Source organism: Canis lupus, chromosome 19 (genome assembly GCF_003254725.2).
Source record: "Canis lupus dingo isolate Sandy chromosome 19, ASM325472v2, whole genome shotgun sequence".
NCBI classification, from domain to species: Eukaryota; Metazoa; Chordata; class Mammalia; order Carnivora; family Canidae; genus Canis; species Canis lupus.
Genome location: NC_064261.1, coordinates 21,011,905 through 21,133,800, shown reverse-complemented (window position 1 = coordinate 21,133,800; position 121,896 = coordinate 21,011,905). Strand labels below are relative to the sequence as shown.

The 121,896-nt window shown below is 40.8% G+C and overlaps 1 long non-coding RNA gene across 11 annotated transcripts; it reads left to right on the top strand.

Annotated features, from left to right (window-relative positions):
• The first annotated feature begins 16,307 nt into the window (after positions 1-16,307).
• Positions 16,308-73,105, top strand: LOC112652462 (uncharacterized). Of its 11 annotated transcripts, XR_007403956.1 has the most exons (7): positions 16,317-16,464; positions 18,574-19,802; positions 23,876-23,961; positions 29,603-29,795; positions 30,496-30,698; positions 35,864-35,968; positions 37,524-37,913. It is a non-coding gene; the product is annotated as an uncharacterized LOC112652462 (long non-coding RNA). The 11 variants fall into 11 exon arrangements; XR_007403951.1 differs by lacking the exon at positions 18,574-19,802 and having other exon boundaries at positions 16,312-16,464; XR_007403960.1 differs by lacking the exon at positions 29,603-29,795.
• Positions 73,106-121,896: the final 48,791 nt, after the last annotated feature.

The following is a 121,896-nucleotide window of genomic DNA, read 5'->3' as shown; positions in this document are numbered from 1 at the left end:
AGATTGCCTAATTTATTGGCTTGAGGTTGTTCATAATATGTTTTTAAAACCATTTGTATTTCCTTGCTGTTGGTAGTGATCTTTCCTTTCTCATTCATGAAATTATTAATTTGAGTCATCTCTCTCTTCTTTTTAATAAGGCTGGCTAATGTTTTATCTATCTAATTAATTCTTTCAAAGAACCAAACCCTGGCTTTGTTGATCTGTTCCACAGTTCTTCTGGTTCCGATTTTGTTGAGTTCTGCTCGAATCTTTATTTACTCTCTTCTTCTGCTGGGTGTAGGATCTATTTGCTGTTTTTTCTCTAGCTCCTTTATGTGTAAGGTTAGCTTTTGCATTTGAGTTCTTTCCAGTTTTTGAAACGATGATTGTATTGCAATGTATTTCTCCCTTTGGACTACTTTTGCTGCATCCCAAGTATTTTAAATGGTTGTATCTTCATTCTCATTAGTTTCCATGAATCTTTTTAATTCTTCCTTAATTTCCTGGTTGACCCTTTCATCTTTTAGCAGGATGGTCCTTAACCTCCACGTGTTTGAGGTCCTTCCAAGTTTCTTGTTGTGATTTAGTTCTAATTTCAAGGCATTATGGTATGAGAATATGCAGGGAATGATCCCAGTCTTTCGGTATCAGTTCAGACCTGTTTTGTGACCCAGTGTGTGGTCTATTCTGGAAAAAGTTCCATGTGCACTTTAAAAGAATGTGTATTCAGTTGAGTTTGGATGTACAGTTCGGTAGATATCTGTGTAATCCATCTGGTCCAGTGTATCATTTAAAGCTCTCATTTCTTTGGAGATGTTGTGCTTAGAAGACCTATTGAGTATAGAAAGAGCTAGATTGAAGTCACCAAGTATAAGTGTATTATTATCTAAGTATTTCTTCACTTTGGTTAATAATTGATTTATATATTTGGCAGCTCCCACAATTGAGGCATGTATATTGAGGATTGTTAAGTCCTCTTGTTGGATAGATCCTTTAATATGACATAGTGTCCCTCTTCATCTCTCTCTACAGTCTTCGGGGTAAAGTTTAGATTTTCTGATATAAGGATGGCTACCCCTGCTTTCTTTTGAGGACTATTTGAATGGCAAATGGTTCTCTAACCTTTTATTTTCAGGCTGTAGGTGTCCTTCTGTGTAATTGAGTCTCTTGTAGACAGCAAATAGATGGGTCTTGCTTTTTTATCCAGTCTGAAACACTGCACCTTCTGATGGGGTCATTAAGCCCGTTCACGTTCAGAGTTACTACTGACAGATATGAGTTTATTCTCATCATGATATCTATTCAGTCCTTGTTTTTGTGGATTGTTCCACTGAACTTCTTCTTAAAGGGGAATTTTAAGAGTCCCCTTAAAATTTCTTGCAGAGCTTGTTTGGAGGTCACATATTCTTTCAGTTCCTGCCTGTCTTGGAAGCTCTTTATCTGTCCTTCTATACTGAATGAGAGCCTTGCTGGATAAAGTATTCTTGGTTGCATGTTTTTCTCATTTAGGACCCTGAATATATCCTGCCTGCCCATTTCTGGCCTGCAGGTCTCTGTGGAGAGGTCTACTGTTACCTTATCTCCTCCCCATAAAACTCAGGGATTTCTTGTCTCTTGCTGGTTTAAGGATCTTCCCTTTATCTTTGGAATTTGCAAGCTTAACTATTAAATGTCAACATGTTGAACGGTTTTCGTTGATTTTAGGGGGGGATCTCTCTATTTCCTGGGTCTGAATGCCTGTTTCCCTTCCCAGATTAGGAAAGTTTTCAGCTATGATTTGTCCAAATACGTATTCTGGACTTCTCTCCCTTTCGGTGCCCTCGGGAACCCCAATTAAACGTAGGTTTTTCTTCCTGAAGCTGTCGTTTATTTCCCTTAATCTATCTTCATGATCTTTTAATTGTTTGTCTCTTTTTTCCTCAGTTTCCCTCTTTGCCATCAGCTTGTCTTCTATATCACTCACTCATTCTTCCACCTTGTTAACCCTCATCGTTAGGACTTCTAGTTTGGATTGCATCTCATTCAATTGATTTTAATTTCTGCCTGATTAGATCTAAATTCTGCAGTCATGAAGTCTCTTGAGTCCTTTATGCTTTTTTCTAGAGCCACCAGTAACTGTATGATAATGCTTCTGGTTTGGCTTTCTGACATTGAATTGTATTCCAGATTTTGTAACTGTGTGGGAGAGAGGACTGTTTCTGATTCTTTCGTTTGAGGTGAGGTTTTCCTTCTAGTCTATTTGCTGAGTGCCATGTGGCTGAAAACACGTTGAATTTCTCTCAATAAAAAGAGAGAAAATAAATGAGGAATGAAAAATGAAAACAGAAAGAATAAAGGAAGAAAAAAGGAGGAAAAAGGATAAAAAGAGAGAAGAAAAAGAAAAAAATTGAAAAAAGGGGGGAGCAAACAGAAATCAAAAACCAAAAAAACAAAACAAAACAAAAAAAACGAGGGGGAGTATCCTCTGATATCCTCTGGTTTTGTATCCTGTAAGTCACCTGAATTCCCCTGGAACTTTCCATTGCTGCTTGGTCAATAATTTGTTTTTTCCCTGTTCATCTAGCTTGTCTTCTGGAGGTGTGGCCTGCTGTGGTGATATTTAGGTGTTAGCACTTTGGGGAGCTGCTCAGCTCCATGCCTTTTGCCGGGCTCAGTGAATGATATTTAAGCTGTTTATGCGGTGAGGCCATACTGAGCCTCTGTGGGGGTTGTTTTTCTTGTGAGGCCCCAGGAGGAACAAGCACAGTGGCGGCAGGCAGCTCAGGAGCCCTGGATTCAGCTCCTGAGTAACTATGGAGCCCTCAGTCTGCAGAGGCCTGGATGGTCCAGGAGCGCAGCCGCTGATCTGTTCAACTTGGGGCAAGAGTGTCCTTGCTGTCCTGTGCCCTCTGGGCCTCTGCCTTTCCCAGGGGGTAGCGCCAGATCATGGGCTGTGTAGCTGGTGCCCTGTGCCCTGGGGCCTGTGCTGTTGGAGTCACGCTCTCAGCTGCGCAGCCCCCTCCCCACAGAGTCTCTGCTGGAGCTGCCTCTGAGCTGTTCCTGGGTCGCACAGCCCCCTCCCCGCTGAGCCGCCACCTGAGCCACCTCCAACCTGCTCCCAGGTCCAGCCAGGCACATGCTGCAGCCCTTTAGGGAGCTCAACCATGGGTTGTGGTGCACTCTACCCAGGGCGTAGGTACTCTATTAGTGCCCCTGAGAGCCTGAGGGCATCCCTGCCCCTCTTGGGATCCTGCTCCAACTTCCGGGGAGTGCCTTTCCATCTGGAAAGATTGGTAAACTCCTGCTTCCACAGGCAGGGCTTTCCTCTCCTGGGGACACTTGCCCCGGCCATAGCCTGGCTCCTCATGGGCCCCTCCCACTTGGATGCCTTTTGATTCTTTATTTCTTTTTTTCCCTTCTTCCTACCTTGATAGAAACGTGAACTCTTCTCACTGACCTCAGCTGTTCTCTCTTTAAATCTCAGGCCGAATTCATAGGTTTTCAGGATGATTTGAAGGCTTTCTAGGTAATTTGGTGGGGACAGGTGACTTGGGGACCCTACTCTTTCACCATCTTGCCCTCACTCTCTAATTTTTCCAATTCTGCAGTATGGGAGTACCAGGAGACCTCTTTGCTTTTTTTATGAGCCCCCTTTAGATTTAAAATTGGGTCTCTGAATTTTAATTCTGACATGTACTGTAATAAATATTCCTTAGGTTTGTGGCGGAGAGTTTTACTTCTGGTTCTTTTTGCTTTTGTCAATTCTTTTTCTCCTCTTTTTGTGTAGTGCAGAATGGGTATATGAGTGAGCAGAGTCAAAAATATCAACCAGGACCTATGTAAAGAACACCCAGATAGGGGAGGCCTGGTGGCACAGTGGTTTAGCACTGCCTGTAGCCTAGGGTGTGATCCTGGAGACCCCGGATCGAGTCCCACATTGGGCTCTCTGTATGGTGCCTCCTTCTCCCTCTGCCTGTGTCTCTGCCTCTCTCTATATATCTCTATGAATAAATAAATAAAATCTTAAAAAAAAGAACACCCAGATAATTCCGAAGATGTCTAGGACTGGAAAATAATGGAAAAGAGAAACAAAGCCAAAGGAAACAGAAAGACCACAAAAGTGAAAAACAAATTTAAACAATAGTATATCTTAAAAAACAAATGGTGGGGAGGCCATGGTGCATGGGAGAGAATTTAATCTCACAGAGTGGACCTAGAGGTTGATCTTTTCCATTTTGAGTATATGTTGTTTTATATTATAGTAGGTGTTAAATCCATATTTATATAAATCAGCAAAACTTAAATAGAGAATTAACAGCAACCAGAAAGGCAGAACCAAGATAAATAGAGGGGTGGAATTGAAAGTTAGAGAGAAGGTCAACCCATAGAATAAAAAACACAGGACTCCACATGGCTCTGAGTGTATTTTGGTAGGTATGTTAGAAGGTGCTAACTTATACAAATAATAAATGATCAAGACACCCAAACCCATAACTCATATATCTACAAAAATCAATTAGGTACATTGATCATAATTCGAAGATGGGTACTTGTAGAAATATGAAATACAGAAAGGAAAATCTTAAAACAAAGATTTGTTGTAATATTATAGTTAAGGCAGGAAGAGAGAAAAAATATTGGAGAGTTTTAATCTGAGAGGAATTGAATTATAACGACACATCTTTGAGGTCTCTGTACTATATTCCCTCAGCCCTGGAGTTTTCCAGTGCTATTCAGTAAACTTGCTCTTCCCCTGTTCTTCCAGCTGTCCATCTGGGGAGGGGCCTACTGCAGTGATTCTCATGTGCCTGTGCCTAGGGGCAGATGCCCAGTCCGTTGCCAGGTGGCAGGTTCACCATAGAGCTGTTTGTCCTCTGCCTGTTTCTCTAGCTCTTGTTCGAAGGATTCCTTCATTCCTGAGAGGCTGCAACTCTCAAAGATGAAAGAAAAAAAGAAAAGAATGGCTGTGGCTGGCCACATTTCCAACCCTCAAGCTAGGAGTGCTCCCTGTGTACTGAACTGAAGGCTCCAAGTGCACACTGGCTTAGACCTTCTAGAGTCCAGCATGGGGGCACCGATTTTTCAAACTGAAGGGTGCCTAGCAGCAGGAGAGCTTTCACTGCCTTGAGCCTTCCAGCTTCCACTTGTCCCAGAGGGAAGGGAGGATAGCCTACCTCTGTCTGCTCTGGTGCCCTGTGAGCAACCCCTATCTCCTCAGAGTGAACAAAACCAACAGTGTCTTTTTCCAATCCCCGGACTGGATGGTTTCCTTAGGAGTCAAATGTATATGGATCTTATACAGCCACCTGTGATTGTTCTGTAGAGAGATGTGGGTAATGTATGGGCCCAAACATTCCCTTCCACTCTGTAGCCTTCCAAGCTGAGGACACAGCCCCTAAATGAGTCACTCTCACATCCCATTTTAAAAAATGTATTCTTTTGCCTTCGAAGGCAAAAGAAACAAAAGCAAAAATGAACTATTGGGACTTCATCAAGATAAGAAGCTTTTGCACAGCAAAGGATACAGTCAACAAAACTCAAAGACAACCTACAGAATGGGAGAAGATATTTGCAAATGACATATCAGATAAAGGGCTAGTTTCCAAGATCTATAAAGAACCTATTAAACTCAACACCAAAGAAACAAACAATCCAATCATGAAATGGGCAAAAGACATGAACAGAAATCTCACAGAGGAAGACATAGACATGGCCAACACGCACATGAGAAAATGCTCTGCATCACTTGCCATCAGGGAAATACAAATCAAAACCACAATGAGATACCACCTCACACCAGTGAGAATGGGGAAAATTAACAAGGCAGGAAACAACAAATGTTGGAGAGGATGCGGAGAAAAGGGAACCCTCTTACACTGTTGGTGGGAATGTGAACTGGTGCAGCCACTCTGGAAAACTGTGTGGCTCAGTTAAAAATATACCTGCCCTACGACACAGCAATTGCACTGTTGGGGATTTACCCCAAAGATACAAATGCAATGAAACGCCGGGACCCTTGCACCCCGATGTTTATAGCAGCAATGGCCACGATAGCCAAACTGTGGAAGGAGCCTCGGTGTCCAACGAAAGATGAATGGATAAAGAAGATGTGGTTTATGTATACAATGGAATATTACTCAGCTATTAGAAATGACAAATACCCACCATTTGCTTCAACGTGGATGGAACTGGAGGGTATTATGCTGAGTGAAGTAAGTCAGTCGGAGAAGGACAAACATTATATGTTCTCATTCATTTGGGGAATATAAATAATAGTGAAAGGGAATATAAGGGAAGGGAGAAGAAATGTGTGGGAAATATGAGAAAGGGAGACAGAACGTAAAGACTGCTAACTCTGGGAAACGAACTAGGGGTGGTAGAAGGGGAGAAGGGCGGGGGTGGGAGTGAATGGGTGACGGGCACTGGGGGTTATTCTGTATGTTAGTAAATTGAACACCAATAAAAAATAAATATGCTATTTAGAGTAAAAAAAAATAAATTAAAAAAAATAAATAAAAAAATAAAAAAAATAAAAAATGTATTCTTGAAACTGATGATGCCCATGCTTAAAATGCAACATCTTCATCACACACTACCTCCTCCTTTCAGTAATTTCTTGGTTTGGTCATCACCCCAAATTGGAATGCCTTGAGCAGCCCAGGTCTCAGAGCTGCTCTGTGTTGTCCAAATTTATTATTTCCTTTAGAGGGAAGTCTGAGCTTAGTTTGACCTTGAAATCTGACACATCACCCTGGGTCCTTTTAGATACTAGCGATAATTATGAGCAAGGGATTGCATACATACTATTTCCTTATTATTCAACCTTTCTTACACTTTTCCACTAGCCCAGCTCTGTAGGATTTGGTCCCATCACTCCAAATTCTTTTACTCTACTTTTCATTTTAACTTTGGATGTATGCAAATGACTGAGACACAGCCACTTGTCAGTACCATCTAAGACATTCAGACCACCCAGGAATCAAATATATGTCATACCCACAATCTCATCCCTACTTCTCCTAAACCCATGCGTCAGTGAGCCAGTCCTTGAGCATCCCCGATTTCTGACATGAAGTATTCTGCTGTCTCCCTCTATCTTGACATTCTCATCTAGTTTCTTATTTTGAACACTGTGTTAGCATGAGACTCCAGATGATAAGGGCAAAGGCCCCAGAATATGGTCCTGATAACAGGCATCTGATGCATTGTGGGGATGCCACCCACAGTCTCTGACAGGTTGGCTATATATTCATGGGTTCCTCAAGTTCAGTTCTTCCTAGAACTAATTTATGGAACTAAGGAAAATGCTCTATTTATACTGTCAATGGTATTACAAAGACACATCCAGGTGTGCCCTTGGAGGGTTTCCAACCCTTCTTCTCTCTACAGGACAGTTAGGCTCATGTTACAAGCACCTCTTCCTATACTTGTTCTTTCCCTTACTAGGGGCCCAGGACAAGACACCTCACTGGCATTGAATGGGCAGATTGATCACTTAGGAGACCCATAGGTTTTTGAATCAATGTGCAAGGAACCAAAGGGAGAGACAAAAAAGAATCTGCACTATACTACAGGCATATATGTCAAAATTCATCGAGTTATAAACCTTAATTAAGTGCATTATACTGTCTACCATGTCCACCCCAGAAATCCTAGGAATAGAATACTGTCACATCTCAGAGATATGCACAGTGTTCAAAATGGACAAACTGGAATTTCACTATCCTTTTCCAATGCGGAAGAACGGATTATTTTACCATGAAAATGGGTAGAGTCGGCACTGGCAGAGGACTTGCAACTAGGAACAGGGAAACTATAACAACCCATGGGCAAGCGGGAAGAAAAGAAAAGAGGATCTCTCCCTTAAGGAGGAACTGGGTGTAGGGTGTAGGCAGGCTGTTGGAAATCAAAACCCATTGGATTGACTTGGGAGTTTCAGGTGTAGTGGCCTTTCATTCGCTCAGTCGTCATAATGGATCATTGTCTAGACTGTTGACATGGTAGGAAAACATTTTTCTTCCTGCTGATAGACTTCTTTTTCTTCCTTCTGGGTCTTCAAAAGGGTGAAAGGAGAGGTTCTTCTCTGGCCCACTAATTCCAACTCAAGTGTGGTTTCCTTTTGTCAGATACCCATATTCTTACCATTTCACTAAGCACTCCTTGGGATAATAAAATTCCAGGTTAAATCAGTCTGTATTTTCCCCCCAGTGCAGTATAGTTGATTACATCACAACAAAGACACGGGCTGTATTTATTGGACTTATGTGAAAACCAAGCCTGTGAGTGGTTACAAATAATGCCAAGGTGCTCGACCAGCAGAAGGAGAGTCAGTCTGTGGGATGAGGACATTTAACCACAATTGGAGGCACAACTTCCACATCTCTACACTCTGCTGGGAGACCCTAATTTTCTACATTGGTCTTGGTATCAGGAATAATCTTTTTTTTTGGTATTTTTTTAAATTGTAGTTCAATTTGCCAACATATAACACCCAGTGTTCATCCTGTCACAATCCCCCCTCCATGCACTTCACCCGGTCTCCGCATCTCACCCGCCTACTTCCCCTTCCACTACTCCTTGTTCCTTTCCCAAACTTATAAGCCTCTCATGCTTTATCACCCTCTCAGATTCTTCCCAATGCTTTTCTCTTCTCTCACCTTGATAACTTTCATTATTTTTTTATATTCCTCATATGAGTGAAACCATATGATGATTATCCTTCTTTGATTGACAAAATTCACTCAGCATAATACCCTCTGGTTCCATCCACGTTGAAGAAAATGTTTGTATTCATCCTTTCTGATGGCTGAGTAATATTGATTGTATACATAGACCACATCTTCTTTATCCATTCATCTTTCAATGGACACCTACGCTTCTTCCACAGTTTGGTTCATGTGGATATTGCTGCTGGACACATTGGAATTCAGGTGTCTTGCCATTTCACTTCACCTGTTTAGTTGGGTAAATCCTCAGCAGTGCAATTGCTGGGTCATAGGGCAGCTCTATTTTTAACTATGAAGAAACTCCACACATTTTCCCAGAGTGGCTGCCCCAGTTCACATTCCCACCAACAGTGCAAGAGGGTTCCCCTTTCTCCACATCCTCCCCATGTTATTGGTATTTCCTGTCCTTTTATTTTTCATTGTTCTCACTAGTTTGAGGTAGTATCTCATTGTGGTTTGGATTTGAATTTCCCTGATGACCAGTAATGAGGAGCAGTATCTCATGTGCTTGTTGGCCATGTCTATGCCTTCCTCTGTGATATTTCTGTTCATGTGTCTTGCCCATTTCATGATTGGATTGTTTGTATCTTGAGTGTTGAGTTTAACAAGTTCTTTATAGATCTTGAATACTAGCCTCTTATTTCATATGCCATTGGCAAATATCTCCTTCCATTCTGTAGGTTATCTTTTAGTTTTGTTGACTGTTTCTTTTGCAGTGCAGAAGCTTCTTACCTTGATGAAGTCCAAGTAGTTCATTTTAGCTTTTGATTCCTTTGCCTTCATAGATGTATCTTGCAAGAAGTTTCTGTGGCCAAGTTCAAAAGAGTTTTGCTTGTGTTGTCCAAAGGATTCTGATTGATTGTTTCACTTTTAGATCACATGTCCATTTTGAGTTTATCTTTCCATAACGTGTAAGAGAATGGTCTAGTTTCATTCTTCAGCACGTGGCTCTCCAATTTTTCCAGCACCATTTGTGGAAGAGACTGTCTTTACCAGTCTCTTCCAAAGAAAGACAGTCTTTCTTGCCTTGTCGGATATTAGTGACCCATCGAATACAAGGAACATTTCTGGGTTCTCTATTCTGCTCCCTTGATTTCTTTGTCTACATTTTTGCCAGTATCACCCTGTCTTAATGATCACAGCTTTGTAGTAAAGCTGGAAATCCGGCAGTCCGATGTCCTCCAGCTCTGGTTTTCTTTCAATATTGCCCTGGCTATTCGGTGTGTTTTCTGATTCTACACAAATCTTAAGATTATATGTTCCAAGTCTATGAAGAAAATCCATGGTATTTTGAATGCGATTGCATTGAATATGTACAATGCCATAGGTAGCAAAGTCATTTTTAAAATATTAATTATTACAATTCATGAACGTGGAATATTTTTCCATCTCTTTGTATCTTCCTGCATTTCCTTCAGAATGGTCTGTAGTGTTTAGGGTGTAGAATTTTACTTCATTGCTGAGGTCTATACCTAGGTGCCTTAGGCTTTTAGGTACAATTGCAAATGGGATTGACTCCTTAATTTCTCTTTCTTCGGTCTCATTGTTAGTGTACAAAAATGCTACTGATTTCTGGACATTGATTTTGTATCCTGCCACAGTGCCGAATTGCTGCATGATATCTAGCAATCTTGGGGTGGAGTCTTTTGGGGTTTCTGTGTACAGTACCATGTCATTTGTAAAGAGAGAGAGTTTGACTTCTTCTTTGCCACTTTGTATGCCATATATTTCTGTTTGCTGAGGATTGCTGAGGCTAGGACTTCTAGTACTATGCTGAATAGAGTGGTAAGAGTGGACATCATGGTCCTGTTCCTAATCTTAGGTAGAGCCTCCAAGTGTTTCCCCATTGAGAATGATATTTGCTGTGGGATTTTCATATATGGCTTTTAAGATGCTGAGGAATGTTCCCTAAATCCCTATACCCTGAAGAGTATAGATCAGGAATGATGTACATTGTCAAATGTTTTTCACAAATTATTGACAGGATCATGTCATTCTTGTTTTTTCTCTTGTTGATATGATCTATCACGTTGATAGTTTTACGAGTGTTGATCCAGCCTTGCATACAGGGGATAAATCTCACTTGGTCATGGTGAACAATCTTCATAATGTACTGTTGGATCCTATTAGCTAGTATCTTGCTGAGAATTTTTGTATCTTTCTTCATCAGGGATATTGGTCTAGAATTCTTTTGGGTGGAGTCTTTGTCTAGTTTTGGAATTAAGGTGATGCAAACTTCATAGAACGATTGTGGAAGTATTCCATCTCTTTCTATCTTTCCGAACAGCTTTAGTAGAATAGGTATTGTTTCTTCTTTAAACGTTTGATAGAATTCTCTTGGGATGCTATCCGCCCCTGGACTATTGTGTCTTGGGAGGTTTTTTTATTATTGCCTCAGTAATAATGCCTTCGCTGGTTATTGTTCTGTCCAGGTTTTCTATTGCTTCCTGTTCCATTTTTGTGCTTCTCCATAAATGCATCCAATACTACTAGATTGCCTAATTTATTGGCATATAGCTGCTCATAATATCGTTAAAATAATTTGTTTTCCCTTGGTATTGTTTGTGATCTCTCTTTCATTCATGATTTTATTAATTTGAGTCTTTTCTCCTTTCTTTTTTAATAATGCTAGTTAATGGTTCATGTATTTATTATCTTTCAAAAACAAACTCCTCAGTTTGTTTATCTGTTCTACAAGACTTCTGGTCTCTATTTCATTGAGTTCTACTCAAATCTTTATTATATGTCATCTTCTGCTTTGTATGGGTTTTATTTGCTGTTCTTTCTCCAGTTCCTTTAGGTGCGAGGTTAATTTGTGTACTTAAATTTTTCCAGGTTTTTTTGAGGGATGATTGTATTGCAATGCATTTCCCTCTTAGGACTGCTTTTGCTGTATCCCAAAGATTTGAACAGTTGTATCTTTATTTTCATTAGTTTCCATGAATATTTTTAATTCATCTCTTATTTCCTGATTGTTCCTTTCATCTTTTAGTAGGATGCTCTTTCACCTCCACGTGTTTGAGTTTCATCTAAAATTTTCCTTGTTGTTGAGTTCTAGTTCCAAAGCACTGTGGTCTGAAAATAGTCAGGGGACAATGCAAATCTTTTGATAGCATTTGAAACGTGATTTGTGAGCCAGTATGTGGTCTATTCTGGAGAAAGCTCCATGTGCACTTAGGAAGAATATGTATTCAGTTGCATTTGGATGGAGAGATCTCATTTATATATGTGATCCTTTGTATCATTTAAAGCTCTTTTTTCTTTTGTGATGTTGTGCATAGAAGTTCTATCATTTGCAGAAAAGTGTCGAGTTGAAGTCCCCTACTTATAGCATGTTATTATATAAGTATGATTTTACTTTGGCTATTAATTGATTGAAATATTTGGCACCTCGCACTTTAGGGGCATACATATTCAACATGTTAGGTGTTTGTGTTGGCTATACCCTTTAAGTATGATACAGTGTCCCTCTTCATTGCTTTTCTACAGTCTATTGGATAATCTTTAATTTATCAAATGTTGGGATTGCTACACCAACTTTCATTTGAATGGCAAATTGTTTTCCACCCTTTCATTTTCAGGATGGAGGTGTCCTTAGGTCTCAAATAAATCTTTTGTAGACAGAAAATAGATGGCTACTGCGTTTTCATCCTGTCTGAAAACCTGTGTATTTGATGGGATCTGTTAGCCAATTCATGCTCAGAGTAACTATTGTAACATATGAATTTAGAGTAATTTTAATACCTCTACAGTCCCTGTTTTGTGGCTTATTTCTTTGGGCTTCCTCTTTCTTTGTATGGTCCACCTTAATATTTCTTACAGAGATCATTTGGTGGTCACATATCCTTTCAGTTTCTGCCTATCTTGGAAGCTCTTTATCTCTCCTTCTATTTGAAATAAGAACCTTGCTGGATAGAGTATTTTGGGCTGCATGTTCTTCTCATTTAGGATGCTGAACATATCCTGCCAGCCCTTTCTGGCCAGCCAGGCTTTGTGGAGAGATCTTCTGTTAATACAATATTTCTCCCCATATAATAGGGATCTCTTGTCTCTTGCTACTTTAAGGATTTTCTCTATTTCTTTGGAAATTGGAAGTTTCCCTATTAAAAGTCAAGATGTAGAACGTTTTTTATTTATTTCAGAAGGGGACCTCTCTATCTCCTGAATCTGAATTCCTGATTCCCTCCTCATGTTAGGGAAGTTCTCAGCTATGAATTGTTTAACTATGCTTTCTGGTCCTCTGTCCCTCTCAGCACTCTCTGGAACCTCAGTTATATGTAATTCTTCCCTCTGAGTATACCATTTCTTTCCCTTAATATTTCCTCATGGTCTTTAATTGTTTTTCTCTTTCTAACTTACTTTGATGCTTGCCATTATCTTATCTTCTATGTCACTCACTCTTTCTTCTACCCCATTAACCCTCATCATTAGGACCTCCAGTTTGGTTTGCATCTTATTTAATTGATTTTTAATTTCAGCCTAATTGGATTAAATTCTGCATTCATAATGTCTCTTGAATCCTTTATGCTTTTTTCCAGTGCCACATTTATCATTTTAATTCAGAATTGGCTTTCTGACAATGAATTATAACCCAAATTCTATAAGTCTATGACAGAGTACTGGTTCAGATTCTTTGTTTTATGGTGAGTTCTTTCTTCTAGTCATTTTTCTGAATGAAAAGTGGCTGTTTGGGAGGGCTGAGTCAAGAATATCAACCATAACCTAAGTAAATTTCACCCTAGATAATTCTGACAAGGTCAGAGACCAGAATTTGAAAACAAAGGTGAGAATGAAATAAAAGAAAAGGACCACTAAAATGGAAAACAAATTTTAAAACAAAGTAGTGGAAAGTAAAGGCCAGGAATCCCAGAGAAGAAGAGGGGGAAAAAAGATGAAAGACAAAAAAGCAAAAGAAAGATGAAAATAAAGAAAAAAGAAAACAAATAGAAGAAATCAAAAAGGAGGTGTGACTCGGAGATGGTGGTGGTGATGAAGTAGCATTTCAGGGAGAATATAGCATCCCTGAGGGGTCCGAGAGTTTGATCCTCTTTGTTCAGTGTATATTTCGTTCTGTATGTTAGAAGATACTCAGTCCCAAATTTAGTAATTGAGATATACTTGTATAGGGCCTCAACATTGACCACCAAAACATAAATGGGATGAAAAGAGGGGAGCAGAATGGGCATCAGGAATCTCACAGAATGAACCAGCACAGTATACCCCTTGGTTCTGGGTGCTGCTGGTTATGATTTAGAAGGTTGGGATCCCTGGGTGGCGCAGCGGTTTGGCGCCTGCCTTTGGCCCAGGGTGCGATCCTGGAGACCCGGGATCGAATCCCATGTCAGGCTCCCGGTGCATGGAGCCTGCTTCTCCCTCGGCCTATGTCTCTGCCTCTCTCTCTCTCTCTCTCTCTCTCGCTGTGACTATCATAAAAAAAATAAAAAATAAAAAATAAAAAAAATAAAATCTGTCAAAATGTCGGTGTCAGAGGCTTAACCGACTAAAACATACAGGCTCCCCAAGAGCTCAAACGCTTCTCATTACAGAATAGTATTTCTTTGAATGGATTGAATTGAAGGTGGTTTTTATTTATTTTTTTTCATTCGTATAAAGATGGACAGCCTAGTTGTCTCTAGCTTGAGTGTTCCTAAATAATGCTGAATATATTTTGAAAATGAACTTGAATTTCTTTAGGAAATACGGGTCTCTTGGACTAACCATCTGAGTCAGATTTGTTTTAAAAAACAAATTTCACATGGATGGAAGATCATGCAGTAGTGGTCCTTGTGTCAGCTGGTCCCCTAAATTTAGCTACATAACTATCAAGCCATCCTGAATACCAGTGAATTCAAGCTGAAATCTCACCAAGAATGGCTAACTCTACAAATAGAAAAATGAAAAATATTTGCCTGGTGGTGTGTGGAGTAGTAAAATGGAATGGATTTATCAGAGGATGTTGGGTGTTGAGGTGGTGGGATATGTGTAAGCCAGCTGCAGAAAAGTGAAAGAGCCCTGAAGTTCAAAAACTGGACCTTTAGAAGTTGGCTCCTCCAGAAACTTCCCTGCCTGAAAGGGATTCATTGGTGAAAGGGTGCAGAACCACAGGAAAGTGAGTGTGGTCTAAATATTCCTGGAGGCCAGAAAGTACCCATGTGCCTGAGTCAGCAGAGTTCCCAAGTATTGGCTCAGGGAAATGGGTTTAAATCAGCAAGCCAGGGAGAATGTTAAGCTTGAGATACCATCAATCTCAATCTCTGCCAGGCCAGGAAACTGGTCTATGTTGGGTCCATAAAGGGGACTGGATTACAGCTTCCACCTTCCTCTGGGACAGGCAGATTGGATGACCATTGACCAGGTTGAATGTTCTCCTTGTGGGGGACCAGCAACCACAGAAAGGAATAAACCTGTACTTCCTACAGGAGTAGGAGGTGGTAGCATGTGTGGCGAAGACTCTTCCTGAGGAAACTTAAACATTGCACATTTCAGCATCCCCCCACATCTGCTAAGGGAGAATTGGAGTCACAGGCAACATTGGAGTCTGCAGATTTGTCGATCACCACTTCCCTCATCTCCCGGGCTGGAGATTGCAGTGTGATCTATTTTCCTTTCACCCCCAAACGAGGTATGAAAGGTTTCAGGGAACCAAATGCTCACAATGCAAACATCTTGCAATGAGCCTGGCCTCCTGACAAGGTGCAGTGCAACACCACGCAGGCAGAGACCCCTGAGAATCTGTGCAGCGGGCCCATCTGGAAGGATCACCTGGAAGAACAGGAGACCATATACATTTCCTGGCCAAACAGAACTGGAGCCACCCACCCTGGGAGGGAAGTAGCATAGCCACTCAAGGTTTTCCTTTTATGATTTGTTTTTCTTTCAAGATAAAATTGTACTCTATTTTGTCATTTAGCCCATCTCCCCTGGTTTCTTGTATTATCAACTTTTTTGAAATCTTTCCTCTTAAACTTTTATATTTTAATGACATATTTTAATATCACTTAAGGACTGGGCACATCATAGGAGCAAATATTTCTCTAAAATTGACATACACGTGGACAAAGGGGACGTGAAAAAATGCTCCCCATCACTTGTAAACATGAAAATACAAATCAAAACAAAAACGAGATACACATTACACTGGTGAAAATGGCTAAATTTAACAATGAATGATGACAATGATGTGGAGAAAGGGGGACCCTCTGAAATTGATAATGGGAATGAGTCATTGAACTGCCATTCTGGAAAACAGGTTGCAGGGCCTTATGGATGATTAAAATAGATTTTCTGATACAAAGTATTTCCTCTCTGTTTTAAAAACATTTTATTTATTTATTTATGAGGGACTCACACACATAGTGACAGAGAGAGAGAGAGAGAGAGAGAGAGAGGCAGAGACACAGGCAGAGGGAGAAGCAGGCTCCATGCAGAGAGCCCAACATGGGACTCCATCCCGGGACTCCATGATCATGCCCTGTGACAAAGACAGTGCTAAACTGCTGAGCCAATCAGGCTTCCCATGTGTTTCCTCTCAAATACCACCCTTATCTCCCCATATACACCCCTATCCAGACAGCAGAAGTTGGTTGCTGTGCAGCTGCATTCACTTTGAAAGCACTATGATGTCACACATTGCCAAGGTGACGAGAAGTATATACCTCTGCCTCTCTTCCCAACTGCAGCTCTGAGCTGAGCAGTTCCAATTTGATATTCCATGACTTCTCAGCTCTCAACCTAGCATCTTTGACGATGGGCAAACTCAATTGCTGCTACTGTGAATGTATGTTCCTAAACATCTTCTGAATGCTCTTTGCTACCAACTGAATAGATAACTCTTTCTCAAACTATTTTTCTCATTGTTTAAAGTTTCCTCTCCCCAAATTGTCATGCAGAGTTATACCTATGTGGTTTTTTTTGTTGTTCTAGTCCTCCATTGTTTTTTTTTTTTTTTTGATTATTCTACCAAACTAGGTACCTTGAATATTGTGCCTCCATTTTGAAAAAATGTCTTATTTCCTACTATATCCTGCACCCCTCATTTGTCACCACAAAGTCTTCACAGGGAGAAATATGGTCACATATATTTTCAAGTTGTGGTACTGTCCTAAATTATATATTCACGTTATTAATTTCAGAAATAAGTGTGAATCCAGAAAGGTTGATATGGAGGATATTTGTTATTGGTTTTCAATGGTTTATAATATCTTCCTTACTGTGTCTTCCAAAATGGGTTTCAAGTTCTGTATTTGTGGGGACATGTTGTTATCTTCCTCTGAATGGTTGCCCAAAGTAACCTTGTGAATATGAGTGTCTATGTTTCAATTATTGTCCCAAACACACATTTCTTTTTACACTCTGGGCATTTTCCCTATTTACTCATTATAGAGATATCAATTTTATCCTAACTCTCATCTCATTCCTCCCCCCTAAGCTGTCAGCTGGAGAAAATATGATATTTTTGTCATTTTTGCAACAAATAGCCAGTCTTTCTACTTGCATTGAAACATGGATAATTAAGTATTTGCTTTAATGACTGAGAGATAAGCATGTAAGCACTTATTGGGCATATTAAAAAAAAGGTGATGTACACACATGAGAGACAGTACATTTTATAGAAGTGGAGAATGGCATGCATTTGCACCTAGCAATGTCACTTGAAAAGAGAAAGAGAATTCATTAGAGTGATTTTCATATAACATGTCTCTCAGTTCTTCTGACCTGCCCTTTAGAGCTCTTTCCAAAGGTAATGCATGGTTGTTTCTATGACATACCAAGTTCTCAGACACTGTTTTGAGGCATGTATGTGTGCGTGAGGAATAAATAATGCACAATGACATTGTTTAACACGTTTTAACACAAGATTTGATTTTAGTGAATCTACTTTCTTGCACGCCACTATTGATCTCATTTGATGTGCTGATCATGACCCAGGGAGTGGAAGGTTGTACAGGACAGTCATGTATATTTTTGATTAAGGGTCCTAAGAGTATTTTGGGGTGAAAACAATAGGTTTTTTTTCTGACACCCTTAATTCTGTCAAAACTAAATTTTCTTAAGGTAAAATATTGTGTTTAGGCAAACCTCTTACATGTTGGAGAGTAATGGTCTAGGAACTCAGACTGCCAGATTTCAATCAATCTCTGGAACTTGTAAAATGTGAGATCTCAGACAGGATATTTAGTTTCTATTTAACTTTCCTGATCATTATCCCTACATTTATTCCTTCAATGTTCAACAAACGTGTATTTGATGTTTTGTTGATTCTCCCTCCTCTTCGGGTAGAGAAAGGCACAGTGTTGAGGGTCATGAATTCCATATTAAGGATCCAGGATATGATTCGAAGCTTGTAGTCCCAGAGCTCATACTCTAATTAGAGAACTAAACTGCAGTGATTAGTCAGGCTTGGGAACATTGGTTACTGTGCAGAGGAGGAGCTTTAGCATCTGAGTCTAATGACCCCATCAAAAAGTGCAGGGTGTGAGACTGGATAAAAAATCAAGACCCATCAATTTGATGTCTTCGAGAGACTCATTTGAGACCTAAGGACACCACAGCCTGAAAATAAAGGGTTGTAGAACCATTTACCATTCAAATGGTCATCAAAAGAAAGCAGGAATGGGCATCTTTATATCAGATCAGTAAAAGTTTATCCCAAAGACTATAGTGAGATGTGAACAGGGACACTATATCAAGTGAGATGTGAACAGGGACACTATATCATACGTAAAGGATCTATCCAACAAGAGGATCTAACAATCAGGAATATTTATGCCCCAAATGTGGGAGCTGCCAAGTATGTCAGTCAATTAATAACCAAAGTTAAGACATACTTAGATAATAATACACTTATACTTGGTAACTTGAATATACTGCTTTCTACAATCAACAGATCTTCTAAGCATAACATCTCCAAGGACACAGCTTAAATATTACACTGGACCAGATGGATTTCGCAGATATTGATAAAGCTTTATATCCAAACGCTAGTGAATACATAGTCTTCTCACGTGTACATGGAACTTTCTCCACAATAGACCACATACTGGGCCACAAATCAGGGCTTAACCTATATCAAAATATTGGGATGGTCCCCTGTATATTTTCAGACCATAATGCTTGAAATTGGAACTAAATCACAAGAAGAAGTTTGGTAGGATTTCAAATACGTGGAGGTTAAGGTCCATCCTGATAAAAGATGAAAGGGTCAACCAGGAAATAAGAAAAGAATTAAAAAGATTCATGAAAACTAAGAAGAATGATGATACAACAATTCAAAATCTTGGGATACAGCAAAAGCAGTCCTGAGGGGGGAACTACATCGCAATACAAGCATCCAACCAAAAAATGAAAAGAACTCAAATACAAAAGCTAACCTTGCACCTAAAGGAGCTGGAGAATAAAACTGAAAATAGGACCTACATCCAGCAGAAGAAGAGCGTTAATAAAGTTTCCAGCAGAACTCAATGAATTAGAGACCAGAACTGTGGAACAGATCAACACAACAAGGAGTTGGTTATTTGAAAGAATAAGATAGATAAACCTTTAGCCAGTCATTAAAAAGAAGAGAGAAAAGACTCAAATTAATAAAATCATGAATGAGAAATGAGAGACCACCACCAATACCAAGGAAATACAAACGATTTTAAAAACATATTATGAGCAATTATACGGCAATAAATTAGGATATCTAGAAGAATTGGACACATTTCTGGAAAACCACAAACTACCAAAACTGGAACAGGAAGAAGTAGGAGGCTTGAACAGGCCAATAGCCATGGAGGAAATTGAAGCAGTCATAAAAAACCTCGCAAAGCACAAAAATCCAGGGACAGATGGCTTCCCAGGGGAATTCTATCAAACATTTTAAGAAGAAACCATACCTATTCTACTAAAGCTGTTTTGACAGATAGAAAGAAATAGAATACTTCCAAAATCCCATTCTATATGACCAGCATCACATTAATTCCAAAATCAGACAAAGATCCCACTAAAAGGAGAATTGTATGCCAATATACATGAAGAAGCTGGATGCAAAAATTCTCAACAAGATGCTAGCCAATAGTATCCAACAATACTAAGAAGATTATTCATCATGACCTACTGGAATTGATCCCCGGGGTAAATCATGGTGTCTTTTCCTGTACCTGCAGGCGGCCTCCTGAACTTGTGAAAGCAGTACATATTCTGGAACCAGGTTTTTCCTGTATTTAGTCAGGAGCAACAATCTGAGTTTGGGTTCCCACAGGAATGAGGATCATAGGTGTAGAGAGAAAAACAAAAAAAATGAGTAGGAGACATCACAGACGAATGCAAAACATGAGAGACTCCTATGCTTGGAAAAAATTGGGGGTACTGGAAGGGGAGTTGGTGGTAGGATGGGGTGACTGGGTGATAGGCATTGAGGGGTGCACTTGATGGGATGAGCTCTGGGTGCTATATCATATGTTGGCAAATCAAACTCCAATATAAATATATAGAAAAATGTAACCACTAGAAAAGCAATCTTCCAGGTGTAGACCCATGTTCATCTTTTTTTCAAGCAAGGATGTATGATTTAGATAATGAGTTTGTGTCCATAGAGATTAGAGGAAGTGGAGGGACATGGACTCCAGTGCTCAGTGAGTTCAACCAGTGGATGGAGGCTGATTACAGAGTCAAGGAGCTCTTTGCTGTTCCCTTTTATGGCCCACTGGACAGCAGTTTGAGCATTTCCCTGAAGTGGTCTTAGATTGTTCAGGTCCAAATTCTGTGCTCTCATACTCAAGGTGACAGAAGCACTGATTCCAATTTGTCACTGCAATGTCATCAGCAAAACCTCCCTCATTTCTTGTCCCCATGCTATTTAGCATTAAGAAGCCCCTGTTCTAAAACCCCTGGGCAGGGATTCAGTTCCAGGTTGCAAAGTACGTGCTTACCTTGTCTGGGTGTTGGGCCCCACACTAAACTAGGTACCTACCCAGGCTCTAGCCTGTATCAGGAAGGAAAGAGCGAGCTTCTGAAGAGGGTGATGTGTCCCCTCTCTGATTCATTCATCTGAATACGACCAGCACAGCTGTGTGGGGTCATTGTGTTGTCCATGCCCACAAGAAGCACGTGCTGGAATTTCTCTAGGACGTGACAGTGGACCATCTTTTCTAAGTGTTGCCAGGACCTCACGTTGTGCCTGCCTGATGTATAGGAGGCCAGAGACCAACAGAAATAAACAGTCATATAAGACTAGCAAATTCCACTTCATGAAATCCGAGGTCACAGAGGTCATAGCTTCCAAAATTTTGGATATACCTGAGCTATCCAAGGAGGCAGTTGATAGCCAGATTTGCCTGCATATGTTGAAATTACTTAAAATCATTGAAGTTACACATTCCATCCTTTATCATACAACCACATTTCCAGTGCCCAGTAGAGTATTTGTAAACACAGATTATTTCGATCATCACAGATGGCTCTCCTGGGCAGCAGCTCTGAGTCTGACACAGTGGCTCTCATGGACTCCGTCTAACCTGGTGTGTGGCCATCACCCATCACAGGTGGATCTCAGGTGGATCCATGTCCAAGTGAGAGCTCTCGTGATCTTCTGGAAATGGGGAAATGCCAGGTGTAGGAGGTTTGTTCCCTCAAGGAAGGATGCAACTGTGGTCGATGTCTTTTTGAAGAGCTCTAACTCCAAAAGCCCAGGGAAGGTCTGAGGATCTGGAGGAAAACAGGTGTTGAGAGTGCTCCCAAAGAGGCCTTAGCTGGAGTAGCAGGAATACGGGGTCCCACTCTCTAATCACTTCCTCATGCTGGTGTCCCTAAAGATTGAGTGGTGGAGAATATCGAGAACATAATTACTTGCAGATGAAGAATCCTTAGGTAGGGAACTACAATGAGGCCGGAATAAATGGAGAGGGTCCCTGGGAGCAGGATTAAATATGCTATTTGTAGACTGAGGTTGGGTGGGATGATATCATAAAGATTAATTATAGTTATTCAATTGTATTTATTTAATATTTATTTACTTGTTTATTTATTTATTTATTTTTTAATTTTTTAAATTTATTTATGATAGTCACACAGAGAGAGAGAGAGAGGCAGAGACACAGGCAGAGGGAGAAGCAGGCTCCATGCACCGGGAGCCCGACGTGGGATTTGATCCCGGGTCTCCAGGATCGCGCCCTGGGCCAAAGGCAGGCGCTAAACTGCTGCGCCACCCAGGGATCCCTATTTATTTATTTATTTAACTATGAGAGAGAGAAGTCAGAGGGAGAGGGAAATTCAGACTTCGCACTGACCAGTGAGTCTAACACAGTCCTCCTCTTAAGATTTTGGGATAATGATCTAAGCTGTAGTCAGACAATTAACTTACTGAGCCACGAAGGTGCTCTTCTTTGGCCTATTGTATCATAAATAGGGTTACTTGGGTAAAATGAGAAGAAACATTCTGTCCTGGGATAGGGTTATGCAGTTGGTCATATTCTTCTTCTTTTTATTTAACTATTATTCCTGAAGACAAGTTCCTGCTCCCTTTGTCACTGGGAAGCATTAAAGCCCTACCTTATGTTTGGTTAGAATTTCTTAGGAAAACAGCAGGAGAGGTTTTGTTTCAGGTTATTGCCTTTTGTCTTGGATGGAGCCAATCTCATGAGATGCACACTGCCATGCAGATCTGAACTTGCACAAAGAGTGCTTCTGTTGGTGCCAAGTGCTGTTAGAGCTGGGGACCCACTCCCTATGCATTTATGTGTCACACCGTAGTAGTGTGGTGCTACCCTCAGTTCTGGCCAGGGTGTAAGGGCACTCTATGGATGGGCATCCTAGAAATAGTCCCTCACAGCACATGCCTCTGGTTCCAGCAGAAGTGAGGTGGGAGGTATGGCCAGAATCGCAGTTCCCCCCTCCCCTCCTTCCACAATCCTCAGTCCTGGGACAAGAACAAAATCTGTACTTGCCTGCCTGTGAGAGAGGCTGGAGTGCAGCCACCCTAGGACTTTGCTGGGTGCACAGAATCTAGAGGACTGTGTGAAAGCCGCTGGGCTGCTGGCACACACTTGTGCTAAAGGTCCAGCAGAGTGAGACACAGGCTCTAGGCAGGGTGGCCAGTGATTCTGTTCCTGTCTGATTTCACTACTGTAACTACAGAGTGCTGAGCCTGCTCCCCATACCAGGGTCTTGGCCCAGCCTCAGACTTTCCCTCATGCCTGCCTGGAGCCCATGGCCCATTCCTTCCAGAATCAGGGCAAATTCTGGCTCAAGCTAGTATGGATGTGGCCTCACCTACTTTAGAAAACCCATTGTCCAAGATTTAGACTAAAGGATATTGCAGAAGATATTTTACCTCTAGTATCACATTCATTTCCTCTATGGGCTACGATATGTATGAGCTGTTCTAAAGATTCAGTGTGTTCCAGATTCTGTGTGAACACAGATGCAGTGTGTTCTCTCAAGGTTTGTGTCACTCTTTAATTTTTCCCACTCAATTCCACTCCTTTCCCTCATAATTCCTTTCACTATTTCTTATATGTCAGGAGGGTATTTGATGGTATGAGCATTGGATACTATACTATACGTTGGCAAATTGAATTTACACAACACTAAATAAATAAACATTTAAAAATATATAAAAAGGTTAAGTTTGTGTCAAATACCTAAGAGCACCCAAAGCACAAAGCAGTCAATATAGCCCAGTGGATGTCACCCTCATGGACACACCCAACCCCTGTGCATAGGCCCGCAGGCCAATTGCAACTACTCCAGAGTTGCCTGGCTTGGCTCTTTGATCAACTGATTAAGGAGGGTCGCATAAAAAGCTGATCATTCCCTGAGCATTCCCATGCCATAGAATATAATTTCTGTTGTAAGTGAATGAGGAGCGAAATGAGCAATTAACGTTTAGGAGAAGGAAGATGTAGTGAAGCAGGAGTGAGCAGAAAGAGGGAGCAAAACGTGGGAAGAGAAATTCATAGAAAATTTGGTGGCTTCTTTGAAGAATGGGATGACAGGCCTTGTTTCCAGGTTCAGGATATGGAACCTGAGACCAGGGAAAACACTCGAGGCCATTCCCATTATAGAGTTGAAAGGGTGCTGTTGCTAGGGGTGTTTAGGTAAGAAGACTAGAGCAGAAGGCAAAATTGAGTTCCGGGGTCGAAGACATAGATCCTATGAGCTGTGATTCATCCTCTTGTCTGCTTAACTGTACCCTATTCTTTCCTCAGGCCACCCATCACCATTCCTATGCTGATCCACAAGGAAGATTATTTTCGTGACTTTGAAGACTCATAACCTTAAATCAACATCATATGTAATTTATTCCTCTCATGGTTTTTAAACTAATTTTTTGTATGTAGTTTGTATGCAGTTTTTACTACATTTTGAGAGGGAGAGTCTCTGTGGGGGGAGGCACAGAAGGTGAGAGAGAATCCCACGAAGATTGCATGCAAATCCTGCTATGAAGCTTAGACCAACACTCTGAGTTCAGGACCTGAGTCAACCCCTTGAATAAGACACTGAACCTACTGAATCACCAGGCACCAACATCCTCTCTCTTAATGATATGCTCCTATTGATGATCCTAATCTTGCAGCGTTTGCTCTCATCCAGGCACTTGACAACTTGGGATCTTTAAATGTATAATCTCTCTCTTTTTCCCTGCCCAACAACTTCCCTAGTATTTCCTGGTAGGTGGTCCCAAGTCTACTTGAAAAATTGAAAGTATAGATCATAGCCAGATAGTTCATTCAGAGAGATTTCTGACCCACAGCCAATCCTTGAGCCCATTATCTTGTAGGCAGTCAAGGGAAAAGGCCTTGGCTATAAAGATTGTATGATGTTTGGAGGTTGTATCCAGCATCTGGTGCATGGTTTACATCATAACCATTGGAGCAACTGTCTCAGCCTTTTATCCCAGAACCCATATACCACTCTCGCCACAGGCTCAGGATTCTTCACCATAACACCTGTCCCACCTAGACCTATGTATGTTATATTTTCTAACACTTGTTTCTAACACTTGTCCCAATTTCCTACCTAGGACCCAGCAATCAGAAAGAATCACCATTCACAATCACATAGGGTGCCTCACTTCTGGACAGCTCACCATAGCCTCTTCATACAATAGCTTCTCATCAAGGCATAATTGAAGCCTTTGTCTAGAATGGGTTTGCAACCTTCCTTCTGATGCTGGGGCTCTGCTCAACCAAAATAATAGCGGCTGATTTCCTTGCTCTAACAAGAACTGAGTCAATATTCTTTGTTATTTTTATTTGGTTGGCCATTGATCATTGTACAGGCAATCACACGGTGTCCACAGGACATCTTCAGAGCCTCCTGTTGTTTGAGCAAGGGTAGTGCTCATAGAGGCCCCCTGTGCCCTGCTCCTGGCAGCTATTGAGTCCATAGGAGGGGCCCTCCCATGAAGAGAGAGCCCGTGATCTGAAATGTGTTCTCTGAGGCAGTTCTAAGGTAGTTTGTACTCAGTATGGCACCTGAATCTTGTTTTGGTTCCCACTTCTTTGGATTCTAATGGAATCAGACTATTCCTTTAGGTCCCCTTATGCTGTCTTTTTCAGTTACCATTTTGTGCTTTGCTGTGCTGTGTAAAACTGGTGTGTGTCATAAGAAGACGTATCTGAGCATAGAAGCAGGAATAGTGCCCTGTGAGTCTTCACTGATCCATCTTCACAGAGCAGTGAGTGTGAAGATCTCACAGGACTAGAGTCCACCCTGAAGAAAAACTTTGCTGAGGGTCAGCAATCCCATCGGTTGAGTTTCTCCAACTGTCTCAGTTTTGTGTCCTGAGAGTATTCACTCTGAGGTTGTGACTGCTGGTGTGGACAGATCATTGGCTGTTTTTTTTCTGCGGTGTCCAGTTGTCATTCTTGGGTACTCATGGCATGAGGTACACAAATGTGATATTTCCATCAAATGTCACCAGCTGTATTGGGATAGTATAAACCTGAACCTTCTCTACCTGAAATCATGTCTATTTCTCCTATGTCTGGTTCTCACAAGACATGGTCAAGTTTTCAACTGTATACTGTTTCAATTCTTGATCTGATATTAATTCTTGATCCGCACCAGCTCACCAATGATGTTTTGGGTCTTCAAGGCCAACTCTGTATTAATGGAACTGAACAAATTCATTCTCTAGGGAATCTCTTAGAAAAGAAGGAAGATGAATGGGCAGTATTGTTGGCTGATACACTGAGGCCTCACAAAGGAATTTGGCCTCAAATTTATTTCATTAACCATTTGGCAAAAGCTAAAGAACAATTTGACAATGCTAGGCAAGAATAAACTAGTAATGTTTAGTAAATGTTCCCACACGCCTTCCTCTAGCTGTTTGTCTCCACTTCTATTCTTATTGCCCTTTGTCTCTTTCTCCTTCACCTCCTTCCCACTCCTCCCTTCTCCAGATACCACATTTTCTATGACAATTCACCTGAAGCACCAAAGTGCTACTTGCCTCTAAAAATCGACCCCTCCCATAGCCAGGTGTGAGGAAACAGCATACAGTTAAAAAGTTGAATCTGAGCTTAATGAAGAGATGCACTTGAAATTTTTTCTAACCCTCTCAAAAAGCAAAGGCATATTCCTATGCAATTTAGAATTCTTTTAGTTGCAGGAATGACCTGCTGCTATCTGTCCATTACCTGCTTATACAAACTCATGGTTAGGACATTCAGATGATGTATTTTGAATGGAAAAGCTGTTTGGACTGATCTGGAAAGTTACCTACAAGATCCTCTTTTCTACAGTAAATTAACAGTCAATGAGATATACAGAGAATGGGGGGAGTGCCAGGCCTTTGACTTTTCCTTGGGTCATGATCTCAGGCTCCTGAGATCAAGTCCCTCCTCAGGCTCCATGCTGAGCAATCCTACTAAGACATTCCCTTCATCCTCATCTAACCATACCCTCATCCAGACATACACTCTTTCCCTCTTTCAAGAGGAAAATAATAAAACAAGAATGAAATAATAATGGACCTTTCAAGCCATTCAAAATACCTCAATGAATGCTATGTGTATTCATCAAAATGAAAGAGGTTAGTCTGAGAAAGCAATATGGTTCATGATTCAAAGTAATGGCATGCAAAAAAAGAAAGATGTAGAATGTGAAATGTAATCATGTATTTGCTCGCAATCTTCACAATAAGTAATATAGAGTTCAAAAGATATTAAAATTTTGCTGGAACACAGTTCATTATTTAAGATATAACCTATTTAAAGAGAGGAAAATATTTTCAGCTATCCATTTAAGTAGGAAACACTTTCAGAATCCTGTGAGTTCCTTGGTGCAAGTACACACTAGCAAGAATGTTAATCCAGTCCATTCCCTTTGGTAATACTGGTTCTTTCACTGTAAATTATGGGCTGAAATACCCATAAATCTAGGAATTTTAGCACCCAGACTAGAAGGCACTAGTTTAGTACATGCAGAGATGGTAACATCTTAAAACACTTAGGTATTACCCAAATTTTTCACCAACAAGGTAAGGCAAATGTTTCTCAAATATTCCTAGCAGCCATGTCTTACTAATCAACTGGACATGTTTCTGAAGGAATAGAGACATGTGTAAATCTGCCCTGACACATCACTAAATGGGACCTTATGAGGTCAATGTAAAAAGAGCAATGAAACTCTAGGAGGTTCAAACTTAAATAACTTTTAAAAAATTCAGAATTGGACATAATAATAAAGGTATTCAAACAGACGCCTTTTTCCAGGAAAATAGTATATTTTTGTCCTTTAAAATCCAAGTTGAGTATGTCATAAAGTAGCATTTATTATTTATTTTTTTGTTGGAGTTCAATTTGCCAACATATATCACAACACCCAGTACTCATCCTGCCAAGTGCTCCCCTCAGTGCCCATAATCCAGTCACCCCAATCCTTCACCCAACTCCTTTCCCCTACCCCTTGTTCACTTCCCAGAATTAGGTATCTCTCATGTTTTGTCAGGAGGGAGAGAGAATCCTAAGCAGGCTCCAGACACAGCAAGTGTCTGTCATGTGGGTTCATCTCAAGAATCTTAGGTCATGATCTGTGGCAAAAATCAAGAGTCACAATCTTAACCAACTGAGACATAGAGGCTCTCCAAGGCTTAATCACTTTTTATTACAGAATAACAATTCCTTGTACGGATTGATTTGAAGATTCATTTTCATTCACTTAAAGAGTGACAGCTTTGTAGTTTCTAGTTTGGATGATACTAAATAAAGCTGAATTTATTTGCAAAAGAACCTTGAATTTCTTGAAAAGAGACAGGTTTCATGGACTAACCATCTGAATTAGTTTGGATTAAGACCTCAAAAATTATTTTCAAAAGAATGATAGATGGTGGAGCAGAGGTCCTCATGTCAGCTACTCCCCTAAACTTAGCTACATAACTATCAAGCCATCCTGAACACTAGTGAATTCAAGCTGAAATCTAAGGAAGTATGGCCGACACTAAAAATAGGAAAGTGAAAAATTTTTGCCCAGGAGATATGGAAAAGCAAAATGGAAGGGATTAATCAGAGGATAATGGGTGGGGTGAGAGGTAGCTTGTGTGAGTCAGTTGCTTGAAAGTGAAAGAGCCCTGAAGTTCAAAATCTGGACCTTTAGATGTGCTCTTCCAGAGACTTCCCTGTCCTGCCATAGGTGAAAGGGCACAGAATCACAGGTAAGTGAGTGGGTCTCAATATTCCTGGAGTCCAGAGAGTACCCAAACACCTGAACCAGCAGAGTCCCATGTATTGGTTCAGGGAAATGGGCTAGATCATCAAACCTGGGAGAATGTTCAGCTTGAGGTGCCATCATCCATGGATTCAGGCTTGGCCAGGAGACCATGTTCCATGTTGAGTCCATACAAGGGACTGGAACACATCCTCTCCTTTCCTCTGGGAGGCATATTATGTGACCAATGGACAGGTTGAACGTTCTCCTTCTTGGGGACCAGCCACCACAGAATGGGACAATCTTCCCTCTCATCCAGGAAAAGGGGATGACAGCAAGAGCAGCAAAGATGCTCCCTGAGGAAACCTAAGCAAATTGCACATTTCGGTGTTCCCCCACATCTGCTAGGGGAGAATTGGAGGAGGCAGGCACCACTGGAGTCTGTAGATTTGTCAATCACCACTTCATTCATCTCCTGGGCTGGAGATCGAAGCGTTGTCTTTTTCCCTCTCACCCTGAAAAGGGGTATGAAAGGTTTCAGGAAATAAAATGCTCACAGAGCAATCAGCTTATATTGATTCTCTGACAAGGTCGGTGCAACACCACCCAGGCACAGACATCTGAGAATCTGTACAGCAGGCCTTTCCTAGGAGGATCACGTGGAAGAACGGGTGACCAGCACATTTCCTGATGAAACAGAACTGGAACTTCCAGCACTGGAGGAACATAGCAAAGCAACTCATCGTTTTCCTTTTAGGATGTTTTTCTTTCAAGATAAAATTGTCCTCTTTTTTTTTGTTTATTCATATCTAACCTAGTTTCTTGTTTTATCACCTCTTCTTTTTGAAATCTATATTTTTAACTACTATAATTTAAAGTCATATTAACATGAATTAGTTCCTATAATCTTATCTTTTGTGTTTACTGCAGAATATGCACTGATGTCTCTCTGAAGTTCAGCTTTCAATCTTTGAGATTTGTTTCTGAAAGTCATTATACTGCTGCATATCTCAGTTTTTAAAAATATTTTTGAGGGATTTCTGTATTATTGGTCATAGTGACTGCATCATTTTACATTCTCTCTTGGATATTTTAAGTATACAGTAATTACATGTCCTATTTAAAGCCCCAGTGAATCAGATCTTCTGAATCAGGTGGCTCTTCTAGGCAAACAATGAAGAATGGGATCAAAGTTTTGAACTGTGAAAAGATTATCAGTCATTCCTCATGGTCTTCTGAAAGTAAGATATTAACATTTCATTCTATTTCATTACATTTCAAAGGGTCTAAGTTCAAGAGCCTCCAAAAATAATACATAGCAAGGGGTGAAAATCTGTGTGCTTCCTCAAGTGAGTCAGAACATTCATCTGTTGAGAAAACAAAGGATCATATAAATGGCCCATTTGAAGTTACCATGGAAATTCCATCATGGATTTAAATATAACTATGCTAATGACACCTGGTTGACTCAGTTATGTAAGTGTCCAACTGTGATTTTGCCCTAGATCATATTCTCGTGCTCATGAGATGTAGCTTTGGAAGTCGCTCTGTGCTGCATATGGAATCTGTTAAGAATCCCTTCATCTTTTCCTCTTCCCTCCAGTGCTCACCCTATCTCTATCACACTGTTGCTCAAAAAAAAAAAAAAAAAGAGAATCATTATTCTAGTTTGTTCATTGTCCCATTCTTAACAGAAAAGTACTAAGCCACATTCTTTTGGTTTTACATGACAATAAATCCGATATTCTGGTAAGAGGTTACTCTATAACCAGAATAGTCAACAGGCATTTTCAAAACATGTTCAGTTTTCTTTACTTAGGATATATTAATTAATTAATTTACTGGACAGAAAGACGAAAGTATGGGAATAGACAGAGAATATGAGTCAGGACACGTTAAGAAGGAGAATTTGGCTACCCAGAAGGGAGGAACACAACATTCAGCTGAATCCTTAACATGGGATCATGTACTGTCCCCTGGGAGGAGAATTAATTGATTGTTTCCACTAGCACCCTACAACTCAAATGTGATTGTCATTAATGGTACTTATTTGAATCTAATATTTGGACATTAATCTAGTGTAAAACATTAGCAAATATAAGTCTTTTATTATTTTTAATCAATAGATGGTATTACATAGAATAAATCTGATCTTTACTACTATGAATGACTTTAGGAAGCCAGGTGGAACATAGTGTTTGAGATAATGCACCAAAGAAAGTGAAAGGACACCTGGAGGAAGTTGTTTGTCCCAAAGAATGTGTCTCTCCAGTCAACTCAGGATGTTGACTACAACATTTCTCAACCAAGCAAGAGAAACACTTGTTGAGGGAAAATATGCCATCACACACTTTATAATCAGCTTCAGTGTTGCCAAAGGTAAGCATCCTCTCAAATAAGGTAATGCTTGGCAAGAGACGACTCAGCACTCTTCCCTCCAGGAAGATTATGTATTTCATCTCATATGGAAAGTGTCTGATTTTCATCAGAATTTCTGTGGCTAACAACCAAGAATGAGACATTGGATCATTGGTCCAAGATACTCAAGCTCACGTTGACAATATTTATTTGATCTTCTTCTATGAAATTCTAGATGAACACTCCCATTCAGAAGGGATCATAGGGTGCTTCTAGCAGGACGCATTGTATTCATGAGCACATTGGTCATCGTGCACAGGAATAACTCTGGTAGTGGTGCCTGAGTCAGTCAGTTAAGAGTCTTCCTTTGATTCAAATCAGGCTGTCTGGGATCTGAAATCAGCCTAGTGTGGGTCTCCTATATCAGTAACATGTTTGTCTTGATCTGTCCAGCTATCCCTCTCCCTTCTCCTGCTCACTTTTTCTCTTAGATACATAAGGAAGAATTTTACTAAACTAAAAGAACAATTCTCAGATAGTGGTTCACTATGGATAGAAGCCTACTGAACATGATGGCTTTGGTTATGAAGCTTGCAATGAACTGCCACTATTGGGCCACTAATGATGTTAGGGCTGTAAAATATGCTGTTATGGGATTTTTTATTTTTTTGAGAATGATGAGAGAGGCCATCGTGCAGTGTCATTGGGTCATATGTCCTGGAGAAGTCTCTTATTCTTTCTCCTTCTCTGTTTCTCTGGATTTCAGTGTCTATATCTGTGTCTCATTCTCTCAATTAAGTGTCTCTGTCACACATGCACCCTCATACACAACTCTATTGCACTGCACAGTGTTAAACAAGTCACTCAAGCCTAAGCTTCATGCACTCACAACCACACCAAATAATGAATATAGTAGCTTCCAAGAATTTTAGAATCATAGACATATTTTCTGACCTGGAAAAGCTTCCTATCTCATACACTCCCAAGCTCCAGGAATATGGAACATGGTGGCTGTCCTGAGAACAGCAATGTTGGCCCACGTGCCTTATTATTTAGAGGTTTCATCATCAAGAGACTGATTCCAGAATACAAACTACTTTTGTTGCTTTCTGAGATGATCTGCACTTACAAAAAAGGGAATACCATGAGGAACAGGAATGTGTGTACTTTATCATTGGTTCTCCTGGTGAGTCTTCAACAGCACATGAGCAACAGTAGTAAGGCAAAAGACCTCCAAAGGAAGCACAGGTTTTACCCATGAGAAAGAATGAGATATTCCTGGTGGATAGATCTCTCCAGTTCACTGAGGGATCAAGATTAAATTCTTAACTCAAGAAGGAAAAACTATATGAAAAACAAGTCCCCTTCTACACTGTTTATAACTACCTCATGTAAATGGTCCTTACAACTAAAGAAATACACTATTCCTTGTCATATCTGAATTCACTCCAAAGAAGAAAAAAGCCCCATTTCTACTTCAGGAGAACAGGCAAGCATTCCATAGAAGAAACTGGAGATTCCTTCTTTGACTTCATGTGGAAAAATTCCTGCACCACACACTTAGTGATATTTAGAAGGACACAGAATAACTGTCAATGCATTGGCTGTGGTGATCAAGAATTACTGAGAGATCACTGTTTTTATATGGATACGGGGCAAGACTGTATTGTAGTTAGTGATTAATAAGCATCATATGAGGGTCTGAGGGCCATTCTTCTTGGTGGATGAGGAAAAGCCTTCAGCTCAGGGCAAGGTCACAGTGTCCTGGAATCCATCCCCTATTTGGGGCTTTGCTCAGCTTGAAATGTGCTTCTCCCTTTCCCTCTGCCCTTCTCTTTTCTTATGCTCTGTCAGATAAATAATTAAAATTTTCAAAAAAGTCAGTGGCAACCTCAAATAGCCTGACATACTCAATGCACAAAGAGAACCGATCTGCACATCGATTCCAGTGATGAATTCCCATGGCTCATGTAGCTTGTTGTGAAATGCAACTAAAAGCTCCTATCTTCTGAACATCTGAATAACCATTTCTGTCTCTGTAGATCCACATACTCTCTTGACTTTTGTAACTTTTTTCACTTGATTATGCCCATAATCTTATTATGTTTGATTAAGTTCTATCAATTATTCTATTTTTTTCTATTTACTCTAGTGGTCTCTTGCATTTATTCACTAATCAGGTTTTATTTAAAGATTTTTTCACTTATTTATATGAGAGAGAGAAAGAGGGAGAGAGAGAGAGAAAGAGACAGAGAGAGGCAGAGACACAGGCAGAGCATAAGTAGGTTCCATGCTGGGAGCCCAACACAGGACTCAATCCTGGGACTTGGGCCAAAGGCAGGCACTAAACAACTGAGCCCCCCAAGGGTCCCCTAATCAGTTTTTTTAAAATAGATTTTATTTATTTATTCATGAGAGCCACACAGATAGATGTTGAGATGTGGGCAAGGTGAAGCAGGCAAAATGTGGGAAGCCTGATGTGGGACTTGATAGCAGGCCCATGAGACCATGACCTGAGCTAAAGGCAGATGATCGACCCCTGAGCCATCCAAGTGTACCACCATTCAGATACGAAGAAAATATTCCTCCAGATTTAAATACTGGAAGTATACCATTTACCAACAGCAATAACAATGAAATAGAATAGGAAGGCCAGGCTCCCCATTATCCATTAAAGAAGTTACAGAGATAAAAAATACAGCATGGGAATATGATAAATGGAATTGTAATAGTGCTCCATGGAGACACATATATCTACACTCATGGTGAGCACAGTATTAACCTATAAAAGTATCGAATCCCTATTTGGTGCACCTGAAACTAATGTATCCCTGTGTGCCATCTTGACTTCAATTAAAAAACAGTAATAATGTGAGCACCAGGCTGGTTGCTTTGGTTGGGTGTCTACTTTGGGTTCATATCATGAACCCAGGGTCCTTTGATACATAATATTATGCGTTTGTCAAAACACACACGAATTCATAACACAGAGTAGCCCTTATTATATGCAGTCAACTTCATTGATAATAATGTTTCCACACTGGTTTGTTCTTTGTGCTAAAATTTGCACACTAGAGGAGGCATGTATGATCATGGGAAATGTGTACCAAGGAATAGGGTGATGAGGAAATTTAAATTATAAGCTGCATTATGACATCACTTTAACCCTAATCTCAGTATTAAGTTCTGTTTTTAAAAACATAATCTGGGATCCCTGGGTGGCGCAGCGGTTTAGCGCCTGCCTTTGGCCCAGGGCGCGATCCTGGAGACCCGGGATCGAATCCCACGTCAGGCTCCCGGTGCATGGAGCCTGCTTCTCCCTCTGCCTATGTCTCTGCCCCTCTCTCTCTCTCTCTCTCTGTGTGACTATCATAAATAAATGAAAAAAATAAAAAATAAAAAAAAATAAATAAAAACATAATCAGAGATTTTCTGTTGTTAATATCTACACAGACTAGTGTACAAATATTATCTTCACAACACCTGTCTTTTAATCTGACCAATTTTGAGTGGTAAAAGCAGTTTTACCCTTTTGGCTATAAACTAATGACTGGCCATTTAAATTACAAATTTCACATATGAAACATAAATAATATGGCTTTCATTTTCGTCTTCATTAAGGTAGAAGAAAAATGATTCTTCTTTCTTCTTCTTCATTATTATTATGATTATTATTATTTATTTTTATTCTTATTTTTATTCATATTCTTCTTTTAAAGAAAGCAAAAGAGAAAGTGTAAGGAGGAGAGAAGTAGAGGAAAAGGGAAATAGAATATTAAGAAGGCTTCACCTGCAGCATATAGCCCAAACTAGGATAATCTGATGACCTGAGATCATGACCGGAGATTAATCCGGATACCAGACATATACCTGAATAAACTAACTTGATGTTCCTGGAATACCTTTTCTTGAATCAACTTAAGGAATGAATATCCTAGTTACTCTCAATTGTCTCATTTACGGGTTGAATTTTGGTTTTTCCCCAAGCATGAAATATCATGGTCCAGGTTTGTTTCCCCAGAGACCCAATCATTTGTTGCCTTAGCATTTTGGTTGTAAACATGGGAAACTCATTACTGTAGAAAGAGCTCTGGTCATCTTCCTGTCAGAAGACCAAATGCAAATTTTAAAACTTGACACGCACTATCCAGGTTGAAAATTCACCGGATTAGGCACAGAAATATGATGAAGAAACAAAGTCGACAGTGGACATGAAAACAGATCAGGAGATATTGTACTATCACAAGAGGAATAGGAAAACAAAAGATGAATAAAAATTGATAGAACTTGAACCTGCATACATAGGGTACATTAAAAGTTCTAAGTTCCACAGCATGGAGTTCTTGCAGGAACAAGCAGTTGGTGTAAAAGAAGGTATGGGGGCAAAATTGCTGAAGTTTTAACAACTATGTGTCAGCAGATGGGGATTCAGTCTCTGGGACAAGGCCATTTAAACACAATCCAATGCACCTTGTCCACATTTCTATGTGTGTGGGGAACCTCTAAATTTATTCCTTATGTTTAGTAACAGTAGTAATACATTTAAGCCTTGTTCCTGATCCTCCACATGTGGGACTCTGAACTGGAAACTACTCTGATCCTAGGACCCTTGCTTCATCAGTTCCTTCAGAATGAAAGTGATATTTCTCCACTGATAGTTCCCTCCTGCCTCCAGTTGTTCCCAAACCCATTTGATTAAAGGATTCTGAGAAAGAATCCTCTCCCTTACCCAGAGGGCTGCTGTGCAGGCACAGTTGCAGCTTCGTTCCAAGCCCTTCCCTGGAGGAATCTGAAGAGGTGGAGGGCTATATAGACAGATTTGGAGTAATTCTGTCCACATTTCACCCACTACAGTCTAATAGTTTGCCTCAGAAAATGCTGCCAAAAGTCAGAAATGGCTTCCCTTGAGGAAAGGCTGCCTGCTATCACCAAGCCAGTCATAGTTTCTGGGTGATTTGAGAAGGGATTTTTTGGCAAAAGGGATCATGTATGCCATTATTTATTATATTGTGAACCCAATTATTGTTAGCTCCCTAGGTTGCTTCCCCAAGATACTGTTCTGACTTCCTCTAAGTATGAAAGCCTAGAGAATTGGTTGGTTTTCTTGACACGTGTTGATGAATTCAAGCTAGTGTTCAATATTATCTATGCTCATGCCACTGCCCATTTGTGTCTTCTTTTTGTAGCCCCGCATTTTGGAGATGCAGGAGGGAGAGTGACCAGGGCAACAAGAACAGAAGTGGAGATAGAATAACAGCTGAGGAAGGGAAGAGGGAGCATTTACTAAAGAGGTGGGTCTAGTTTATTGTTGCCTTGCCTTATCAAATTGTTCTTTAGCTTTGGCCACAAATGGTTAATGAAACAACTTTTGATGCTGAAATCGTTTGTGAGGCCTCAGTGTATTAACCAACCATCTTGCCCATTCATCTTATTCTTTTCTAAGAGATTTCTCTAGAGAGATTCCATTGAGTTCCAGTGATCTATAGTTGGCCTTGAAAACCCAAAACATCATTGGTGATGTGGTGAGGATCAAAAATTAAGATGTGAGAAGCAGACATTGGAGGAACATACACTTTTTCAGGTAGAGAAGAGGGTTCAGGTTTAGATGATCTTAATATACCTGTTGACATTTGATGGAAATATCACATTTGTGTACCTCAGGCCATGAGTATGCAAAATGACAACTGGACACCACAGAACAAATCGCCAATGATCTGTCCACCCCAGCAGTCCCAACCTCAGAATGAATACTCTCAGTACACAAAACTTAAATAGTCAGAGAACCTCAACTAATAGGATTCCTGATCCTCAGCAAAGTTCTTCTTCAGGGTGGATGCCAGTCCTGTGAGATCCTCACACTCATTGCTCTGTGAGGCTGGCTCAGAGAAGACTCACAGGGCATGATTCCTGCCTTTATGCTCAGATTTTACTTCTTATGACAGAAACCAGTTTTACACAGCAAAGCACAAAGTGGTAACCAAACAACACAGCATGAGGAGACCTATAGGCATAGTCTGATTCCACTAAAGAGTCCAAAGAAATGGGAACAAAAACAAGTCCCAGATGCCAGACTCATTACAATCTGCCTAGGAACTGCCTCAGAGAACAAATTTCCAATCCAGGGCCCCCTCTTCATATCATCATGGACTCAATAGCTTCAAGGAGCAAGGCACAGGGAGGCTCTTTGAGCACTACCCTTGCTCAAAGCAACAGGAGGCTCTGAAGAAATCTTATGGATCCCTTGTGATTGCCTGTACAATGAACAATGGCCAACCAAATGAAAATAAAGAATATTGACTCGGTTCTTGTTATAGCAGGGAGTCATTCAGTATTATTTGTGTTGAGCAGAGCCCCAGCATCAGAAGGATGGTTGCACACTCACTCAAGGGGGTAAAAGGAAGGCTTAAGTTATGCCTTGATGAGAAGCTATTGTATGGAGAGGCTATAGTGAGCTGTCCAGAAGTGAGGCACCCTATGTGATGGTAAATGGTGATTCTTTCTGATTGGTGGGTCCTAGGTAGGAAATTTGGACAAGTGTTAGGAAAGCTCTCAGTTATACAGGGTTCTAAGTGAGCAGTGGTTATGATGTAAAATCCTGAGCCTATTACAAGAATGATCTAAGAGTTATTCTAGAAGCTTGAACCAGTTGGACTGAAGGTTCTGGTGTAAACCATGCACAGGTGCTGGATACAGTCACCAAAAGTCATATCCTCTAACTTTTATAGACAATTCCTTCTCTCTTGACTGACTGTAAGATAATGGCCTGGTTCCTTGCTTGGCTGTGGGTCATAAATCTCTCTGAATGAACTATCTGGCTATGATTTATACTTTCAAATTTCCTAGTAGACTTGGGACCACCTACCTGGAGAAGGCTGGGGAAGTTGTTGAGCATGGATGAAAAGAGATTATACATTTAAAGATCCAAAGTTTTCAAGTGCTGGATGAGAGCAAATGTGCAAGATGAAGATACTACCAAGGAGCATATCATGAAGGGAGAGGTCAGTGGTGCCTGGTGACTCAGTAGGTTAGATGTCTTATTCAAGACTTTGACACAGGTCCTGAACTCAGGGTGCTGGTTTGAACTCAATAACAGGATTTGCAGGCAATCTTCGTTGCATTATCTCTCACCTTCTGCCCCTCCACCCAAAGAGTCTCTCTCTCTATCAAAATATAATAAATAACTACTTAAATAACAAAATAGTGTAAAAGGAATAAGAGGAAATACATTACATATGATGTTGATTTATGGATCTGAGTTTTTGCAGTCACCATCTTCCTTGCACAACAGCATAGGAATGGGGTGTGGGTGGCCTGGGAACAAAAGAGGGGACAGTAAAGGGGAGAAGATGATGTTAGTCACAGCTCCTAGGATCGATATCCTCTCCCCAAACTAAATTTTGCTTCTGCTCTACTCTCCTCACCTATACAACTCTGGATTCGCGATCCTTTCAACTTTATGGGAGGAATGGCCTCCAGTGTCTCTGTGCCTTCTCTGGTCTCAGATTCCATATCCTCAACCGGGAAAGAAGGCTTGTCATTCCATCCTTCAAAGAAGCTACCATGGGGGATCCCTGGGTGGCTCAGCGGTTTAGCGCCTGCCTTTGGCCCAGGGCGCAATCCTGGAGACCTGGGATCAAATCCCACGTCGGGCTCCCGGTGCATGGAGCCTGCTTCTCCCTCTGCCTATGTCTCTGCCTCTCTCTCTCTCTCTGTGCGACTATCATAAATAAATAAAAATAAAAAAATAAAATAAAAAAAACCAAAGAAGCTACCATGGGCATCCAGGGTGGCTCAGCGCTTTAGTGTCGCCTTCATCCTAGGGCCTGATTCTGGAGACCCAAGTCTAATCCCACATCAACCTCCCTGCATGGAGCCTGCTTCTCCCTCTGCCTGTCTCTCTGCCTCTCTCTCTCTCTCTCTCTTTTTGTGTCTCTCATTAATATAAAAATAAAATCTTTTGAAAAAAGAAGCCACAAAATTGCCTATGCCTTTCTCTTCCCACATTTTCCTCCCTCTTTCTGCTCACTCCTGCTTCACTCTCTTCTATTTCACAAACATTAATTGCTCAAAATTGCTCAACCATTATATTTTGTGGCATGGGAATGCTTGGGGAATGATCTGCTTATTACATGACCCTCCTTAATCAGTTAGTCAAGGAGCCAATCCAAGCAGCACTGGATTAGTTGCAAGGGGCCTGTGGGCTTAGGAGCTGGGGCTGTGTGTGGCCATGGGGGCGACATCCCCCTGAGTTATCATGAGTGCTTTGTGCTTGGGGTTCTCTTAGGTTTTGACACAAACTTAACCTTTATTTTTTAAATGTTTATTTATTTAGTGTTATGTAAATTCAATATGCCAACATATAGTGTACCAACCAGTGCTCCTCCCATCAAATGCCCTTCTCCTGGAATATAAGAAATAGTGAATTGGATTATGAGGGAAAGGAGTGGGATTGAGTGGGAAAAATTAGAGAGTGACACAAACCATGAGAGACTCCTAAATCTGGGACACTCTGAATCTCTAGAACAGCCCATACATATCATAGCCCATAGACAAGATGAATGTGATGCCAGAGGTAAGGAATCTTGCCCAGTTTCCTTTAGTCTAAATCTGGGGTGATAGGTTTGATAAAGCTGGTGAGGCATCATCATTATCACCTCAAGCCAGAATTTGCCCTGGTCCCAAGAATGGCTAGGCCATTGACTCCAGGCAGGCATGAGGGAAAATCTGAGGCTGGGCCCAGACCCTGGTATGGGGAGCAGGCCCTGTACTCTGTAGTTATAGTAGTGTCAACAGACAGGAACAGAAACGCTGGCCACCCTGCTTAAAGCCTGTGTCCTGGGCCTGGTTAGACCATGAGAATAGCTCTAGAGGACCTTTAGCACAAGTGTGTGTCACCAGCCCAGCAGATTTCACACTGTTCCTCTAGATTCCCTGCACCCAGCCAAGGCCTAGGATGGCTGAACTCAAGCCTCTCTCACAGGAAGGGAAGTACAGGTTTTATTCTTTTCCCATCACTAAAGATTATGCAAGAAGAGGAGGAGGGAACTGTGCTTCGGGCTGTCCCTCCCACCTCACTTCTGCTGGAAGAAGAGGCATGTGTTGTGAGGATCCATTTCTGTGATGCCCATCCTTAGAGCTCCCTTACATGCCTGGGCAGAACAAGGGTAGCCCAGCACTAGTGCTGTGTAATATATAGGTGCAGAGTGAGTCCCTGGCTGTGCCAGCACCTGACTCCAACAGATGCAATATTTGTGCAAGTTCTGATGTGTGTCAGACCTATATTTCATGAGATTGGCTCCATCCATGACCAAAGGTCATAACCTGAAACAAAACCTCTCCTGCTCTATTACCAAGAGATACTATCCAAATATAAGGAAGGATGTTCGTGTTTCCCAGTGGTAAAGGGAGCAGGAACTGGTCTTCAGGAATGATAATTAAATAAAAATAAAAAAGAATATGACCAACTGCATAACAGAATCCCAGGTCTGAATGTTTATTACTATTTAATCCAAATAAACCTACTATTAATGATAGAATAGACAAAAGAAGAACACCTTTTGACTGTCTGTCTGCAGCTTGAATCATTTATCCCAAGATCCTAAGTGTAGGCCTATGTCAGGCTCCCTGTTCAGTGTGGGTTGTGAATATCCCTCTCTCTATCCCTCTGCTCTTCTCTATCTCTTTCCCTCTCTCTGTCTGTCTCTCATAATTTATTTTAATAAAAGAAAAAAAGGGACTCCCATCCAAGTACCCAACAGGCCCGACCCTGCTTAGCTTCCGAGATCAGATGAGATCCGGTGTGTTCAGGGTAGTATGGTGCCTTATGACCCAGAAATTGCACTGCTGGGGATTTACCTCAAAGATACAGATGCAATGAAATGCCGGGACAACTTCACCCCGATGTTTATAGCAGCAATGTCCACAATATCCAAACTGTGGAAGGAGACTTGGTGTCCATTGAAAGAAAATGGATAAAGAAGATGTGGTTTATGTATACAATGGAATATTACTGAGGCATTAGAAACGACAGATAACCACCATTTGATTCAACATGATGGAACTGGAGGGGAATTATGCTGAGTGAAATAAGTCAATTGGAGAAGGACATACATTATATGGTCTCATTCATTTGGGGAAGATAAATAATAGTGAAAGGGAATAGAGGGGAAGGGAGTAGAAATGGGTAGGAAATATCAGAAGGGAGACAGAACATGAAGGCTCGTAAATCTGGGAAATGAACTAGGGGTGGTGGAAGGGGATAGGAGGTGGGTAGGGGTGAATGGGTGACAGGTACTTAGGGGGGCACTTGATGGGATGAGCACTGAGTGTTATTCTGTATGTTGGCAAGTTGAACACCAATAAAATATAAATTTATTATTAAATAAAAGAAAAAAGGGAGAAACAATTGTATTCCAATGCTTCATCTTGATATCACCCTGCCCACCCTCATTCTACAAATAACAGGTATAATCCCACTGCTCCCAGGGACCCTACCCTTTGATTCATGCCTCACTCTAGTACCCTACCAAAGGATTCTTCATCTTTAGTAATTGCATCCTCAGTATTCTCCATGTGATTAGAGAGTGGAGGCCCATATTCCTGCTACTCCAGCTAAGGCCTCTTCAGGAAGCCATCTCAACACCTGTTCCTTCTTGAGATCTTCAGACTTCTGTGGGCTTTGGGAGTTAGAGCCCTTCAACAAGACTTTGGCCACAGTTGCAAAGTTTTCTTGAGAGAAAAGACCCCCCTCACATGGCATTTCCTCATTTCCACAAGATCACCATAGGTCTCATTTTGACATGGATTCACCTGAGATCCGCCCATGATAGGTGATGGCCAAACACCAGGTTAGAGGGAGTCCACAAGAGTCACTGTGTCAGACAGAGAACAGCTGCCCAGGAGAGCCATTCGTGAAAATGGAAAAAATCTGTTTTTTAAAAATACTGTACTGGACACCAGACGTGCGGTTGTATGATAAAGAATGGAGGGAATCCCTGGTGGCTCAGCGGTTTGGCACCACCTTCGGCCCAGGGTGTGATCATGGTGACCCAGGATCGAGTCCCATGTTGGGCTACCTGCATGGAGCCTGCTTCTCCCTCTGCCTGTGTCTCTGCCTCTCTATGTCTGTCATGAATAAATAATAATAAATAAATAAAATCTTAAAAAAAAGAATGGAGCTTCACTGACTCTATGTAATTTCAACATATGCAGGCACGTCTGGGTATTAGCTTCCTCCTTGGATAGCTCAGGTCTAGGATCTATAAAGGAGGAAGCTGTGACCTTCGTGCCCTGGGGTTCTTGCAGTGGAATTTGCTGGCCTGACGTGACTGTTCATTTCCGTTGGTCTCTGGGCTCCTATCCATGAGGCAGGCACTACATGATATCCTGGCAGTACTCAGACAGGAAGGTCCACATTCATGTCCTACAGGAATCCCAGCAGAGGCCTCTTGTAGAGGAGAGGACTAGGGCCCCAGGCACATGTGCTGCTTCATAGTCAGATGAATGAGGCAGAGGGGGGACACCTCACACTCTTCAGGAGCTCACTCTTTCCTTTCTGATGCAAGCTAGAGCCTGGGTGTGTACCTAGTTGAGTTTGGAGACCAAGACTCCAGACAAGCTGATCAGGATCCTTTCCAACCTGGGGCTTGATCTCTACCCAGGGGTTTTAGAACATGGGCTTCTCAGGGCTAAATACTTTGGGGAAAAGGAATGAGAGAGGCTTTGCTGATGACTTTGCAGTGACCACCAGGGGTTAGTCCTCCTGTCACCTTTATTATGAATACACAGATACAGTTTGGGACTGAGGAACCTAAGATCATCAGGGAAAACCTCAAATTGATGTCCTGTGGACCATAAAATGGAGCTGCACAGAGCACCTTACCTCTGGAATCAGCCTCCATCCCTTGGCTGAACTCACTGAGCACTAGAGTCTATGTCTGTCCACTTCCTCCTATGTCCATGGATACAAACTCCTTACCTGAATTCTATGTGTTTACTTGTAAAAGCATAACCATGTGTCTTCACCTGGAAGACCTGTTTTCTGGTGGTTAATTTCTGTATTTTTTTAATTGTTTGATTTGCCAACATATAGTATAAAACCCAGTTCACATCCCATCAAGTGCCACTCTCAGTGCCTTTCAAATAGACACCCTATTCTACCACCAAACTCCTCTTCACTACCCTCTGTTTGTTTCCCATGGCAGGAATCTCTTATTTTGTCACTCTCTGTGACTTTTCCTACTTAATTTTTCTTCTACGGCTCTGATCCTAATTCCAGTGAGAACTCAGATTCAGGTTGTTGCTCCTGATTATAAACAGGAACAGCCTGGTTCCAGAATATGTACTGCTATCACTAGTTTCTTACGTCACTTGCAGGTACAGAAAAGAAAACATTTGGCTCAGCTCCCATTATATTGTCTGTCTGCATTCATTTTAAAGCTCTCAATGATTTGAGGAAGCCAGATGGAACATAATTTTTGAGATTCTGGTGCCCAAAAGCATCAGAGTATGACTGGAGGAAGTTGCTTTTCCTGAAGGATGTGTCTCTCCAGCCCAGTAGGGATGGTAACTACAACATATTGAAGCAAGCAGGAGAAACTGTTTTTGAAGGAAAGTGCCCTGTCATGCTGTTTATTTCCAGCTTTGGTATGGCCAACCATAAAAATCCTCTCAAAAAATGTAATGCTTGGCTAGAGGCAACCACTCAGCACACTTCCCAGGAGGAAGATTTTTTATTTCACCTCAAATGAACACTATCTGATTTTCATCGGAATTGGTGTGAAAAGCAACCAAGAAAGCAACATTTATTCCTTGGTTAAGGATATTCAAAGTCCGGGATCCCTGGGTGGCTCAGTGGTTTGGCTCCTGCCTTTGGTCCAGGGCATGATCCTGGATTCCCTGGATTGAGTCCTGCATTGGGCTCCCAGCATGGAGCCTGCTTCTCTCCCTGCCTCTCTCTCAATGCCCCCCCTCTCATGAATAAATAAAGTTTAAAAATCATTTGAAAAAAAGATATTCAAGGTCTCCTTGAAAACATTAATTTTCACTTCCACTCTGATCATCTGAGAGAGTGTAATGACCAAAGGATCAGAGGGTGCATCTAGAAAGACACAGAGTACCCCTCAGTACATTTTCATGCCACTGAAGAATAACTCAGGCACGGGTGCCTGAGTTGTTCAGGCATTTAAGAGTCTGCCGTCAGCGAAGGTCAGGCTTTCTGTGACCTGGAATCAAGCCTAGTGTTGGGTTCCCTGCTCAGCAAAGGGTGTGTTTTTCTCTCTCCTTCTGCCCTTATCAACCTCTCCTGCTCTCTTTCTCTCAAATAATAAATTAGATCTTGAAGAAAATTAGGGACAAATATTGGGACTTTTGCACATTATCATGGAGGGCCAGAGAATATGGAGGCATTTGGTTATAAAGCATGGGTTGATCTGTACTGTTGGGCCACCCATGGTCTCAGGACTCTGAAATGTGCTGTTAATGAGGTGTTTTGTTTTGTTTTGTTTTGTTTTGTTTTGTTTTGTTTTGTTTTGTTTTGAGAGTGTTTACTGAGGCTATCGTGATTTGTCAGTACCTCTGTCTCTTTCATTCTCCCTTTCCTGTATTTCTCTGTGTCTCTTTATTTTCTCTCTATGCCTCAATCTCCTTGTCTCTCTCTCTCTTTCTCACACACACATACACACTCACAATCACACTCTTACACACGACATAGAGTCAACAAGTCACCTTCCCCAAACCTTTGCACTCATACACACTCCACTGAAAGAGAATACATTGGTTTCCTAGGAGTGTAGGACCATGGACCTATTTTCTCAAGTGGGAAAGCTGCTTATCTCACACACTCTGAAGCTTCAGCAAGATGGAATCTGGGTGTCTGTCCAGACTCAGTGTAGCAAGGATGCATCATCTGCCCTAATATTTACAGATTTTCCCAAGCAACAGACTGATTCCAGAATACATATCAGTTTGGATGATTTTGGACATGACCTACAGTTACAAAAGTCGGATAAATGGCTGTCAGTTCATGTGAGTACTTTGTCATTGGTTCCTCTGGAAAGTATTGACATGAAATGAGCAACAGTAGTAGTGCCAAAGGCCCCCAAAGGAAAACAGATTGCACCCATGGAGAAAGCATGAGCTTTTCCTGGGGGATAGATGTCTCAAGGTGACTGAAGCAGCAATTCCAAATACAGAATTCAAGGGGGTGAGAAAGTGCTCCTGAGCAAATGTCCCTTACTGCACAGTTAACATGCTCCCCTTCCAACAACGCACCAAATTGGTACTTACTCTGAAAACTATATTGTTCCTTATCATATGTTTATTCACTTCATAAAGAGAAGAACTAAGAGAGGAGCCTTTCTTATTCTGGCAAATGGGGCAGGCTTATAATACAAGTGGGTGGAGAATCATTCACTTAGATTTGATGAAAATATCCAGAACCACAGACTTTGTAACATCTAGAAGGGCAAAGTATAACTATCAGTGCATTGTTGGTGGTGCTCAGATATTTGTGAGATCACTCTTTATATGGATCCAGGAGAAGACTGAATGGTAATGACTGTGTAATAAGCATAATGGAAACACTGCTTAGCCATCGTCATTGGTGGATGAGGAAAAACCTTCAGCTCAGGCCAAGGTCCATGGGCCTGTGATCCCTCTCCTCTTTGGGCACCCTGCTCAGTGGGTTTGTGCTTCTATCTTTTCTCTACCTCACCTAGCATATACTCTCTCTTGCTTTCACTCTGTCTCTCTCTCTCTCATCTCAAATAAACAAAAACTTTATAAAAGGAAATGGCAACTTAAGCAACATGAAATAATCAATGTAAAATAGAACTGGTGTGTACATCGAATCCAAAAATCGGTTCCCTTCACTCATAGACATTGTTGTGAATCCCAACTGAATGTTTCTAACGTCTTATGTCTTCCAAACCTATTTCTACTTCTGTAGATCCACATATGCTTTCATCTCTTTTGGTCGGTTTTGCACTTGATTTCAACCATCTTTGAATTTGATTTCAATCCTTTACAATGTAAGTCAATTTTTATCTTCTGTTTCTTTGAGTCTTTTACTCTATTGTATTTATCCAGGAATCTGTTGTTATAAAAATCATCCAGTATGGGAAAGATTTAAATACTGAATGCATATCATTTACAAATAGCCCTAGTTCTGAAAAGGGGTGGAGGGGACAGGCTTCCACATATTCATTGAGAGTCACAGCGTGAAAGGTACAGCATAAGGTATATGATGAGTGGAATGGCAATAATGCACATACATGTGTACATAGACACATGGTATCTATGCTTGGTGTGAGTGCAGTTTCAATAAACTTAACTGTCAAACATGTGTGGTACACATAAGTTAATGTAAACTAGGGGTCATCTTGACCCAAATGTAAAAACAGTAATAACATGGGCACCATAGTGGTTCCTTTGGTTGAGCTTCTCCATTTGGCTCGGGTCATGATCCAGGGTCCTGGGATACATAATATTATGCATACACCAAAATACACACTAATGCATAACACAGAACCGTCCTTAATAGCAGTGTTCGACGACAATGACAATAATATGTCTACACCAGTTCGTTCTTTGTGATGAATATTTCAAATTGATGTAGGTGTGAATATTTGTGGAAATTGTGTGCCAAAGGATAGGATGATAGGGAAAATTTTATATAATATGTTGCATTGTGACATCAGCCTAACTCTAATATCAGTATTAAGGTCTATTTATTAAATCATAATAGTAGTTTTATTTGCTAATATTTAAGATGAACTAATATATCCAGATGTTAGCTTCTCAACAGCTACCATTTAATCTGACTATATTAGATTTCTCAGTGCAAAACTAAAAGACAACCTACAGAATGGAAGAATATATTTGCAAATGATGTATCAGATAATGGGCTAGTCACCAAGATCTATAAAGAACTTATTAAATTCAACACCAAAGAAACAATCCAATCATGAAATGGGTAAAAGACATGAACAGAAATCTCACAGTGGAAGACATAGACATGGCCAACACGCACATGAGAAAATGCTCTGCATCACTTGCCATCAGGGAAATACAAATCAAAACCACAATGAGATACCACCTCACACGAGTTAGAATGGGGAAAATTAACCAGGCAGGAAACTACAAATGTTGGAGAGGATGTGGAGAAAAGGGAACCCTCTTACACTGCTATTGGAAATATAAACTGGTGCAGCCACTCTGGAAAACTGTGTGGAGGTTCCTCAAAGAGTTAAAAATAGACCTGCCTTATGACCCAGTAATTGCACTGCTGTTGAGCCAGCCTTTCAACCAGAGGATAAATCCCACTCTGTCATGGTGAATAATCTTCTTAATGCATTGATCAATGCTATACGCTAGTATCTTGTTGAGAATTTTTGCATCCATGTTCATCAGGAATATTGGTCTGTAATAATCCTTTTTGGTGGGGTCTTTGTCTGGTTTTGGAATTAAGGTGTTGCTGGCATCAGAGAATCAGTTTGGAAGTATCCATCTCTTTCTATCTTTCCAAACAGCTTTAGTAGAATAGGTATGATTTCTTCTTTAAAAGTTTGATAGAATTCCCCAGGGAATCCATCTGTCCCTGGACTTTTGTGTCTTAGGATGTTTTTGATGACTGCTTCAATTTCCTCCCTGGTTATTGGTCTGTTCATGTTTTCTATTTCTCCCTTGTCCAGTTTTGGTAGTTTGCGTTTTTCCAGAATTGCGTTCATTTCTTGTAGATTACCTAATTGATTGGCGTATAGCTGCCCATAATATGCTTTTAAAATCATTTGTATTGGGGATCCCTGGGTGGCACAGTGGTTTGGCGCCTGCCTTTGGCCCAGGGTGTGATCCTGGAGACCTGGGATCGAATCCTACATTGGGCTCCTAGTGCATGGAGCCTGCTTCTCCCTCTGCCGGTGTCTGCCTCTCTCTCTCTCTCTCGGTGACTATCATAAATAAATAAATTAAAAAAATAAAATAAAATCATTTGTATTTCCTTGATAGTGATCTCTCCTTTTCCATGCATGATTTAATAATTAGAGTCTTTTTTTCTTTTGGTTTTAATAAGGGTGGCTAATGGTTTATCAATGTCATTAATTCTTTCAAGGAACCAACTCCTGTTGTGGTTTATATGTTCGACAGTTCTGGTCTCTATTTCATTGATTTCTTCTCGAAACTTTATTATCTCCTTCTGCTGGGTGTATGTTTTATTTGTTGTTTTTTTCTGCAGTTCCTTTAGGTGCAAATTTAACTTCTGTATTTCAGTTTCTTCGAACTTTTTGTGGGATACTTGTTGCAGTGTATTTCCCCCTCAGGACAGCTTCAGTAATAAGGTCTATTCCATAGATTAGATTCCATAGATTCCATAGATTTTGAACGGTTGTATTTTCATTCTCATTGAAATTCTGATTCATTTTCATACTCATTTTCAGTCTCATTTCATTCTAAATTGTTTACATGAATATCTTAATTCTTCTTGAATTTCCTGGGAGACAGAACATAAAGACTCCTAACTCTGGGAAAGGAACTAGGGTTGATGGAAGGGGAGGAGGGCGGGGGGTGGGGGTGAGTGGGTGACGGGCACTGAGGGGGACACTTGACGGATGAGCACTGGGTGTTATTCTGTATGTTGGTAAATTGAACACCAATAAAAAATTATTTTATTTTAAAAAAAAGTTAAAAAAAAGAAACGGTGATCTCACATAAATACCATCAGTGAACAGACACATTGATTGTAGATGTGCTTAAGACACATTTCAGTTATAAATCCTATTTTAATTAAAAAAAAACATTATATGGTCTCATTCATTTGGGGAATATAAAAATTAGTGAAAGGGAATAAAGGAGAAGGAGAAAAAAATGACTGAAAATATCAGTGAGGATGACATAAAATGAGTGACCTAACTCCAGGCAATAAAAAATGGGTAGTGGATGGGGAGGATGGGGGGTTTTGGGGTGAATGGGTGATCGGCACTGAGGGGGCACTTGGTGGGATAAGCACTGGGTGCTATGTTATGTGTTGGCAAATTGAACTCCAATAAAAAATAAATCTCTTGTTGCTTGGAGATGGTGATGGAGATGGTGAGGTCTGTCATTACCATAAACATCATGTTGAAGTCTGCCAGTGTTAGTATATGATTATGTAAGTATGTTTTTATTTGTTTGCTAATTGATTGATATACTTGGCAGTTCCCACATTAGGGACATAAATATTCATGATTTTTAAGTCCTCTGTTGGATAGACCCTTTCAGTATGATATAGTGTCCCTCTTCATCTCTTACGACAGACAGTCTTTAGAATAAAATTTAATTTATCTGATGTGAGGATTGCTACCCTTGCTTTGTTATTAGGACCATGTTAATGGTGAATGGTTCTGCAACATTTTATTTTCAGGCTGTAGCTGTCCTTGGGCCTCAAATGAGTCTCTTGTAGACAGCAAATAGATGGGTTTTGCTTTTTTATCCAGTCTGAAACCCTGAGCCTTTTGATGGTGTCGTTAAGCCCATTCATGTTAAGAGTTACTTTTGAAAGATATGAATTTAGTGTCATCATAATACCTATTCAATCTCTGTTTCTCTAAATTGTTTCCTTAGACATCCTATTTCTTTTATAGAGTCCCCCTTAATATTTTTTGCAGAGCTGGTTTGGCGGTCATATATCTTTCAGTTCCTGCCTATCTTGGAAGCTCTTGATCTCTTCTTCTATTCTGAATGAGAGCCTTGCTATATAAAGTATTCTTGGCTGCATGGTCTTCTCATTTAGGACCCTGAATATATCCTGCCATCCCTTTCTGGCCTGCCTGGTCTCTGTGGAGAGTCTGCTGTTAATCTAATATTTCTTCCCATAAAAGTTAGAAATTTCTTGTCACTTGCTGCTTTAAGGATCTTCTCTTTATCTTTGGAATTTACAAGTTTCACTATTAAGTATCGAGGCATTGAGCAGTTTGCATTCATTTTAGGGGGGGATCTCTCTATGCCCTGGATCTGAATGTCTGTGTCCTTTCCCAAGTTAGGGAAGTTCTCAGCTATGATTTGTTCAAATACACTTTCCAAACCTCTGTCCCTTTTGGCGCCCTCTGGAACCCAATAAAACATAGATTTTTCCTTCTGAGGCTGTCATTTCTTTCCCTTAATGTATCCTCATGATCTTTTAATTGTTTTTTTTTTTCCTCAGTTTACTTCCTTGCCATCAATGTGTGTTCTGTGTCAGTCACTTGTTCTTCTCCCTTGTTAACCCTCCTCATTATGACCTCCAGTTTGGATTGCATCTCATTCAATTGATTTTTAATTCCGTCCTGATTGTATCTAAATTCTGCAGTCATGAAATCTCGAAATATTTATGCTTTTTTCTACAGCCACCTGTATATTTATAATTGTGCTTCTGAATTGGCTTTCTGACATTGAATTGTAATAAAACATTTGTAACTCTATGGGAGAGAGTACTGTTCTTGATTCTTTCTTTTGTGGTGAGTTTTTACATCTAGTTATTTTGCTTAATGCAGAGTGGCCAAAAACAAGTTGTCCTGGAAAGGGGAGAAAAAGAGAGAGTAAAAAAGGGGGGACCAGCAGAAACAAAAAACAAGGAGTATCCTCTGATTCTATATACTGTAAATCCCTCGACTTCCCCTGGAACTTTCCAGTGCTGCTTGTTCAATAACCTGCTTTTCCTTTGTCCTTCTAAGTGGTTGTCTGGTGGAGGTGTCTGTTGTGCTGATTGCCATGTGTGTGCACCTGACAGATTGCCCATTCCCCTGCCAGGTGCACGTCTCATAGGAAACTTTTTATCCTGTGAGGCTCCTGTTCAGTCCCAGGTACAAGGTGACACCAAGAAGAATAACAACAGTGGAGGCGGCCAGCCTCCAACTCTGGATTCAGATCTCACAGCAACTACTGAAGCACCCAGTCTGCAGGGGTCTGGATACTCTGGGGGTGGGGTGTGCCTATCTGCACAGCTCAGGTTCACCCAGTGGAGGAGCATCCTTTTTGTCCTGTGTCTTCTCATCCTCTGCCTCTCCCTGAGGTGGGGGGGGGGGGAAGCACCGGATCTTGGGCTTTGTCCCTTGGTGCCCTGAACTCTGGGGACTGCGCTGCTGGAATTGCAATCCCAGGGCCACCGCCTGAGCCGCACCCAAACAGTTCCGAGGGCCCCACAGGTCTGTTTGTGTAGCGACCACCCAAGCTGTCACCTGAGCTGCTCCATGGGCCACACAGCCCCCTCCACATTGAGCCTCTATGGAGCCACCACCTCTGCTGCTCTGGAGGCCCCACTGGGTGCATAAAGGGCTGAAGCTCGGCCCTAGATGTGTGGCGTGCTCCACCCCCCTGGGACGCAGTTCCTCTGTTAGTGTCCCTGGGAGCCTGAGGACATCTCTGCCCCTCCAGGGATCCTGCCTGAGCTCCCTGTGAATGCCTTTCCATCCGGGAAGATTGGTAAAGCTCCTGCTTCTCTGGCGTTGGGCTTCCCTGTCCTGGGGGACTCAATGCAGTTCCTCGCAGTGGCCCCTCCCACTTGGATGCTTTTTTATTTCTTTATTTTTCCCCATCTTCCTACCTTGATAAAAGTGTAAACTCTTCTCACTGTAGAATTCCAGCTCTTCTCTCTTTAAATTTCAGACAGAATTAATAGGTTTCCAGATTATTTGAAATTTATCTTTCAAAGGGTACAGATGACTTGGGGACACTAAACTTCCACAATCTTGCCCCTCTTAATTCTGTGACTTATTTAATGAATAATGGGGAGCCTGTCCCTGCCACTCTATTTCACTGATATCACTATTGGTAAATGGCATACTTCCAGTATTTAAATGTCTCCCTGATGGAATATTTCCATCAAATCCAAATAGCGATATACCTGATGGCTCAGTGGTTGAGTCTCTTTCTTTTGCTCAGGTCATGGTCTTATGGGCCTGAGATCGAATCCCACATCAGCCTCCCCACACAGAGCCTGCTTCACCCTCTGCCTATGTCTCAGCCTCTCTCTGTGTGTCTTTCATTAATAAATAAATAAAATCTTAAAAAACATGATTAGTGAATAAATACAATGGACTACGAGACAAAATAGAAAAAAAGAGAATAATTGCTAGTACTGAATCAAACCTACGAAGATTATGGGTAAAATCAAGGGAAAAAAGTTACAGTAGACAGGAGAGGACCTGTTTATATAGAGACAGAAATGATTTTGCCAGATGTCCAGGAGGTAGGAGCTTTTAGCTGGGTTTCACAACAAGCTACGTGAGCGATGGAATCTCATTATTGGATTCAATGTGCAGATCGGTTCTATTCATGCATTGAGTATGTCAGGCTATTTGAGGTGGTCACTGACATTTTTGAAGATTGTATTTATTTATTTGAGAGAGCATAAGAAAAGAGAAGGGCAGAGTGTAAGGGAGAAAGACATTTCAAGCTGAGCAATACCCAACTACTGTATGGATTCCAGGACACTGGGACCTTGACCTGAGCTGAAGGCTTTCCCTCATGCACCAAAAAGGTTACCCCCCAGACCCTCATATGATTCTTATTTATCAATGACTACAATACAGTCATGCCCTGTATCCATATAAACAGTGATCTCTCAGTAATTCCTGAGAACCACACTCAATGCATTGGCAGTTACTCTGTGTCCTTCTAAATATTGCTAAGTGTGTGGTACAGGAATTTTTCCATGAGAAGTCAATGAAGGAATCTCCAGTTTCTTCTATAGAATGCTTTCCTGTTCTCCCTGAATTAGAAATGGGACTTTTTTGCTCTTTGGAGTGAATTCAGATATGACAAATATACCTGCCCTACGACCCAGCAATTGCACTGTTGGGGATTTACCCCAAAGAGACAAATGCAATGAAACGCCGGGACACCTGCACCCCGATGTTTATAGCAGCAATGGCCACGATAGCCAAACTGTGGAAGGAGCCTCGGTGTCCAACGAAAGATGAATGGATAAAGAAGATGTGGTTTATGTATACAATGGAATATTACTCAGCTATTAGAAATGACAAATACCCACCATTTGCTTCAACGTGGATGGAACTGGAGGGTATTATGCTGAGTGAAGTAAGCCAGTCGGAGAAGGACAAACATTATATGTTCTCATTCATTTGGGGAATATAAATAATAGTGAAAGGGAATATAAGGGAAGGGAGAAGAAATGTGTGGGAAATATCAGAAAGGGAGACAGAACGTAAAGACTGCTAACTCTGGGAAACGAACTAGGGGTGGTGGAAGGGGAGGAGGGCGGGGGGTGGGAGTGAATGGGTGACGGGCACTGGGGGTTATTCTGTATGTTAGTAAATTGAACACCAATAAAAAATAAATTAAAAAAATTTAAAAAAAAGATATGACAAAGAACAGTGTATTTTTTTAGAAGGACCATTTTCATGGGGTGATGGAAGGGGAGGTTATAAAGAGCGTAGACAGAGACCTGTTTCTCATATACATTTTTTCCATCTTGAGTTAAGAATTTCATGTTGCTCCTTTAGTGAACTGGAGAGATCAATCCCCAAGGAATAGCTCATTCTTTTTCAAGGGTGCAAACTGTGCTTCATTTGAAAGTCTTTTGCCTTACTCTTGTTCATCATATGCTATTAAATACTCATCAGGAGAACCAATGACAAAGTACACACATGACCATTTCCTCATGGTATCCTCTTTTTGTGTAAGTGCAGGTCATCTCAGAAACCAGCAAAAGTGGTTTGTATTCTGGAATCCATCTCTTGCATATGAAAACCTCTAAATAATAAGGCAGATGGGGGCAACCTTGCTTTTTTCAGGACAGCCAACTTGTTCCATGTTCCTGGGGCTTGTCAGTGTATGAGATAGGCAGATTTTCTAGGTCAGAAAATATGTCCATGATTCTACAATACTAGGAAGCTATTATAGTCACTCTGTGGTTTGGTTGTGAGTGCATGAAGCTTAGGGTTCAGAGACTCGTTTAACACTGTGCAATGCAACAGAGTTGTGTATCCGAGTGTGTGTGTGACACAGAGACAGTGAATTGAGAGAATGAGACACAGATATAGACACAGAAATCCAGAGAAAGGGAGGAGAGAGAAAGAATAAGAGAGTTCTTCAGGATGTATGTGCCACTGACACTGAACGATGGCCTCTCTCATTCTCAAAAACAAAAAAATCCAGGCAGCACCAGTGGCCCAGTGGTTTAACGCCACCTTCATCCAATGGTGAGATCATGGAGACCTGGGATAAAGTCCCACGTCAGGTTCCCTGCACAGAGTCTGCAAATCCCTCTGCGCTCCCTCCCTCCCTCTGTCATAAATAAATAAATAAAAATAAATAAAAATAAAAATAAAAATAAAAAATACCATAGCACAGCATATTTCACAATCCTAACACCGTTAGTGTCCCAACAGTGACAGTTCATCACAAGCTTCATAAACAAAGCCATCATGTTCAGTACCCCTCTATCTATAGTGATCCACCATCCGAGAATTGTTTTTTTTTTAGTTTATTAAAATTCTTCTTTATGTATCTTAGAGAAAGAGTGAGCAGGAGAAGTGAGAGGGGTAGTTGGACAGAGAAAGACAGACATGTTACTGATAAAGGAGACCCACGCTAAGCTTATTTCAGGTCCCAGACAGCCTGATCTGAATCAAAGGAAAACTCTTAACTAACTGACTCAGGCATCCCTACCTGTGTTATTCCTGAGCAGTATGACCAATGTGCTGATGGGTATTATATGTCCTGCTAGAAGCACCATATGATCCCTTCTGAATGAGAGTGTTCATCTAGAACTTCATAGAAGATCAAATAAATATTGTCAAAATGAGCATGAGTATCTTTGACCAAGGATCGAATGTCGCATACTTGGTTGCTTTCCACAGAAATTCCGATGAAAACCAGACACCTTCCATATGAGATGAAATACATAATTCCTGGTGGGAGGAGGGCTGAGTCATTGTCTATTCTCAAGCGTTACCTTATTTGAGAGGATGCTTACCATTGGCGACACCGAAGCTGGTGATAAAGTGTGTGATGGGGTATATTCCCTCAACAACAGTTTCTCCTGCTTGTTTGAGAAATGTTTTAATCCCCATCCTGAGTGGACTGGAGCGACACACCCTTCAGGAGAAACAACTTCCTCCAGGTATCCTTTCACTTACTTTAGTGTCATTATTTCAAACACTATGTTCCACCTGGCTTCCTAAAGTCATTCATAGTTAAAGATCAGTTATATTCTATGTAATACCATCTATTGATTAAAAACAATAATGGACTTTCATTTGCTAATGTTTTACACTATATTAATATCCAAATATTAGATTCAAAATAAGTACCATTAACGATGATCACATTTGAGTTGTAGGGTGCTAGTGGAAACCGTCACTTAATTGTCCACCCTTGGGATAATGCATGATCCCTTGTTCAGGATTCAGCTCCATGTTGTTCTACCCCATAACGGGTAGCTAAATTCTCTGTCTAAGCGTGTCCCAACTCATATTCTCTATTTCCATCCTTTTAATATTATCTCCAATAAATTATTTACGTAATAAATCATAAGTAAAAATGACAACCTAACTATAAAGTACATTTTGACTATTCTGATTATAGAGTAATGTCTCACCAGGATATCTCAATTATTCACAGGCAAAACAAAAACAATGTGGTTTAGTACTTTTCTCTTAAGAATGGGACAATGAGCAAACTAAAGTAATGATTTTTTTTTGAGCAACAGAGTGATATAGTGTGAGCACTGGAGGGAGGTGGAAAAGACTAAGGGATTCTTAGCAGATTCTATACGCAGCACAGAGCTACTCCCAAAGCTACATCTCATGAGCATGAGAATATGATCTAGGGCAAAATCAAGAGTTGGACACTTACATGACTGAGTCAACCAGGTGTCCCTAGCATAGCTATATTTAAATCCATGATTGAATTTCCATGGTAACTGCAAGTGAGCCATTTATATCATGTCCGTTGTTTTTTCATGAGATGGAATGTTCTGTCTCTCTTGAGGAGGCACACAGGCTTACAATCCTTGCTATGTATTATTTTTGGAGGCTCTTGAATTTAGACCCTTCAGAATGTGCTTTCAGAAGACCATAAGGAGGGGCTGATAACCTTTTCAGAGTTCAAAACTTTAATCCCATTCTTTATTGTTTGCCTAGAAGAGCCACCTGATTCAGAGGTTCTGATTCACTGGGGCTTTAATATGACATGTAATTGCTCTATACTTAAAAGACCCAATAGAGAATGTAAAATGATGCAGTCATTATGACAAACAATATGGAAATCCTGTAAAAAAATTAAAACTACAATATACAGGAGCATAATGACTTTCAGAAACACATCTTAAAGACTGAAAGCTGAACTTCAGAGAGATATCTGTGCATGCTCTGCACTAAACACAACAGATATGATTATAAAAACAATTTCATGTCCTCTGATAAGCAAATGGATAAAGAAAATGGAGTCCATCCATGAAATGGGATATTACTCTATTTCATGGAAGGAAATCTTAACATTGTTGACAACATGGATGGCCCTGGAAGCCATTATGTTGTGTGAAATGAGTCAGGATTTGTAAGACAAATATTGCATGATGTCATGTATATTTGGAATCTCAAATAGTCAAAGACAAAGAAGAAGAAAGTAAAATAGTGGCTGGGAGAAAGAACAAAAGAGGAAAAGGAGGTGATAGGAAATAAATATATTCAGCAAGGGCTCTTTACAACATAGAGCCCTTGATTAAGCAAGTTGTATAACATTTGCGAAAGTTACTGCAATGATATTTCCAAAGGCAGAGCCTAAACTAATGAAAAAGATGAGCTCTAGTAGATACTGTGTGGGCAAATTCTTCTATATACACAAAGAGAATGAAGGAACAACACATTCATTGGGGGCATGATGTTTGTGACTTACCAAGAGCTATCAAACTGATAGGCAGTGGGTCCAGAAGAAAAATGGAGTTGCTTCGGTTTAGAGAAGTTTCTCTAACATCTGAAATGTCCCTCAGGTACTTGAGTTCATGGAAAATACCCCAGAACCTGGATCTCTGTCAGTCTCCTCCTCAATTTCTCCTATACCAGGTTTACTGCGGGTGATACTACATACCCTGGGGGAGGTCCTAGAGCAAAGAATAAAGTGCAAATACAAATCAGCCTCCCACCTCCCAACCTGACCCCAAACACAATGCACTTCCCTAGGATAACCTCTTAAAATGGCTAGAGAAGCCCAAATGTGGCCATCCTCCTCAGCATTGACACCACCAGCTGTGTCATTAGAGGTCTCTCAGGGACCAGCTGACCACCCTCAGTGACCAGTGAGTGGCCTGTCCATCTCCCAAACTAACTCAGAATCCATGACATTCTAAATGACTGTCAAATGACAACTCTGACTGAAGTTGGATTTCTGTCAATGGAACAAACCTTGATGAGCACCTATTATGAATTCACAAAGAAAGTGGTTACTTAGGCTATAGACAGGTGGCTTAATGGATGACATCTAAGCCACACAAGGTTCCACTGACGGTTGGTCTCAGTAACATTATGATCAGCTAGGGATAAGGAATGACAGGCAGTGGGCTTTGACTGCACTAGTTCTGTGTGGGCCTCTTTCCTTCTCCTTCTTTGTTCCCTTTGTTCCTTCCCTTTGTTCCCTCTCCACTCTCTACAGACTACTCATCCTTCTGTAGCTCCTACTCTATCTACAAGGGTACTAAGTCCCATTCTTTTGTGCAGAACCCTTTCTGGAGGCTTGGGTGTCTCAGATAATTAAGCATCTGACTCTGTCTCAGTACATCAACTCAGGTTCTGGGATCCAGTCCTGTATTGGACCCACACACAATTAAAAATATATGAGCCCACTCATATTGGGACATGTTTAAGCAGAGGGAAAACCCAAGCAAAATGTTCAGTCTTGGCATCATCAAAAGACTAAATTAACCATGGCACTTAGAAAATGTACTCATTTGTCAGTTGGTATTTTAGGTGACCACAATACTTTCCTTTTTTTTTTTTTTTTCCACAATACTTTCCTAAAACAAAAATAGGATCTTATATAAAGGAAGAAGAAGATATAGAGGATGGGGTCAAAATTCATTATCACTCCATCATTATATTATAAAACCACCCCTTTTTTTTCTACCGATGGGGATATCCTGAAAATGCCCTACCATTCGTGAAATAAATACAAAGCAAACTAATTAAATAATGAGGCAGTTAAAAGTTCCAGGTAGAGTAGGCAATGACTTTCAATTTCATTCATGGATTGAAAGAAGTGCTGTTGGAATAGTAACTCTTTCATTTCCTGCTGTCAACTGAGCTAAACTAAAAACTGGAGACCTCCCTCACAAACATACATGAAAAGGGACACGAAGCCCTTACGTGTACCACAACACACTGGCAAGTCTTTTGCAAAGGGCTTTACTACAAAAAGGAGATAAGAGAAGCAGTTGGAGGGCCTGTAGGTGACACAACTTGGCGTAACACACCCTAATTGAAGCACCCAGGATATCTGGAAACAGTCTAAACAAATTAACAGGGTGGAAAAGATAGGTCTTCCTGGAAAACAAAGACCAAGACTTAGAAAAATGCTCCAGTTCAAATAATGAAGATATTGCAAGGAAAGAGGAAGCACTAAGATTCCTCTCTTGGATTTTGGATTCAATATGAATTATCTAGGTATATACACGGTCATTCTCATCAATTCCTGGTGGATTAGAAATGTTTTAATTTCACCCTGGTGCTCCTAGTTGTTTCTTAAATGCTCCTGCTCATTCTTGGAGGAGATATAACCTGTATGCTGTAAGTATCAAATAGCACACATATTTTTCTTCACTCCCCACTTAAGGGTCACCACCTGTGTCCCGTTAACTGAAAACACTAGTTTTTGCTTCTGTATGATTCCAGCCCTGCAGATTTACTTGGGAGAGAATTTGCAAATTTAATTGTACTATTGAATGTATACCGCAAGGTCAATGACTTGAGGTGGACAAAATCTGGCACCACAGTCTTGGGAACATCTAGGAGGACAAAAAATATCAGTGCATTTTTAGTTGTGCTCCAGTATTTGTGAGTGTTTATATAGATACAGGGGAAACTGGAAGCTAATGCCTGGGTAATAAGCATAAAGGGAGTTACTACGAGGCCATCCTCTTTGGTGGATGAGGAAAAACCTTCAGCTCAGGCCAAGGTCCAAGGGCCTGGGTTCCATCTCCTCTTTGGGCACCTTGCTCAGTGAGGTTAGGTTTCTCCACATTCCCTTTCCCTTTCCTTGCACACACTCTCTCTTGCTGTCTCTCTCCCTCTCTCAAATAAATAAAAACTTTTAAAAAGGCATAAGCAACTTTATTTAACAGGAAATAATTAATGTAAAATAGAACTGATGTGCCCATCAAATCCAAAGATAGTTTCCTTTCTCTCATAGTGTTGTTGTGAAGCTGAGCTAAATGTTCCAACCTTCTCAACATCTTCCAAAGCCATTTCTACCTTTGTAGATCAACATATGCTGTCAGCTGTTTTGTACAATTTTGCACTTGATTTCAACCATTTTTGAGGGCTTTTTCAATGTTAGGCAATCGTTATCATCAGTATTTATTTATTTATTTATTTATTTATTTATTTATTTTAATCTGTATTTATTTATGATTGTCACAGAGAGAGAGAGAGAGAGAGAGAGTGACAAAGACATAGGCAGAGGGAAAAGCAGGCTCCATGCACCAGGAGCCCGACGTGGGATTCGATCCCGGGTCTCCAGGATTGCGCCCTGGGCCAAAGACAGGCGCTAAACCACTGCACCACCCAGGGCTCCCTCATCTGTTCTATTTAGCCTATTACTTGATTGTATTTATTCACAAATCTGTTTTTATAAAAATCATCCATTATGGGAAGACATAAACACTGCATATATACCGTTTAAAAATAGCCATAATTATGAGAGCAGACTGGACAGGCTTCCACAGATTAATTTAAAAAGGCAGGGTGAAAGGTACAACATAGGGAATATGAGCAATGGAATGGTAACAATTCTCTGTGGGGTCACATGGTATCAATGCTCGGGGTGAGTGCAGTTTCAATAAACATAAGTGCCAATCATAGGTGGTACACTTCAAACTAATGTATCGTTGTGGGTCTTCTTCACCGAATTTAAATGCAGGAATAACTTAGTAACTAGAGTGGTTCCTTTGTTTAAGTATCTACCTTTGACTCGGGCCCTGAACCCAGGTTCCTGTTTGATTATGCCAAACACACACTATTAAATAACACAGAGCATTCTTTAATATAAGTGCTCAATGTCAATAACAGTAATATGCCTACATTGCTTCGTAATTTGTGATAAATGTTCCACACTGATACAGGTGTGAATAATTGTGAAAATTATATGCCAAAAGATAGAGTGATAAGGAAATTTTTATATTATATGCTACATTGTGAAGTCAGCCTAATTCTCATGTCAATAATAAGATCAAATTTATTAAAAAATAATAAGAATTTTATTTGCTGCAGATCAGAGACCCCACCCCAGAGCATCCAGGTCCCTGCAGACTGAGAGCTCTCTAGATAGTGTCGAAGCTGAATCCAGGGATCCAGAGCTTGCCAACACCACTGTGGTTGTTCCTCCTGGGACCTCACAGGGTAAAAAACCCCAACTGAGCCTCAGTGACCTCAGCGGATAAGCAGCTTAAACATCAGTCCCTGAGATCTGCACCAGGGAGGGGGCTGAGCAGCATCCAGAAGTGCTAACACCTGAAAATCAGCACAACAAGCCCTCCCCAGAAGACCAGCTAGACAGACAGGGGAAAAACAAATTATTGACCAAGCAGCACTGGAAAGTTCCAGGGGAAGTCAAGGGACCTACAGTATGCAGAATCAAAGGATACTCCACCTTGTTTTGGATTTTTTTTTTTTTTTTTTTGCTTTTTGCTTTCTGTTTCCTTCCTCCCCTTTTTTCTTTCTTTTTTTTTCTCTTTTTATCCCTTTCTTTTTTCTTTTTTCTTTTTTCTTTTTTCTTCTTTTTTCTTTTTTCTTTTTTCTTTATATTTTCTTCTTTCTCTTCTCTCTTTTTCTCGTTTCCCCAGTACAACTGGTTTTTGGCCACTCTGCACTAAGCAAAATGACTAGATAGAAAACCTCACCTCAAAAGAAAGAATCAGAAAAGTCTTCTCTCCCAAAGAGTCACAAAATTTGGATTACAATTCAATGTCAGAAAGCCAATACAGAAGCACTATTATAAAGTTACTGTTGGCTCTTGAAAAAAAGCATAAAGAACTCAAGAGACTTCATGACTGCGGAATTTAGATCTAATTAGGCAGAAATTAAAAATCAATTGAATGAGATACAATCCAACCAAGAAGTCCTAACGACGAGGTGGAAGAATGAGTGAGTGACATAGAAGACAAGTTGATGGCAAAGAGGGAAACAGGTAAAAAGAGACAAACAATTAAAAGATCATGAGAATAGATTAAGGGGATTAAGTGACAGCCTGAGAAAGAAAAAATCTACGTTTTTGGGGGGTTCCCGTGGGCGCCAAAAGGGACAGAGGTCCAGAATATGTATTTGAACATATCATAGATGAAAAATTTCCTAATCTGGGAAGGGAAACAGGCTTTCAGATCCAGGAAATACAGAGATCCCCCACTAAAATCAATAAAAACCTTTCAACACCTCGACATTTAATAGTTAAGCTTGCAAATTCCAAACATAAAGAGAAGGTCCTTAAAGTAGCAGGAGACAAGAAATCCATAACTTATATGGGGAGGAGTATTAGGTTAACAGAAGACCTCTCCACAGAGACCTGACAGGCCAGACTTGCAGGATATATTCAGGGTGTTTAATGAGAAGAACATGCAGCCAAGAATACTTTATCCAGCAAGGCTCTCATTAAGAATTTAATAAGAGATAAAGAGATTCCAAGACAGGCAATAACTGAAAGAATATGTGACCTCCAAGCCAGCTCTGCAAGAAATTTTAAGGGCGACTCTTAAAATTCCCCTTTAAGAAGAAGTACAATGGAACAATCCACAAAAACAGGGACTGAATAGATATCATGATGACAGTAAACTCATGTTTCAATAGTAATTCTGAACGTGAATGGGCATAAAGACCCTATCAAAAGGTGCAGGGTTTCAGACTGGATAAAAAAGCAGGACCCATCTATTTGCTGTCTACAAGAGACTCATTTTAGACATAAGGACATCTACAGCCTGAAAATAAAAGGTTCGAGAAACATTTACCATTCAAATGGTCCCCAAAAGAAAGCTAGAGTAGCCATCCTTATATCAGATGACCTAAATTTACCCCGAAGACTGTACTGAGAGAAAAAGACAGACACTATATCACAATTAAAGGATCTATTAAAGAAGAGGACATAACAAACATCAATATATATGCACCGAATGTGGGAGCTGCCAAATATATCAATCAATTAAGAACCAAAATTAAGACATACTTAGATAATAATACACTTATACTTGGTGACTTCAATCTAGCACTTTCTACACTCGATAGGTCTTCTAAGCACAACCTCTCCAGAGAAATGAGAGCTTTCAATGATACACTGGACCAGATGGATTTCACAGATATCTACGAACTTTACATCCAAACTCAACTGAATACAAATTCTTCTCAAGTGCGCATGGAACTTTCTCCAGAATAGACCACATACTGGATAATAAATCAGGTCTGAACCGATACCCACAGATTGGGATTGTCCCCTGCATATTCCAAGACCATAATGCCTTGAAATTAGAACTAAATCACAAGAAGAAGTTTGGAAGGACCTCAAACACGTGGAGGTTAAGGACCATCCTGCTAAAAGAAGAAAGCGTCAACTAGGTAATTAAGTAAGAATTTAAAAGATTCATGGAAACTAATGAGAATGAAGATGCAACTGTTCAAAATCTTGGGATACAGAAAAAACAGTCCTGAGGGGGAAATACATAGCAATACAAGCATCCATCCAAAAACTGGAAAGAACACAAATACAAACGCTAGCCTTACACCTAAAGGAGCTAGAGAAAAACAGCAAATAGATGCTACACCCAGCAGAAGATAGTTAATAAAGATTTGAGCAGAACTCAACGAAATGGAGAGCAGAAAACTGTGGAACAGATCCACAAAACCAGGAGTTCGTTCTTTGAAAGATTAATAAGATAGATAAACCATTAGCCATCCTTATTAAAAGGAAGAGTGAAATTAGTAAAATCATGAATGAGAAAGGAGAGACCACTACCAACACCAAGGAAATACAAATGATTTTAAAAATATATTATGAACAGCTATATGCCAATACATTTGGCCATCTAGAAGTAATGGATGCATTTCTGGAAAGCCACAAAATAGCAAAACTGGAACAGGAAAAATAGGAAACCTGAACTGGCCAATAACCAGGGAGGAAATTGAAGCAGTCATCAAAAACCTCCCAATGGGATCCCTGGGTGGCACAGTGGTTTAGTGCCTGCCTTTGGCCCGGGGCGCGATCCTGGAGGCCCGGGATCGAATCCCACGTCGGGCTCCCGGTGCATGGAGCCTGCTTCTCCCTCGGCCTATGTCTCTGCCTTTCTCTCTCTCTCTCTCTCTCTCTGTGACTATCATAAATAAATAAACATTAAAAAAAAAGATTTATTTAAAAAAAAAAAAAAACCTCCCAATACACAAAAGTTCAGGGCCAAATGGCTTCCCTGGGGAATTCTATCAAAAAATTAAGGAAGACATCATACCTATTCTACTAAAGCTGTTTGGAAAGATAGAAAGAGATGGAGTCCTTCCAAATTAATTCTATGAGGCCAGCATCACCTTAAATCTAAAACCAAAGACCACACCAAAAAGGAGAATTATAAACCAATATCCCTGATGAACATGGATACAAAAATTCTCAACAAGACACTAGCCAGTAGGATCCAACAGTACATTAAGAAAATTATTCACTATGAGCAAGTAGGATTTATTCCCAGGACACAAGGTGGTTCAACACTCATAAAACAAACAATGTGATTCCTCACATCAGCAAGAGAAAAACCAAGGACCATATGATATTCTCAATAGATTCAGAGAAAGCATTTGACAAAATACACTTCCATTCCTGATCAAAACTCTTCAGAGTGTAGGGATAGAGGGAACATTTCTCAACATCTTAAAGGCTATCTACGAAAAGCCCACAGCAAATGTCATTCTCAATGGGGAAGCACTGGAAGCCTTTCCCCTAAGATAAGGAAAAAGACAGGGATGTCCACTCTCAGCACTGCTATTCAATATAGTACTAGAAGTCCTAGTCTCAGCAATCAGACAACAAAAAGATATTAAAGGCATTCAAAATGGCAGAGAAGAAGTCAAACTCTCCCTATTTGCTGACGACATGATACTCTACATAGAAATCCCAAAAGACTCCACCCCAAGATTGCTGGAACACATACAGCAATTTTGCACTGTGGAAAGATATAAAATCAATGCCCAGAAGTCAGTGGCATTTCTACACACTAACAATGAGACTGAAGAAAGATAAATTAAGGAGTCAATTTCATTTACAATTGCACCCAAAAACATAAGATACCTAGAAATAATCTTAACCAAATAGGTAAAGGATCTATACCCTTAAACCAAAGAACACTTTTGAAAGAAATTGAGGAAGACACAAAGAGATGGTAAATATATGATGCTCATGGATTGGCAGAATTAATATTGTGAAAATGTCAATGTTACCCACGGCAGTTTACACGTTTAATGCAATACCTATCAAAATACCATGGACTTTCTTCAGAGAGTTAGAATAAATAATTTTAAGATTTGTGTGGAATCAGAAAAGACCCTGAATAGCCAGGGGATTTTTAGAAAAGAAACCAGAGCTGGGGGCATCACAATGCCAGGTTTCAGGTTGTACTACAAAGCTCTGGTCATCAAGACAGTGTGGTACTGGCACAAAAATCAGATACATAGATCAATGGAACAGAATAGAGAATGCAGAAGTGGACCCTCAACTTTATGGTCAACTAATATTCAATAAAGGAGGAAAGACTATCCACTGGAAGAAAGACAGTCTCTTTAATCAATGGTGCTGGGAAACTTGGAAATCCACATGCAGACGAGGGAAACTAGACCACTCACTTGCACCATACACGAAGATAAACTCAAAATGGATGAAAGATCAAGATGTGAGTAAGATTCCATCAAAATCCGGAGAAGAACACAGGCAACACCGTTTTTGAACATGGCCACAGTAACTTCTTGCAAGATTCATCCATGAAGACAAGAGAAACAAAAGCAAAAATGAACTATTGGGACTTCATCAAGATAAGAAGCTTTTGCACAGCAAAGGATACAGTCAACAAAATTAGAATCCAACCTACAGAATGGGAGAAGATATTTGCAAATGACGTATCAGATAAAGGGCTAGTTTCCAAGATCTATAAAGAACTTATTCACCTCAACAGCAAAGAAACAAAGAATCCAATCATGAAATGGGCAAAGGACATGAAGAGACATCTCACAGAGGAAGACATCAACATGTCCATCAAGCACATGAGAAAGTGCTCCGCATCACTTACCATCAGGGAAATACAAATCAAAACCACAATGAGATACCACCTCACACCAGTGAGAATGGGGAAAATTAACAAGGCAGTAAACCACAAAAGTTGGAGAGGATGCAGAGAAAAGGGTACCCTCTTTCACTGTTGGTGGGTATGTGAACTGGTGCAGCCACTCTAGAAAATTGTGTGGAGGTTCCTCAAATCATTCAAAATAGATCTGCCCTATGACCCAGCAATTGCACTGCTGGGGATTTACCCCAAAGATACAGATGCAATGAAATGCTGGGACACCTGCAACTCGATGTTTATAGCAGCAATGTCCAAAATAGCCAAACTATGGAAGGAGCCTCAGTGTCCATCAAAAGATGAATGGATAAAGAAGATGTTTAAAAAAAAGAAGATGTTGTTTATGTATAGAATGTAATATTACTCAGCCATTATAAATGACAAGTACCCACCCCTTTTTTTGATGTGGATGGAACTGGAGGTAATTAGTCAATTTCAGGACAAACATTATATGATCTCATTCATTTGGGAATATAAATATAGTGAAAAAGTATAGAGGGGAAGAGAGGAGAAATGGGTAGGAAACATCAGAAAAGTAGACAGAACATGGAAGAGCCTTAACTCTTGGAAACGAACTAGGGGATTTTGAACAGGAGGAGGGCGGGGGGTGGGTGTGACTGGGTGGTGGGCACTGAGTTGGTCACTTGATGGGATGAGCACAGGGTTTTATTCTGTATGTTGGCAAATGAACATCAATAAAAAATAATTTTATTCTTGCAAAAAAGAATTTTATTTGCTAATAGTAAACATGGACTAATATTTCCAAAAGTTAGCGTTTCAACCGCTACCATTTAATCAGACCAATTGAAAGTTCTCAATGCGTTTTACTATTTTGGGTATGAACTAATGACTGACCACTTAAATTCACATTTTTCACACATGAAACAGAATATGGGTTAGTGTGTTTGTTTTTAGCATGGCACACTGAGCAAAATTTAATATTTTTTTGGAGAGAGAGAGAGAGAGAGAGCAAAAGAGAATGTGTAAGATGGAGATGGACAGAAGGAAAGAAGAGACAATACCAAGCAGATTCCATGCTAAATATGGGCGAATCTGAGGACCTTGTGGTAATGACCAGAGTTGGAACAAGGAGCCAGAAACTTACCTGACAGAAATATTCAGTTACCCCCTAGATCAATATTTCTTGAGTGAATTTAATGAATGAATTTTCGTGTCACTTTCCATTGACTCCTTTGATGGGTGAATTCACACTTTCTGCAAATGTGAAATATTGTCACCCACTTTTCAGTCCAGGTGTTCCCAGTTGTTTTCATAAATAGTTTTTATTTTGGATTTTTAACTGTAGATCCTGGGAAATGGATGACCATAGAAAGAGCTGTTGACATCTTGCTGTTAGAAGACCATCAAAAATAAGTGCTAACATTATCACGTCAAGTTCAAACTTTTGATTCCATTCCACATCACTTTGAGGCAGAGTGTGCTCAAGAAAGGTGATATTCTTAAAGTAGCAGTTGTGTATTCTTAATCTAGGCAGCAGAGAAAATAAACTGAAAAAGTCACAATGAAAAACAACTTGGAGTCCCCCATCCGATATTTAAAGACACCTTTCATATAGTCTAGCAATATGTTTTGGCAAATAGGTTACAAAATGTTGAAATCTGAATTTCACAGATATCTGTGCATGATCTACATCCACATTCAGAACACCCAAACAATAAGAAAGGACTTCACGTCATTGAGAAGGATAAAAAAAGTAGTCTATCTGTACAATGAAATATTATCCCACATTAAGAGGAAGCACATCTCAATAATTATGATGACATTCATGCCTATGGAGGAGTTTATGTTAAGAGAAATTAGCAGGCAGTGTAACATAAATAATGCATGATGGCACTTATATGGGGAACCTTGAATAGTCAATACACAACATCAGAGAATAGAGTAGGTGCTAGAAGGAGGAACAAAAGGGAAATGTTGCAAGTAGTGTTCCAGCTTCAATGATATGAATTCAGTATGTTCTGGAATTCTATCTGCAATCAAGGGCCTGTGATAAACAACACTGTAGTATATACTTGAAAATCATGAAGAGGGATCCCTGGGTTGTGCAGCGGTTTAGCGCCTGCGTTTGGCCCAGAGCGCAATCCTGGAGACCCAGGATCAAATCCCACGTCGGCATCCTGGTGCATGGAACCTGCTTCTCCTTCTGCCTGTCTCTGCCTCTCTCTCTCTCTCTCTCTCTCTCTCTCTCTGTGTGTGTGTGTGTGTGTGAGTATCATAAATAAATAAAAACTAAAAAAAAAAGAAAAGAAAATCATGAAGAGATAAGATGATATCAAATCACTTAATGTCAAAAAAGGATGAGAAAATCATTAGTAGCAGTGTGTGTGGAGACATACCTTTCTTTAGGTGAGAAAATATACAAACACAGAAACAGTCATTGAGAGCTGAAAGCATGGTGTTAACGACTTGCCAAGAGTTACAATATGATGAGGAAGGGGTCCAGGACACGACTGGAGTTGGATACCTGTGGAGAGAGGTCCCTGAATACCGGAGACCTTCCAAGGGTCGCAGAGATCATGCTCTGAAACCCTGAACCAAGGGCCGCCTCAGTCTCTCTCTCAAATCCTCTTGCTCTTTGTTCCCTGTTGAAGACATTTCATAATCTGGAGGGCTGCCTGGGCCAAGAGTAAGGTTCACATCCTAACTCAGACATCCACCTCCTGGTTTCAATACCTGACCCAAAACACAAAGGAGTTGCCCCCAAATCAAAATCTGTAATGGCAACTGTACCCCAACTGTGGTCATCCTCCCCCAGCATTCATACTGCCAACCATCTCACATGAAGCCTTCTTGATTACCGGTGGACCATACTCAATTACAAGTGAACACTTGGCAGCCCTTGGTTCAGGGGTGCACAGCATGATATCTGGGACTCTTGGAATATCTCAGGTGTTCAGGGACCTCTCCCCACAGGGATCCAACACAGACCCTGTTCCAGAACCCATCGTCATTATATTGTAACTCTTGACATGTCATCAACACTATGCCTTAGCTCTCAAAGATGCTGTTGTTCTGTATTTCTATATTGTCTCTCCTAAATAAAGGTATGTCCCCACACAGGGTCTGCTAGCAATTCTCTTGTTGTTCTTTGACAATAGTGCATTTGATATCATATAACCTCTTCCTGACTTTCAAGTGAATAATACAGTGTTGTTTATCATAGCTTGTTGGTTGCAGATAGAAATCCAGAACACAATGAATTTGTATCACTGAAGCTTTGTACTCTATCTGCAACATTTCCCTCTTTGTCACTCCTTCTGGCTCCTACTCTATTCTCTGATGCTGTGTACTGACTATTCTAGGTTCCCCCTATAAGTGTTGTCATGCAGCATTTGTCATACACTGCCTGGCATATTTCTCTTAACATAATGGCCTCCCAGATCATCCATGACATCACAATTACTGAGATTTCTTTTCATTGTAGAGATTCACTAATTTTTTTATCCTTTTGTTCATCGATGCACAGGAAGTCATTTTTTCTTGCGTTTTGTAAATGGTGTTGCAGAACATGTGTAGATATCTCTGTGAAATTCAGATTTTAATTCTTTGTGACCTATTTGCCCAAACTCAGATTGCTAGATTATATGACAGATCTTTTTAGATATTGAGGAGGAGGTACTTCGTGTTGTTTTCATTGTGACTTTATTAGCATATATTCTTGGTTGGCTACTTAAGGCTACTGCTACCCCAAGGTCTTTGTACAGACCATTCTGAGTCAGGTGGCTCTGCAAGGGAATGAAGTGTAATGGGATCAAAAGTTTGAACTCTCATAATGTTATCAATCATTTTGGATTGTCTTCTAACATAAAGATGTCAACAGCTCTTCCTATGCTCATCCATTTCCCAGGATGTAAAATTAAAAACCCAAAACAAATAGTTTCACAAACAATTTATGAAATAAACTGTGTACAACTGGACTGAAAAGTGGGCTAAAAATTTTACAGTTGCAGAAACAAAAATTCACAATGGAAGGTACGATAAAAATTCTTTCATTAAAGTGACTCAAGAACTATTGTTCTAGGGGCTGCTGGGTGTTTCTGTCAGCTAAGTTTCTGCCTCCTGGTTTCAGTTCTGGTCATGACCTCAAGATCATCAGATTCACCCATTTTCAACAGGGAGCCTGCTTAGTATTCTCTCTTCCTTTCCCTCTGCACCTCTGCTCCTTAGACTTTCTTTTTTGCTCTCTGAAAAAAATCAGTATTCAATTTTGCTCAGGGTGTAATGCTAATGAGAAATATCCTAAGATATATATATTAAGTGATATTCTTTATGTTTCATGTGTGAAATCTTAATTTAAATGGTCAGTCAGGGATCCCTGGGTGGCGCAGCGGTTTAGCACCTGCCTTTGGCCCAGGGCGCGATCCTGGAGACCCGGGATCGAATCCCACGTCAGGCTCCCGGTGCATGGAGCCTGCTTCTCCTTCTGCCTGTGTCTCTGCCTCTCTCTCTCTCTGTGACTATCATATCATAAATATGTCACAATGCAGCATATAATATAAAAATTTCACTACTATGCTATCCTTTGGCATATAATTTCCACAATTATGGACAAATATACATCAGTATGGAACATTTATCACAAAGAACGACCCAGTGTAGACATATTACTATCACTGACATCAATCATTTATATTAAGGACTGCATTAGTGTGTGTCTTGACATATGCATATTATGTATCTCAGGACCCTGGGATCATGACCCAAGCCAAATGGGGATACTCAACCAAAGGAACCACCCTGGTGACCATGCTGTTACTGCTTTTACATTCGGGTGAAGATGACCACCAAGGGTACATTGGTTTAAGGTGTACCACATATGATTGACAATTATGTTTATTGAAACTGCGCTCACCCCAAGCATAGATACCATGTATTTCCATAAGGAACTATTACCATTCCATTGGTCAGATGGACTTGAGTGTGTACCTTCCTGTCTGGTGTTGCCAGGGTCTCATGTAGTGCCTGAATCATGATAGGAGCCCAGAGTCCAATGGAAATGAACAGTCATGTCAAGGCAGCAAATTCCACTGCAGAATCCCCAGGACAGAGTCACAGTTTCCTCGTTTTGGGATCATAGACCTATGCTATCCAAGGAGGTAGCCAATAGCCAGACATGCCTGCATATGTTGAAGTAACAAACTCAGTGAAGTTACACATTCTGTCCTTCATCATACAACCGCATTTCCAGGCCAAGTAGAGTATTTTTAAAGGACAGATCATTTCCATCATCATGGATGGCTCTCCTGGGCAGTTGCTCTGAGTCAGGCACAGTGGCTGCACATGGACCCCATCGATCCCAGTGTGTGTCCATCAGCAATCACAGGGGGTCTCAGGTAGAACTGTGTTCAAGTGACAGCTATCGTGATCTTGTGCATATAGGGGAAATGCCCGGTAAGTGGGATCCTTTCTATCAAGGAAGGTTTGTAACTGTGGCCAATGTCTTTTTGAAGGGTTCTAACTCCCAAGAGCCCAGGGAAGGTCTGAGTCTCTGGAGGAAGAGCAGGTGTTGACTGGTGCTTCCAAAGTGACCTCAGCTGGAATAGCAGGAAACAGCACCCCACTCTCTAATCTCCTCATCCTCATGCTTATGTCTCTAAAGATTGGGCAGTGCAGAATATTGAGAATGCAATTACTGAAGATGAACAACCCTTAGGTAGGGAACTATAATAAGGTGGGAATCAACTGGGGAGTGGCCCTGGGAGCAGTTGAAATATACCTGCTATTTGTAGTTTGAGGTTGGGCGGGATGATATCAAAAAAAGATTAACTACTGGAATGCAATTGCTTTCTTTCATTTTCTTGTATTTAAATTATTTATTTATTCATTCATTTATTTATTCATTCATTCATTCATTCATTGAAGAGAGAGAGAAGGGCAGAGGGAGAGGGATATTCAGATCCCGCACTGAACAGGGAGCCTGACACATGCCTACTGCTAGGATCCTGGGATAAAGATCCAAGCTAAAGCCAGACACAACCTACTGAGGCACGAAATTGCTCTTCTGTGGCCTATTCTATCATAAATATAGCGTTCTTTGGATAAAATAGTAAGAAACAACATAAATAGTGAGAAACACTCTGTGCTGGTTTTGGGTGGTGCAGTTTGTCATATTCTTCTTTTATTTTTATTTAACTATCATTCCTGAAGACCATTTCCTTTTCCTTTGTCACTGGCAAGCATCATAGCCCTTCTTTTGTTTAGTTAGAATCTCTTGAGAATAGAGCAGGAGAGGTTTTTCTTTCAAGTTATTGCATGTGGTCTTTCATGGAGCCAATCTCTTGAGATCTGCCATGCATAAAACTTACAGAAAGAGTGCATCTGTTGGATTCAGGTGCTGGCACAGCTGGGGACACACTTCCTTTGCCCCTGTGTGTCACACAGTAGTAATGCTGGGCTACCCTCAGTTCTGTCTGGGCCTGTAAGGGCACTATAGGAATGGGCATCACAGAAATGGTAACTTGAAGCACATGCCTCTGGTTTCAATAGAAGTGAGGTGGGAGGGATGGCCAGAAGACAACTTCTGCCACATCTCCTTTCACAATTCTCAGTCCTGGGACAAGAATAAAATCTGCAGTTGCCTCCCTAAGAGAGAGGCTCAAGTGCAGCCACCCAATACCATCGCTAGGTACAGGGAATCTAGAGGAATATGTGAAAGTTGTTGGGTTGGTGGTACACATTTGCGCTTAAGGTACTGCAGAGCTAGTCTCCTGGTCTGACCAGGCCAAGGACACAGGCTCTAAGCAGGGTGGCCAGTGTTTCTGCTCATGTCTGATATCACTATTACAAGCACACAGTGCTGGGCCTGCTCGCCAGCCAGGGTCCTGACCCAGCCTAAGACTTCCCCCCTCATGCCTGCCTGCAGCCCATGGCCCAGCCCTTCCAGGATTCAGGGCAAATGCTGGCCTGAGCTAGTATTGATTAGGCCTTACCCACTTTAGAAAACCCATCATCTCATTTTTACACTAAAGGAAATTTGGCAAGATACTTTACGTCTAGCATAGCATTCATCTCCTCTATGTACTACAGTATGTATGGGCTGTTCAAAAGATTCAGTGTGTCCCAATTTAGGAGTCTCTCATGGTTTGTCTCACTCTCTAATTTTTCCCAGTCAATTCTTCTCCTTTCCCTCATAATCCCTTTCACTATTTCTTGTATTCCAGGAGAAGGGTATTTGATGGGATGAGCCCTGGGTGTTACAGTATATGTTGGCAAATTGAATTTACATACAACTAAATAAAGATTTTAAAAATGAATGAAGTTTAAGTTTGTCTCAAGTACCTAAGATCACTGAAAGCACAAGGGAGTCACATGATAATCCCAGTGGGATGTCACTCTCATGGTCACATACAATTCCAGCCACTGGGCCCCCACCCCATTGCAACTACTCTGGCATTGCCTGGATTGGCTTTTGATCAACTTGTTAAGGTGGTTCACATAAAAAGCTGATCATTACTCCACCATTCCCACATCGTAAAATAAAATGGTTGTTGGAAGTGAAGGAGAAGGGAAATGAGCAATTGATTAAGAGGAAGAAGACGGAGTGAAACATGAGTGATCAGAAAAAGGGACCCAAACATGGGAACAGAAAGTCATAGGTAATTTGGGGGCCTCTTGGAGGAATTGGATGAGACACCTTGTTTCCTGGTTCCAGATATAGAATTTGAGACCGGGGAAGGCACAGATACTCTGGAGGCCATTCACCACATAGAATTGAAGAGATCATGGTTAAAGGGGTGTGAAGGTGAGCGGACTAGAGCAGAGGGCAAAATTAAGTTCCCAGTTTGAAGACATAGGTCCTAGGAGCTGTGACTCATATCCTCCTGTCCCCTAAACTGTTCCCTATTCTTTCCCCAGGCCAACACATTCCTGTTTTTATGCTGCTGCACAAGTAAGGTTATTTTGGTGACTGTGAAGACTCAGATCCTTAAATCAACATTGTATGTAATTTATTTCCTCTCATGATTTTCACACTATATTGTTTAATAATTACTTATTATATTTTGAGAGAGAGACTCTGTGGGTTGAGGGGTGAAAAGTGAGAGAGAATTCCATGTAGATTGCCTACAAATCCTACTATTGAACTCAAACCAGCACTCTGAGACAAGGACCTGAGCCAAAATCTTGAATAGGATACTTACATACTGGGTCACCAAGCACCACTATTCTCTCTCTTAATGCCATGCTCCTTTGTAGGACCGTCATCCTGCAGCATTTGCTTTCATCCAGGCACTTGTCACTTTGAGATGTTTATTTTTTTAAGATATTTAATTTTTTTTTTAATTTATGATAGTCACACACACACACACAGAGAGAGAGAGAGAGAGAGAGAGAGAGAGAGATAGGCAGAGGGAGAAGCAGGCTCCATGCACTGGGAGCCCAACGTGGGATTTGATCCCGGGTCTCCAGGATCGCGCCCTGGGCCAAAGGCAGGTGCTAAACCGCTGCACCACACAGAGATCCCTACTTTGAGATCTTTAAATGTATCATCTCACTCTTGAGCCCAGGGAAACAACTTCCCTAGCATTTCCCTGGTGGGTGATTCCAAGTCTACCTGGAAAATTGAAAGTATAGATCATAGTCATACCGTTCATTCAGAGATTTCCTCCCACAGCCAATCCAGGAACCAACCAATTATCTTGCTGTCAGCCAAACGAGAAGTCCTCATCTATATAATATAGAGAGTAGGACATTTGGCGGTGTACACCAGAACCTGTGGGAAAACTGGTTCAAGTTGCTACAGAATAGCCCTTATACGTCTCAAGCTACAGGCTTAGGATTCTACACCATACCCACTCTCCCACCTAGACCTATGTATAACTGAGAGCTTTCATAACACTAGTCCCAATTTCCTCCCTAGGACCCACCAATCAGAAAAAAATCAGCCTTGACAATCACATAGGATGACTCACTTCTGGACAACTCACTCTAGTCTCTCCATAAAATACCTGCCCATCGTGGCATAACTGAAGTCTTCCATTTACCCCACTAGAGTCAGTTTGCAGCCTTCTGTCTGAAGTTGGGGCCCTGCTCAACACTAATAACAGTGGCTGATTCCCTTGCTCTAACAAAAACTTAGTCAATTTTCTTTGCTATTGTCATTTGGTTGGCCGTTGTTCATTATACAGGCAATCACAAGGGGTCCACAACACCTTCACAGCCTCCTGTTGCTTTGAGCAAGGGTTGTGCTCACAGAGTCCTCCTGTGCCTGGATCCTGGCAGCTATAGAGTCCATGGTGACATAGAGAGGAAGCCCTGGATTTGCAATGTGTTCTCTGAGACAGTTCCTAGGCGGTTTGTACTGAGTCGGGCACCTGAGATTTGTTTTTGTTCCCATTTCTTTGGACTATTTTGTGGAATCAGACTATTCTTATAGGTCTCCTTATGCTGTGTGGTTTTGTTACCATTTTCTGCTGTGCTGTGTTAAACTGGTGTGTGTAATAAGAAGAAATATCTGAGCATAGAAGCATAAATAATGCCCAGTGAGTCTTCTCTGAGCTATCCTCCCAGAGCAGTGAGCTTCAGGATCTCACAGGACTGGCATCCACCCTGAAGAACTTTGCTAAGGTTCACCAATCCCATCAGTAGAGCTTCTCTATCTACTTTTGTGTCCTGAGAGTATTCACTCTGAGGTTGTGCCTGCTGGGGTGGACAGATCATTGGCTGTTTGTTCTGCAGTGTCCAGTTGTCCTTTTGGGCACTCACAGCATGAGGTACACAAATGTGATATTTCTATCAACTGTCACCAGCTGTCTTGGGATCATCTAAAACTGAACCCTCCCCTCTACCTGAAAAAGTGTGTTTTGCTTTTACGCCTGCTTCTCAAAATCATAATTCCTGATCCCCACCACTTCACCAATGCTGTTTTGGGTCTTCAAGGCCATCTCTCAATGACCAGAACTGAAAAAATTATTCCCTAGAGAAATCTCTTATAAAAAGGAAGATGAATGGGCAGCACCATTGATTGATACACTGAGGCCCCACAAAGGATTTCGGCATCAAAAGTTGTTTCATTAACCGTTTGTATGGCCAAAGCTAAAGAACAATTTGACAACGCTAGGCAAGAATAAAATAGAGGCACATTTTTAGTAAATGCTCCCCTCTCCCATTCCTCCAGCTATTTGCCTGTCTCCACTTCTATTCTTAGTATCCCGGTTTCTCTCCCACCTGCACCTCCTTCTCACTACCCCCTTCTCCAGATACCTCATTTTTCCTGACAATTCACATGAAGCACCAAAGTGCTATTTGCATAAAATAGCCAGGTGTGCAGGAAAGAACAGATAATTGAAACCTTGAACTTAAGGTTAAAGAAGAGATATACTTACAGATTTTTCTACCCCAAGGAGAGCCAGGACAAATTCCTATACTATTTAGAATTCTATGAGGTGTATATTTGACCTTGTATTATCTGACCAATGTCAGCTCATACACACACACACACACATACACACACACATGGTTTGGTCCCTCAGATCCATTTTGAATGGCAAAGCTGATTGGACTGATCTGGAAAGACACCTACATGGTCACCTTTTCTGCAGTAAATGAAAAGTCAAGAAACAAACAGGAGTTTAGAGGAGTGGCCAGGACATTTTTTTTTGGCTTAGGTCATGAACTCAGGCTCCTGAGTTAAAGTCTTACCTCAGGCTCCATGGATGAAAATCCTGCTTAAGATTCCTTTCCTCATCATCTACCTGCACCCCATCTGGACTTACATTCTTTCCCTCTCTCAAGAAGACAATAATAAAACAAGAATGAAATAAAAAATAATTGAGCTTTCAAGCTATTGAAAAATCCACAATGAATAGTTTCTGTATTCAACAAAATGAAAGAAGTGAGTCTGAAAAACAATATGGTTCATGATTCCAAATATATAACATATTCAAAAAAGAAAGCTGTAGAATGTGAATTGGATCCATGTATTTGTTCCCAATCTTCACAAGAAGTAATATAGAGTTCAAAGAAAATTACAATTTTGCTAGAACACAGTTCACTGTTTAAGATGTAACCTATTTAACAGGGGAAAATATTTTCAGCACTCCATTTAAATAAGAAAAACTTTCATAATCCTGTGAGTTCCCTGGAGTAAGTAGACACTAGCAAGGATGGTTATCCAGTCCATTCCCTTCATTACATACTGGTTCTACCATTGTAAATTAGGATCTGGAAGATACGAAAGCCTTTCAGTATGGAGACTAGAGGGCAGTACCTTACTACATGCAGAGATGGTAAAATGTTAAAGAACTCAGGAAATTACCAAAGTGTTTCACCACTAAGGTAAAGAAAATGTCCCTCAAATTTTCCTAGCAGCATTTTCCTGCTCTTCAACTGGAGATGTTTCTGAAGTAAGGGACAAATGTGAAAAAAAATGCCCATCACTGAAAGTGACCTTATCAGGTCTATGTAAAAAATGAGCAATGACAGTCTAAGATGTTCAAACTTTAACTTTAAAAAAATTCAGAATTGGACAAACTAAGAAAGCTACTCAAACTGCCTCCTCAGACATTTTTTGAAGCAGTCATTGGAAAGGTGCATTGACCCAAGACTTTCAGAATAGGCAAATGATGATAGATATTGGGCAGCTTCCTCCCAAGATAATGGGCCAAGATGCTCATCCAATTCATTTCCATTCCCTTTCCCTCCTCAGGGAAAGCTCAGTTAAAATAATTATTTTCACTTTGCACAAACCACTTGTGGCCCTTCATCCAGAATAACTCATTGCCCCCACCTTTACTTTTTATTATACTTGCTATACTAATTATAATCATAGTTATGTTAGGACATAGCAAAAAGAAGCCATAATTCTCCCTTTCTGACTGCTGGATATGCCATCCATCACTGAAGTTCATGATAAATCCTTCTGGGAAATGTGGATTTCATCCAATGAAATGAATCACCGAAGCTGAAATTTACACCTCATATGTGAGTTCCCACTTAAGATCACTTTTGTTAGTTCAGACAAATTACTTGGAGAAGTTCCTATTCAGGCCAAATATTAGAAAAATGTTGCCATGGGTGGATATTGCACAAATTAATAAGCCGGAAAAACATTGATCTCTAATTTTGGCAAATGTTCTGATCATAAAATATATGAACCAAAAAACAAAATGTATTACCCAGATGGAATATGGATCAGTGGAATCCTATAGGGATGAATAGTGATGGATGGTCACATTGCCCTAGATTTCTTGTTGGCTGGTGTGGGGGCATTGGTGTCATTGTTAACAACATCTATACTTGGCTGAACAATCAAGTTGTGTAGGCCGAACAAATGTGAGGTCCTTAGGGAAGAATCTGCTTGGCTTTCAGGTTGATTCTCTTGGCTTTCAGGATTTGTTCCTTGGTCTGGTTTAGGCAGATTGGATTCTTTGTTTTGAGGCACTTTTTATGGACTCTTAACTTGTTCTTTGTACATTTGTTTGTTTTCATAGTGGTCATAGCCCTGGTCCATTGCATTCTATCTGGAGCCTCACGAATGGTCAAGAAGACCTTCCAATTCATATTAATATGAAGGTGGCTAGACCATATGCAGCAGCATATGTGGGATCTCTGTTTTCTCTGAGTGGGTCAACCTCCCCCAAGTGAGATAAGGATCAAAATGGGAGACTGCAAATAGGAGACCCAAACGGGCTGTGGCGTGACCACAGATACACTTGAACACTGCTGTGAATTTGTCAGCAACCCTCTAAGGAAACCAACCAATTCTCTAGGCTTTCCCACTTACAGTAAGTCAAAACAATATCTTGGGTAAGAAGCCCAGGGAGCTAAACAATAACCCTTGTCATAATTGCAAGGGATGCCCTGCAATAGGACTCTGAACCATGCTCCCTGCACCACTCATGGCTGATCAGCGACATTCAGTGTTTGAAACCCAGGTCAGGAGTCAGAGTGACACCAATAGATTAGGTAAGGTGATCAGTGTCAGATATTCTATAGAAACTGGAGATGCCAGGCGCAAAGCGTCAGGTTGAGACCGTGTCCTCCATCCAGAATGTTAATCTTCGATGAGAAACACAGAGAGATAGACAGATATACAGGCAGATGCAGAAAAATGCTCCATGCAAGGTGCTAAATGTGGGACTTGATTACAGCTCCTAAGATCATGCCCTGAGATGAAGGAAGACGCTCCACTGCTGAGACAATCAGGTGTCCCCAGAAAGATAATCATCCAAATGTACGATGGGTTAGAGGCACAGAGGTAAATTATGGTTAAGCAAGAAATAGAAAAAATGGAATGCTAGAAGACAGATATGTCAAATGCATATGGCTGGGGCCTGTGTCCTAATCCTCAATCCTATGTGTTCTCCAGAATGATAGTAATCCATGAAAGACAGAGAGGCAGAGACACAGGCAGATGGAGATGCGTGCTCCATGCAAATAGCCCAATGTGGGACGCAATCAGGGGTCTTAGGATGATACCTTGAGAAGAAATCAGGTGCTCTGCTCCTGAGCCACTCAGGTGTCCCGAGAATTACAATCATCCAACTGTAGGATGGGGTAGAGGCACAGAGGGAACTTATGGTTAAGCAAGAAATATAAAAAGTAGGTGCTGGAATCCAGATGTAAGTGTCATGCAGATGGCTGGGGTCTGTGTCCTAATCCTTAGGATCTGAAAGTCAGGATTGCTATGTACATTGTGGAAATGACAGAGACAGGTTGGCATTGAGAATGAGAGAAGAGCACAGGTGTTGAACCAACTTGCAGAATTGTCCCAAAGTTTGTATCCCCAAACCTAAGCACCACTCTGTCCTCAGCACTGCATCCACCAGCGACCAGGATCTGTTTCCCAGGAGAGGATCCATATCTCAGGATGATTTTCTCTCTCAGATTTCATTAGTGAGGCCAACCAGCAGTCTCTGAACCGCCCTGTCCCTCCAAGAATCAGTCACTGTCCCCATGACATTATGTTGGTTATATTGACTGCCTCCCTGCTCAACCCACCCCTCCACTAACACATTCCTGTCACCTGATCCCTGTCCATTTCTCTCCTCTTATTTGGCCTATACATTAGTGTTTCTCTCCAGTATCAAAAAAGAAGAGAGGAGTGGTCATGGATATGTTGCTATACTCCCTTAAAATCAATCTATTAATGAAAACGAATCCTTTCAAATTGAAGGACACCTTCATGATTTGCAAGACTCCTTGGAGAATGAAAACAACTCTGCACAACTTGTAAACAGCCTGTCCATTCTTTGACCTTAGCGTCTTGGGAGACAAGGAGCTTCACCCACCCCTTCCTCTTATGACAACTCTGGCCTTGTAGAGAGGTGAATATGACATTAGAAGTAATCTATCTTGTTCAATGTCCCCAGTCTACAGGTGAGGTGAGAGAAATGCACAGGCTTTCTCCTACCCTTGAGAGGGCTACCAGGCTTTGATCCCAGCATTGAAAGAACTGGAGATACCCCTAGCAGGTGGAAGAACCCAGCATGGGGCCATGACCCTGATGTTGCGAACAGACCTATCACTCAGTAGCTAGTATAGCAAAGTCACACAGGAGTAGAGAACCTGGCCCTTTGGCCCAGAGCCCTCAGTCCTCAATGTTGTATTTAGGAAACCAGCTCTATGGGAACATGAAATGGAGAGCTTGTGGCTACTTTAGCAGGGTCACACAGACCTCTAGAATTCCCAGGCCAGGGAGGATCTCGAGAGGCTAGACGTAGGTCTGTCTAGAAAGCAGAATATAAAGCTACTTCATACTTACCAGGATACAGTGTAGTGCAAATGTAAATCTATGCATTGGAAACAAACCAAAAACTCATTTGACCCACTGTATGGAGACATTTGATGTATTATGTTAGTCTCAACAGAACCTACCCACTCTCAGACATGTGCCTGTATCATAATACAGATGACCATGGATGGTCTTGATTCAAGATGTTATACTCTTGGCCTGACCTTAAAACCTTGGAATTGTTCCCCCTCTACCCTCATGTTGCCTGTTTTCTCTCTTTGGCATCCTTTTGCCTCTCTGTTTCTCCTGTCTTAATGTACAGCCCATGGCCTGAATTCCTTGGTCACCCATGGAATCCATGGGGGACCTGTCTCTGGACCCTAGACCCTCACACTTGGTATCACTCATCAAAAACATTCACCCCTGGGCATGACATGTAGCTGCATCTGGGGCTGCACCTGCCACAACCCTCTGGCTAGGGGAGAGGATTCTTTCTCAGGCACTTTTAGTCAAAATGGTTTTGAAACAAGAGTAGGGGCAGGAGGGGAGCATCAATGGAGAAATATCCCTTTCAATCTCAAGGAAATGATGTGGAAAGGATTCTGGGATCAATGTGGTCTCCAGTCTGCAGAGTCTCACATGTGGAAGATCAGAAACAAGAATTAGATGTGTTACTGATACTGGAATTCCACTGAGATTTAAAGAGAGATCAGCTGGAATGCTACAGATAAGATTTTTTTTTGCTTCTAACAACTTAGGAAGGCAGAAAAAAGAGGAATCAAGCAGGGGAGGGACACTGCCAAGAGCAGAGCTACATCCTGATGGGAAATCCTCAGGGACATGAAGCCCAGCCCCAGAAAAACAGATATTTTATAAATCCTCCCTGGATTCTTCCCAGACACAATGGCACTGAGCAGTGAACTTGGGCAGTATGGCAGGAGGGGCAGTGGAGCCTCCAGGGTCCCAGAGTCACTAACAGAGGAGGTGTGCCCAGGGGACAGTGCTATGCACACTGTGGGCTGACCTTGGCAAAGCACTGGAGTGTGCACCTGGCTGGGTCTCGGGGAGAAGCTGGTCAGTCAGCATGGGGTCAAGACAAATGGGTCTGCACCCTGCTGCCTTTGGGAGCTGTGGCCCTAGAAGCATGATTTGAACAGCTCAGGCCCCGAATCCCACGGAACTGGGGACACAACCCAGGATCACCCACCTGCCCTGGGATAAGCAGAGGTGACGGGAAACAGGACTGCAAGGACACTCATGCCACTGGGTGCCCCCAGGCTGTACTGATCATGGCCCACTGCCCTCCAGAACATCCAGGTCAGTTTAGACTGGGAGACTGTCGCAGTTACTGTGGGGAGCTGACTGCAGACCTGGAGAGCTGCCTGCAGCCAGTCTTCTTGTCCCTCCTAGTGTCACCTTGTGCCTGGGAGAGGCAGGGCCACCATGGACAGAGGCCTCACAGGACAAACAGATCCCACTGAGCCCTGCACCTGGTGGTGGTGGGCCATTTCCTCAAGTACACACATCTGCGAATCAGCACAGCAGGCCCTCTTCCAGAATACCAGCTGATAGGACAGGGGAAGAGCAAGTTATGGACCAAGCAGTGCTGGAAAGCTCCAGGGGATTTCGAGGGATTTACAGTATATAGAACTAGAGGGTACCCCTTTTTCTACCTTTTGCCGTGCAACTCTTTTTTATATCAGACTAAAATTTACTAATTTTTTTCTCTTTCCCACCTTAACTACAATATTTTACTGCCTCTTCATTTTTAAGTTTCTTTCTTTTTGACTCTCATATTTCTAAAATCACATGTTCTAGATAGATTATCCACTTCTAGATTCCCTTCAACATACTCAATTTAATTTTGGGAGATAAAGGAGATTTTTTTGGGGGGGTGTAATTTTTGCTTCCTCTGCTTCATTCTGTTATACAATTGTGGAAGTTAATACTTTCTAAAACATGACTAGCATGCACCCACAATCAAGTGGTATACCATGCTGGTTCATTCTGTAAGATTATATTCTCATTCTGCTGCCCTCACTTATCTCGTTTAAGTTTTGGTGGTCAATGTTGTCGTTTCTTCAAGTATTGCTGGTGTATATAAATTTTGGAATGCGTGTCTTCTAACATACAGAAATAAATGCACTCAGAACCAAAAGGATCTAGGACTGTCTAGGACAACTTAGGTGGAGCAGATTTCTCTCCACTACAATTTCTTCACCATCACCTTTCCCTGTCACCCTCCTGTTTTCCTTTCTTCTCCTTTTTTCTTTTTTTCTCATAACTTTTGCTTTTTCTCTTCATTTTTCTTCTTTCTTTCTTTTCATCTTCTTTGGGATCCTTAGCCTTGTATTATTTTACTACTTTGTATTAAATTAGTTTTTCACTTTAGTGGTCTCTTCGTTTTATTTTGTTCTGATCACTGTTTTCATTTTCTGGTCTCGGACCATGTCAGAGTCGCCTAGAGGTGAAATTTACTTAAGTCGTGGTTGATATTCTTGACTCACTGTTCTCAAACAGCAACTGCACACTGAGCAAAATGACTATAAAGAACACCTCACTAAAAAAGAATGAGTTAGAAACAGTAATCTTGAGCACAGTATTACAGAATTTGGATTACAACTGGATGTCAGAAAGCCAATTCAGAAGCCCAATTATATAGTTACAGGTGGCTCTGGAAAAACGCATAAAGGATTCAAGAGACTTCATGACTGCAGGATTTAGATCTAATCAGGCCAAAATTAAAAATCAATTAAATGACATGCAATCCTATCAAGGAGGGTTAAAGACATAGAAAATAATGAGTGACATAGAAGACAATTTGATGCCAAGGAAGGAAGCTGAGGCAAAAAGGGAAAAATAATTTAAAGAACATGATGAAAGGTTAAGAGAAATAAATAACAGCCTCAGGAGGAATAATTTATGTTTAATTGGGGTTCTAGGGGGCACCAAGAGGGACAGAGGACCAGAAGCATACTTGAAAAAATCATAGCTCAGAACTTGCCTAATTTGGGGAGGGAAGCAGGTTTTCAGATTCAGGAGATAGAGAAGTTCCTCAAAAAAAAAAAAAAAAAAAAAAAAAGATCAACACCTCGACATTTCATAGTGAAACTTGCAAATTCCAAAAATAAAGAGAAAATCCTTAAAACAGAAATAGCCAAGAGATGCCTAACTTATATGGGGGGGAATATTATAATAACAGCAGACTTCTCTACAGAGCCCCGGCAGGCCAGAAAGGACTGGTTGGATATATTCAGGGTGCTTAATGAGAAGAACATGGAGCCAAGAATACTTTATTCAACAAGGCTCTCATTCAGAATAGAAGGAGATATCAAGAGCTTCCAAGATAGGCAGAAACTGAAAGAATATGTGACCACCAAACCAGCTCTGCAGAAATATTAAGGAGGACTCTGTAAAAGAGAGAAAGTCCAAGGAAACAAACCAAAAAACAGGGACTGAATAGGTATTATGATGACACAAAATTCATATCTTTTAATAGTAACTCTGAACATGAATGGGCTTAATGATTCCATTAAAAGACACAGGGTTTAAGACTGGATAAAAAAGTAAGACCCATCTATTTGCTGTCTTCATGAGACTCATTTGAGACCTAAGGACACCAACAACCTAATGATAAAAGGTTGCAGAAAAATTTATCATTTAAATGGTCCTAATAGGGATCCCTGGGTGGTGCAGTGGTTTGGCGTCCGCCTTTGGCCTAGGGCACAATCCTGGAGACCCGGGATCAAATCCCACGTTGGGCTCCCAGTGCATGGAGCCTGCTTCTCCTTCTGCCTGTGTCTCTGCCTCTCTCACTCTCTCTCTCTCTCTCTGTGAATATCATAAATAAATAAAAATTAAAAAAATAAACAAACAAAACAAATAAATAAATAGTCCTAATAATAAAGCAAGGGTAGCTATCCTCATATCAGATATATTAAAGTTTATCCCAAAGACTGTAGTAAGAGATGAAGAGGGACACTATATCGTACTGAAAGGGTCTATCCAACAAGAATACCTAACAATCACGACTGTTTATGCCCCTAATGTGAGAGCTGCCAAGAATATCAATCAATTATCAAACAAATAAACACATATTTAGATAATCATACACTAATACTGGGAGACTTCAACACGATGCTTACTGCAAATGACAGATCTTCTAAGTACACCACCTCCAAGAAACAAGAGCTTTATCATTTTTATTTTTTATTGGAGATCAATTTTCCAACACATGCATAGCACCAGCGCTCTTCATACCAAGTGCCCCCTCAGTGCCCATCATCCAGTCACCCCAACACCTGCCAACCTCACCTTCCACTACCCCTTCTTCATTTCCCAGAGTTAGGTATCACTCATGTTTTGTCACCTTCACTGATATTTTCACTCATTTTTCTCCTTTTCCTTTATTCTCTTCACTAATTTTTATATTCCCCAAATGAATGAGACCATATAATGTTTGTCCTACTCCGATTGACTTATTTCACTCAGCATACTACCCTCCAGGTCCATCCAGTCAAAGCCAATGGTGGGTATTTGTCATTTCTAATGGCTGAGTAATATTAAATGAAACAACAACTTTAAATAATACACTGGAACACATGGATTTCACAGATATTTTCAGAAGTTTACAACAAAACGCAACTGGATACACATATTCTCAAATGCACATAAAACTTTCCCCAGAATAGAAAATGTACTGGGTCACAAATCAGGTCTGAAGTGATATTAAAAATTAGGGATTGTCCCCTGTCTATTTTCAGATCATAATGTCTTGAAACATGAACTCAATTACAGGAAGAAATTTGGAAGATATTCAAAAACTGGAGGTTAAAGACCATCTTGACAAAGGATGAAAGGGTCAACCAGTAAATTCAAGAAGAGTTAAAAAGCTACACATCTATAGATAGAGACATGATAAATAGCCCTCACGCATCCCAGAGAGAAGTGGCAGAATGCTGTCTGACCTTTTTTTATCAAGTCCCCCCATGTGGGAGGGAGGGGCAAGATGGCAGAAGAGTAGGGTTCCCGTCACCTGTCTCCACCAAATTACCTAAATAACCTTCAAATCACCCTGAAAATGTACAAATTTGGCCTGAGATTTAAAGAGAGAACAGCTGGAATGCTACAGTGAGAAGAATTCACGCTTCTGTCAAGGTAGGAAGACAGGGAAAAAAGAAATAAAGAAACAAAAGGCATCCAAGGGGGAGGGGCTCCGTGAGGAGACAGACTAAGGCCGGGGCGAGTTCCGCCAGGACAGGAAAGCACTGTCCCGGAGAAGCAGGATCTTCACCAATCTTCCCAGACAGAAAAGGGCTCTCAGGGAGTTAGAGCAAGACCCCAGGAGTGCAGGGATGCCCTCAGGCTCCCTGGGACACTAACAGATCACCTGTGCCCCAGGAAGAGTGCGTCCAGCTCCTTAAAGGGTGGCAGCACACATGCGGCTTGACCCGGGATCAGCTCAGAGGGGCTCAGGCAGAGGCTCTGCTTGGAGGGGGCTGAACGGCTCTGGGAGCAACATGGAGGGGCTCTGGTGGGGGCTCTGCAGAGAGGGGGCTGTCAGCACTGGGAGCAGCTCTGAGGGGCTCAGGCGGTGGATCTGCGGAGAGGGGGCTGCACATGCTGGGAGCACAAATCCAACAGCACAGCCACGGGTGCACAATGTGCCGGGGGCAAAGCCAAGTATCTGACCATCCCCCAGACAGGCAGAGGCTAGGAGGGCCCAGGACAGCAAGGACACTCCTGCACAAGCTGAGAAATCAGCGGCCACACCCTTGGAGAATCCAGGCCCCTGCAGACTGAAAGCTCCATAGTTACTGAGGGAGCTGAATTCAGGGCTCCAGGGCTGGCCACTGCCACTGTGCTCGTTCTTCCTGGGGCCTCACGGGATAAACAACACCCACTGAGCCCAGCACCAGGCAAGGGGAAGAACAGCTCTCCAAGTGCTACCACCAGAAAATCAGCACAACAGGCCCCTCCCCCAGAAGATCAGGTAGAGTTAACAGAAGTTCCAGGTGAAGTCAAGGGACTTAAATTATACAGAAACAGAAGACACTCCCCCATGTTTTTTTGTTTGTTTTGTGTTGTTTTGTTTGCTTTTTGATTTCTGTTTGCTTCCCCCACCTATTCTTTCCTTTCTTTCTTTTTCTTTCTCTATTTCTTCTCCTTCTTTCTTTTGTTCTTCCTTTTTTGTTTTTCTTATTCTCTTTTCTTTCCTTCTTTCTCTCCTTTCTTTTTCTCCTTTTCCTAATACAACTTGTTTTTGGCCACTCTGCACTGAGCAAAATGACTAGAAGGAAAACCTCATCTCAAAAGAAAGAATCAGAAACAGTTTTTTCTCCCACAGAGTTACAATATTTGTATTACAATACAATGTCAGAAAGCCAATTCAGAAGCACTATTATACAGCTACTGGTGGCTCTAGAAAAAAGCATAAAGGACTCAAGAGACTTCATGATTGCAGAATTTAGATCTAATCAGGAAGAAATTAAAAATCAATTGAATGAGATGCAATCCAAACGAGAAGTCCTAATGATGAGGGTTAATGATGTGGAAGTACAAGGGAGTGACATAGAAGACAAGTTGATGGGAAAGAGAGAAACTGAGGAAAAAGACAAACAATTAAAAGGCCATGAGGATAGATTAAGGGAAATAAATGACAGCCTGAGAAAGAAAAATCTATGTTTAAGTGAGGTTCCTGAGGGCGGCGAAAGGGACAGAGGTCCAGAATATGTATGTGAACAAATCATAGCTGAAAACTTTCCTACTCTGGGAAGGGAAACAGGCAGTCAGAAACAGGAAATAGAGAGGTCCCCCCAAAAATCAATAAAAACCATCCAACAGCTTGACATTTAATAGTTAAGCTTGCAAATTCCAAAGATAAAGAGAAGATCCTTAAAGCAGCAAGAGACAAGGAATCACTGAATTTTATGGGGAAGAGTATTAGGGTAACAGCAGACCTCTCCACAGAGAGCTGGCAGGCCAGAAAGGGATGTCAGGATATATTCAGGGTCCTAAATGAGAAAAACATGCAACCGAGAATACTTTATCCAGCAAGGCTATCATTCAAAATGGAAGGAGAGATAAAGAGCTTCCAAGACAGGTAAGAACTGAAAGAATATGTGACCTCCAAACCAGCTCTGCAAGAAATTTTAAGGGGGATTCTTAAAATTCCCCTTGAAGAAGAAGTCTTCTAAACACAACATCTCAAAAGAAACAAGACTTTAAATGATACACTGAACTAGATGGATTTCACAGATATCTACAGAACTTTACATCCAAACTCAAGTGATTAAACTTTCTTCTCAAGGGCACAAGGAACTTTCTTCAGAATGGACCACATACTGGGTCACAAATCGAGTCTGAAATGATACCGAAAGATTGGGATAGTCCCCTGCTTATTCTCAGACCATAATGCCTTGAAATTAGAACTAAATCACAAGAAGTTTGGAAGGACTTCAAACATGTGGACGTTAAGGACCATCCTGCTAAACGATAAAAAGTCCTAAATGGATATTAAGGAAGAATTTAAAAAGATTCATGGAAACTAATGAGAATGAAGATACAACCATTCAAAATCTGTGGGATTCAGCAAAAGCAGTCCTGAGAAGGAAATACATTGCAATAAAGCATCCATTCAAAAACTGTAAAGAACTCAAATACAAAAGCTAAACTTACCACTAAAGGGCTAGAGAAAAAACAACAAATAGATCCTACACCTAGCAGAAGAAGAGAGTTAATTAAGATTTGAGCAGAACTCAAAGAAATTGAGACCAGAAAAACTGTGGAACAGATCAACAAAATGAGGAGTTGGTTCTTTGAAAGAATGAATAAGATAGATAAACCATTAGCCAGCCTTATTAAAAAGAAGAAAGAGAAGACTCAAATTTATAAAGAGAGATCGCCATCAACACCAAGGAAATACAAATGATTTTAAAAACATGTTATAAACAGCTATACACCAATAAATTAGGCAATCTAGAAGAAATGGACACATTCCTTGAAAGGCACAAACTACCAAAACTGGAACAGGAAGAAATAGAAAATCTGAACAGACCAATAACCAGGGAGGATATTGAAGCAGTCATCAAAAACCTCCCAAGACACAAAAGTCCAGGGCTAGATGGATTCCCATGGGAATTCTATGAAAAGTTTAAAGAAGAAACCACCTATTCTACTAAAACTGTTTGGAAAGATAGAAAGAGATGGAGTACTTCCAGATTCATTCTATGAGGCCAGCATCACCTTAATTCCAAAACCAGACAAAGATCCCACCAAAAAGGAGAATTATAGACCAATATTCCTGATGAACATGGATGCAAAAATTCTCAACAAGATACTAGCCAATAGGATCCAACAATACATTAAAAACATTATTCACCATGACGAAGTAGGATTTATCCTCGGGACACAAGGCTGGTTCAACACTCGTAAAACAATCAATGTGATTCATCATATCAGCAAGAAAAAAAAAAACAAGAACCATATGATCCTCTCATTAGATGCAGAGAAAAACATTTGACAAAATACACATCCATTTCTGAACAAAACTCTTCAGAGTGAAGGGATAGATGGAACATTCCTCAACATCTTAAAAGCCATCTATGAAAAGCCCACAGTAAATATCATTCTCAATGGGGAAGCACTGGGAGCCTTTCCCTTAAGATTACGAAAAGACAGAGATGTCCTCTTTCACCACTGCTATTCAACATAGTACTGGAAGTCCTAGCTTCAGCAATCAGACAAAAAAAGATATTAAAGGCATTCAAATTGACAAAGAAGAAATTAAACTCTCCCTCTTCACAGATGACATGATACTCTACATAGAAAACCCAAAAGACACCACCCAAAGATTGGTAGAACTCATACAGCAATTTGGCAGTGTGGTAGGATACAAAATTAATGCCCAGAAGTCAGTGTCATTCCTATAAACTAACAATGAGAGTGAAGAAAGAGAAATTAAGGAGTCAGGCCCATTTACAATTGCACCCAAAAGCATAAGATACCTAGGAATAAACCTAACCAAAGATGTAAAGTATCTATACCCTAAAGCTACAGAAAACTTCTGAAAGAAATTGAGGAAGACACAAAGAGATGGAAAAATATTCCATGCTCATGGATTGGCAGAATAAATATTGTGAAAATGTCAATGTTACCCAGAGCAATTTACACGTTTAATGCAATCCCTATCAAAAAATCATGGACTTTCTTTGGAGAGATAGCAAATTATTTTAAGATTTGTGTGGAATCAGGAAAGACCCCGAATATCCAGGGGAATTTTAAGAAAATAAAACCATGCTGGGGGCATCACAATGCCAGATTTCAGGTTGTACTACAAAGCTGCGGTCATCAAGACAGTGTGGTACTGTAACAAAAACAGACACATAGATCAATGGAACAGAATAGAGAATCCAGAAGTGGACCTTCAGGTTTATGATCAACTAATATTCGATAAAGGAGGAAACAATATCCACAGGAAGAAAGACAGTCTCTTCAGTAAATGGTGCTGGGAAAATTGGACATCCACATGCAGAAGAATGAAACTAGACCACTCTCTTGCACCATACTCAAAGATAAACTCAAAAATGGATGGAAGATCTAAATGTGAGACAAGATTCCATCTAAATCCTAGAGGAGAACACAGGCAACACAGTTTTTTAACTCGGCCATAGGAACTTCTGATAAGATCCATCCATGAAGGCAAAAGAAACAAAAGCAAAAATGAACTATTGGGACTTCAAGAAGATAAGAAGCTTTTGCACGCAAAGGATACAGTCAACAAAACTAAAAGACAACCTACAGAATGGGAGAAAATATTTGCAAATGACGTATAGATAAAGGGCTAGTTACCAAGATCTATAATGAGCTTATTAAACTCAACACCAAAGAAACAAACAGTCCAGTCACGAAATGGGCAAAAGATATGAACAGAAATCTCACAGAGGAAGACATAGACATGGCCAACATGCACATGAGAAAATGCTCTGCATCACTTGCCATCAGGGAAATGCAAATCAAAACCACAATGAGATACCACCACACACCAGTGAGAATGGGGAAAATTAACAAGACAGGAAGCCACAAATGTTGGAGAGGATGCGGAGAAAAGGGAAACCTCTTGTACTGTTGGTGGGAATGTGAACTGGTGCAGCCACTCTGGAAAACTGTGTGGAGGCTCCTCAAAGAGTTAAAAATAGACCTGTACTATGACCCAGCAATTGCACTGCTGGGCATTTATCCCAAAGATGCAGATGCAATGAATCCCTGGGACACCTGCACCCCGATGTTTATAGCAGCAATGTCCACAATAGCCAAACTGTGGAAGGAGCCTCGGTGTCCATCGAAAGATGAATGGATAAAGACGATGTGGTTTATGTATACAATGGAATATTAGTCATAAGTAATGACAAATACCATTTGCTTCAATATGGATGGAACTGGAGGGTATTATGCTGAGTGAAATAAGTCAATCGGAGAAGGACAAAAATTATATGGTCTCCTTCATTTAGGGAATAGAAATAATAGTGAAAGGGAATAGAAGGGAAGGGAGAAGAACTGGGTAGGAAATATCAGAAAGGGAGACAGAACATAAAGACTCCTAACTCTGGCAAACGAACTAGGGGTGGTGGAAGGGGAGGTTGGTGGGGGGTGAATGTGTGATGGGCATTGAGGCAGTCACTTGATGGGATGAGCACTGGGTGTTATTCTATATGTTGGCAAATTGAACATCAATAAAAAATAAATTTATTATTTAAAAAAATCTTCCCATGTGTTGGCATCCACTTCACGGACTCAGATCGAGTGACTTTTCTCTCCCTAGAGACTTGATTATTACCTTCTGTAGCTTCCCGTTAGAAGTTTCACCACTTCTTCAGTAAATGAAGAATCCTACCCACTCACATGGGTATATACCAGGAATCCTACACAGGATGCCAGTAGATGCCCATCCTTACATGTGCACCAGAAGACATATCAGTGGAATTACCATGGCTCCCCTTTTGCAGATGTGAACCCAAGGCATGGATTTAGGCTAGGAAGGCTTTTCAGAGGGCCATGACTACAGAACAGAAATGAGGAGCACATCAGGAAGGACACCTGGGCTCATACGGATCCCCTAGAAGAAATGTTTTTCTCACTCATCCTCTACTTAAGCACACACCTGGAGCTCTGGACTCATGCCTTGAGACTTCCCTCCGTCATTACTGGGAACAGCAATGGTCACAGAAGCACGTAACTTCTGCCCTCTGGCTGCAGGTCTTTGGAGCAGATGTGGTCATGTGACCCAGGGTAGCCTAAACTCATTGGCTGTGCTAGGGCATTTGAAATTGTGAGTTCTGCAACCTAGAGGCTCTTATTTTTGGAACATTTTCTAAGTTTTGGGAATGACGCCAAGTAACTAATTGTCCATCTCCTCCTTACAGCACCTTATATTGATCATTCTTGTCCCCATCTTATAGGTGATCAACAAGGCCAGGAAGGTTAAAGGTCAAGATGTATACAGTGAGGAAGTAGCAGGGATGAGGTTCAGTTATTTGTATGTTATACTAGAGACTGTGGTCTTAACTGCCACATGGTGCTGCCTTTCTTAGTGGACCCCACATCTCCATAGGCCACCCAGTACTCACACGTCAAAATTCAAGTCTTTTCTCAATAACATGCAGTTCCCCAAATGCATCATGCTGGTGGTCGCCTCTGAGCTCCTCGTGTGTTCTTCCCCCTGCTTTTGTGTCCTCCCTGGCTTTGCGACCCCAGAGTGGTCTGTCCTTACTCCATATCATGGACCTCAGTTTCCTTCTTTGCAGAATGGGAAATATGCTGATTGTCATGCTTACCTCACAAGGTCCATGTTAGGCACAAGTGATTACTGTGAGAGCAGTTTGTAGACTTTCAAGTCTTGTAGCACATCAGAAAGTACAATATGAAAGTGGACAACTGAGTACCCATACAGGAAAGATAGAGAGGGATATTGTGTGGGGCGGTACTAATCTATAGTGTAGCTTCAGAACAAAGCTATACAGAGCAAGAGATGCCTGCATTGCTCACAGTTTGAGTGTCTGACTCAGGGTGTGATCCTGGAGTCCAGGTATTGCCCACATCAGGCAATTGTTATCTTCTGTTCCATTTACTCTATTACTCTATTGTATTTAGTCTCTAATCTGTTGTTACAAAATCATCCAGTATGGGAGATATTTAAAAATGGAATATATACAATTTACAAATAGCTATGGTTGTAAGAAGAGCAGAGGGGATAGGCTTCTACATATCCATTATAAATGTCAGAGGGTGAAAGGTAAAGCATAGAGAATATGATCAATAAAATGGTAATAGTGCTCTATGGGGACACATGATATCTAGGTTTTGGGTGAGTGCAGTTTCAATAAGCATAAGTGACAATCATAGGTGGTACACCTGAAACTAATGCAACCTTGTGGTTCATCTTGACCTGAATTAAAATCAGTAAAATGTGGTCACTAGTGTGGATCCTTTGGATCAGCAACTCCCTTTGACTCAGGTTATGTTCCCAGATCCTGAGTTACATACTATTATGCATATGTCAAAACAATCCCTAAAGGAGATCAGTCCTTACTATGGTCAACGTCAATATTGATAAAATCTTTACGCCATTTTGTTCTTTGTGATAAATGTTCCACACTGATGTAGGTGTGAATAATTGTGGAGATTGTATGTCAAGGGATACGGGGAAAGGAGAATTTTTATATTATGTGCTGCATTATGACATCAACCTAACTCCAATGTCAGTAACATGATCTATTTTTAAAAACATAGTAGGAGTTTTATTTGCTAATATTAACATGGACTAATATGTCCAAATGTTAGCTTCACAATGCCTACCATTAAGTTTGACCAACATAGAGATCTGAATGCTATTTTACTCTTTTGGGTATAAACTAATGCCTGACTATGTAAATTAAGATTTTCAAACATCAAATATAAAGGATATGGCTTAGTATATTTGACTTTGGAATGGAACCCTGAGAAAAATTGAATGGTTCTTTTTTTGTAGAGAGAGCAAAAGAGAAAGTGTAAGGAGAAGAGGGGCAGAGGGAAAGGAAGAGAGAATACTAAGCTGGCTCCACGCTGAATACAAGTGAATCTGATGACCTTGAGATCATGACCAGAGCTGAAATCCAGGTAGTAGAAACAGCTGACAGAAACACGCAGGTGCCCCTACAACATTATTTCTTGAGTCAATTTAAAGAATGAATTTTCATGTTACAGTCCATTGACTCCTTTGATAGGTGACTTTTTATGTTTCTGAAAAGTTAAAATATTTTCGCTCAATTTTCAGTCCAGGTGTACTCAGCTGGTTTCATAATTAGTTTTTGTTTTGAGATTTTGATTGAATATCCTGGGAAATGGATGACCATAGAAAGACGTGTTGACATCTTTATGTTAGAAGACCATCCAAAGGGATCCCTGGGTGGCGCAGTGGTTTGGCGCCTGCCTTTGGCCCAGGGCGCGATCCTGGAGTCCCGGGATCGAATCCCACATCGGGCTCCCGGTGCATGGAGCCTGCTTCTCCCTCTGCCTGTGTCTCTGCCTCTCTCTCTCTCTCTCTCTGTGTGACTATCATAAATAAATAAAAATTTTAAAAAAAATTAAAAAAAAGAAGACCATCCAAAATGAGTGATAAGATTATTAGAGTTCAAAATTTGATCCCATTAATGGTCATTTGCTTTGTAGAGAAACCTGAGCCAGAGTGTGGTGCAGAAAGGCGTTCGAGAAGCCATATTCATAAAGTACTCAACTGAAAATCTAAACTGATAAACATGGAATGGAAAACAACCTGCAGAGCCCCACCCTTAATATTTGAAAAGGTCTGTCATAAAATCTAGCAATCAGATTTTGGGCAAATAGGGCACAAGGAGTTGAAATCTGAATTTCACAGAGATATCTGCATGATCTGCAGCACCACTCTCAACACTCAAGAAAAAAAGAAAGGACTTCACATCCATTGATGAACAAAAGGATAAAAACTTAGTCTATTTTACAATGAAATATCCCACGTAGAGGAAGGAAATCACAATAACAGTGATGACATGCATGGGCCTAGAGGCCCTTATGTTAAGAGAAATAGGCAGGCAGTGTAAGACAAATACTGCATGATGATACTTATGTGTGGAACGGAGAAAAATCAATACACAGCATCAGAGAATAGAATAGGAGAAGGAGGGACAAAGCAGGAAATGTTGCAGGTAGGGTACACAGTTTCTATGATACAATTCAATCTGTTCTGGAATTCTTTGTGCAGCCAAGGGCCTGTGATAAGCAACACTGCATTATATGTTTGAAAATCATGAAGAGATTATATAATATCAAATTTATTTACTGTCAGAGAACAAGAGAATAGCTAGCAGACACTTTGTGGGGACATACCTTTATTTAGGTGAGACAATATAGAAAGACAGAACAGGACATTGTGTTGATGACTTGCCAAGAGTTACAAAACTTATGAGGAAGGGGGGAAGAGGACTGAGACACAATCTGAGTTGGATCCCAGTGGTGAGAGGTCTGTGAACACCTGTGAATTGCATACTGTTCCAGAGATCATGCTCTGCACCCCTGAACCAAGGGATACCTCATGTCTTTCTTAAATTCTCCTGCCCTGTGTTCCCTGTGCATGACATTTCATAACCTGGAGACTGCCTGTACACATCTTATGTAAACCATCCAATCCTGGTTTCAATCCCTGACCCAAAACACAAAGCAGTTGCCCCCAAGTAAAGCGATGGTATGGCAATGGGAACCCCAACTGTGGTCAACGCTCCCCAGGGTTCACACTGCCATCTGTCTCAAGTGGAGCCTTCCTGGGCACTGGACCAGCCTCAAATACAAGTGGACTGCTCCCAAGGTGATTCAAAACCCAGGATCTTCCAAGCATACTGTCCCATGAGTGCCCTGCCAAGAAGTTGCTTCCCTTAAACTGACCAACCATGATGTACAGTTAATGTGAATTCATGACATTCAAGCATGTTTTAGGCCTCAGGATGAATGTGTATTCAGACATATCACCACATATGTCCAATACTATTTTTTTTTCTTAAGAAGTCTCTATGCCCAACATAGACTAGGGCACATGACTCTAGATCAAGAGTCGCATTCTCCATCAATAAGCCATCTGGGTACCAGCTGCTCTGCTTCCAATTAGTACTTTTGTGCCATGTCCTGAAGTCAGACCATGTTATGACACTGATTGGTCAGGCATTGATCACGTCTGTATCTCAGCTGTACAAGTGAATAGCAGTGGGGCATGGATACCAAGCTAATCATAAACTGGCCACGGTTTCTGATCTTTCATTGTCCCAGGGGTAGGTCACAGGATTTCAGCATTACTATCGCTCACTGTAGAGACAAAGCCATCATGAAAGAAATGTCTCAAGTATGAACAGATTGAGGTCACATGCTGAGGAACTGAACACTGACAGACTTCAATAAGATTAGCCAATGGTGCCACTAAACCCTTAAAATATACAAACCGACCACAACCATGGCTTGAACTGACCACTATCATAACTTTAAGCTGACCATACTTTGAATTAACCAGATCTAAGACTTAGGACTCCTCAGGCTTTTTGTCTGTTCCTATTAGTGACTATGACAAGATCCCTCCCACTAAGGCTCAAGAGCATCCCTGGTAATGTAACCACTTAGGTGACCTCATAGTGGTAGAAAATGTTGGGACTTCCCTAGGCACAGGTCATTCCTGACACACAGAGAAGCTAAAGCTCCTTTATACAATAACCAATGATCCAATGCCTGAGTAATTACAGCAGCATAATTCAATAATAAGAGTATGAGATTTCAGACTCCAAGCTTGGATTCATATCAGAGCTCCTGAATTCAGAGTTCATGAGCCTCTTCACTGTGCCTCTATTTCTCCACCTGAGGAGGATGGAGAGTCAATGAGCATTAAATGAATAAATGTATGAATAGTGATCAGGGAGTTTAAGTAGAAGCAAAATATCGTGTCTGAGATCTCACATTTCACAAGTTCTAGAGCTTGATTGAAACCTAGGAATATAGGGGACTGCATGGTCCCAGGAGCATCTCAGAAGTGGCTATGGTAGGGGCCCAACCCAGAAGGGGCTGTGCCCCCAGCAACGTGATTCCAACAGCACAGGCCTGGGAGCACAGGGCGCTGGGGACACAGCCCAAGATCTGGTGCTCACCCTGGGACAGGCATAGGCTGGGAGGGCACAAGACAGCAAGGACACTCCTGAGGATGGGTGGCCCCAAGCTGAGCATACCAGCAGCCAAGCACCTGGAGTATCCAGGCCCCTGAAGACAGAGAATCCATAATTACTGTGGGAGCTGAATCCAGGGCTCCAGAGGTGGCCACCACCACTGTTGTTGTTCCTCCTGGGGCCTCACAGGATAAACAACCCCCAAAGAGAATCACAGTGGCCTCACAGGATAAACAGCTTAAACATCTTTCACTGAGCCCTGCACCAGGCACGGGGCTGAGCAGCTCCTCCAAGTCCTAACACCAGAAATTCAGCACAACAGGCCCCTCATACAGAAGATGTGCTAGACAGACAGGGGAAAAACAAATTATTAACCAAGCAGCACTGGAAAGTTCCAGAGGAAGTCAAGGGATTTACAGTATACAGAATCACAGGATACTTCCCCTTGTTCTTTGATTTCTGTTTGCTTCCCTCATTTCTTCTTTTTTCTTTTCCTCTCTTTCTTTCCTATTTTTTCCTTTTTTCCTTTATTATTTTTCTTTTCTTCTTTCTCTTCTCTCTTTTTCCTCTTTTCCCATTACAACTTGTTTTGGCCACTCTGCATTGACCAAATTGAGTAAAAGAAAAACTCACAGAGGGAGGGGCAAGATGGTGGAGGAGTAGGGTCCCCAAATCACCTGTCCCCACCAAATTACCTAGATAACCTTCAAATCATCTTCAAAATCTATGAATTCGGCCTGAGATTTAAAGAGAGAACAGCTGGAATGCTACAGTGAGAAGAGTTCACGCTTCTATCAAGGTAGGAAGATGGGGGGAAAAGAAATAAAGAAACAAAAGGCATACAAGGGGGAGGGGCCCCACGAGGAACCGGGCTAAAGCCAGGGCGAGTGATCCCAGGACAGGAAAGCTCCGTCATGGAGAAGCAGGAGCTTCACCAATCTTCCTGGGCAGAAAGGCCTTGCAGGGAGTTAGAGCAGGATCCCAGGAGGGTGGGGATGCTCTCAGGCTCCCTGGGACACTAACAGACACCTGCATGCCCAGGAGAGCATGCCGAGCTCCCTAAACAGCTGCAGAGTGCAAGGCTGGACCAGGAACAGCTGGGAGGGGCTCAGGCAGCGGCTTTGCATGGAGGGGGCTGCGAGGCCCCGGAAGCAGCTCGGAGGCGGCTCCTGCAGAGGAAGAGGCTCGGTACGGAGGGGGCTACGCGGCTCTAGGAGCAGCTCGGAGGGGCTCCTGCAGTAGCTCCACGGAGGGGGCTGCCGGCCGGAACGCGAATCCAACAGCACAGGCCTGGGAGCCCAGGGTGCAGGGGACACAGCCCAGGATCCAGCCTCCCCCTGAGGCAGAGGGCTGGGAGGGCACAGGACAGCAAGTACGCTCTTGCCCTGAGCTAAGCAGAGCAGTGGTCCCACCCCCAGAACATCCAGGCCCCTCGGATGGAGATCTCTGTAGTTACTGCGGGGGCTGAAGCCAGGGCTCTAAAGCTGGCCCTGCCACTGCGGTTGTTCCTCCTGGGGCCTCAAGGGGTAAACCCCCACTGAGCCCTGCACCAGGCAGGGGGCACAGCATCTCCCCCAAGTGATAACACCTGAAAATCAGCACAACAGGCCCCTCCCCCAGAAGACCAGCAAGACGGACAAGTTGCAAGGGAAGACAAGGGACTTAAAGTATACAGAATCAGAAGATACATCCGGGTGTTTTTTGTTTGTTTGTTTGTTTGTTTGTTTGTTTGTTTTTGCTTTTAGATTTCTGTTTGCTTCCCCCACCGTTTTGACATTTCTTTCTTTTTCTCTCTCTTTTTCTTCTCTTTTTGCTTTTTTTCTTCCTTTTTTCTTTTTTCTTTTTCTCTTTCTTTCCTTCTTTCTCTCATTTCTTTTTCTCCTTTTCCCAATACAACTTGTTTTTGATGACTCTGCACTAAGAGAATGACTAGAAGGAAAACCTCACCTCAAAAGAAAGAATCAGAAACAGTCCCCTCTCCCACAGAGTTACAAAATCTGGATTACAATTCAATGTCAGAAAGCCAATTCAGAAGCACTACTATAAAGCTACTGGTAGCTGTAGAAAAAAGCATAAAGGACTCAAGAGACTTCATGACTGCAGAATTTAGATCTAATCAGGCAGAAATTAAAAATCAATTGAATGAGATACAATCCAAACTAGAAGTCCTAAAGACGAGGGTTAAGAGGTGGAAGAATGAGTGAGTGACATAGAAGACAAGTAGATGGCAAAGGGGGAAACTGAGGAAAAAAGAGACAAACAATTAAAAGACCATGAGGATAGATTAAGGGGAATAAACGACAGCCTGAGACAGAAATACCTACGTTTAATAGGGGATCCTGAGGGCGCTGAAAGGGACAAAGGGCCAGAATAATTATTTGAACAAATCATAGCTGAAAACTATCCTAATCTGGGAAGGGAAACAGGTATTCAGATCCAGGAAATAGAGAGATCCCCCCCTAAAATCAATAAAAGCCATTCAACACCTCGACATTTAATAGTGAAGCTTGTAAATTCCAAAGATAAAGAGAAGATCCTTAAAGCAGCAAGAGACAAGGAATCCCTGACTTTTATGGGGAGGAGTATGAGGGTAACAGCAGACCTCTCCACAGAGACCTGGCAGGTCAGAAAGGGATGGCAGGATATATTAAGGGTCCTAAATGAGAAAAAAATGCAACCAAGATACTTTATCCAGCAAGGTTCTCATTCAAAATGGAAGGAGAGATAAAGAGCTTCCAAGACAGGCAGGAACTGAAAGAATATGTGACCTCAAAACCAGCTCTGCAAGAAATTTTAAGGGGACTCTTAATATTCCCCTTTAAGAAGTTCAGTGGAACAATCCACAAAAACAAGGACTGAAGAGATATCATGATGACACTAAAGTCATATCTTTCAATAGTAACTCTGAACATGAACGGGCTTAATGACCCCATCAAAAGGCGCAGGGTTTCAGACTGGACAAAAAAGCAGGACCCATCTATTTGCTGTCTACAAGAGACTGATTTGAGACAGAAGGACACCTCCAGCCTGAAAATAAAAGGTTGGAGAAAAATTTACCACTCAAAGGGACCTCAAAAGAAAGAGGGGTAGCCATCCTTATATCACATAAACTAAAATTTACCCCAAAGACTGTAGTGAGAGATGAAGAGGGACACTATATCACACTTAAAGGATCTATCCAAAAAGAGGACTTCACAATCCTCAATATATATGCCCCAAATGTGGGAGCTCACAAATATTTAAATCAATTAATAACCAAAGTGAAGAAGTACTTAGATGATAATAAACTTATACTTGGTGACTTCAATATAGCTCTTTCTATACTAGAGAGGTCTTCTAAGCATAACATATCCAAAGAAACGAGAGCTTTAAATGATACACTAGACCAGATGGATTTCACAGATATCTACAGAACTTTACCTCCAAACTCAACTGAATACACATTCTTCTCAAGTGTACATGGAACTTTTTCCAGAATAGACAACATACTGGGCCACAATTCAGGTCTGAACTGATGCCAAAAGATTGGGAACATCCCCTGCATATTCTTAGACCATAATGCCTTGAAATTAGAACTGAATCACAAGAAGTTTGGAAGGACCTCAAACAGGTGGAGGTTAAGGACCATCCTGCTAAAAGATGAAAGCATCAACCAGGAAATTAAGGAAGAATTAAAAAGATTCATGGAAACTAATGAGAATGAAGATACAACCGTTCAAAATCTTTGGGATGCAGCAAAAGCAGTCCTAAGGGGGAAATACATTGCAATACAAGCATCCATTCAAAAACTGGAAAGAACTCAAATACAAAAGCATACCTTACACATAAAGGAGCTAGAGACAAAACAGCAAAAAGATACTCCACCCAGCAGAAGAAGAGAGTTAATAAAGATTCGAGCAGAACTCAATGAAATCAAGACCAGAAGAACTGTGGAACAGATCACCAAAACCAGGAGTTGGTTCTTTGAAAGAATTAATACGATAGATAAACCATTAGCCAGCCTTATTAAAAAGAAGAAAGAGAAGACTCAAATTTATAAAATAATGAATGAGAAAGGAGAGATCACTACCAACACCAAGGAAATACAAACGATTTTAAAAACATATTATTAACAGCTATATGCCAATAAATTAGGCAATCTAGAAGAAATGGACACATTCATTGAAAGCCACAAACTACCAAAACTGGAACAAGAAGAAATAGAAAACCTGAACAGGCCAATAACCAGGGAGGATATTGAAGCAGTCATCAAAAACCTCCCAAGACACAAAAGTCCAGGGCCAGATGGCTTCCCAGGGGTATTCTATCAAACGTTTAAAGAAGAAACCATACCTATTCTACTAAAGCTGTTTGGTAAGATAGAAAGAGATGGAGTACTTCCAAATTCGTTCTATGAGGCCAGCATCACCTTAATTCTGAAACCAGACAAAGACCCCACCATAAAGGAGAATTAGAGACCAATATCCCTGATGAACCTGGATGCAGAGATTCTCAACAAGATACTAGCCAATAGGATCCAACAATACATTAAAAAAATTATTCACTATGACCAAGTAGGTTTTATCCCCAGGACACAAGGCTGGTTCAGCACTTGTAAAATAATCAATGTGATTCATCATATCAGCAAGAGAAAATCCAAGAACCATATGATCCTCTCGTTAGATGCAGAGAAAGTATTTGACAAAATACAGCATCCATTCCTGATCAAAACTCTTCAGAGTGTAGGGATAGAGGGAACTTTCCTCAACATCTTAAAAGCCATCTACCAAAAGCCCACAGCAAATATCATTCTCAATGGGGAAGCACTGGGAGCCTTTCCCCTAAGATCAGGAACAAGACAGGGATGTTCACTCTCACCACTGCTATTCAACATAGTACTGGAAGTCCTAGCCTCAGCAATCAGACAACAAAAATACATTAAAGGCATTCAACTTGGCAAAGAAGTCAAACTTTCCCTCTTTGCCGATGACATGATACTCTACATAGAAAACCCAAAACCCTCCACCCCAAGATTGTTAGAACTCATACAGCAATTTGGTCATTTGGCAGGATACAAAAATCAATGCCCAGAAATCAATGGCATTTCTATACACTAACAATGAGACTGAAATAACAGAATTAAGGAGTCAATCCCATTTACAATTGCACCCAAAAGCATAAGGTACCTAGGAATCAACCTAATCAAAGAGATAAAAGATCTATACCCTAAAAACTATAGAACACTTCTGAATGAAATTGAAGAAGACAAAAAGAGATTCAAAAATATTCCATGCTCATGGATTGGCAGAATTAATATTGTGAAAATGTCAATGTTGCCCAGGGCAATTTACATGTTTAATGCAATTCCTATCAAAATTCCATGGACTTTTTTAGAGAGTTAGAACAAATTATTTTAACATTTGTGTGGTATCAGAAAAGACCCCGAATAGCCAGGGGAATTTTAAAAATGAAAACCATAGCTGAGGGCATCACAATGCCAGATTTCAGGTTGTACTACAAAGCTGTGGTCATCAAGACAGTGTGGTACTGGCACAAAAACAGACACATAGATCAATGGAACAGAATAAAGAACCCAGAAGTGGGCCCTGAACTTATGGTCAACTAATATTCGATAGAGGAAAGACTATCCACTGGAAGAAAGACAGTCTCCTCAATAAATGGTGCTGGTAAAATTGGACATCCACATGCTGAAGAATGAAACTAGACCACTCTCTTGCACCATACTCAAAGATAAACTCAAAATGGATGAAAGATCTAAATGTGAGACAAGATTCTATCAAAATCCTAGAGGAGAACACAGTCAACACCCTTTTTGAATTCAGCCACAGTAACTTCTTGCAAGATACTAAGGCAAAAGAAACAAAAGAAAAATGAACTATTGGGACTTCAAGAAGATAAGAAGTTTTTGCACAGCAAAGGATACAGTCAACAAAACTAAAAGACAACCTACAGAATGGGAGATGATATTTACAAATGACGTATCAGATAAAGGTCTAGTTTCCAATATCTATAAAGAACTTATTAAACTCAACAGCAAAGAAACAAACAATCCAATCATGAAATGGGCAAAAGACATGAACAGAAATCTCATAGACGAACACGTAGACATGGCCAACGTGCACATGAGAAAATGCTCTGCATCACTTGCCATCAGGGAAATACAAATCCAAACCACAATGAGATACCACCTCACACCGGTGAGAATGGGGCAAATTAACAAGTCAGGAAACCACAAATGTTGGAGAGGATGCGGAGAAAAGGGAACCCTCTTACACTATTGGTGGAATGTGAACTGGTGCAGCTACTCTGGAAAACTGTGTAGAGGTTCCTCAAAGAGTTAAAAATAGACCTGCCCTACGACCCAGCAATTGCACCATTGGGGATTTATCTCAAAGATTCAGATGCAATGGAATGCCGGGACACCTGCCCCCTGATGTTTATAGCAGTAATGTCCACAATAGCCAAACTGTGGAAGGAGCCTCAGTGTCCATCAAAAGATGAATGGATACAGAAGATGTGGTTTATGTATACAATGGAATATTACTCAGCCATTAGAAATGACAAATACCCACCATTTGCTTCAACATGGATGAAACTGGAAGGTATTTTGCTGAGTGAAGTAAGTCAATCGGAGAAGGACAAACATTGTATGTTCTCCTGTTTTGGGGGAATATAAATAATATTGAAAGGGAATATAAGGGAAGGGAGAAGAAATGTGTGGGAAATATCAGAAAGGTAGACAGAACATAAAGACTCCTAACTCTGGGAAATGAACTAGGGGTGATGGAATGGTAGGAGGGTGGGGTGGTGGTGAATGGGTGGCAGGCACTGACTGGGGCACTTGATGGGATGAGCACTGAGTATTACTTTGTATGTTGGTAAATTGAACACCAATAAAAAATAAATTTATTATTAAAAAACTCACAAAAAGAAAGTATCAGAAACAGTCCTCTCTCCCTCAGAGTTACAAAATTTGAATTACAATTCAATGTCAAAAAGCCAAATCAGAAGGATGATTATAAAGCTACCCGTGACGCTACAAAAAAGCATAAAGGACTCAAAAGACTTCAGGACTGCAGAATTTACATCTAATCAGGCAGAAATTAAAAATCAATTGAATGAGATGCAATCCAAACTAGAAGTCCTAATAATGAGGGTTAATGAGGTGGAAGAACAAGTGAGTGACATAGAAGACTAGTTGATTGCAAAGAAATAAACAGAGGGAAAAAAAGACAAACAAATAAAAGATCATGAGGCTAGATTAAGAGAAATAAATGACAGTGAGGAAGAAAAAAATCTAATTGCGGATCCTCAGGGTGCTGAAAGGGACGGATTTCCAGAATATGTATTTGAACAAATCTGTGCCAGGGAATAGGAATATAGGGAAACTGTTTATACTACATGTTCAATTATTCTGAGGTATTCTAAATAATAAATTGTGTTCACAAGAAAGTAATGAGCTTCATTTTTGCTAAGATTTAAAAACAAACTAATACCCAAGTAGTGGCTGCAAATTATCTACTATGGAATTAGATCAAATTTGACTTAGAAATTAAATTTTACTATTGTGGTTCAAACTAATGTCTCATCAGAAAATTAAAATCTACACACATGAAACAAAAATAATATGCCTTTAGTATGTTGTCCTTAGGTATGTCATACTGAGTAAACTATAATAATGATTCATTATATTATGTTTATGATAGGAAAAGAGAGCAGGAAGAGAGGAAGGGCAGAGGGAAAAAGTACATCTTGAGCATCCATAGCCAATGTGGAGCTCAACATGGTACTAGATTTCAGGACCCAGAAATCATGACCTAAGTAAAAATCAAGAGTTAGACACTTAACTGACAAAGCCACCCAAGTGCCGCTAGAATAATTATCTTCAGTCAAATCAGTGAATGAATCTCTATGGTATCTTCAATTGAATCATGTGTATTGTGTGTCCTTTGTTATCTTCAAGATACAGGGTTTGATGACCCACATCCCAAAGGAGATAACAGATCTATTTGAACTTCAGGAATGTTGTTGTCCCCAAAAGTGGAGTTTCACTTACAATCTGTCCAATATCCTGGAGGGTTTTAAGTAGCTAATCTGTGAACAGAGCATGGTGCATGCCAAGTGTTTATTTTTTACCTTTTGGACTTTGTCACCATATTTCAAACATCTCTGGTAAATATTCTATTCTACATAAGTGGTCTGGAAAATTTGGGACTGAACAGATCACTTCTCTGTCTCATCCACACTAGTAGTCTAAATAGCAAAAATGGTGGTTGACCTTCTTATCCTTCATCTCTTGCTCTCCCTCCCTTTTCTTCCACCATGCTCTCCAATTCCAACTCATCTATCTTATTAATGCCTTATCTTTTCAGGCCCTCTCCCCTGTATCATGGGAGGAAGGTGTCATCTCTCAGTTCCCTAGTGTAAAAATTCTTGTCCACCCTTCCTTCAGGGCATCCTCTATCATAGTTTGAGCTCTTTTAACTGGTAGAAGTTTGTTGCCAAGGTAGAACAATCAAGGAATGTTGCAGTGACAAATCATGCCCCGACTAGGACAATCATGAGAGGAGTAATTGGTTGCCTCTCTGGGATGCTTGCTCAAGATACTGTTCTGAATTTCTATAAATAGGAAACTCTAGAGTATCTATTGGTATGCTTGGTGGGTTACTTCACACTAGAGTCCAAGTTTATCTGTCATCAGTCCACTGCCAATTTATATCTTCCATTCACACTCCCCGAATTTGGTCATTTTCTCACTTGTGAGGGAGTGACGCATTCAGAGAAAACTGGAGATCTCACGCTTTGCTGCTGCACATGTTCTAGTCATCTTCATATTCACCTGAAGTATAAGATCTTCTTGACCATTCACATCTTGAGAGAACATCTCTGTAGAAGCTGCTCTAGATAGAAGGCAAAGTACCAGGACTATGACCACAATGAAAGCAAGCAAACAAACAATGAACAAGTTATGATTCAAGAAATTGTACCTCAAACTGAAGGAACCGCATTTGGCAAGCCCAGACCAAAACATTAATTCCTGGAAGTCATGAGATTCAACCTAAAAGCCAGACAAGTTCTTCCAAACAGCACCTCACATCCTGTTCTGCCCTTTGATTTTATTGGTCCCAGCACAGAAGGTGTTAACAATGATAGACGTGACACTACACCCACCCATTGAGAAATCTAGCGCAATGTGACAGTCGCTCACTGTTCATGACAATATGATTTGATGGATCCATATTCCATGTTGGACATACATTGTATCATCAGGAACATGTGACCAATTACCAAAATTGGAGGTCACTGTTATACCGGCTTCCTGATGTGCAATCTCCACTGAAGGGAACATTTTTCTAATCTTTGGCATAAAGTGTAATTCCTCCAAGTACTGTGCCTGAACAAATTAAAGCGGTCCTATTTGGGAACTCACATATAAGTTAGAAATTCCAGCCTTGGTGATTCATTTCATTGGATGAAATCCACTTTTCCCTGAGGGTTTCCTACGAGCTTCATTAATGAATGGCCATATCCAAAAATCAGAAAGACAGGGAGCCATGGCACCTGTTTGGCTATGTTATGACCTAACAATGACTATAATTACTATAAAAAGCATAATAAGAAGAAAAGGGGTTAAAGGGGTCATTCTGGGTGAAGGGCAACAAGGGTTCTGTGGAAAGTAAAAATAATTATTTTTACTGACAGAAAATGGAGAAAGATTTCAATGAGAATCTTGGTCCATTATCTTGGGTGGAAGCTGCCCACTATCTATTATCATTTAACTATTTTATAACTTTTGTATCACCTACGTTTTCCTAAGACTGACTGCTTCCCAAAGACCTCTGAGGAGCCTGTCTGAGAGCCTTCTTATTTGTCAAATTCTGAATTTTTTAGAAAATGTAATTAAATGTTGTATTTCCTAGAATTTAATTGCGTTTTTTAAATAGGCATAAGTTCCCTTTCAGTGATGTGTCAGGGTAGTTTTTCATATTTGTCTCTTCCTTCAGAAACATCTCCTGTTGAAAGGCAGGAATAGGCTACTAGGACTATTTGCAGAACATTTGCCTTAACTTAGTGGTGAAAAACATGGGTAATATCCTAAGAGTTCTTTAAGATTATAACATCTACATGTAGTAAAGTAGTGCCGTCTAATCTGGGTGCTGAAATTACTAAACTTATGTATCTTCCACCTCCTAATTTACAGTGAAAGAACCAGTATGTGGCAGCCCAGGTGGCTCAGCAGTTGAGCGCCGCCTTCATCCCAGGACATAATCCTGGAGACCTGGGATCGACTCTCGCATTGGGCTCCATGAATGGAGCCTGCGTCTTTCACTGCCTGTGTCTCTGCCTCTCTCTCTTTCACTCTTCGACTCTCATAAATAAAAAAAAAATAAATCTTAAAAAAAAAAATACGTACCGAAGGGAATTTAATGAATAGCTATTCTTGCTAGTGTCTATTTGCACCAAGATAACTCTCAGTTATCTGAAAGTTTTGCCTATTTTAATGGGCCAATGAAAATAATTTCCCCTCCTAAATAATATCATGAATAATGAATTATTTAGCAAAATTGTAATTTCTTTTGAATGCCTATATTTCTTTCTGTGATGTTTGGGAGCAAATATGTGGATTCTTTTTACTTTTTTTTCTTATTCTCTGTACAAAACTGTTGATCATCCACTTATTATATATGAGAATTACAGGAACATCTGGGTGGTTCAATAGCTCAGTGGTTGATCATCTCCCCTTGGCTCAGTTCATGATCACAGGATCCTACATCAGGCTCCCTACAGAGACCCAGCCTCTGCTTTTGCCTATGTTTATGTCTCTGTCTCTCTCATGGATAAATAAACAAAGCCTTTAGAAAATGAAAAGAACTGAATTACAAGGGAGCCTTAGATTATTTAAGCTTTGATTAGGCGGGGAAAGTCAAAGGACAATTTGGTGAACTCCTATGGATGATTGTCCAGGAATACCAATGTACTCTTCTGGAGAGAGGGAAATGTATTAACCCTCTGATCTATAGGCACACTGAGAAAGGAGACCAAATACTCAGTACAGCACAGGAAGTACCTTTGAAGAATTGACAACTTTTCAGCATCCGGGCGAGGTCCTACCTACCAGGAGGAAGAAAAAAAAATTTTTTGTTTTTTTGAGGTCTTGAACAAATCAGTATCTTTATTCATTTGGAGCTTTTCCTGGCAGTACAAGGATGGTACTACCACAAGTGGAAGGTATATGAAGACTTATTTAAAGGCTTTTATTTTATTTATTTTTATTTATTTGTGATAGTCACAGAGAGAGAGAGAGAATGAGGCAGAGACACAGGCAGAGGGAGAAGCAGGCTCCATGCACCGGGAGCCCGACGTGGGATTCGATCCCGGGTCTCCAGGATCGCGCCCTGGGCCAAAGGCAGGCGCCAAACTGCTGCGCCACCCAGGGATCCTAAAGGCTTTTAATTACAGGTTTGATCCTTACTTTCCACCTCATGTTATTGGGAAGTTTAGGTAATGGTTTTGTTGGCTCCTCTAATCATTCCTAGGTTGTGCTTTGAGCTCTGATTCTTTTACCTATGTCCAGGTGATTTGTATCCTGGGAATGTCATGTACACAACCAAATCCTTGTAAAGGTATGTGTTCCATACAACAGAGGAGCCAAAATCCTATCCAGAGCAGATGCATATGTTATGAATAGAACCATGGGACCTCAAGTCATGTCCTTGTGGTGTACATTCAATACTACAATTAAATTTGCAAAGTCTCTCCCAAGTAATTCTGCAGGGCTGGAATCACACAGAAGCATAGAATAGTGGTTTCATTTAAGGGGTCACGGGTTATGGTGATCCTTCGGTGGGGATTCAAGGAAAATCTGTGTGCCAATCTACTCCAAAGATAAGCAGGAGCAACACAGGTAGCATTAAGAAACAACTAGGAGCACCAGGGTTCACCAATAATTGATGAGAATGACTTTGTATATTTTTAGATAATTCATCTTAAATCCATAAGCCAACAGAAAGATCTGAGTGCTTCCTCTTTCGTTGCAACACCTTTATTCCTTTGAACTGGAGGAATTTTCTACATCTTGTTCTTTTGCCAGGAAAACATATCTTTTCTTCAGTGTTGATTTTGTTTACAATGTTTACATATGTCCTGGGTGCTTCCATTAAGTTGTGGTACACCAAGGTATGTCAACTGTTTGTCCTCCCACTGCTCCTCTTGTCTCCTCTTTGTATGAAAGCCCCTTGCAAATGTTCTATGAGTGTGTTTTTGTCCACGTAAGGGCTTCATTTCTGTTTTCATGTATATTTATGAGTAAGGTCTGCAGTTTTCAGTTTAGCTCAGTTGACTACAGGAGATGAAAGAATTACTATTTCAAAAGCAACTCCCTTTCCTCAGGAATGAAAGGGAAAGTCATTTCCTCGTATACCTAGAACTTTTATGCCTGGTGATTTAGTTAGTTTGCTTTGTAATTATTTCATTTTGCATGACTGTATTATGATACTGCCTTTCTGTAAGGAGTGCATTTTCAGGATATCTCCACGTGTAAGTAAAAAGGTGGTTTTATAGTTTAATGGTGGAGTTTATAACCAATTCTTACCCCTTCCTCTATATCTTTTTCTTCCTTTATATGAGATCCTAATTTTGTTTTAGGAAAGCAATGTGGTTACCTAAAATACCGACCAACACATGAGTACATTTACTAAGTGCCATGTTAGTTTAGTTTTTAGATGATGTAAATAGTGAATACTTTGTTTGGGTTTGCCCTCTGCTTAAACATGTCCCAATATGAGTGGGCAGTTCTATTCCTTTTTTTAAAGATTTTATTTATTTTTTCATCAGAGACACAGAGGGGGGAGAGAGAGAGAAAGAGAGAGAGAGAGAGAGAAAGAGAGAGGCAGAGATACAGGCAGAGGGAGTAGCAGGCTCCATGCAGGGTGCCCAACATGGGATTTGATCCCAGGTCTTTAGAATCAGGTCCTGGGCTGAAGGCGGCGCTAAATTGCTGTGCCACCGGGACTGCCTAGTACTTCTATTCCTAATTTTGTGTGACTCCAATACAGGCCTGGATCACAGAACCTGAGTTGACGTATGAGACAGTGTTGGATTTTTTTTTTTTTTGGATGTTTAATTTACTGATACAACCAGGCCTCCAGGATGGGTCCTGTGCAAAGGAATGGGACTTAGTACCCTGCCACAGTAGGGTATACAGAAGGAGGGGAAGTCTGTAGAGACTGGAATTGGGGAAACAAGGAAGGAGCAGGAAAGGGTCCCACTCAGAGCAAGGGCAGCCAATGCCCACTGCCTAGCAGACCTTATTCTCAGCTGCTCACACAGATACTGAGACCCGCAGTCTCAGTGTGCAGAACCTTTTTTGCTTAGATTTCATCCAATATGCTACCCGATATACAGCCCAAATAATCACTTTCCTAGTTAATTTATAATCAGTGCTCATCAAAGTTTGTCAGTTGAAAGGAAGCCAACTGCAGGCAGAGCTGCCATGTGACAGACGGTTTGAAATGTCATGGATTCTGAGTCAGGCTGGGAGATGGGCAGACCACTCATGGGTCACTGAGAATGGTCAGCTGGTCCCTGTGAGAGCTGTAAGGGAGACAGCTGGTAGTGAGAAACCTGGGGAGTCTGGCCACATTTGGGCTTCTCTGGCCATTCTAACAGGCTTTACCTGGGGAAGTGCATTGTTGTTGGGGTCAGCATGGGACGTGGGAGCCTGAGTTAGATTTGCCCTTCATTTTTGCTCAGGGACCTCCCCCAGGGTATTGAATTTGTCCCGCAGTGAACCTAGTGCAGGAAGATTTGAGGGAGAGACTGACAGAGCTCAAGGCTCAGGGGTAGTTGGTGTGAACTCAGGTGCCTTAGAAACATCTGAGGTGTTAAGAATAACTTTAAAACCGATACACCTCCATTCTTCCTCTGGACCCACCACTCATCAGTTTGTTAACTCTTGGTAAGTCACCAACATCATGCTCTTAATGAATGTGTTGTTCCAGCATTCTCTATTGTGTCACCTAATAGAAGGATTTTCCCACACAGTATCTGCTATAGCTCCACTTCTTCTTCAATTTAGGCACCACACCTTTGGAAATATTTTTTTATTTTTTTATTTTTTTTAAATTTTTTATTTATCTATGATAGTCATACAGAGAGAGAGAGAGAGAGAGAGAGAGAGAGGCAGAGACACAGGCAGAGGGAGAAGCAGGCTCCATGCACTGGGAGCCCGATGTGGGATTCGATCCCGGGTCTCCAGGATCGCGCCCTGGGCCAAAGGCAGGCGCCAAACCGCTGCGCCACCCAGGGATCCCACCTTTGGAAATATTATCCCAATGACTTTCAGAAATAGTGTGAGCCCTTGTTTAATCAAGGGCTGAACATATTTAATATCCTATCACCAAATGTTTCTTTCCCTAAGGGATTATTTGACTTTCTCCTTCTTTGTCTTTGGCTATTTGAGATTCCAGGTGTATGTGACATCATGCAGTATTTGTCATAAAACTCCTGGTTTATTACACTTTACATAAAGGCTTCCAGGGCTACCCATTTGTCAACGTTAAGATTTTCTTCTGGGACAGAATAATATCTCATGGATAGACTCCATTTTCTTTTTTTCTTTTTTATTAGAATGTAAGTAAAAATTTTTAATCGAAGATACCTTTCTGCAAGATAAAATAGGAAAAATTCAACGTAGAGTTAATGTAGAGCTTTAAAGTGTTGTTAGATTATTACTAAAGAAATGTTAATTTTCCTTTAATCAATAATTGTATGGCACTTTAACATTTAACAATTGAGCATTTTAGCTTTTGTTTGGCAATTATTATTATTTATTTTATAAACGGGGATCCCTGGGTGGCTCAGCGGTTTGGCACCTGCCTTTGGCCCAGGGCAGGATCCTGGAGACCCGGGATCAAATCCCACCTCGGGCTCCCTGCATGGAGCCTGCTTCCCCTCTGCCTGTGTCTCTGCCTCTCTCTCTCTCTCTCTCTCTCTCTCTCTTTCACTCTCTGTGTGTGTGTGACTATCATGAATAAATAAAATCTTAAAAAAATATTTTGTATTGGTGTTCAATTTGCCAACCTATACAATAACTCCCAGTGTTCATCCCATCAAGTGACTCCCTCAGGGCCTGCAAAAAAGTCATGCCACCACCCACCGACCTCCCTTTCCAACACCCCTAATTCAATTCCCAGAGTTAGGAGTCTCTCATGTTCTGACTCCCTTTCTGATATTTCCCACTCATTTTTCTCCTTTCCCCTTTAATTCCTTTCACATTTTTATATTTCCTAAAGGAGTGAGACCATTTAATATTTGTCCTTCTCTGATTGACTTATTTCACTCAGCATAATAGCCAACAGTTCCATCTAAGTGGAAGGAAATGGTGGGTATTTGTCGTTTCTAATGGCTAAGTAATAGTCCATTGTACACATCTACCACAGCTTCTTAATCCATTCATGTTTCAATAGACAACAAGGCTCCTTCCACAGTTTGGCTCTTTTGGACATTGCGACTATAAACTTTGGGGTGCAGGTGTCCCAGTGTTTCACTGTATCTGTAAGTTTGGGATAAATTCCCAGCAGTGTAATTGCTGGGTCTTAGGGCAGATCTATTTTTAAATCTTTGAGGAACCTCCACAGTTTTCCAGAGTGGCTGCACCAGTTCACATTATGACCAACAGAGCAAGAAGGTTTCACTTTCTCCACATCCTCTCCAACATTTGTTGTTTCCTGCCTTGATAATTTTCCTCATTCTCCCTGGTGTGAAGTGATATCTCATTGTGGTTTTGATTTGTATTTCCCTGATGGCAAGGGATGTGGGGCATTTTCTCATGTGCTTTTTGGCCATGTCTATGTCTTCCTCTGTGAGATTTCTGTTCATGTGTTTTGCACATTTCATACCTAGATTGTTTATTTCTTTGCTGTTGAGTTTAATAGTACTTTATAGATCTTGGATACTACACCTTTATGTGATACGTCATTTGCAAATATCTTCTCCCATTCTATAGGTAGTCTTTAGTTTGTTTACTGTTTCTTTTGCTGTGCAAAAGCTTCTTATCTTGACGAAGTCCCAATAGTTCATTTTTGCTTTTGTTTTCTTGCCTTCATGGATGTATCTTGCAAGAAGTTACTGTGGCCAAGTTCAAAAAGGGTGTTGCCTGTGTTTTCCTCTAGGATTTTGATGGAATCTTGTCACACATTTAGATCTTTCATCCATTTTGAGTTTATCTTCGTGTATGGTGCAAGAGAGTGGTCTAGTTTCATTCTTCTGCATGTGGATGTTCAATTTTCCCAGCACCATTTTTTCAAGAGATTGTCTTTTTTCCAGTGGATTGTCTTTCCTGGTTGTCAAATATTAGTTGACCATAAAGTTGAGAGTTCACTTCTGGGTTCTCTATTCTGTTCCATTGATCTATGTGTCTGTTTTTGTGCCAGTACCACACTGTCTTGATGACCACAGCTTTGTAGTACAACCTAAAATCTGGCATTGTGATGCCCCCAGCTATGGTTTTCTTTTCTAAAATTCCCCTGGCTATTCGGGGTCTTTTCTGATTCCACACAAATCTTAAAATAATTAGGTCCAGCTATCTGAAGAAAGTCCCTGGTATTTTGATAGAGATTGCATTAAACGTGTAAATTGCCCTGGGTAACATTGACATTTTCACAATAATCACAATAATCATTCTTCCAATCCATGAGCATGGAATATTTTTCCATCTCTTTCTTTCTTCCTCAATTTCTTTCAGAAGTGTTTTCTGTAGTTTTTAGGGTATAGATCCTTTACCTCTTTGCTGAGGTTTATTCCTAGGTATCTTAGGCTTTGGGATGCAGTTGTAAATGGGACTGACTCTAATTTCTCTTTCTTCAGACTCCTTGTTAATGTATAGAAATACCAATGACTTCTGGGCATTGAATTTGTATCCTGCCACACCAATGAATTACTGTGTGAGTTCTAGCAATCTTGGGTTGGAGGCTTTTGGGTTTTCTATGTAGAGTATCATGTCATCTGTGAAAAGGGAGATTTTGACTTCTTTGCCAATTTGAATGCCTTTTATTTATTTTTGTTACCTGATTCTTGAGGCTAGGATTTCTAATACTATGTTGTATACCAGTGGTGAGAGTGAACATCCCTGTCTTGTTCCTGATCTTAGGAGAAAGGCTCCCAGTTCTTCCCCATTGAGAATTATATTGGTTGTGGGCTTTTCATAGATGGCTTTTAAGATGTTGAAGAATGTTCCCTCTATCCCTACACTCTGAAGTGTTTTGATCAGGAATGGATGCTGTATTTTTTTTTCAAATGGTTTCTCTGCATCTATTGAGAGGATCATATAGTTCATGTTTTTTCTATTACTGATATGACGAATCACATTGATTTTTTTAATGAGTGTTGAACAATTCTTCAATCCTGGACAAAATCTCACTTGGTCATGGTGAATAATCTTTTTTTAAGATTTTATTTATTTATGATAGACATAGAGAGAGGCAAAGACACAGGCAGAGGGAGAGGGAGAAGCAGGCTCCATGCCGGGAGTCCAACGTGAGACTCGATCCTGGGACTCCAGGATCGTGCCCTGGGCCAAAGGCAGGCACCAAACCACTGAGCCACCCAGGGATCCCTGTGAATAATCTTTTTAATTTGTTGTTGTATCCTATTGTCTAGTAGTCTGTGGAGAACTTTTACATCCATGTTCATCAGGGATATGGTGTATATTCCTTTTTGGTGGGGTCTTTGTCTGGTTTTGGAATTAAGGTAATGCTGGCCTCATTGAACAAGTTTGGAAGTACTCCATCTCTTTCTATCTTCTGAAAAGATTTCATAGAATAGGTATGGTTTCTTCTTTGAACGTTTGATAGAATTCCCCAGGGAAGCCATCTGGCCCTGGACTTTTGTGTCTTGGGAGTTTTTTGATGACTGCTTCAATTGCCTCCCTGGTTATTGGCCATGTTCTGGTTTTCGATTTCTTCCAAGTCCAGGTTTGGTAGTTTGTGGTTCTCCAGAAATGTGTCGATTTCTTCTAGATTGCCTAAATTATTGGCGTGCAATTGCTCATAATATGTTTTTAAAATTGTTTGTATTTCCTTGGTGTTGGTAGTGATATCTCCTTTGTCATTCATGATTTTATTAATTTCAGTTTTTCTCTCTTCATTTCTTTTTTTTAATTTTTTTATTTATTTATGATAGTCACAGAGAGAGAGAGAGAGAGAGAGGCAGAGACATAGGCAGAGGGAGAAGCAGGCTCCATGCACTGGGGGCCCCATGTGGGATTCGATCCGGGGTCTCCAGGATCGCACCCTGGGCCAAAGGCAGGCGCCAAACCACTGCGCCACCCAGGGATCCCTCTCTCTTCATTTCAATAAGGCTGGCTATTGGTTTATCTTATTAATTCTTTCAAAGAACCAACTCCTGGTTTTGTTGATCTGTTCCACAGTTCTTCTGTTCTCTATTTCATTGAGTTCTACTCGAATTTTTATTAACTCTCTTCTTCTGCTGAGTGTAGGATCTATTTGATGTTTATTTCTCCACCTCTTTTAGGTTCAAAGTTAGCTTTTGTATTTGAGTTCTTTCCAGTTTTTGAATGGATGCTTGTATTGTGATGTATTTCCCCCTCAGGACTGCTTTTGCTGTATCCCACAGATTTTGAATGGTTGTATCTTCATTCTCCTTAGTTTCCATAAATCTATTTAATACTTCCTTAATTTCCTGATTGACCCTTTCATCTTTTAGCAGGATGGTCCTTAACCTCCACGTGTTTGAAATCCTTCCAAACTTCTTGTTGTGATTTAGTTCTAATTTCAAAGCATTATGGTCTGAGAATATGCAGGAGACCATCCCAATCTTTTGCTATCAGTTCAGACCTGATTTTTGACTCAGCATGTGGTCTATTCCTGAAGTAGTTCAATGTGCACTTGAGAAGAATGTCTATTCAGTTGCATTTGGATGTAAAGTTCTGTTGATATCTGTGAAATCTATCTGGTCCTTTGTATCATTTAAAGCTTTTGTTTCTTTGGAAATGTTGTGCTTAAAAGACCTATCAGTTATAGAAACACTACATCAAAATCGCCAAGGATTAGTGTATTATTATCTAAGTAAATATTAAATTTGGTTATTAATTATTTGTTATACTTAGGAGCTCCCACATTCGTGGTATATATATTAATGACTGTTAAGTCCTCTTGCTGGATAGATTTTTAAGTATGTTTTAGGATCCCTCTTCATCTCTCACTACAGGCTTTGAGTTTAACATTAGTTTATCTAATCTACCTCTCTCTCTCTCTCTGTGTGTGTGACTATCATAAATAAATAAAAATTAAAAAAATAAAGCTCTCGTTTCTTTGGAGATGTTGTGCTTAGAAGACCTATCTAGTGTAGAAATGCTAGATTGAAGTCACCAAGTATAAGTGTATTATTATCTAAGTATTTCTTCACTTTGGTTATTAATTGATTTAAATATTTGGGAGCTCCCACATTCGGGGCATATATATTGAGGACTGTTAAGTCCTCTTGTTGGATAGATCCTTTAAGTATGAGATAGTGTCCCTCTTCATCCCTCACTACAGTCTTCGGGGTAAATTTTAGTTGATCTGATATAAGGATGGCTACCCCTGCTTTCATTTGCAGACCATTTGAAGGGTACATGGTTCTCCAACATTTTATTTTCAGGCTGTAGGTGTCCTTGTGTTGAAAACGATTCTTGTATATAGCAAATAGATGGGTCCTGCTTTTTATCCAATCTGAACCTCTGTGCCTTTCAATGGGTCATTAAGCCCATTCACATTCAGAGTTACTATTGAAATATATGAGTTTAGTGTCATCATGATACCTATTAAGTCCCTGTTTTTGTGGATTGTTTCCTTGGACTTCCTCTTTCTTGTACAGGGTCCCCTTTAATATTTCTTGCAGAGCCGTTTTGGTGGTCGTATATTCTTTCAGTTTCTGCCTATATTGGAAGATATTTATCTCTCCTTCTGTTCTGAATGAGAGCCTTGCTAGATAAAGTATTTGTGGTTGCATGTTTAGGACCCTGAATATATCCTGCCAGCCCTTTCTGGCCTGTCAGGTCTCTGTGGAGAGGTATGGTGCTAATCTAATATTTCTCCCCATAAATTTAGAGACTTCTTGTCTCTTGCTGCTTTAAGGATCCTCTTTACCTTTGGAATTTGCAAGCTTCACTATTAAATGTCAAGTTGTTGAGTGGGTTTTATTGATTTTAAGGTGGGAGGAATCTCTCTATTTCCTGGATCTGAATGCCTGTTTCCCTTCCCAGATGAGGAAAGCTTTTAGGTATGATTTGTTGAAATACATATTCTGGACCTCTGTCCCTTTTGGTGTCCTCAGGAACCCCAATTAAATGTAGACTTTTCTTCCTCACGCTGTCATTTATTTCCCTTAATCTATCCTCATGATCTTTTAATTGTTCTTCTCTTTTTCCTTTGGTTTCCCTCTTTGCCATCAACTTGCCTTCTATGTCACTCACTCCTTCTTTTACTACATTAACCCTCTTCATTAGGATCTCCAGCTTGGATTGTATCTCATTTAATTGATTTTTAAAATTTCCTGATTCAATCTAAATTCTGCAGTCATGAAGTCTCTTGAGTCCTTTACGTTTTTTTTCTAGATCCAGCAGTAGCTTTATAATAGTGTTTCTGCATTGGCTTTCTGACATTGAATTGTAATCCAAATTTTGTGACTCTGTGGGAGAGAGGACAATTTCTGATTCTTTCTTTTAAGGTGAGTTTTTCCTTCTAGTCATTTTGCTCAGTGCAGAGTGGCCAAAAACAAATTGTTTTGGGAAAATCGGAAAAGATAGAAGAGAAAGAAGAAAAGGAAAAGGAAAAAGGAAAAAGGAAAAAAGACAAGTAAAGAAAAAAGGGGGAAGCAAACAGAAAAAAAAACAAGGGGGAATATCCTCTAATTCTGTATACTGTAAATCCCTCACCTTCCCCTGGAACTTTCCAGTGCTGCTTGGTCAATAATTTGTTTTTCCTCTATCCCTCTAGCTGGTCTTCTGGGGGAGGGCCCTGCTCTGCTGATTCTCAGGTGTCAGCACTTGGGGGAGCTGCTCATTCCCCTGTCTGGTGCTCAGCCAGTGAAAGTTGTTAAACCTGAGGCCACTGTGAAGCTCAGTGGGGGTTGTTTATCTTGTGAGGCCCCAGGAGGAACAACAACAGTGGTAGCGACCAGCTCTCCAGCCCTGGTGTCAGCTACTGCAGTAACTACTGGAGCTCTCAATCTGCAGGGACCTGGATGCTCTGGGGGTGGGGGCTGTTTATCTGTACAGCATGGGGCTGCCCCCCCCAGCAGGAGTGTCCTTTCTGTCCTCTGCCCTCTTGGCTTCTGCCTGTCCCAAGGGGAGTACCGCATCTTGGGTTGTGACCCCAGCATCCTGTGCTCCCAGGCTTGTGCTGTTGGCATCACGCTTCCCACCATGCAGCTCCCCAGCATGGAGCCTCTGCCAGAGCTGGCTCCAAGCTGCTCCTGGGTCCAGCCAGACACATGCTGCGGCCCTATAAGGAGCTCGGCCGTGGGGTGTGGTACACTCTACCTGGGACACAGGTGCTCTGCTAGTGTCCCAGGTAGCATGAGGGCATCCCCTCCCCTCCTGGGATCCTGCTCCAACTCCCTGTGAGTGCCTTTCCATCTGGAAAGATGGGTGATGGTCCTGCTTCTCCTGGATGGGGCTTTCCTGTCCTGGGGGCACTCGTCCCAGTCTTATCCTGGCTCCTCACGGGGCCCTCCCCCTTGGATGCGTTTTGTTTCTTTATTTCTTTTTTCCCCATCTTCCTACCTTGATAGAAGCATGAGATCTTCTCACTGTACCATTCCAGCTATTCTCTCTTCAAATCCCAAGGTGAATCTGTAGGTTTTCAGGATGATTTGAAAGTTATCTATGTGATTTGGTGGGGACAGGTGACTTGTGGACCCTATTTTTCCACCATCTTGTCCCACCCTCCGTGTCTAGGCTCCATTTTCTTTATCCATTTTATTTGGATAGACCTTAGTTTGTTTCTATAATCTTGACTTTTGTGATTAGTGCAGAAGAACATGCACAGATATCTGTCTGAAGTTCAGATTTCAAACTTTGAAATGTGTTTACCAAAAGTTATATTGATGTATATTGAAGTTCATTTTTTTTTTATTTTTTGAGGTAATCCCATATTGTTTGTCTTAGTGACTGCATCATTTTAAATTCTCTCCTGGGTCTTTTAAGTATAGAGCAATTCCATAATCTATGTAAAGCCGTAGTGAATCAAATTCCCTGAATCAGGTGGCTCTGCTAGGCAAACAATTAGGAATTGGATCAAAATTTTGAGCTCTGGAAAGTTACCAGTCATTCTTTTTGGGTTCTGTCAGTAAGATATCAACATATAATTGTATTTCAGTGCATTTCAAAATCTCTATATTCAAGAGCCTCCAAAAGAAACACATAGCATGGGCTATAAATCTGTGTACTTGCTCGAATGACCTAGACCATTTTATCTGGAGAAAGTACAAAGACATCATATAAATGGCCCAATTGAAGTTAGTATGGAAAATCATTCATGGATATAAATATCACTATTCTATTCTAGGGACACCTGGTTGACTGTGTCATGTAAGTGTTCAACTCTTTATTTTGCCCTAGGTCATATTCTAATGTTCATGAGAGTAGCTTTGGGTGTAGCTCTGTGTTACGTATGGAATCTCTTAAGATCTCTTCCCCTTCTCTCCTTCTCCAGTTCTCACTCACTCTCTCTCTCTCTGTCACTCAGAAAAAAAGAAGCATTATTTTATTATAGGCAGTGTCTCTTTCTTAGGAGAAAAGTAGTACATCATACTCTTTTTGTTTTACATGTAAATAATTCAAATTACCTGGTGAGAGATTTTTCTATAACCAGAATAGTCAACTTGTTATCAAAGCTTAAATAAGGGGCAGCCTGGGAGGCTCAGCAGTTTAGCACCTCCTTCAACCAGGGCCTGATCCTGGGGACCCTGGATCAAATCCCACATAAGGCTCTCTGCATGGAGCCTGATTCTCCTCTGCCTGTATCTCTGCTTCTCTCTGTGTGTGTCTCCATGAATAAATAAATAAAATGTTTAAGAAAAGTTTAACTAGTCACTTTCTTTTTTTTAATAATAAATTTAGGGATCCCTGGGTGGTGCAGCAGTTTAGTGCCTGCCTTTGGCCCAGGGCACGATCCTGGAGACCCGGGATCGATCCCACGTCAGACTCCCAGTGCATGGAGCCTGCTTCTCCCTCTGCCTGTATCTCTGCCTCTCTCTCTCTCTCTCTCTCTCTCGCTCTGACTATCATAAATAAATAATAATAATAATAATTAATAATAATGACTGATTGATTGATTGATTGATTGATTTTGGTGTTCAATTTGTCCACATACAGAATAACACCCAGTGTTCATCCCATCAAGTGCCCCACTCAGTGCATGTCACCCAGTCACCCCCACCCCAGGCCTCCCTCCTCTTCCAACATCCCTAGTTCATTTCCCAGAGTTAGGAGTCTTCCATGTTCTGTCTCCCTTTCTGATATTTCCTACCCATTTTTCTCCTTTCCCCTCTATTCCCTTTCATTATTATTTCTATTCCCCAAATGAATGAGAACATACACTGTTTGTCCTTCTCTGATTGACTTATTTCACTCAGCATAATACCCTCCAGTTCCATCCACATTGAAGCAAATGGTGGGTATTTGTCATTTCTAATAGCTGAATAATATTACATTGTATACATAAACCACATCTTCTTTATCCATTCATCTTTCAATGGACACCGAGGCTCCTACCAGAGTTTGGCTATAGTGGACATTGTTGTTATAAACATCGGGGTGCAGGTGTCCCGGCGTTTCACTGCATTTGTATCTTATGGGTAAATCACCAGCAGTGAAATTGCTGGGTCGTAGGGCAGATCTATTTTGAACTCTTTGAGGAACCTCCACAGTTTTCCAGAGTGGCTGCACCATTTCACATTCCCACCAATTGTATGAGAGGGTTCCCCTTTCTCCACATCCTCTCCAAAATTTGTAGTTTCCTGCCTTGTATTTTCCCCATTCTCACTGGTGTGAGGTGGTATCTCATTATGGTTTTGATTTGTATTTCCCTGATGGCAAGTGATGCAGCACATTTTCTCATGTGCATGTTGGCCATGTCTATATCTTCCTCTGTGAGATTTCTGTTCATGTCTTTTGCCCATTTCATGATTGGATTGTTTGTTTCTTTGCTGTAGAGTTTAATAAGTTCTTTATAGATCTTGGAAACTAACCCTTTATCTGATATGTCATTTGCAAATATCTTCTCCCATTCTGTAGGTTGTCTTTGAGTTTTGTTGACTGTATCCTTTGCTGTGCAAAAACTTCTTATCTTGATGAAGTCCCAATACTTCATTTTTGCTTTTGTTTCTCTTGCCTTCATGGATGTATTTTGCAAGAAGTTAGTGTGGCCGAGTTCAAAAAGGGTGTTACCTTTGATGTCCTCTAGGATTTTGATGGAATCTTGTCTCACATTAAGATCTTTCATCCATTTAGAGTTTATCTTTGTGTATGGTGTAAGAGAATGGTCCAGTTTCATTCTTCTGCATGTGAATGTCTAATTTTCCCTAAACCACTTATTGAACTGTCTTTTTTCCAGTGGATAGTCTTTCCTGGTTTATTATTAGTTGCCCATAAAGTTGAGGGTCCACTTCTGGATCCTCTATTCTGTTCCATTGATCTACGTGTTTGTTTTTGTGCCAGTACCACACTGTCCTGATGAGCACAGCTTTGTAGTATAACCTGAAATCTGGCATGGTGATGCCTCCAGCTATGGTTTTCTTTTTTAATATTCCCCCAGGTCTTCAGGGTCTTTTTTGATTCCACACAAATTTAAGATGATTTGCTCTAACTCTCTGAAGAAAGTTCATGGAATTTTGTAGGGATTTTATTACATGTGTAAATTTCCCTATTGTGACATTTTCACAATACTAATTCTTCAATCCATGAGCATGGAATATTTCCTATCTCTTTGTGTCTTCCTCAATTTCTTTTAGAAATTTTCCATAGTTTCTATTTTTTATTTTTAAAAAATTTTAAAAATTATTTATTTATTTATTTATTTATTTATTTATTTATTTATTTATGATAGAGAGAGAGAGAGAGAGAGAGGCAGAGACACAGTAGGAAAAAGAAGCAGGCTCCATGTCAGGAGCCCGATGTGGGACTCGATCCCGGGTCTCCAGTATTGTGCCCTGGGCCAAAGGCAGGCACTAAACCACTGAGCCACCCAGGGATCCCCTATTTCATAGTTTTTAGAGTACATGTCCTTTACATCTTTGGTTTGATTTATTTATAGGTGTCTTATGTTTTTGGGTGCAATTGAAAATGGGATTGACTCCTTTATTTCTCTTTCTTCAGTCTCATTGTTATTGTATAGATATGTCACTGATTTCTGGGCATTTATTTTGTATCCTTCCACACTGCTGAAATGCGGTATGAGTTCTAGCAATCTTATGGTGGAGTCTTTTTGGTTTTTGATGTACTGTATCATGTCATCTGCGAAGGGAGAGAGTCTGAATTCTTCTTTGCCAATTTTAATACTTTTTATTTCTTATTGTTGTCTGATTGCTGAGGCTAGGACGTCTATTTCTATGTTGAATACCAGTGGTAGTAGTGGACATCCTTGTCTTGTTCCTGATCTTAGGGGGAAGGCTCCTAGTGTTTCTCCATTGAGAATGATATTTGCTGTGGGCTTTTGGAATATGGCTTTTAAGATGCTGAGGAATGTTCCCTCTATCCCTACACTCTGAAGAGTTTTGATCAGG